The sequence below is a fragment of the Rhineura floridana genome, chromosome 11 (assembly GCF_030035675.1).
Source record: "Rhineura floridana isolate rRhiFlo1 chromosome 11, rRhiFlo1.hap2, whole genome shotgun sequence".
Lineage (NCBI taxonomy): Eukaryota > Metazoa > Chordata > Lepidosauria > Squamata > Rhineuridae > Rhineura > Rhineura floridana.
This window is the reverse complement of record NC_084490.1, coordinates 5,421,837-5,563,538: the sequence shown is the minus strand read 5'-3', so window position 1 is coordinate 5,563,538 and position 141,702 is coordinate 5,421,837. Positions and strand designations below refer to the sequence as shown.

Here is a 141,702-nt window from a genome sequence, read left to right as displayed (position 1 = left end):
GGAGGGAGGAGAGAGAGACAGCAGACCGATTACCACAGAAGGGGGCCTGCTCCCTTCCTCTGCCTATGAATGAGGGAGAGGAGGCATGGCAGAGAAAAAGGGCAGTGATGACATCATCAGACAAATCCAGGAAGCCATTGCCATGCTCTACCTCAGGGGTGGGAAACCTTTTTTATTTTCAGTCTGGGGGCCACATTCCCTCATGGGCAACCTTCTAGGGGCCACATGCCAGTGATAAGGCAAAAGTGGCAATGGATTTGACTTTTACCCTTTGTACTGTAGGCACACACACACGCACGCACGCACACACAGAGTCCATCCAAGGAAACAAAAGGCACAGTTCAAGGACAGCCTGGCCAAAGCACTCATGGAAGGCTGCTAAGGACTGTAGCCTGGGAAGGGGGCATGGCCTAGAAAGAGTCCTGGGGGCCAAATAGAGGGGTTTGGGAGGTCACATTCAGCCTGCGGGGCCTGAAGGTCCCCACCCCGCTATACCCGGAACAGCTGGCTTGTATATGAGTCACCCTATGGGGCTAGCATGTGGCTGCATAGGCAGCGGGATAACCTGAAGCAGCCTGCGAGGTGCGCGTTGCGTTGCCTCCCCACTCCTGCCCTTCTGGCCTAATTGAACAAAGAGAAGGTCTCCCCCACCCCACGCCCAGCCACAAAGGCCAGGCAACCCACATCTTTTCCTACCCCAAACCTACCTTGTTGTCTTTTTGTTTATTGAGTGGGGGATTTCTCCTCCAACCAACAAGCTTTTTGCTCGTCTTATACGCTGCCATTTTAAAATATAACCCGAGCCAAAAGCTTCGCCGTTAGAGGAACCACCTGTGAAGAGCAGGGATGTGCCAGAATTCCACCCAATCCATTAATTCGCTTATTCATTATTGTTTTGGATTGGATTTTTATGTAATGATTATGCACAGTTATTTTTGGAAACTTTTTTTTTAATCCACATCTAAAACACTGATATTAATATAGATATTTTTATCGATATTTCATTGAATTTATCGATATTTTCTTTAAAAATATCGATATTTCCTTTTATTAATAGCAATATTTTTTCTGAGGGGAAAAAATATTGGATTGGTAAAAGCAGCGACTTGCGGACAAAGAATGAACTCAAATCGATACCAGGCAGTTAGATTGACAGAATGCCTTTGAACTGGCACTGGCCAACAGATCCCACCCAGAGTGATGTCTAGGGGGGGTTGGGGGGAGGAGGCCCATTGGGAGACATTCAAAAGGAAAGGTGGGAGAGGAAGAGCCGGGCAGGCAGGCAGGTGGTATGTGTGAGAGGGGGAAGAACATGGAGGTATCAAGGCTCAAGCCCATGACAGGCCTTGAGGACTGTCAGGGGGTTCCACGCGCCACTCCTGAGCACTGGATGAAGGAAGGAATAGGAAAGAAAATCAGCCACCCCCTTTAGGACGCGCTCAAATGCCCGATAGGCCAGAGGAGGTCATGTGACAAGTTTCGCCCTCTGTAAGAACGGTCAAGTGTGGCCTGGTTCTTTGGTCTGAAATGACTCGGCTTGTCCAGCTTTGCCTCAATCCTCAAGCCCAGATGCCTTTCCAGAGGCCCAGTCTGACAGCTGGAGAAGGCTGTCAGTTGGAGAGTGCCCACAAAAGGTCGGGGATCTGGTAGACCTGAGTTCTGGGGCACTTTACTTACTTGGCCTCCTCCAGTTCCTCGGTCCTCTGGATGGCGTCGGTCTCGTACTTGGTCCTCCACTGCGCCACCTCAGAGTTGGCCTTGGAGAGCGTGCGCTGAAGCTCCGCTTTGGCCTCCATCTCTTCCTCATACTGTTCCCTCAGCAGGTCGCAGTCATGGCGGGCTGCCTGGAGTGCGTGTGCCAGAGCGTTCTTGGCCTAAGGGATGGTCATTCATAATACATTCAGTTGATTTTCCTCAGCCTTTCCCACCCCAGTCTCCAAATCCTGACCTACAGTTCCTGTGATTCTTTTACCTTGGCCTCCTCTTCTAATTGTCTCTTCAGGTCCTCCATTTGTTGGGTGTATGACTGCTTCCCACGACTGAGCTGAGAGATGAGAGCCTCTTTCTCTTCTAGTTGGCGGGTAAGTTCTCCTGTGGGGCAGGGAAGAGGACACATTCAGGTCCATAAGCTAAGTGCAGTGTGGTCTGTCCAGGGTCCAAGACGTTTTGCTGCCTGAGGCAAAGGACAAGATAGCATCCCCCCTCCCTCCATTCCACATAGAGAAGATAACCAACCCGGGAGTTGAATGGTGACAGGATGCCATCCTCCACTGCACCTGGAGCAGTGGCCAGATTAGGACAAGCTGTGTGGCAACAGAGGGGGATGGCTGTGGGGATCAAGAGGAATGAATGGGGGCTGCTGTTGCCCCCTTCTCAACATCGGCTGCCTGAGGTGATTGTCTCACTCTGCCTAATGGTAGAGCCAGCTCTGGATTTTGTCCCTTCTGGTATTGGCTTCCAGAATGGCTCTAGGAAAGAAGTAGTACATAAACAAGGACTGAGGGGTAAAATGATGTGTGCGTGTGTGTGTGTTACCGTTTTCTGTCTGGAGCTTGGCCCGCTGTGTGTTGGCGTCGTTGAGGGTCCTCTGGGTCTCCTCAAACTTGGCTCGGTAATCTGCAGCTTGGTCTTCTACGGTGCGGCACATCTTCTCCAAATTCACCTGCCGGCAGAGAGCAGAAGAGAAGGAAGGTGAGAGAGAGGACCAAGGGCAGCTCCAGATGCCAGCAAGGCAGCAACCTCAGGAAGCTGGATCAAAACATTTAAGCAAAGACACCATGTGGACTTTGCCGTCCTTTTTGTTTTAATAAGGCCTATTGTGGGCCTCCGTTAAAAGGACCATGCTCAGTTTACACACAGCCCTTTGAACAATATGGCGATTGTCAGGTCACTTAGTTTAGTTTGGCCAGTGGACTCGGGTGCTCTCTGAGTTTGTGCACCCCACAGTTTCTTCCCCTTGCTGAGTAAAGGGGCCAACCGATGGCTTCAAATGCAGGAGCTGCCAAAATCCCGGAGACAGTCCAATAGGCATTTATTTATTTCATTTGGCAAAATTTATATACCATACCACTTGATTGTTAAAAAAAACAAACTTCTAAGCGCTTTACAATAAAAATGAAAATTATCGGTAAAAACAGTTCAAAACAAGTAATTAAAAACATTAAAAAGACAATTAAAACAGCAGTAAACTAAAAAGGGATTAATGCACACCAACATCTATGATGTCTGGGTAGGCTTTAAGCAGGCACCAAATACAATGAAGGTGCTTGCCTGATGTCATTAGGCAGGGAATTCCAAAGTGCTGCCACACTAAAAGAATGATTTCTTACAAGTGCAGAATGAGTATTATGTGGCACCTGTAACAAGGCCCATTCCACAGATCAAAGAGCTCAAATGGGCACATATGGAGGTGAAGCCATCCCGCCACTCATTATACCTTCCAAACTTCCACTTTGAGGTGGGATGTCCTCAACGAGAGAGGAAGGAAGATCTCATGTGTCTCCACCCTTTTAGCTAACTTTATTTCCTCTCTCCATCGATATGGTCACCTTGGCTTTCAGCAGCTGCTCCGCGCTGGAGCCCACATCGTCCACCTCCAGCTTCAGCTCGCTCTTCTCCTTCTCCAGCTTCTGCTTCACGCGCTGCAGGTTGTCGATCTGCTCGCCCAGCTCCGCCACGGAGTCGGCGTGCTTCTTGCGCAGGGTGGCCGCCGTGGCCTCATGCTGCAGCGTGGCCTCCTCCAGGTCGCGCCGCATCTTCTGGAACTCGGCCTCCCGCTTCTTGTTCAGCTCGATCTGCACGGAGGTGGCCCCGCCCGCCTCCTCCAGCCGCTCGCTGATCTCCTCCAGCTCCCGCGAAAGTTCGGAGCGCTGCTTCTCCACCTTGGCCCGGGCGGTGCGCTCGGCCTCCAGCTCCTCTTCCAGCTCCTCTATCCGTGCCTGAACCACAGAAAAAGATGATAGATCCTTCAATGAATCCAATATATTAGCTCAGGGGTAGAGTGCTGCTTTGCATCCAGATCCCAGAATCTCCAGGAAAGACTCCCTGCCTCAAACCCCAGAGAGTTGCTACCAGTCAGCGTAGACAATATTGAGCTAGATGGACCAATAGTCTGATTCAGTATAAAGCCGCTTCTTATGTTTCCATGGCACAGAGTGGTAAGCGGCGGTAACGCAGCCGAAGCTCTGCTCACGTCCGGAGTTCGATTCCAACGAAAGGAGGAAGTCGAATCTCCAGTAAAAGGGGTCGCATCCGTGGTCGGTAAAATGAGTACCCGGCATATGCTGGGGGGTAAAGAAAGGCCAGGGAAGGAACTGGCAATCCCACCCCATATATACAGTCTGCCTAGTAAACATCGCAAGACGTCACCCTAAGAGTCGGAAACAACTCGCACTATAAGTGCGGGGACACCTTTACCTTTACCTATGTTTCTATTAATTTTTCAAGATCTATATGATCTACTCTATAGATTGCATAGGTCAACTGGAGAGGAAGTAAGGAGGGGGGCTGTTGGATGGCCAGCTCTGCTCTCGATACCTTCCACATCTATCACTGAAACTCTTGAGAGCATTTAACAAAACAGGCACATCTTTTTGAGAGCCAGTGTGGTGTAGTAGTTAAGGTGTTGGACTAGGACCTGGGAGACCAGGGTTCGAATCCCCACACAGCCATGATGCTCACTGGGTGACCTTGGGCCAGTCACTGCCTCTCAGCCTCATGAAAACCCTATTCATAGGGTCGCCATAAGTCGGAATCGACTTGAAGGCAGTCCATTTACATTTTTAATTATGTCCAGCTTGCTCTCTGGCGTCAGGACTTTGCTGTTGCTATGTTAAGCAGCACCTTTATGTTGTTGCAGCAGCACTCATTTGGAGGCTTGGAAGGGGAAGCTCTAGAGTAGAAGGAAATTACCAGGGCAGGAAAAATCTCTAGAGCAGTTCTTTAAAGGCACAGGGCAGTGAAATTCTAGTACAGAGATCTGTTTTGGAAATGGAAATACCCAGGGCAGATATATTCTAGAGCGGAAGGTTGCTCTCAAATTGAAATGCACAAGGCAGGGAACTTTTAGAGCAGAGGACCATTCTAGAATGGACATGTCCAGGACAGGATAAGTCTAGAGCACCACTCTAGAACTGAAATTCACAAGGCTGGGGTGGTGGTGTTAATTCTAGAGCAGAGGGTGGTTCTAGAATGTAAAGTCAAGGGTTGGTAAAAGAGCAAAAGTCCACTCTAGAACAAAAGGAGCACCTCCCCCCACAGGGCAGGGCATTTCTAGAGCAGAGGGCCTCTTGAAGGTTGAAGGTCCAGGCAGGGCACCTACCTGCAGTTCCTTCAGTTTCTTCTGCAACTGTGAGGCCAGGACCTGCTCATCTTCAATCTTGCTGTTCTGCTGGTTGATGTCAAACTCCTTCCTGTAAAGAGCATTTTGAGAAGTAAACACCTCCGTCCTCCTCCTTTCTCTGGTCTGCAAGATTTCCACCTAGCCACTTCCTCACCCATTGTGGTGTTCTTCAGTTTTGGGTCTCCATATATTGTTGGATTATCATGCTCATCATCTCCACCTAGCTCGGTTAATGTGGTCAGGTAGATGATGGAAACAGTAGTCCAGCAACATTTGGGGAACCAAGAGGGAAGTACAGTAGTTTCGAGGACAGCAGCTACAGTGCCAAAACCCTTCGATCTACCCCAGTAGTGATCCTCTATTCTGGAACATGATGTGTTATGCCCAGGTTTCTTCCAGCAAGCTTCTGATTGGCCTCTATGTATCCCTATCAAACTGTAGCCCCTCCCTCCCTAGATTCACTCAGCAGCAACTGGCAGAAGGAAAGGATGTCAAGTCCCTCCCATCTTGCAGCTAAAGAAGGGGAGGGACAGGTAGCAAGGACTGTACCATTGGCTAAGACCAACAGCTGCCACCTCCCTCCCTTCCAGTATATATTTTGAATCATCGAGTTGGAAGGTATCCCAAGGGTCATCTAGTCCAACCCCTGCCAATGCAGGAAAACTACTACTACAGCTTCTCTGATGGGTAGCCAACTGACCTCTGCTTAAAAACCTCTAATGAATAAGAGTCCTTCACCTTCCAAGGCAGTCTATTCCACCTTGTACCATCAGGAAGTTCTTCCTAATGTTTAGCCTAAATAATTTTTCTTGTAATTTTTGTAACGGACCTAAGGGTTTGGGTCCTGCCCTCTGAAGCAACACAAAACAAAATTGCTCCATCATCTATATGACAGATTTCCAGATATTTCAAGATAGCTGTAATATCACCTCTTGATCATCCCTTCTCCAGGCTAAACCCACCCAGCAACTTCAACGCTTCCTCATAGGACTTGGGCCACTTCCAGACTGTTGCTATTTTCAGGTGGTATTCAGTCACATACTGGCAAATTCAGGGTGCATAATTAAAGTTGATTGGGAGGCCTTGCACAACAAACTAGGCTTCCCCAAAAGATTAGACTTTTTGCTATGAGGAAAGTGATGGGAAAGTGTGAGATAGCACTTACATTGACACAACGTCATCTAACTCCCTGCAAAGATATCAGAATGAATGCTCACTAAATAGCCAACTCCTTCTAATCTTCCTGCAATCAAATCAGGATAAACAAAACGTCTGAAAGCACTCTTGCTCTCCAAGCTTTTTACTATCTGTGTCTAGGGATAGGGAAAAGCTGATTGTATCAAATCCACACTTTCTGAAACAATATGAGAACTAAATCAAAGCCATCTTTCAAAATTTGCACTTATCCAAATTTTGTGAAGGAGTTCTCCAACCAATGTTTACAAAAATGCCTATATTTTGGGGAACTGTGCATAAAAATCAATATATTAGTAAAAATAACAAAATGCATTATATTAGAAGAAATTGCTTGCAAAAATATATACATTAGTCAAAACGGAAGACAAAAATGTGTTTATCAGGAGAAATTTGCATTAAAATGTTGAAAAAATTTTATGACCTTTTTTGAAAAAAATTGCAAATTGCTGCAGAATTGTGTAGAACTGAATTTAAGATTGGAACACTGAGAAAATGACTGATCCTTCTATCCTTATCAGTGCCACCCTCCTTTTGGACATGTTCCAGTGTGTCAACACCCTTCTTAAACTGTGGGTACCCGGAACTGGAGACCCTCCGTGGCGCAGAGTGGTAAGCAGCGGTAACGCAGCCGAAGCTCTGCTCACGGCCGGAGTTCGATTCCAATGGAAGGAGGAAGTCGAATCTCCGGTAAAAGGGGTCGAGGTCCACTCAGCCTTCCATCCATCCGTGGTCGGTAAAATGAGTACCCGGCATATGCTGGGAGGTAAAGAAAGGCAGGGGACAGAACTGGTGATTCCACCCCATATATACGGTCTGCCTAGTAAACGTCGCAAGACGTCATCCTAAGAGTCGGAAACGACTTGCACTATAAGTGTGGGGACACCTTTACCTTTATTTACCTGGAACTGGACACAGTTCATATTTATTTATGTTTTGACATTAACATGCTGCCCAATAACAAAAGTTCTCTAGGTGACTAATGGTTAAAAGATTGTGGCAGTGGCAGACAAACGGAGATGGCCTCTCTCTCCCGTGTCCATTCTGAATCTTCCTGTCCAGTCTTCCCAACCCCAGACTCAAATAATGGAAAAAACAAAGTGGGAGGCTGGGAGGAGGAGCGTTCCCTACTTTTTTAGTTTGTCTTCCAGCTGTTGCTTGTCATTCTCTAGGTCCATGATGTTCTCCTGGGCCAGCTTCAGGTCTCCTTCCAACTTTCTCTTGGCCCGTTCCAGATCCATACGGATCTTCCTCTCCTGTTCCAGGGAGCTTTCCAACTGGTTTGGAAGAGGCAGATAAACAAAATACGTGTGTGTTGTTATCGAATTATTTCTTATGCTCTATGGCAGCCTTTCCCAACCAGTGTGCCTCCAGATGTTGTTGGACCACAACTCCCATCAGCCTCAGACAGCATTGCCAATGGTCAGGAAAGATGGGAATTGTGGTCCAACATCTGGAGGCAAACTGGTTGGGAAAGGCTGCTCTATGGATTATAGAATTCACTTAATGGTATCCTCCAGATGGACAGATACCACTAAGTATGGCATCGGGTACACCTGCTGGCTGTCCATTGCTCAGTGGTGGATAAAGGTATAGTCAGGCCTCACTCAGAGCTTGGAAAAGTTACTTTTTTTGAACTACAACTCCCATCAGCCCAATCCAGTGGCCATGCTGGCTGGGGCTGATGGGAGTTGTAGTTCAAAAAAGTAACTTTTCCAAGCTCTGATCTCACTTATGTTAGGTAAGGCATGGGGAACCCCCAGCCACTGGTCTCTCTGTCTGGCCCTTGGGACTGCCCCAGGGCACACCCCTCACAAATCCTTATCCTCACCCTCCTTGAGTGCTTCTGCTTGGCTAGAGTGTCTATTTGAACTGTCTGTGCTTTTTACTTGCCTGGATGGAGGATGGAAAGTTGGGTGGATGGTGCCTAGAAACTACTAGCCTTTGCATGGAGACACATTTATTACTCCACCCACCTTTGCATCTATTACTCCGCCCACTTCTGCCTCTGGCCCCGCCCACTGCTACCATGCAGCCCCAGGAAGGTTGCCAACGAGGTAACGTGGCCCTCAGGCTGAAAATTATTCCCCACCCCTGTGCTAGAGGGGTGAGATAGCAAAGCTAGGAAAGGCCGCTCTCCCTCTGCCAGAGTAGGCAATAACGGGCTAGATCAAGGATGGGGAACCTGCAGCCTTCTGGGCATTGCTGGACTCCAGCTCCCATCAACCCCAGCCAGTGTGGCCGATAGTACGGGATGATGGGAGTTGCAGTCCGGCAACATCTGAAGAGCCATCCCTCGCCTAGATGGATCAAGGGTCTGATCCAGCGCAAATCAGTTTCATATTCATGAGAATCTTTCCCCAGCGCCTGTTTCTTTGCTCACATCGTCCGCCTGCTGTTCCAGCTTCAGCTTGGCTTTTGTGAGAGTGTTGACTTTGTCTTCTTCCACTTGCAGGTCATCCAATGCCTGCTGATGGGCCTCCTGCAGAGACTTCTTCTCTTTGGTAAGCTTGGCGATGATCTCATCCAGGCCAGCCATTTCCTCAGTGAGGTTTTTCACCTGGTGGAAGAGCAAACCTCCAAGATGTGAGTTGTCGTGGGGAAGGAGCAACCCTGAATATACATCTGGGGATCCTAGGGGGAAGCTTTTAGCTTGAGGCCAATCCGTCACACTTTGTCGGCACCCACCCCAGTCGGGGTGGCTGGTGCCCACTGGACTGGTGGGGCGGAAGGCAGAGAGGCCAACAGAAGGCGGAGCCACAGCCAATGACAGGCACAGCCAACTAATTCTAGTTTTGCCTCCATCCTCCCCCCTAATGAGTTCTAGAAAGGCAACACAAAGATTAAGGAAGAGGAAGCTGGCAGGCAGAGCTACCCCTGGATTGGATGCAAGTGAGAAGGCAGGCAGGTGGAGGCTGGCGGAAGGCAGACCAAGGCATGAATCTTCCAATAATAATCCTGTCACAATAATAATAATCTCGACTAAATTAAACCAAGTCTCAAATGTGACTAGCAGTGGAATCCTATACTGTACAAGAAATTGGAAATGGACTGCCTTCAAGTCGATCCGACTTATGGCGACCCTACGAATAAGGTTTTCATGGTAAGCAGTATTCAGAGGTGGTTTACCATTGCCTCCATCTGAGGCAAAGAGGCAGTGACTGGCCCAAGGTCACCCAGTGAGCTTCATGGCTGTGTGGGGATTCAAACCCTGGTCTCCCAGGTCATAGTCCAGCACGTCCATTCAAAAACTCAGTTTTGTTCAGTGGGGCTTACTCCCAGGTAGGTGTGTACAGCAGTCTCCCCCAATCTGGTGCCCTCCATGTGCTTTGGATGACAACTCCCATCACCATTGGCCATACTGGCTAGGGCTGATGGGAATTGTAGTCCAAAACATCTGCAGGGCACGAGGTTGGGGAAAACTGGATTACAGGATTGCAGCCTACAGAGCTGCAGGAGATTCAATCCAATTCAACCTGATTTGACCACACTCATCCCTAGCTGATCCTTAACGTGCCCAACCTGCTTTCATCTCATCTTCCAGATTCCTGGCCTGATTCAACACATTACTTTAATGCGTCTCCACTTGTCTCGCAATCTTGCCCACTCTGTGCCCACCTTGTTCTCTGTTGCGTGCTTCTCTTTTTCCACTTTAGCCAGAGTCAGCTCCAAGTCATCAATGTCCTTCTTGAGCTCCGTACATTCGTCCTCCAGCTTCCGCTTCTTAGCCGTGAGTTCGGCGTTCATCTCTTCCTCATCCTCCATCCGTTCAGTCATCTCTTTTACCTTGGCCTCCAGATGGATCTTGTTCTTGATCAGCTGGTCGCACCGTTCCTCTGCATCATTCAGATTGTCTTGCTCCTGCAGGCAAAGGGGAGGAGAAAAGAAAAGGGATTTTCAGAAAAGGGAGCATCTGCATGGGCATTTGCAGAGGAAGGAGCAAACGAGAGCCAGCGGGTGTCACAAACAGCTGGGACATGAAAGGTTAACAGTTAAGGACTGTCTGATTATTTAAAAGTCTTTTTTTTTATCCCAGTGCGCCTTCTTGTCTTCTTTCCATAGAGGGCAAGAGTACATGTTGACCTTTATCCAATATCCTCGAGTAGGATCATGGTATCAATTTCATAGTATGCCTCTCCGGACACAAACCCACCCGTACACTACGCTCAATATCAAAGGCCCTCCTCCAGGTGCCTACTCCAAGGGAAGCTTGGAGGATGGCAACAAGGGAGAGGGTCTTCTCAGTGGTGGCCCCCAAATTATGGAATGATTCTTCTGATGAGGTGCACCTGGCGCTAACACTGTTATCTTTTCAGCTCCAAGTCAAGGCTTTCCTCTTGTCCCAGGCATTTTAGCATTTGTTTTTAAATTGTTTTTTTAAATTTGTATATCTGTATATTTGTTTTTAATGTTTTTAATTGTTGTAAACTGCCCAGAGAGCTTCGGCTATGGGGCGGTATACAAATGTAATAAATAATAATAATAATAGTAACACAGGAAGATGCCTTATAACGAATCAGACCATTGGTCCAGCTAGCTCAGTACTGTCTACACTGACTGGCAGTGGCTCTCCAGGGTTACAGGCAGGGGACATTCCCAGCCCTACTTGGAGATGCCAAGGATTGAACAGGGGACCTTCTACATGCAAAGCAAACGCTCTGCCAATGAGCTACGGCCATTCCCAAGGGGCAAATATCTATAAAAGTCAAGGATATAGACTTCTGGAAGTCTTCAGATGGAGTTAGGTGGGAATCATACAATCATAGAATAGTAGAGTTGGAAGGGGCCTGTAAGGCCATCAAGTCCAACCCCCTGCACAATGCAGGAATCCAAATCAAAGCATTCCTGACAGATGGCTGTCCAGCTGCCTCTTGAATGCCTCCAGTGTCGGGGAGCCCACTACCTCCCTAGGTAATTGATTCCATTGTCGTATGGCTCTAACAGTTAGGAAGTTTTTCCTGATGTTCAGTCGATATCTGGCTTCCTGCAACTTGAGCCCATTATTCCATGTCCTGCACTCTGGGACGACCAAGAAGAGATCCCGCCCCTCCTCTATGTGACAAACTTTCATGTACTTTAAGAGTGCTGTTATATCTCCCTTCAGTCTTCTCTTCTACAGGCTAAACATGCCCAGTTCTTTCAGTCTCTCCACATAGGGCTTTGTTTCCAGTCCCCTGATCATCCTTGTTGCCCTCCTCTGAACCTGTTCCAGTTTGTCTGCATCCTTCTTGAAGTGCAGAGACCAGAACTGGACACAGAATTCAAGATGAGGCCTAACCAGTGCTGAATAGAGGGGAACTAATACTTCACTAGAAGGATCCATGAAATCCAAATTGTTTTTAATTTTTTTTAAATTGTGTTTTTGAATTGTTTTTTTGTGTTTTAAAATTTGTATATTTGTTTTTATCGTTTTAATTGTTGTATACCGCCCAGAGAGCTTCGGCTATGGGGAGGTATATAAATGTAATAAATAAATAAATGCTTTTCATCTTCCAGGAGGGTAAAACAGTTGATTCCAGACTCAATTATTGCTGCCAAAGGGGGATCCTTTAGGGAAGAGACTAACTCAGTGGCAGAGCACGTTTCGCATGCTAAAAAATCCCAAATTCAATCCTGGGCTCCTTTTCTCAAACTGATGCAGGAATACGGGGAAATGAACTTAAGACTGGAAAGGTGAAAAATGGAGAAAAACAGAAAGGGACAGATTTGTCCATCCCTGCCCCCACGGCTAGCTAGTAAACATGGGATGAGTCTTTATGGATTAAATTCCAGTGTGATACAGGTGGGGCCTGCTACAGATGGCATGAGGCTTACAAGGAATTAAAATGGGCATCTAACTGAATCTCTTTGTAAGCCTCAGGGGTGCCAGGGTGCAGAGAAGGGTATGGGGCACTTCCAGGCTGTTGCCAGGATTGGGTGGGATACTGGCAAAGTCAGGTTGCAGTATTAAAGTCAGTATTCTTGCGCAACAAACCCATTTTCTCCCAAAAGTAGACTTTTTGCAGTAATGAAAGTGTGGGATAATGCTTGCTTGATGCAACGCCATCTAACCTCCCTGCAAACAAATGAGGATAAATGCTCAGCAGACGGGTCATCTGGAAGCCACCAAGGACTCCCTGACGGATCCCAGGTATGCCACAATGGGGACATCAAGGCGCTCACAGCCTGAACTTGCAGTTGGAGGTCATTCTTCTCCTGCAGCAGGGATACCATCTTCTCCTCCAGCTCCTTCCTCCGGGTCTCTGATTTCTCCAGAGCTTCCTTCAGCCTCCCAAATTCCTCCTTCATTGTCTGCAGAGGAGAAAACAGAATTATGGACTCAACCAGGCAGCTATAGCCACTTTAAAGGAAAAGGGAATGGCAAGTTTATACCAATGGATCAGATCCAGTGTTAGTCATACTGAGTAGACCCACTGAAATTAATGTACATGACTAACTTGGGCCCAGTAATTTCAGTGTGGATGGGGAAGAAATTAAGTTCACATTTATTTATTTATTAGATTTATATCCTGCCCTTCCTCCCAGTAGGAGCCCAGGGTGGCATTTAAAGGTGAATCTACCTAACTGACACTTTCTGAAACTATGAGATCTGAAACACAGCCGTCCTTCAAAATTTGCATTTCTCTGAATTTTGCAATGTAGTTCTCTGACCAAGTAATGTGTACAAAAATGTACACACAAAGGTAAAATGTGCATAAAATGCATATATCTGTGAAAATAAATTACAAAAAAGCATTGTATTAGGGGAAATAGAAACATTTGGGAAATGTGCTTTGCAAAAAGGTGTATACTAGGCAAAACTGGACACAAAAATGTGTACGCTAGGGGAAATTAGAACTAAAATGCTGAAGAATTGTCATGAGGACTTACAAATATTCACAAACTAATGTGGAGAACTGAACTTAAAGATTGGAAAAATGAGGAGAGAAACTAAAACTGACTGATTCACCCATCTCTAGTCTATTCTTAGTACAACTTAGCTCATTGGCAGATTCAAGTGGCAAAGCTGGTCCTGGACATTTCCGCTTCAGACTGCAGGTGTGTGGATGCATGTTTAAATGTTTTCCCCAACAGGAAAAATATCCTTGTTCACAGAAGACTAGCATGTCAGGGCAAAGGTTTTAACCTAGATTTCACCCCATTACACTAGTTTTCTATGTGCAGGGATTTTATGCACGTCGACTGTATAAACTGCCTGGTATAAGTCCCTGTAAGAAAATCAGGGATAGCCTAGAGATGGGGAACCTGTGGCCCTTCAGATGTCTTTGGACTAAAGCTCCCATCAACCTCGATGGATTACTCCATGTGGCAGCCCTTATAAAAACCTCTGGGATTCATGGGCTGCATACACCCCATACATTTAAAGCACCTTTAAAGCACATTATTTCTGCCAAAGAATCCTGGGAACTGAAGTTGGCCCCACAGAGCTACAATTCCCAGCATCCTTAACAAACTACAGTTCCCAGGATTCATTGGGGGGAAGTCGCGTGCTTTAAAGGTGCTTTAAATGTATGGGGTGCATGCATACTGCCCTGGAGCAATTCTAGAGCTCTCCCTTTCAGCCATACTGAAGAGTATTACCTGCATCTCTTTTTCAGTCTCTGCACTCTTGAGCAGGGGCTTGATCTTAAAGAAGAGCTTCATCCAAGGCCAGTTCTTCACCCCCATGAAAGCACGGATGTTCCACTGAATCACCAGCAGGGCATCCCTGGATGACAGGAAATTTAACCTTTAACTTAAAAAAATGCATCGCCCCCACTCTCAGTTCCATGCATTTCATTTTGCTTTGCACTCTGTATGAAGGTTCTCTGCCCTGAATTATTGCTAACACAACAATAATTATGGTAAGATATCTGTAAAACAGCACAGCCCCAACAAATGCTCTTATAAACACTAATGCAGGTGTGTGGGGTTTTTTGCAATGTATTTATTCGTAACTGGGGGGAAAAACCACCAATATACCACCATTTGGCTCCTAAAATGGAGCCACTGAGGAGGCAGTTTAAAACAATCTGGTTGACCATTGTGACAACAGGATGCTGGACTAGATGGGCCATCGGCTGATCCAGCTGCAGGGCTCTCTTCATGTTCTTAATGAAAATATAAAATAACTGAATAGTAGAGTTGGAAGGGGTCTGTAAGGCTATCCAGTCCAACCCCTGCTCAGTGCAGGACTCCAACTTATAGCATCCCCGACAGTTGGCTGTCCAGCTGCCTCTTGAAGGCCTCCAGTGTGGACAGCCCACCACCTCCCTAGGGCATTGGTTCCATTGTTAGGAGGTTTTTCCTGATGTTCAGCCAAAATCTGGCTTCCTGTCACTTGAGCCCATTATTCTGTGTCCTGCACTCTGGGACGCTAGAGAAGAGCAGCTCTCCTCTGCGTAACAACCTTTCAAGTGCTTGAAGAGTGCTGTCATATCTCCCCTCAGTCTTCTCTTCTCAAGGCTAATCATATAGAATTCGCATTGAAACCAAAAAGCATGCAAAGAAAGAAAAATGCACCAATGAATCCACAGATAGATGAGAATTAAAGTGATTTGGTGTTCTTGTGTAACCAACCGGCTCCCCGCAAATACCGGACTTTTTGTGATAAGGGAAGTAGCAGGAAAATGCCCTGGGAAGTGTGGGACAACACTTGCTTTGACGTAACGTCATCTAACCTCCCAGCAAACAAATGGGAATGAATGCTCATTAAATAGTGGAAGTCGTCTAATCTCCCTGCAAACAAATCAAGATGAATGCTCAATAAACAAGCCATCTAGAAGCGCCTGTGGCACCACTGCTGCGAATGACTGAAAGCAACTCCTATGGAAAATCTCATTATATGAATCTCCCCTTTCCAGCTACCAGTGAATTCCTCTCCCGATTTGAAACAGCCCCCCCCCCAGACAAGAGAGTTTCTGAGAACTCACCGACGCTCCTGGATCTTCTTAAACTCGATGCGCATGAGCTGGCCCCGAGCTCGTGCTTGGATGCGCGTGATGATGCGGGAAAGGCGCTCATCACGCATCTCCTCCAATTGGCCCAGCAATCCTGCCTTGAAAAATACCTGGAGGGAGAGGAAAAAGGGGAGGCTTGTGGGGATAATGGGGGCCTCTGGCTAGGCCACATTTAAGAAAGAATGATAATATAATGCAATATTGTGCACAAGGACACTAGATGATTCTCACTCTTTATAAATGATTCATCAAGAAGTTCAGTTCTATTCACTTGGGTCTGAATGGAGACAATGATTTGCTGTCCCACTGCAGATGTCAATTAACTCAGCATTGCTCAGTTTCATCACCGATCACTGCTCTTATAAAGGGTCCCTGTGCTTCTTTTGCATACATTGTAGCTCTAATTGTCTTGCCGTTATCTGTACTTTTTGCATTTCATTTTCCTCTGACCTCACCGCTTACAATTCCACACATCCTCATGTATAGGTATACCTGTCAACTGAGATTACACTTCACACACCTGGTGAAGTGCAAAGCTTATACCGTATGAACGTGTTAGAGTCTTCAGGGTGCTACAAGACTCTATGTTATTTTTATAAACAGTGTTCAAGCCCTGTGCTGTGTGGGCAGCTCCATACTGGGGGAAGCTGCCCCTGTTGCATATCTGCCTCTGATGCTACAAATCCTCTGGCACAAAAAATGTGAGTAGCCATCTTCTTTGCCCACCTCCTGCATTCAAGAGAGGTTGTTTTAAGCCCTGAAATGGGATAAATATCATCTGTGGAACATCAGCCTGTCCTAAATCTCTAGGGCCCTATCTGCAGTAGGAAAAATCTGTAGCTTTACATGTTTATATTCTTTCCCCCACTACCCCCCCCAAGTTGTAGTTTGGTGAAGATGTTGAGAATTCTGTCGGCGATCCCAAGCCCCTCCTCAAAGAACTACATTTCCCAGCGTTCACTGGGGCGAGGGAATGATAAGTTTAAGTGTGTAATATGAATGTGTTCTTGAAGAAAGAGATGCTGCCTCAGACTTTGGACTAAAAAGCCACAGACCTTTCCTACGCACTCCCTAGTCATTCATTCTGGGTGCTTCCAGACCATCACTTTTTTATGGAAGGGGTTAACGCACACATCAGAAATTTAGGTTTGCCCAGCTAAAGCGGATTAAAGCGCTCTATTGCCCTAGCTCGACACATCCAAATAAACTTTTTGCGGTTAGGAAAATGACAAGGAAATGCACGAAAAGTTTGAGATGAACAAACAATTAATGGGAAGACATATAATTACACTCTGCAAACAAATCAGGATGAACGTTCACTGTTATATAACCACATCGTAAACAAATCAGAATAAAGTCCTCAACAGCGGAACAGGCGGACGATAAAAATGTGTATGTTACTGTGAAGGCAGATGAAGGCTGCAGCAGATAAAAGACTTCCAAGCGTCATGGTATCCATGCCATTGGATCAAAGCCTTTTTCTGTCAAGATTGTGTGTTGATCGTCGTGCGCCGATCTCCCCACATAAAACAAATTCACACACAGCCGTCTTCCAAGCAAAGACCTTATCTTGGAAGACAATCTTACTCGGCCACGAGTGATCGCCAATGAATGAATGAATGAAATGCTCAATGAAGACTGGACACAGTCTAACTAGCATGTAAGCTTTGTGCAAGGAAGTCAGGATAGGTGTTGAATAAACAGGTTGTTTGGAAGAGCTCAGCCAGGCTCTGCCTCCTCACCTTAGTGTGGCCAAATTTGTACTGGTTGTGGTCGATGTCTAAAGAGCTCAAGAGCTTCTCTGCTCCCTTCCGGCTGTCGATAAACTGACCCTCAGGGATTGCAGCTGGATTCAGGATACGGTATCTGGTAAGGAGAAAAGAATTCCGTTAGACTTCCCCGGCCAACGCTGCAAGGTTCTTCCCGTGGGAGCCCATATGAAGCACACACACAACACGCACATGATGGCGGCTGGTGGCTCCATGTCAGTGGGGCAATGGAATCTGCACCGGGTTTTAGTCTGAACATTCAATGAGCTGCCTAAAGCAGGTGCCTTTAAGCGTCGGGGAGCAGATTCACCTTTGCCTGAAGTCCCCATAGAGGATCCTGTTGGGAAATCCTTTGCGGCAGATCCGGATCCCCTCCAGCACTCCATTACAGCGGAGCTGGTGCATGACCAAAGCATTGTCCATCACTCCTGGCAAAAGGAAAATAGGGAGAGAGAAAGAATCACCCACTTTAGAAAGGTGCCTCAGCTGCTCATTCCATCCGACCTTCATTTACCCTTTTTGTTTAGCCGCGCACCCCTTGACTTCTCTCTAAACTAAGGGCGGGGAACCTCAGGCCCAGGGATCAAATGTGGCCCTCCAGGCATCTCTCTCTGGCCCTTCGGGCTCAGCCCAGGTCACAGCCCTCACCGCCCCTGCTTCATACCCTCCTTGAATGTTTTTTGCCTGGCTGCAATGTGCCCTTAATGCCGCTTGCTTGGCTCGATGGAGGATAGAGGGTGTGTCTGTGTCCTCACTTGCTCCACCTGTCACCAGCATAACGCCAAATATGCTAATATATGCAGACTCCCTGACTTTTGCTAGATTGTCCATTTTGTTGGTGTACATTTCAGGCAGTCGCAGTGGGTGAAAGTGTAAAATCACAGTCACATCCCTGTCTGTCAGTTAAACGCCACATGTAGTTGCCAGGGCAGCGTCACGGGTCGGCCTCACACGAGACCCCTGGACCTTCATCTCTTCCTCATCCTTGCCCCCTGCAACCTTACCCACATCTCCCTCTGGATCAGAGGGAATGAGCATGCAAACGACAGCATCAGTGGGAAGGAGGAGAAGCACCTAAGACTTCTTGCTTGCTCATTGGCTCTCCTGTCTGGCAAATGAGCAGGTAGCGAGGAGGAGGAGCAACAGCAGGTAGCATCTCAAATGCGGAACAGGAAGTCAGGGCAAGGGGGCCACCACAGAGAGTGTCTTGTCCAAGGACCTGCATAACCATCCCCTCCCTTCTAGTCTGTCAGCCCCTTCCCTACTGGGTTACCAGGGGCCTTCCTTTCGTTGGGGATGATGCACCGCACAAAGTGAGGGTGGGTGGTTTTCAGATTGGCCATCAGCTTATTCAGGTTCTCCTGCCAGAGATATGGAGAGAGAGAGAGGGAGGGAGGGAGAGGGAGAGAGGCAGGAAGAGAAAAGGGACAGAGAGGCGGAAAGAGGGAGAGGATGGAGGGACGGGGAGGGAAAGGAGGAAGAGGGATGTGGAAAGAGAGAGGAAGAGGCAGAGAGGGAGAGAGATGGAAGGAGAGTGAGATTGGGGGTGAGAAGGGGAGGGAATGTGTGTCAGCAATTCTTTAGCTTCCTTCTTTGCTCAATCCTTGACATTTCAGCTATCCCTGGGATGCAAAAAATCCCAAACCCAGGTGCCAGATTGCCACTGGCATTGCAGAAATGGGCCTTGGCATCTGGAGAAAGGATTTCCAAGAGAAAGCCTACGATGCCCTCCTCCAGTACATGCTGGTAAAGCAGGGAGCAGGAAGAGACAAGGGCCCACCAGCAAGGACCAAATCTCTGCCCTCCCTCCCTCCCTTCCTCCTGCCTTCCAAGCTGGCTCCAAGGTATTCCCTCCCCCTGCCCCAAATGGCACCCCTTGGGTATCTCGCACACCCAGCCTTGTCCTCCCTGCTCTCCCTTGCTTGACCTTGGAGACCCTCCCTGCCCCCTCCCACTCCTTGGGGAAAGGCAGCCCTGGGTGCCGAGATCTCTCCGCCTTCGTTGGAGCTGGCCTCCTCCCTCTCAGGGCTCCTTCGGCCTCATACCCGATGAAGCGCAGAGACGGTCTGGAAAGACGATCCTTTCTTCTTGGACCCTTTCCCCTTCCCGCTGTCTCCACCTGAGGACAGAGGCAAAGGGACCCGGTGTGTGAAGACCCACAATGGCCAAGGAGAAACTGCCCTCGTGTAGGGATGGGCGAACCAGACAATGCTGATTTCTTTCCATTTCTCTCTCTCTCTATCAGTTTTTAAAAAATATCTTAAATCAGTTCTCCACATCTCTGCATCAGTTGGCAATTAAAAAACAATCCTCATGAAAATTCTTTAGCGTTTTAGTGTGAATTTCTCCTAACAAACTCCCCCCCCCAGTATGTGCCAACATACACATTGTTGAAAGCAATTGCTCCTAATATAATTTTTGTATGTTATTTTCACTGATTGTTCATTTTTATGCACACTTTCTCCTAAAACATGCATTTTTAAAAACACTGACGGGAGAACTGCATCACAAAACTTGGATTAAGGGCCAGTTTCGGAGGACGGCTGTGGTCTGGTTCTCATGTTGTTCTGAAAAGTGTGCAGATTTGATAGATTTGGCTTTCGACAGAAATTGAATCGAAGTTCTCCTCCGTCCCTATCACCCTGAAGTCCAACGGCAGGTTGCCGCAACTTCAAAAACAACATTAAAAACAGTTTAAAACAAATTACAATCATAAGGATAGGGTGGGTCCTAAAAAATATCCATTTCTTGAGTGTCAAAAGCCAAGGGGAAGAGATGTATCTTCAGCATCCACCACAAAACATACAGTGAAGGTGCCAGCCGCACTTCTGTGGGGAGGGAGTTCCACAACTTAGGGGCTGCCACAGAGAAGGCCCCGCTCTTGTCCCCCCCCCCAACAAGCTTCTGAGGGTGGTGGAACTACCAAGAGGGCCCCCTTCCGTGATGATCTTTCTATATCAGTCACCTTCTCAATGACCCGATAGCCTTCCCTAAACAGCCAACACAGTTACTCTCATGAACATCATTTAATATTTCTCTTTGAGAGCCATCAGTTAAATTCCTTGCAATCCCCCTCAGAACACTCACTGCAGCATCGCTTCAGAGCATTGTGGGAAATTAAAATGGCAACCCTTCCCTGAGGCCAGGGGTACCCTGGCAGCTGCCCAAGAATTCCAAGTGCTGCCACCAGCCCTGGCATTCTCCTCCCCACCCAGTGGCGTCACTAGGGCTGGTGTCACCCGGTGCAGTAACTCCTTGGTGAGCCCCCAAATCTCTTGCTGAGTGCGCGTGCGCACGCGCTCGTGAGTCCAGCCAGCCATGCCCCTGAGAGGGCGTGCGCCGGAGGGTCACCCGGCCGGAGAAGCAGGCCTGGGAACGCCGGTGCGCCTCCCTCGCCCCGCCGACACTGCTCCCGGTCTCGCCCGCCCACCTGCCTGCCTCCGAGGAGGAGTTGGCTGCACCGACACCGACCCGGAGCGCTTCTTGGCTCCTGTGTCGGGCAATGGCGCGGGCGCCCTGCCCCGCAACGGGGCGGCTCCGGGTGTCACCCCCCTGATCGTGTCACCTGGATGCCCCTCACCCCACTAGTGACACCACTGCCCACCCCGTAATCTCACCAGAATCTGTGCCAGAGTAGCTTGAGAAGAGTGTAGCCAGGAGCTTGAGGGCTGATTTCTGGTAGAGCCCCACCACCGTCTCGTTGAGGGGGTCCTTGTTCTTCTGCAGCCAGCCGAGGATGTTGTAGTCGACCGTGCCAGCATAATGCATGAGGGAGAAGTGGGCCTCTGGCTTCCCCTTGGTGTTGCGTGGTTTCCCGAAGTTGGCCGACTTGCCCAAGTGGTTGTCATACAGCTTGGCCTTGAAGGTCATGTCGGAGGCTTTCGGGAACATGCACTCCTCTTCCAGGATGGACATAATACCCAGAGGCTGCTCGAGAAGAGGCAAACACAAAGGCACAACAGCAAGACAAGATGAAATCTCAGGGAAGAGCACACACCCACATATGGAAAGGCAGGTTTATTCTGGCAAGTCACAACAGAGATGCTAACTGCCATTCTGGCTATATCCAGGACTGTGTTACTCCATAGTAATCCAGAGCAAATTGATAGGGTGTGCAAGAAGAATGACTTCCTTTTAAAAGAAACAAAGAAAAGTTCGAACCCTTACTGTTGCAGAGATTTTGGCTGTGTTTGCACAATGACATCTCGGCTCAATAAACTGAGATGCACATGAGCTTCATGTACCCACACAGAGTCTCTTTGCTCCCACTTGACTACCCCCTTCTCCCGAAAAGCCAGGAATCCACATTTAACTATGCCTTCCCATTTCATCTGAACCAGTAACTATGACTTCCAAACTACTTTAAACCATGGCTCCATAACCTGGCTTGCTTGGAAGCTATTTACTATAGTTCCCCAGTTCAGATGTAACAGGAAACCATGGTTAACTGTGTCTTCTTGACTTTTTGAAAGGAATGGTAAGCAAACAGCAACTACATAAAGTTAAATCCGCACCATTGTAAACACCCAGATTATTCTGAAGATGCTCTGGCCCACTTCAGAAGTCATACTAGCAATTGCCAAGCCATTGTTTGGTGACCAGCAGTGTCCCACTAAGCTCACTTCCCTCTACAAATGTGAATCCCACCCCCCACTTAGCAATAATTATAGTTTATCATGACGTCCAACTGGCATAAACGTGGTTACTGTGTAATAAAGTTTGCTCACAAACCAGTGATTGAAATGAGGAACAGATTCTGGTCTGAAATTCAAGTTTGACAGTAAACCATGGCTTACACCAACTATTATTACACCAATTTGGATGTCATGATACTATAGTTGTACCTAACGTATCCTTCCTCAACTTGGTGCCCTCCAGATGTTTTCAACTATTCCCATCAGCCAGGGCTGAGGGCACTTGGGGGCCCAAGGTGGGAGAAGGTTGCCCTTACTAGTAAGGGAGGGCAAAGGAGTAGACGAACTGAAGGGAGAAGAAGGAAGAGAGAGGGGCTATGACTGTGTGAGCCTGGTGAGATAATCAAAACCAAGTTTGGCGATCAGCCATGCAATGCCTGGTCCTCTAAGGGCCAGATTAGACATGACTCTGGATCCCCATGCCATTTTTTTATTTAATTCAATGAGTTTTGGGGGAGGGACAAAATGAACCACGCAAGCAGTGATTAACCCTTCCCCTCCATGCTGTTTTTCTGATTTCAAAACTGTGATATACAGGCATGATATATTATCCTGGCCCTCAGAGGGGACCTCATCACCACACCTTCTCGATGAGGTCGATGCAGGCCTGCAGGTCCATGCCGAAGTCGATGAAGACCCACTCGATCCCCTCCTTCTTGTACTCTTCCTGCTCCAGCACGAACATGTGGTGGTTGAAGAACTGTTGCAGTTTCTCGTTGGTGAAGTTGATGCAGAGCTGCTCAAAGCTGTTGAACTGGGCAGAGATCGGAAGCAGGGAAGGGAAAGAAAACCAAGGACTGGTAAGCTGCAGCCTTCCTGGCGAGGAGGCCCTCTGGAACCTGCTAAGGAAAGTGCTGGAAGGGGTAGCTTGGCAATGAGGGAGCCTGTGTAATATCCAAACGGTGAGTGTATGTGAGGCTTGAAGGAGTGGAAATCTTTACTTCTCCGGGTAAGGAGGCAGGAGACGCAAGTCAGAAGGTGTGGGAAGGGACGTAGCTCAGGGGCAGGGCATCTGCGTTGCACGCAGAAGGTCCCAGGTTCAATCCCTGACATCTCCAGGTAGGGCTGGGACTGTCCCCTGACCGAAAACCTGGAGAGTTGCTGCCAGTCAGTGTGAACAATACTGAGCTAGATGGATCATTAGTCTGACTCAGTACAAAGCTGGTTCCTATGTTTCCTACGTGAGAGGTGTGGCTACCAAACAACACAACGTGTGTTGGCTACTTGTGTTCGTATGCTGATTTTTGCAGAAACAAGATGTGTCTCGTTTGTTTGTCGTTTGAGACAACTTGTAGTTTGCCAAACAAACCATGATTAGAACAAACCATGGTTTAGTGTTACGTGTGAATGCAAACATAAAGTACCTACTTCCAATAGGAAGCTCCCTTCCAGAGTCCAGCCCTCCCAGAAGGGAGTATTTTCCTAAGAACAACAATCCCACCCTGACCCCCTGCAGCGCCTGCTGCAATTTACTTACGTCAAAGATCTCAAATCCTGCGATGTCCAGCACCCCGATGAAATACTGCCGTGGCTGCTTGGTCTCCAAAGAGTTGTTGATCCTGACCACCATCCAGCTGAACATCTTCTCATACACAGACTTCGCCAAAGCGCCAATGGAGTAGTATACCTGTGCAGAGCAACCCCCCCGCCATGGGACATTGCAGCAGAGGAACAGGAGGAAATGAAGAAAAAGTGAGCACGCTCTAGGGAAAGCAATCTGGGTCACTGAAATATAATGGCAACCCTCCCCCCCAGCTCCATTTGGTGCCCTCCAGATGCTTTGGACTACAACTCCCATCAGCCCCAGACAGCACACTTGTACTCCAAAAGTGGTGTAATGGTTAGAATATCAGAGAAGAACAGAGAAGACCTTGGTTCGAATCCTTGCTCAGTTCACTGGTTTACATTGGGCCAGTCACCATCCCTTAGAATCATTAACCTCCCAAGGTTGTCCTGAGGCGGAGAGAGGGAGGGAGGGAGGGAGGGAGGGTGTGCGTGTGTCAGGAACTTTGCATCCTGCCCTCTGCCCCATGAAAGAGTGGGATCGTATTAAAACAATTTTTTAAAAAAATTCTCAGGCTTTTTAATCTGACCTGTTTTTCAATCTCTGAGGGTTGCTTTTCTAAGGCTTTGTGAGCAGCCTGGGAACCTGTAAGGATAGCATTTCTGCCCTTTACACAAGGGTGGGGAAGATGTGTCCCTTCAGATGATGATGGACTACATCTATCATGGCCAGTGGTCAGGGCTGTTGGGAGTAGGAGGCTTGGGGGCGTAGGTCAGTGGAAGGGTGTCTGCAGAAGCCTCAATCCCCAGATAGCAGCTCCAGGTAGGACTGGGAATGTCTCCAGCCTGAAATCCTGGAGAGCAGCTGCCTATCAGTGTAGACAGCGCTGAGGTAAGTGGACCAATGGTCTGACTCAGTGCAAGGCCTCTACCCATACTCCTACGGATTGTAGCCCAGAAACTTCTGAAGGGCCAGAGGTTCCCCAGCTTGCCCTAAACAAACCTAATACATAATTAAAACAGGAACGTAGGAAACTGCCTTATACCAAATCAGCCCCACCTAGCTCAGTATTGCCTACACTGACAATTGTCTACACTGTCTCTTGATGGGTAGTAACAATTGCTCCTTTGTCTAGTCTCCTGGGGCGAGCGGCAAGAAGTGGCTCTGGGTAACCATCTGGGCAAGGCAAAGTTGGAAGGGTTCTTTCCACCCACCCACCCATTGTTTAGGCTACAAACCAGCTTAATAATAATAAAGAAAAGCAGGTTATTTACTGTAGCTGATTTCTTTACAAAGCTGCAATAACACCCCTCATTCGCTGCTGTGGCAGCCGGTGTTATCAGTGGGTGTTATCCACAGAGCTTGGAAAAGTTACTTTTTTGAACTACAACTCCCATCAGCCCCAGCCAGCATGGCCACTGGATTGGGCTGATGGGAGTTGTAGTTCAAAAAAGTAACTTTTCCAAGCTCTGGAACTTATCCAGTGCTAGACCAACTCAGAATAGACCGAAATTAATGAATCTAAGTCAGTCATGTCCATTAACCTCCACGAATCTACTCCTGAGTAGACCTTCTGCACGCAAAGCAAACCCTCTATCACAGCGCTGGGGAATCTCCATCTTGCAGGCTTCAAAAGGCCTGGCAGTCCTCCCCGTTTGTCTCGTGAGGCCCACCTTCCCCACCCCTGGCATCATCTATGACATCAGGTGTGGAGGCAGGTAAAGGTGTGGTCAAGCCCCCACAACCAGCTGGTTGTCAGTGATGGCAAAGCCCTTGCCTGACAGCACACCTTCTGCCACTGTCAGCGTGCCTGCTATGGTGCTTGCCCCCCTCCACAGTGGGGGAAGTTCTGTCCCAGAGAAGAATAGGAGGAAGCCCTCCACACACACGCAAGCCAGGATATCACCCTGTGGCTCAGAGCTGGCTCCAAGCGTGAAGGGGCCTTGGGGGAAGTGTCCTCTGGAGGCTCCATCCGCCAGTGGACCGTGGCGGTGCTGGTAGAGTTAATCTGACTGTGGTGGCCTCACCGCAAATACCGCTGGGTGGCTGAGTCTGCCCATCATTTAATCTCCCACAATGCCTTAAGGCAATGCTAGGCCAGGGGTATTATGGGAAATTAAAAAGGCGATTGGATCCAGCTGTATGGCACGCTTGGCATACCAAGCCAGAAGAACAATTCGGGAGGGTGGGGGGCAGAGGCATCAGCACTGGATCCTGCCCAAGGTTTGTAAATCAGGATTGTACCATCTTTTGACTGTGAATTGTTTTAACTGTATTTTTACACTGTAATAACCTGCTCAGGAACCTTATGGTGAAGGGATATGAACAGGATGCTGGACTAGATGGGCCACTGGCCTGATCCAGCAGGCTCTTCTTATGTTCTTATGTTCTTAGGTACTACTACTAGTAGTAATAGTAGTAGTAATAATAATAATAGTTATTGCCTCTGACCAAGGAGGACTACTGCCCTTGTTTTGTGACCATCTTTCACTTTGTCTTTCAAAAGCTGACAAATTCCCAGTTCCATAAACCCCAGGCGTGCAGCAGTTGAAAAAGAAGAGAGACTCTCCACAGTTCGTAGCCCCCATTCCAAGGGCTGGACCCGAACCCAATGCCTGCTCCCCCCCCCCCGATGAGGAGTGTCTTTGGTGACCTCAGTTTCATTTTTTTCAACTTTTGGATACCACATTTCATGCTTGCATTTGTAGCCCATTCCACGACTTTGATGCACAGTCTGACTGCGAGCAAGATTTGTCCCCGGCGTGGTAGATGATGACGACTCTGCACACACACACGGATCTATCAGCTGGTATTTGTTTGAGCCCTGTGATCAGTTTGTTCCATTTGTTTCAGCTGTTGAATGCAGAGCTGAGCAGATAGTCTGGGTGACAGGTGCGCCTTGAGCAGAGACTGGCGCCCCCCAAACCTAAAGCCCTAGGCGGTCAGCTAGGTCGCCTGCTCCTAAATCCAACTTGGCTCATTCCTGCTGAGCATTTGTGAAGGTTGTTTTTTTTAGAAGCAAGTTCCTGGCCTTTATTATGGCAACAACGATTCAATAACCTTGGGGCTAACACTGCATTTCTCTGCATGTTTACTCAGAAGTGAGTCCCATAACTTTTAGTGTGGCTTACTCTCTGGTAAGTGTGCACAGGGCTGCAACACAAAAGGAGTTTTGAACCACCAGCATCTGACCTACTCAATTGGAAAGTTAGGCTTGAGGAAGTATTCTTATGAGTTTAGAATCTGCTGGAGATCTCTCAGCTAGGGATGAGCAAATCTGTCTGTTTCCGTTTTTTCATTTTCCCACTTAAGTTCAGCAATCTGCATTTCCACATCAGCTTTTTCTCCTACTAGAACACATTTTTGTATGCTTTTATCACAAATATTTGCATTTTTATGCAATCTTTATCCTAGTATATGCATTTTTGTACACATTACTTGGCTGGAGCGAACTGCATTGCAAAATCCAGAAAAGTGTGAATTTCAAAGGATGAATGTGTTTCAGTTATTGTATAGTTTTGTAAAGTGCAAATTTGGTAGGTTCAGCTTTAAATGGAAACTGAATAAAATTTCTCCCCATCCTTAGTCTCGACTGATGCAACATCAGCATGAGCCACTACATCCTTTTCAAACCTGTACACTCTCCTTCCCCATAAGGGAATTAACCCTTTATTAATTGCATCACAGCCAGAAACTCAATGGGTGCAGCTTTCTCTACTAATGCAACTCCAGCTTAGGGAAAGCTCTGCCAGTTCAAAGTGTCTCCCTGTTGCACAATCTCTGCCAGAGAACTCCAGGGATTGCAGCCTGGACATGGTGCTACCTGCAAACAAACATCCTCACCTGTTGGACATTTTGTCCCTTGGTGACATATTCATTGCCAACCTTCACCCGAGGGTGGCAGAGTCCCTTGAGGAGGTCAGCCGAGTTCAGGCCCATCAGGTAGGCAGATTTATCCGCGTCTGTAAAGAAAGGGGAAAACAGGTCCCGTGGATGCCAGTGGTTGGATCCTACACTCTCTGCTCCTGTGATTTGTTTTTGATGATGATGACGGACTGCCTTCAAGTCAGTTCCGACTTAGGGTGACCCTATGAATAGGGTCTTCATGGTAAGCAGTATTCAGAAGTGCTTTACCATTGCCTTTCTCTGAGGTTGAGAGGCAGTGACTAGCCTAAGGTCACTCAGTGAGCTTCATGGCTGTGTGGGGATTCGAACCCTGGTCTCCCAGGTCGTAGTCCAACACTCTAACCACTACACCACACTGGCTCTCGTGACTTGTTTTTAGGGATGCGCAAATCTGCCAATTCTGGTTTGTCTTATTTTCCCAGTTTTAAGTTCAATTCTCCTCAATTCCACATCAATTTTCCATTTTTTTTAAAAAAAATCCTCATAGAAATTACTCCGCAAATTTCTCCTAAAATACACATATTTGTATGCAATTTTGCCTAATATAGAAATATTTCCAAAGCAATTTTGCCTAATATAATGCATTTTGTATCTTATTTTCACGAAAACATGCATCTTTTATCCACCTTTTCCCCTACCGTCTGCATTTTTATATGCTTCCCTTGGCTGGAGAACTACGTTGCTAAATTCAGAGACATGCAAGTTATGAAGGATAGCTGTTTTGGTTTGTGTATTGTTTTGCCAAGTCTGAATTACGTAGGCTCGCCTTTAAATGCAAGCGGAATCAACCTTCACCTCCACCCCTGCTGCTTTCCCCTTCTGTAGACCTCTTCCCCCTTCTATCCCGTGTTCTGCTTCATCCATCAGGTCTCTCCTGCTCTCCCCCCCTCCCCTCCTTTTCTCACCTTCAGTCCCGTCTGGCTCAGCTTGTTCTTCCCTCTGCTTCTGTTTGAATTTCATGTTGCCGTAGTGCATGATGGCGCCCGTCAGCTTGTACACCCCGACCTTCTCCTCCGGGGTGAAACCCAGAACATCAAAGGCGCTCTGTGTGTATATCATAAAGGAGGGAGAGCAAATGTCATGGAGGGCAGGCCTCAGATTGCCATCCTGAGCTTTTGACCTCACTGTGTTACCTGGATTGCCACTCCAGGAGCTGCCTGTAGGTGGCACTGTTACGACCCTATAATTACATGATAGCTCCACACACACACACACACACACACACCACACACACACACACACCAAGAGCTGATTGGACCATGATGGCCTTGGCTAGCTATAAATATTTCCAGGGCAGGCCTCTGGCCTTGTTTGAGCCACAGAAGTGCTGCTCTGCTTCCTATTCTGGATCAGAATAAAGGACTTTTAGTTCACCATACTCTTTTCAAAAGCGGCTGTTAAAATGATTTTGGGAAGCCCATATGTGGGGCATGAAGGACCTAGCCCACCCATAAATATGCCCCCCACTATAGCAACTGGTTCAGTGGTATACTGTCTTGGCACATAGAGGCTCCATTTTCCTATGTCTCTTAGCTGGGTTCACTGTCTCTGATGGATGCAGGCTGGATTCTCAAAGAGTCACTCGCTAGGGAGTAAGACCCATTGGACGCAGTGGGACTTCCTTCTGAGTAAATGTGCCCAAGATGGTGCCACCATTCACCGCATGGGGCATGGCTGACCTCTCCCCTCCTCTCCCCACACTTATCCAAAGTCACTTACATCCGTAGCCATCAGTTCCTCGGAATCATCGATGGAGGCTACAGTTACCTCTCCTTGGGAGACATAGCTATAGTCGTAGGGGTTGTTGGTAACCAGGAGCAAGTCTGTTTGGAGAAGAAATAGATGAATGAGGAGATGGTTAGTAAGCGGTGGGTGGTCAGGGGGTGACTCTCCTGAAACTCACCCAAAAGAAGGATCTGGAGACTGAGGACAGAAAGAAGCTGGCTTTCAGGCCTACCCCCCCCTTTTGCCTCTATGTTTCTAACATAGGGGCAGAGAACAGCTAGATCAGGGACCAGTAGAGAAGTACCTTGACCAGCTCCTTGAACGTTCAGACTAAAACCTGGAATGGATTCACTGCCCCACTGACATTGGAGCCACCGGCCTCCACTGTCAGGGACAGGTAACCCGTGCGGCCTTCCAGATGTTGTAGGGCTCCAACTCCCATCATCCCTTACTATTGGCCGTGTTGGCTGGAGCTGATGGGAGTTGGAGTTGTTTCCCATCCTGTGACTACATTCTTATACGGGGCACCTTCAGACCATCCGTATTTTGTGGGATGGATGCAAGGGCAGTGTCTACTCTCTCCCCTCGAGGAGGAAGAAAATACTCACCCAGAAGCTCTGGCTTCTTATTAGACAGGATCTGGTAGAAGATGTGGTAGTTTCTCTCAGATTTGAGCTGGAAAATAACCCGGGACTTTTCCAGGAGATCTATGACACAGAGAGGGAGAATTGGCAGATGGACTCTGCGAACTGCATACAATCTGCACATGTTTATCTATATGCATAGCTGCAGAGCTTGGAAAAGTTACTTTTTTTGAACTACAACTCCCATCAGGCCCAGCCAGCATGGCCACTGGATTGGGCTGATGGGAGTTGTAGTTCCAAAAAAGTAACTTTTCTAAGCAGCATAGCTGCACATTTAGATATAACTACTATAGTTTGTTGGCAATGTTTTTACCCCACCCTTTAGCCAAACATGCTCGCAGAGTGGCTTACAAAAATCAATTCTAAGAGAGCTCCTGCTCTCAGTCTCCAAATCTAAAGATACATAACACACAAGGAAAAAAGGAACGAGAGGGAAGAGGGAACAAGTTCAACCGTAAACAGAGATACATCTCATCATAGTAGGGAAGCCTGCAACCAGGTGATCGGTGTGCGTCCTCTGTTTGCTGTCTAGGTAGCAATTGCTGATGGGCACCTTTAAGCCCCCCCCCACATTTCTTAGGTTCTTTATCTTTCAACTGGATTTGCATTCGACAGCTCTTCAAACAGATGACAGTCCAGCGTGTAAAGTAGGATGTAGGACCGCTCTAGTAGAAGCCAAGCAACAGAAAGAAAGCAGCTTAGAACACAAAAGATATGTGGACTGCTGTGGGAGTAGGAGTTGATAAAACTCCCTTTCTTAACAGGAATTATGTATGGTTAGATAGGGAATTTGGAGGTACAGGCTAAGGGAGTGGGTCAGGAACCTTTTTGAGCCAGTGGGAACATTTGGCATTTTGAGAAAGCACCATAGGCACCAGTCACAAAAAGGCTGCCATCAGGGGTGTAGTCGTCCAGGGTCTTGGGAGGGGTCTTAGACCCCTTACTTTTTTGCGAGCAGGGTCCCAGCAGGGTCCCTATGTCTCCAGGAGCCTACAAGCCAGTCAGCATGAAAAGGTAGTGTGTTAGCCACTGAAAAGTGTCTTCTAACTTGCTTTCTTGTCCTTTCCTGCTGATTGGAGCCAATCAGAGTGAAAGGTGAGTCAGCCACTGAGAAGACTCTTTTCAATAGCTAATTCTTCCCGTTCATGCTTATTGGCTGCTAGGGACATCTGTTATTGTGGGAGAAGGCATCAACAAGGATATTCTCAACCCAGCAAGAAAAAAGGAGGGAGGGGTGTGGCTGTGATGATAATGAAGGGACCCTGCACTTCTGAATTTGCCACTACACTACTGGCTGCCATGGGCTGTGTGGCATAACACAAAATGGCTGCCATGTAGAAGAGGCAGAGCCAGGGCAAATGGGAACTGAGCAGGAAGAACAAACTCTCTCTTGTGCGCTGTGGATTTTTGAGGGGATATTTCCTGAGACCTTTTGAGGGCTCCACAGGAGGTGCTGACAGGACACTGGCACCTGAGGGCCGTGCATTGGCAATTCCTGGCTAATGAATGGTTAGAAAGACATGTAGGTAAGCAGAGACAGACAGAAGGACAGGTGGATATACAGACAGACACAGAGAGCAGACAGACAAACGTCTGTTCACAGCCTCACTTACAGGTTTCTATGTCGGCTGATGCCAACTTTCCCGTTGCACCAAAATGGATTCGGATGAATTTACCCTAGATAGAAACATAAGGGCATGAGAGAGTGCCGGACCCGGATTACCAAGACTTGGTTTCAAATCCTCCTCTCAGCTGTGAAGCTCACTGGATGACTCCCAGTAAGATGGAAGCTACCTCCAAGTTTTTGAGTTGGGTGTGAGTCTATAATGCCACCTTGAGCTCCTTCCAGGGAGAAAGCACGGCAGAAAAATATAGCAAGGACAATATTTAATTGCAATCTGAGAGAGATTGGGAAGGGTCGTGGTTCAGTGGTAGAGCCCACGCTTTGTGCGTGGAAGGTTCCGGGTTCAGTCCCAGGCATCTCCAAGTAAGGGGGCCTGAAACTCTGGAAAGCGGCTGCCAGTCAGTGTAGCCAGTACTGAGTTAAGATGGACTCAGAATTAGGCAGCTTCCTATGTACCCAAGGGCATAAGCTAAAATACTAGTCTGTGGCAAGTCGACCTTTTCTCCAGAGGCAGCCGCAAATTGAGGGGGCTTCTGTACGTCTCCCTAACCCTAGCCAGATTCCTGTCCTGAGGGACACTCACAAATCGGGATGAGTTGTCGTTCCGCACAGTCTTGGCGTTGCCGAAGGCCTCCAAGGCAGGGTTGGCCTGGATGATTTGATCTTCCAGCGTCCCCTGCGAGCGGAGTGAAAGGGTTAGAACAAATAAGGATTCTTTGGGGGGAACCCTATTAACGTGGTATAAGAGTACTTTCAACGTATAGTGTGGATGTGTGTGGAGGTTTTACTCTCTTTTGTCCGTTTATTTGGAGGCAGCATTCAGTCATGTGATCCCTCCTTCTGAAGCCTGAAGTAGTATGGTACAGACATACAGATTTACTGCCTCCGTGAGAACTGACCTTAGACTCTCTGAGAAAACTTGGCCCAATTTTACAGGGGGGTTTGGGTACACTGCATTTAAACAGCACAAGCATAGAAAGCAGGTTTTCAGTGAGCTGAGACCTGGCCAACAGCTTTCGTGTTGTTGTTTTTAAACCAGGTTTCTAGTCCTTAAGGCTGAAAAGATAGGCTAGAAAGTGTGAGGGAACTGAAATCAGTCCACTGAGCTGAGCCTAATGAAATCTCTGACACCAGTGAGCCATCTGTGCAGTTGTCACAAGCTGGATCTGCAATTTCCTTGAAAGGCCCTTTGCCCTTCCCATGTCTAGCAAAATTAACAGACTGAGCTGTCAATCACAGAATCTGCAGATTGAATCTTCTAGGTGGCCTTTGACAAGGCTCTTAGCTTCAGCAGACCTGCCCTCTCTGCAATATGGGAATATTTTTTCCGGATGCATTAATGATGCGCAATATGGAAAAATGCACTGTATGGAAACTATTTAATCTGCAGTACTTGTCGAAGCTAGCAAGCAGGGAGGACTCACAATGGGGCTGATAACTGTGGCCAACCTTGCAGACTTGCAAGGACTTTTGCAGTGATGCATGCAAATTGCCCTGTGCTACACATTTTGGAAAGTGCTTTGTTTGTCTGCTATGCATTTGGACACCTCTTTAAGCTGTCATAACCAAATTGTGCATTAGGGCTCCTGAGATCAAGGAGCAGATTTTTGTCCATGTTTGAAGGCGATTCATTGGATTTTGAATCAAGATGGCAGTCTGAACTTTTCAAAACTGCACTGATCCTTTGGTTTCTTAGAATTCCCAGGCAACGCCAGGCAGGAGGCCGCAAGTGCAAGGGATGGTTATTAGCAAAGGCAGAATAACATATGCCCAGTAGATTCAATTTTATCTCATTTATACAAGGTTATAAGACAAAACAAAAATTTGTAGGCAGCATTTGGGTGGCACCGGCCCAGAATCATAAGGCAGAACACAAACAACCTTGCCTTGATGCACTCAAATAATCTCTGACAGCCACCAAAGGGATGCCATTTTGTAGCATCTATGGAACAGCTGCTTCTAGGAAGAGGAGGAGGAAGAGAGGGTTGCTAAACTCTAAGCATGGGGGAGAAAAAGGTCTGTGCTTCACACAAAAAATATATATCATGGGTCAGAACCTTGTTGGAGTTTGTGGTATCTTTCTTGCGGTCTCCGATGGCAGCAATGCTGGCAAAGTACTGGATCACCCGTTTGGTGTTCACCGTCTTTCCTGCACCAGATTCTCCGCTGGAATTAGGAGAGAATACGATGGTCAGGCAGTAGGATGGACGGGAGCAGTGCAACTGCTTAACTACTTGGAAAATACTTTTGATTTAATTTTGACAGCATTGTAAATAGAAGAGTGTGTCGCAGTACTCACGTGATGAGGACAGACTGGTTTTCTCGGTCTGGAAAGAAACAGAGAATGTAAGAATGGCCATACTGGCTGAAACAAAGGTCAGCCTAACCCAGCGTTCTGTCTCTGGTGGGGAGTGGCCAGCCAGATGCCACCCACAGGTTCACATGCAAGTTAAGATGCTGAAAGGTATTCTCTGAGTTTTTCTCCAATGCTAGTCCTACACCAAGTAGACCCATTTATTATAATAATAATAATAATAGTTGTTGTTGTTAATTATTTAATAATAACAATAATAATAATAATAAATTTTATGTCCTGCCCTTCCTCCCAGTAGGAGCCCAGGGTGGCCACTTGCCCTAATGGACGAGCCACCGCTGCAGCCAATATAGACAGTGCCAGTAGGTCAGACTCGGTATAGAACAGCTACTTATATTCAGTGTGTCTACTTTGAGTAGGACCTAACATTGGATATAACCCTCCATTTTTTAATCCCAATATCTGGTGGCCAGATATAGAGTCCCTGAGAACGTGTAAGGTCCATTCCTCGATGCCATTGGTAAATAGCCTTAGGCCTATCCTAATTTTTTAAAAAATGTACAGTGCAATGCATTTGAGTTTATTTTGCTTTGCATTATGAAGAGAGGAGACCAGTCTTTCCTAACCTGGTGCCCTTCAGATGTTTTGGACTACAATTCCCATATTCCTTTACCACTGGCCATGATGGCTGGGCTGATGGGTGTTGGAGTGCACAGGGCCGGCTCCAGGCATGCCGGGGCTCTTGGGCATCAGCTTGCCCTGGGCCCCGGTGTGTGTGCGCATTTGCGCACGTGTGCCCCCCCACCTACCTGTCTCCTGTCTTTTACTATTGCCATTAACTAAGATGGCGGCCGCAGTTTCCCAAAGGGGATGAAGCCTCCACCGCCATGTTTGTTGATGGCATGCGTGCATGCTACGCACGCGCATCTCTGCCATCAGCTAAGATGGCAGCAGGGGCTTCAGTACTTTAGGGAAACTGTGGCCACCATCTTCATTAAGGGCAATACTAAAAGGCAGGAGACAGGTAAGTAGGGGGCGTGTGGGGCCTGCAGATCACCACAGATCATGGAAGGGGAGCGGAGGGGCCACTGAGGGCCCCCCTGTTACCCTGTAGCTCCAGGGGCCCTCGGGCCAGTGCCCCACCTGGCTGCCCTTTAGAACCGGCCCTGGGAGTGCAACAACATCTGGACAGCCACAGACTCTTCCAGCGATGGCTGGTGGCTCCATGTCAGTGGAATCTGCTCCAGGTTTTAGTCTGACCTTTCAAGGAGCTGCCCAAATTGCACATGCCATTGCCCTACTGACATGGAGTCACTAGCTGCCACTGGGTTGTGCATCCCTGCCATAGACATATACCACACCGTAGAAATAAAGGCACAATGTCAGCAGAGAGCAAAGGTACTATTGCTTATGTAGAATGAAATTGCCTGGATCAAAGGCATCCAGTGTGGTACTTGGCAGGTGCTGCTGGACTTGAACTCCCATCATCCCTGTCCACTGGCCATGCTGGCAGGGGCTGATGGGAGTTGGAGTCCAATAGCATATGGAAGGGAGAGGGAAGGGCAAATCTGTCTGTTTCGGTTTCTCTCCCTGTTTCATTTGTCCAGTCTTAAATTCAGTTCTCCACATTTCCACATCAGTTTGCAATTATAAAAAAAAAAAAAAGGAAATGGGCTGCCTTCAAGTCGATCCCAACTTATGGAGACCCTATGAACAGGGTTTTCATGGTAAGCAGTATTCAGAGGGGGTTTACCATTGCCTCCCTCTGAGTTTTAAAAAAGTCCTCACAAAAATTCATCAGCATTTTAGTGCAAACGTCTAATGTACCCATGTTTGTAAATTTCCCCTAATTTGCATTTTTTTAAAAAATAGAAAGTTGTCATGAAAGTTCACCAGCATTTTAGTGTGCATTTCTCGTCACATACACATGTTTATATGCAATTGTGCCTAATGCACACATATTTACAAAGCATTTTCCCCAAAGATAATGGATTTGTTATTGTTGTTTTCATGAATATTATGCACTTTTATGCACACCTTCACCCAGTATATGCATTTTTGTACAAATTACATGGCTGGAAAGCTGGATTGCAAAATTCAAAGGAGTGGGGATTTTGAAAGATGGCTGCGCTTCGGATCTCGTATGGTCTTGGAAAGTGTGAATTAGGTAGGTGTGCATTTAAATGTGAACTGAATTGAATTACTCCCTCATTCCTAGGAGGACATCATGTTGACCACTCCTGGCCTGGTCAATGTCATCAGGAAGGATCAGGTTACTCACTAGGGTTGTAGGAGAGACATGTTTACCCCCCGAAAAAAATAGCAAAGAAGGCCTTCGTACCCGTCAACATGTATTGGTAGGCATTGTCAGAGATAGAGAAGATGTGGGGAGGGGCTTCACTTCGCTTTTTGCCCCGGTAGGCAGCGACGACCTCAGCATTGTAGACTGGCAGCCATTTGTAGGGGTTAACGGTCACGCAGAAGAGGCCAGAATATGTCTGGAGTGGGGAGAGAAGAGGGGTCAAAAAGCTAAAAGAATTTATCCCAAAACTAGGTTAGAAGGAAGTATTAATTAGGCTGACACAACATTCTTTGGGACATCATGAACAGCAAGGAGTGTTGGATCTCCTCTTCCAGGAGCACCAGCTTGAATTCCCTGGGGGACAGGCTGGCTATAAATCTCATAAACGAAGGAAATAAAATTCTATGCAGAAAACATTTATTTCTGGCCTAGCAGATCAACAAAAAAAGCTGATTTGGCCTCTTAGTTGCCCTATATCTAGATGTGAAACTGGGGCTGGATCAGGACAATCTGGTTTTAGCTGCGAGGAAAGAAGCCCATTGCATTCCTGTTGTGAGAAAACCTTAGTTTTAGCCCCTTGTTTCAATGGGGTGGGATTGAAAGGGCTGGGGGTGGTGGCAGGTGAAGTCCAAAAGATCCGGAAGACACCAGGCTGGGGGAGGCACCTTTGGGCCGTGGGCTTACATAGATCATCCAGGCCGCGTAACGCTCCTTCAGGTTGTAGAGGACAGCCGGTTCATGCAGGAAGGTCAGCATAGCCATGTCCTCGATCTTGTCGAACTTGGGCGGGTTCTGTTGGTGGATGTCTGCCTCCTTCACTGTCACCGTCTGAGGGAGGGAGGGAGCGTTATGAATTTGTAGAAACCCCTATCTGGTTCCCACCAGTGACAAACTTTTCAAAACTCCCATCCACCAATTCCTGCTTGACCTTTAACCTCCTTCCCCTTTTGGATCCCGACACTGGCCCTTGACCTTTGACCTTTATGAGACACAATAGCCGTAGCTCCATGACCGCTTTCCTATCTGAACCTTGCCAGTCATGAGTCCCATGAGACCATCCTTCAACCACCAATGCTTCCTGTCCTCAAAAACACCAACCCTCTTCTCACCCCATTTGACCCCTGACCTTTCACAGTGACGCCCTTCCTCCCCTCGGATGCTCATTACATTAGCAGATGGGCCATAGCTCCTCGGTAGGGTAGAGCATCTGCTTTGCGCTCAGAAGGTCCCAGGTTCAACCCCTGGTGTCTCCAGGTAGAGCTGGGAAAATCTACCTATCCAAAGCCCTGGAGAGCAGCTGCCAGTCAGTGCAGACAATATTGAGCTAGATGGACCAAAGGTCTGACCAAGTATAAGGCAGCTTCCTATGGCTGCATACACACCATAAATTTATTTATTTATTATTTGATTTATATCCTGCCCTTCCTCCCAGCAGGAGCCCAGGGTGGCAAACAAAAGCACTAGGAACACTTTAAAACATCATAAAAACAGACTTTAAAATACATTAAAACAAAACATATTTAAAAACATTTTTTTAAAAAAGCTTTCAAGACTTTTTTTTAAAGGGTAAAGACATTGTTGTTGTTTTAAAAGTTTTAAAAACATATTAAAAATCAGTTCCAAAACAGAAGCAAACTGGGATAAGGTCTCAACTTAAAAAGCTTGTTGAAAGAGGAAGGTCTTCAATAGACGCCGAAAAGATAACAGAGATGGCGCCTGTCTAATAATTAAGGGGAGGGAATTCCACAGGGTAGGTGCACGTGACTTCCCCCAAAGAATCGTGGGAATTATAGATTTTCAGGGTGAGCGGAACTGTGGCTCTGTGAGGGGTGAACTACAGTTCCCAGGATTCTTTGGGGAAGTCAAGTGACACATGGTGTGCATGTAGCCATGTTCTCCATAGGATTGATAGAATCATAGAGGTGGAAGGGGCTTATAAGGCCATCGAGTCCAACCCTTGCTCAATGTAGGAATCCAAGTTAAAGCATTAGAATCATAGCAATCGGTTAATAATTCTTCCCATCACTCCACGCCCCGTGTCTCTCTTCTGCCAGGGTCTTCACCAGCTGGGGTATTTTAGGTAAAAGGAAGGGCAATATGCAGCCATTAAGCAACAAGGATGGGAAAGGGCCATAGCTCAAGGGCAGAGCATCTGCTTTGCGCGCAGAAGGTTCCAAGTTCAATTCCCAGCATCCCCAGGTACGGCTGAAATCCCCCCTGTCTGAACCCTGGGGAATTGCTGCCAGTCAGTGCAGACCACGCTGAACTAGATGGCTCAAGGGTCTGACATGTTTTAAGACCGCTTCCAATGCTTCTGTGAAGGCATTTCCAGATTTGCTTTCTGAGGGTCAGGATGTTTTTTTAAAGGAAGGACTGTAGCTCCGTGACAGAGCATCTGCCTTGCATGCAGAAGGTCCCAGCTTCAACCCCTGGCATCTCCAGGTAGGGCTGGAATGTCCTTGGCCTAAAACCTCGGAGAGCCACTGTCAATCAGCGCAGACAATACTGAGCTAGATGGACCAATGGTCTGACTCAATGTGTGAGCCCCGTTCTTTGCCCCACTCTGTCTTTGACCTTTAAACCCCCACTCTGCCGTCACCACCACTGCCACAGACCTTGCCACTCTCGGTTTGCACGGTGGCCGTGCCCCCCTCGCGGCTGACGATCTTGCCCTTGATGTACTCTTCTTTCTCATCGGACACGAAGCATTCCGTGCGGATGTCAAAGGTCCGGGTCTGCGCCTCGAGGCGCTCCTTGTCCGATTTGCGGAGATAAGGAGCCGCCGCCCCGAACTCCGCCATATGGGCATCGCTCATCCTGTACAACAGGAAGAAGGGAGGGGATCAGAGAAATGTTCCTGCGGCGGGAGACATACCACCATCCCTCCATGCTTTTATGCAATGTTGCCTGATATACCTATTTTTATAGAGCAGTTTCCCCGAATATAATGCTTTTTTGGTAAGTTATTTTCATGAATATATTCATTCTTACACATTACTCCAGTTCATGCCTTTTTGTACACATTACTATATTGCAAAAGTTGGAAAAGTGTGAATTCAAAGGATGGCTGCGTTGCAGTTCTTGTTTTGTTTCGGGAAGTGCGAATTAGAGAGGTTCATCTATACAGTAGGGCCCCACTCATACGGTGGGTTACATTCCAGACTCCCGCCTAAAAGCAAAACCCGCTGAAAAGTGGAACATTCAATAGAATGGTGCCCGGCGCCCTGAAAAACACCGTAAAAGTGGAACAAGCGCCGTATGGGTGGGGCATTACTCTAATTGAAAGCCGCCATATTAGCAGAACGCCGCAAAACGCGGGGCCCTGCTGTAACTGTGAAATGAATGGAATTTCATTCCTATCCCTACTCATGCCAAACAATGCCATTCTCACCAATTAGTCCACACTTGCAATCAAACCCCAAACCCTGAGGTGAGAAGGCTGTAGCGCAGTGGTAGACAGTGAAGACTGATGGCTCTGATATCTGTGGGACAGTGAATCTGCTCTGGGGTTTAGTCCAAACTTTCACGGAACTGTCCAAGGTGCATCTTGGACAGTTCCTTGAAAGTTTGGAGTAAAACCTGGAGCGGATTCACTACCCCACTGACATTGGAGCCACCAGTCTCCACTGGTGCCAGAGCATCTGCTTTGCATGCAGAAGGTCCCAGGTTCAATCCCCAATAGCATCGCCAGGTAGGGTCCCTGGCCTGAAACCCTGAAGACCTCCTGCCAGTCAGTGTAGCCAATATAGAGCCAGATGGAGGAAAGTTGTATGTCAGTATATGGCAGTTTCCTTTGTTCTTATCAGGGATGGAATAATCTGTCCATTTCGTTTATCTCTGTTTGTCATTTTTCCAGTCTTAAATTCAGTTCTCCAAATTCCTGCAGCAATTTGCTTTTAAAAAAAAAAAAAAGACCTCATGCAAATTCTTCAGTATTTTAGTGCAAATTTCTCCTAATAAACACATTTGTATGTAGTTTTGACTAATGGCACATATTTGCAAGCAGGTTGGCCTTTTATTATGTACGTGTTTGGTTTTATTTTTGTAAGCCGCCCTGAGTGCCCTATTATAGGGTAGAAGGGCGGGACAGAAATATTTTAAATAAATAAATAAATAATATAATGAATTTTTATTTTATTTTCACTAATATATTCATTCTTTCCCCTAATATAATGCATTTTTATAAAGATTTTTTGGTTTGAGAACTGCACCCCAAAATTCAGATAAGTGTGCATTTTGAAACATGGTTGTGTTTTGGTTCTCCCAATGTTTTGGAAAGTCCACATTTGATAGATTTGGCTTTAAATGTGGACTGAATCTAATTTCTTACCCATCCCTAGTTCCCATATATGGATATTTGATCTTACCCCCACCCACTCCAATTGCACCCAGATATATAGGGGCAGTCCTGGGGGTGAGTGGTGGAGAGGTTGAGAGAAGATCTTCTTACCTGTCAGAGCCTTGGAGGAGGAGAACTGGGGTCTGCGAAAAGAGAGAAAAGGAGTCGGGGAAGAGAGAGCATCAGCCTGGAGTAGCCTGGATTGGGCAGAATGCAGAACCCGGTTGCTGACATCTCCCTGAGTGGGTTGGAATAACCAGCTGGAGCAGCCTATCAGGGGGTGTGCAGTTGAGGACAGGCAGCTGCCTCTTCGGAAAATCCGGGCAGATGGATGGATGGATGGACGGACGGACGGACGGACGGACGGAAGGACGGATGGATGGATGGCATAGCCAGCTTAGGGGAAAATTAAAAGGCTTCTCCACCTCTCATTCATTCTTTCATCCAAGCAGCCTCTACATTTTTCTTTTCAAATATCTGCCAACTCCCCATCCATCCTTCAGCTTCCAACACCTTGTCTCTTCCCTGCTTCTTTACAGTCACCTTTTCACCCTCCATCTTCCAGCCCTGACGTCTCTAGTCCCCTCCCCATAAACCCCCAAGTGCATATAAGAAGCCTTAGTCCCTTACTCACTGATCTCTGCCCCCTCTTGTCCACCCCTCAGTTGCCTTCCACAAAAGGCTTCTGTTAAACCCTCTCATCATTGCTAAGACCAAATTACTCCTCTGCATGGACTCCCCATCACCAAGCATTAAGTTCAAGTTTGTAGTCCTTAATGGTTTTAGAGCTCTCTCTTCTCCATTATTCTCCTTCTCTGTGTACTACCAGTTTTTTGTCTTGTCCTTCAGTCAATGATTATCCTGTTGCAAAAATACACCCTCCCTCTCTGTTAACCCCTTTCCTTCTTGTAGGTTGTTGCTTCCTTCCTCAAAATCCCTTTCACCAGCAAAGCCTTCCTCATTCGGCTCACCCTCACAGACTAATCGATTTGTTTAAAGCGGTAAGTCTTCTTTGGGACTTCTGCCGCAGAGATCTGTTAAGCCCAGAAGCTTAACAGTTCTTATGACTCTGTCCCCACAACACATTTCTCCATCTCTGAGCTCTCCCTCGTCACACCTGCTGCACCCACCCACCAAAACAAGAAAGTGGCACACAGTGATGTCTGTACCTCACAGGTCTCTGTATGCTAGAGAGATCTCTCTCTCTTCCATGAAGACATAAATTGCTTAGATATCGTTATTAATTCAATTAAGCGGTATATAAATCTTGTTAAATCTCTATCCCCACTGGGACCAACTCATCTAGGGTCACATTCACACCATACAATTAAAGCACATGGCTTTCCCCAAAGAATCCTGGGAATTGTAGTTTACCCCTCAAAGAGTTACAATCCCCAGCACCCTTAATAAACTACCATTCCCAGGGTTCTTTGGGGGAAGCCACATGCTTTAAATGTATGGTGTGAATGTGATCTAGGGAGAAATAAAAAAAATGCCATCTCAGCCCTCTTACTCTGGATCCAGCTAAAAAGGAAACATTTGCAGTGGCCTAAGGCTGAAAAACATTTGTCTTTCTCCAGATCATTACATCCCAAAGCCCATCTCTTTCCCTCCCACACACTGAGACCCCAGATGAATTCTTCCTTCTAGTCCCCTCTCACCCCAACAGCCACCCCAAGACCAGAAATCTCTTACGCCAGGACAGGAAGGTAGCTCAGTCTGGAGTCTGAACAAGATCTGACCCTTTGACAACCCCCCTCCCTTTATATCCTTCTGTCCAAAATAGCATCATCTCTTCCCCACCCCAGTCTTTCGCCCCCCCTTCCCGCAGGCCCATCGCAGCTGTGAGTGACATGATGACAAGGAATGGAAGAGTTGGCTCCGTGGAGGACCAGCCTGACCATGAATGGCGCTCATCTTCACCCCTTCAACTGTCTTTCCCCCCCCTTTCCCCAACCCCTTGATTCCCAGAGGAGGGAGGCACATTCCAAAGGGGGGGCACACTTAGAGGATGCTGGTGGTGGCAGATAAGCAAGAGGGAACTGAGCTGCAACGACAGCCATGCGATGTGTGTCTGTTTGGGGAGGAGAGTCGCTAGGCTGAGGAAGAAGGATAAATGGAGTGATAAGAAGACGACTTTTGGAATGGAGAGGAGAGGAGAGGAAGGACAATCCCTGTTTCCTAAGTGGGCCTGGAGGCATAAAGCGCATGACACAAAACCACATTTTTGGACATACAACGTGCTTAGTTTAAGATATATCTTTGTGAAGATTAGGACTGATGCATTATTCTGATCACTTCTGATACTTACCTGGCAGGGGAGACACCTTGATCATGAAGGAGGTTTTCCCAGTGTGAGGTTCATCCATTGCACTGCGGGTGTGCTGACCCCTGCGATTTCCCCAAATGCGGGAAACTCTGATCACTAATGTGAGCTGACGTTCCTTTATTTTTTATTCTTTTTGCAATAAAATAATAAAAAACAAAAAAATTCTTTTTATCAGAAAGGCATAACTCGAAGGGGACAATCACCTGGTCATGGAGGTGTATGGTATGGGGTACCCTAAAAGGTAATTTTGGGGTGCAGGGAAGGCATATAATGTTCAGTTCCATATTCTAACCGCTCATCCAGCTTTGAATCAAACAGGGAACTGAGAAACCAAATGCACAGTCATAAGGTAGGAGATGCTTGGCTCAGCAATACTACATATGAGAAGGATCTTGGGATTGTTGTTGATCACAAGCTGAATATGAGCAAACAGTGTGATGTGGCTGCAAATGCCATTTTAGGCTGCATTAACAGAAGTATTGTTTCCAAATTGCGTGAAGTATTGGTTCCCCTCTATTCGGCATTGGTTTGGCTTCATCTTGAGAACTGTGTCCAGTTCTGGACACCACACTTTCAGAAAGATGCAGACAAACTGTAACAGGTTCAGAGGAGAGCAATGAGGATGATCAGGGGACTGGAAACAAAGCCCTATGAGGAGAGACTGAAAGAACTGGGCATGTTTAGCCTGGAGAAGACTGAGGGGAGACATGATAGCACTGTTCAAGTACTTGAAAGGTTGCCATACAGAGGAGGGCAAGGATCTCTTCTCTAACCTTCCAGAGTGCAGGAGACGGAATAATGGGCTCAAGTTGCAGAAGGCCAGATTTCAACTGAACAAAAACTTCCTAACTGTTAGAGCCATACAACAATGGAACCAATTACCTAGGAAGGTGGTGGGCTCTCCAACACTGGAGGCCTTCAAGAGGCAGCTGGACAGCCACCTGTCAGGGATGCTTTAACTTGGATTCCTGCATGGAGCAGGGGGTTGGACTTGATGACCTTATGAGACCCTTCCAACTCTACTATTCTACAAATCAAATTTATCCCTAATCTTTAAGTGTAGCACTTACAAGAGCTTTGAACCAAAGGGCTTCTCTACTTCTACTCTTACCTGCTCCTCCATGCCACTTCTCAAATGAGCACTCTCAAATAAAAGCTTGAATGTAGACACAACCTCTACTTTGGGTTTGCTTGGTGCTCCTGAACAAGGACCACGTGCTAACTGGTAGCTACTGAAGTAAGAGAAGGAGAGGAGCTCAAGGGAGCAGATGTTTACTTAGAACAGGAGCGGGAAAGCTTTTTCAACCCGAGGGCCACATTCCCTTGTAAGCAACTTTCTGGGGGCCAAATGCCAGTGAAAGGAGTGACCAAAGGCAAAACTGGGTGGAGCAAGGGATGTGAAACATAGCTTTGTACAATAGCAGTGATGGCTGTTGGCTCCGTGTCATTGGGGCAGTGGAATCTGCTCCGGGTTTTAGTCTAAATTTTCATGGAGCTGTCCAAAGTGCTTCACCATGGACAGCTCCTTGAAGGCTTGGGCTAAAACCCGGAACAGATTCCACTGCCCCAATGACAAGGAGCTACCAGTCGCCACTGTATAGCAGGCTACATTCCAGCCATGCAAAAAGTCAGAGGTTTCCACCCAGACCTGTCCATCCTCCATCGACTCATTTCAGCCAGGCAGAAGCACTCAAAGAGGGCATGGAAGAGGGGGAGTGAGAGACTGTGCAGCCTGGAGAGACTGGTCTTGCCTGGGGAGATTGCTGAGGGTCCAACAGAGAGGCTGCAAGAGCCACATTCAGTCCCCACCCCTGAGGTCCCCTCCACTAGCTTAGAGCAAACATCGTATTCTCTCTGGAAAGGCCGGCCCCCAACACATTCTGTCACACCCAGTTGTGACCAAGAGCCACAATGCAGCAGCAGAGAAGGGACTAAACCCACCCGAAAGGTGTCACGAAATGGACCCCTACGGCTGCTATTGACCTCTTGCAAATAGGCAAGTATTGTCCTGTGGGTCCATTAATGTACAAAGCTGCCGTACATGAGTCAGACCATCTAGCCCAGTCTTGTCAACTCTGACTGGCAAAGGCACCGTGGCCCCTCCAGATGTTGTTGAAGTACAGTTCCCATCATCCCCTGGCAGTTGGCATCATCATCATCATCATCATCCTGCCATTCCTCCAATCTGGGCTTCTGGAGGGCCACTGATTCCTCACCCCTGCTCTAAGGCTCCAGGCAGAGAGTCTTTCCCAACCATGCCACTAGCCAAGATCCTTTTAACTGGAGATGTTGGGGATAAAACCTGGGACTTCCTGCCTGCCAAGCAAGTGCTCCGCTATGGAGCCATGGCCTCTCCAGTCAGGCTGCCGCTGTATTGATTTCAGTACCGTCTGCTCTGACAGGCAGCAGCTCTCCGCAATCTCAGTCTGGAGTATTCCTCAGTCTGTTAATGGGAGATTTAACAGTAATATGTATCTTGTGCCATCAGTGCACAGGCTGTATTGTACTTTACAGTGTATCATAGAACAGGCCCCTGCCCCAAGGAATTTTACGATCCAGGACATGTGCTCTACATTCAAAGCATGTGCTCAGTCCCTGAACTATGGCCCCTCCCTAATGTCACAGTGAGGGCAAATCCAGTTCTCCACCCCTGACTCGAGGTAGCTTGGTCTCCATGGACTTGGACCTGTGCATGAGTGTGTGAGGGCATCTACAGTACATTTTGCAGTATACAATCCTTCCTTTCGCATACACTTTGGAATCAGGAAAGGAATCTTCCCTGTCTGCAAAAGAGAACCAGCTGAGGTCTATCTATGTTGGGTCCAATTTATTAACTGGTTACCGTTGTCCCCATTTCTCTTTGTCAAAAGATCTTAGAGTGGTTTACGTAGGTAACATTATGGTGGTTGCCACGGGATATCATAAGCATCTTGTAAGAGTTTAGAATCAATTCCCAGTTCAGGATGACCTTTCCCTATCCAGAAATATAGTGTGCAGAATCCATCTTTTGCCAGATGCCTTCCGAGAAAGTGGTCCCATCCTTGCCGTTGGCCCCCTCCAGACTGGTCTACCCTGCAACACATCATTATCGCAATGACAGTGCATTACTGGTGGATTTATCCTGCATCATCCACACATCATTCCCACATTATTGATTGTTCCACGATTCTTCCTCATTGTTAATGCATAATTGTTGCCTGGAGGGGAACTTGCGCACTACAGCACAACTAAAACGGGACAAAAAATGAACGGGAACATTTGTGGTATAACAAGTTACAGGATTTCGGCAGGAAGTTGTGGGACACGCACTGATCGGACATGAAGCAGTATGTCCGCCCTAAAACCTTTGCAGGTGCAAACAATATTGGAAGCGAGATTGCGTATAAATGTCCTGATGCCAACATGAGGGCAAATCTTCATGAATGCACAATAAAAAGGATGCCTGAAGAGGCCCATTGTGAGAGAGTAATGAAACTCAAAGAATGCTGGTTGACCTCTGCCCTCCCATCAAGAGCACCTTGATCAGCTTCCCTGACCTTGGCCAGGCTATGGGGGTTGTTTAAGGGGACAGGCAGTCAGAGATGGGGAACTGGATTTAGCGCTGCCCCTAGAACTTCACGCCTCCCAGGGCCTTTCTGGCCGGTGCTGATTCTCAGCTGCTATTGTTGACCGGTGGAGGGAGCGTTGGAGAATGGGGACAGGTGCTCTGAGCCAGGATAAGCCCAGCGGTAGGATTAAGGCAGGGAGAGGGGGATTGCAGTCTTGGCGGTGTTTGGAATTAACACCTGCTTTGCTGTGCCACAGGATGCTTTTGAATCATTCCCTAGGCCCCTCTCTCTTTTGTTATACCCCTTGGGCGGGGAGAGCAGCAAGGGAGAGGAGCTAGCAGGGCCCAGACAAGCAAGAGCTAGATGTTTTTTAGGTGGGCGTGGATTGCAGGGCTTGATTTCATTCTGAAAAGAGCAGCCCTTTGTATGCCCTGTGGGTCTGTGATTGTCCTTTGATGACTGTAGAATCCGGAGAATCTCTGTTTTTGTCATTTCAAAGTGTAAGGTTCTAGTCCTCATTGTGATGTGATTGAGAGTGGGCAGCAGGGTCTTAAGGAAGGTCTTCCTGTGGTCAGGAAATGGGCCTTTGCCATTCTGCATACCTGTGGGAGCAAAATAAATTGCAATTCATAAGAACATAAAAAGAGGCTGCTAGATCAGGGCAATGGCCCACCTAGTCCGGCATCCTGTTCTCACAGTGGCCAGCCAAATGTCCCGATGGGAAGCCCACAAGCAGGACCTGAGCACAAGGGCACTCTCCCCTCCTGTGGTTTCCAGCTGCTGGTATTCAGAAGTATGCAGCCAGGCAGAGTGTAGCCATCATGGCTAGTAGACAATGATTCAATTGCAATTCAGTTGCTTCTGTGTCATTTCTTATGATCACAGAATTCAACTTTTCCTGTGCAAAATTTAGTTTAAAAAAGTAGTATAGAATATATCCTGAACTTAAGTCTGTAGATGTTATGACTCCTGAATGCAGAAATCCAGTCCAGGAGTCCAGGGTCTCGGGGGGGGGGTCTTAGACCCCTTACTTATTTGAGAGCAGAGTTCCAGCAGAGTGTCTATGTCTCCAGCATCCTATGAGCCAATAAGAAGAAAAGGGGAGTGGGTTGGTCACTGAGAAGAGTCTTCTAACATGCTTCCTTGTCCTTTTCTGCTGATTGGAGCCAATCAGAGTGAAATCAGGTGAGTCAGCCCCTGAGAAGACTCTTCTCAGTAGCTAATACACTCCTCTTTCATGCTCATAGAAGGTTGTGTACTCTTAGAGGGGGTGTGGCTATGAGGGGGCATGGCTATAACTATCATAAAGGGACCCTGCACTTCTGAATTTGCCACTACACTACTGATCCTGTCCTACAATTGCCAGACACATAGGCAAATGGCTGTTGAGAGACTCAGAGGTGAGGGTAGGGAGGAAATGGTCTGGTAATTTTGGTTCTCTCACTTCTCCAATCTTACATGCAGTTCTTCACATTTCTGCAGCAATTTGCAATTTAAAAAAAATCATGAAAAGTCTCCAGCATTTTAGTGCAACTTTCTCCTAATAAATAATAATAATAATAAATAAAATTTTATTTGTTAGTCGCCCATTTGTCCGACTTAACGGACACTCATTTTAACACATTTTTGCAGGCAGTTTTGATTAATGTACATATTTTTGTGAGCAACCGCTCTTAAATTTTTAACATTTTTTTGGTTATTTTCACTGATATATTCATTTGTAAACACACTTAATCTATGCATTTTTCTATACGTTGGTTGCTGAACTGCATCACAAGATTTGGCTAAGTGCAAATTTCGAAGGCTGGCTGTGTTTCGGTTCTCATATTGCTTCGGAAAGTGCGAATCTGATAAATTCGGCAAAATAGATCAAATTTCTCCCTCATTCCTAGGTGAGGGGAAGGTGCATTACACATGCTCAGAGGATCTATTAAAAAAGACCCACAGTCTGGTTGCACGTTGCCTTGGCAATATACAGATCCTGCAAATATGCGGTTAGTTCTCATACCAGCATCTCTTTGTCCGTTGTGGCTGCTGATGCAGGTGCAGGAAAGAATCATGTAACCTGGAATACACACCTACACACACCTATATCCCATGTTATCAATGCCACATGGAACCAGAGCCCTCCTTATCCCAGGCCACATGGATGACACATGGAGCCATTAGGCATTTGGGTGCATCAATAACAAATTGCCTGAACCAAAGTCTCTTGTTGTCACTGCTGCTATTATGATTGGGAACTGCAACAAAATGTTGCCCTTGATTCCCCTATGCATGCTCACTTTCTATCTCGCCCAGGCATGCTGGAGCATTCACACACGGGTACAGGATGCAGGTTTCCTTTCCCCCTCCCTCACTTTGGTGGCTTTAGCTTTGAATGTTACATAGGAAGCTGCCTTATACTGAGTCAGATCGTTGGTCCATTGAGCTCAGTATTGCCTGCACTGACTGGCAGCGGCTCCTCAGGACTTCAGACAGGAGTCTCTCCCAGCCCCTACCTGGAGCTGCCGCTGGGGATTAAGCCTGGGGCCTTCTGCATGCCGAGCAGATGTCCTGCCACTGGGCTATGGCTCTGCCCCTAAGAAGCATCCTGAACCTCTGAAGGCAAATCTGGAAGTGCCTTACACCAAATCGGATAATTGCTCCATCTATTGCCTACACTGGCTGGCAGCGGCTCTCCGGGGTTGAGAGAGACCTACCTGGAGGTGCCATTAGGAATCGAATGTGGGACCTTCTGCATGCAAAGCAGATGTTCTGCCACTGAGCTATGGTTCTGCCACATATGCAGAGTTCTCCCTCGTGTGACTGTGTCTGTGTGTGTGCTTGTGTCACAATAAATAAAACAACCAACAAAAGCAATCTCTGCTGCTGCCACTTGGTATTCAGTTTCTTACCTACAGCTCCCAGGGCGGGTTATAGCAACTTAATACGATATTAAATTCACGTTTTTTTAAAATTACAGGCAAGATAAAAGCGTAGGTCCTAAAGTATATACATCTCAGGTGTCAAAGGCACTGCATGCACAGTCCATTGCCAGTGCTGTCTGCATCCTGCAGTTGGGTCTACAGCCTTGAGCATGACATTTGGTAACCATTTCCTAACCACTGTGCTCTGCCTTGCAGCTTACGAGAAGATAGTGGGAGGTGCCTGGAAGCTTGTCACTGTGACCCCAAATGCAGGTCTGCACAGCCTGTGACCCGCTCCGTCAGCGCAGTACAGTGGTTAGAATGTTGGACTTGTACTTGGGAGACCCAGGTTCGAATCCCCCCTCATCCATGCAGCTCATCAGGTGAACTCGGGCTAGTCATTATCTCTCAGCCAAACCTACCTCACAGGGTTGTTGTGAGAATAAAATGTGTGTGTGTGGGGGGTAAGAACTATGTATGCTGTCCTGAGCTCCTTGGAGGAAAGGGAACGGCAATATCAAATGTAATAAATAGATTAGTTTGACATGCTTTATGTCTTGGCAGATGCAAAAGCAAGATGCGGAACCAACTCCCAGTGGGATGCTTTATTATTTAAAAAGAGCTCTTCTGGATCAGCACCTGAAAAAATCCTGTTTCCAATAATCCCAGTCAGGGGATAGAGAGGGGTGTGTGAGCATGTGCAGAAACTAGCCTGCTGTACAAAGGTCCAGCATGCATTTGTTATGCCACTCGCTGTTGCCTGCCTGTCACTGGCACCTGGGCCTCGGAATGTTCCCCAGAAGGGAATGCAGCCCTCAGGCTAAAAAAGATTCCCTGCTTCTGGTCTATAGGAACATATATAAAGCTGCCTTCTCTCAACATCAATGGGCCCACTAGCTCAGCATTACCTACACTGACTGGCAGCAGTTCTCCACGGTTTCTCCAGAAGTGTCTCTTGGCCCTACCCAGAGATTCTGGGGACTGAACCTTTTTGCCTTTTTACATGCAAACTGGATGGTTGCACAGTTTGTGCTTGTATAATTGCAAATTATAATTGTGAGTCGCTTCACAACATTTTATGTAGCAAGCGATGAATAAATCCAAATAATCACAATGACAAAATAATAACAAAACAATAACAATGCTCTGCTACTGCGCCACAGTTGTTCCTTGTGCAAACCTGGTTCAGAAGACACCACAAAAGGCCTCTTGCAGATGTATCCAGATGATCAGAAAACATGGAAGAAACTGGGAACAACGTTGTGAGGACAAAAAGAGACAAATGGGCAGCGTCAAGTATTAGATTCAGTTTAGGGCTGCTTTCAACAATCAGAGACATATTTCAGATGCAGGATGTCTAGAAGCAGCGATGAATGAGGGCTTATTTTTAACTGCTTAGCTTAACCTCGTTGTTTTAGCACCACAGTCCAACAGCACTGGAAGAAACAAGCAATGGTGAAGACAAGGGCACCTCTGAGCATGAACAGTGTGTGTTCTCCTCACCAGTGACTAACCACCTGCTTATCCATCCTGCCCTTCCAGAAATTAGTGTACATGGTTTGGTCATAACTATTAGCAAAATTGGGAACTGTCTGGGGTTTGGGAGGAGCAAACCTGTCAATTCTGGTTCCTCTAAATTTCTTGTTTTTCCAAGCTCAGTTTATCAGTTTCTGTATCAGTTTTTTTTTAAAGTCCTCATAAAAATTCACCAGAATTTGAGAGTGCTTTTTTTCTAATATGCACATTTTTGTATGCAATTTTACCTAATATACACCTTTTTTAAAAAAGCGATTTCCCCAAATATGATGCATGCATGTATGCACATTTCAGCATTTTTATGTACCTTTGCCCTTAATATACACATTTCTGTACAGATTTTTTGGGCTGGAGAACTGCATCACAACATCCAGAGAAGTGCACATTCCAAAACATAGCTGTGGTTTGTTTTGTGAATTCTTTTGGGCAGTGTGGATCAGGTCGCTCGAATTTCTCCCCCGACCCTATCTGAGGCCCACAGACCACTTCTGTGGTCTGCATTGACACGTGCTCAAAAGGAATGTGGAAAAGCAATGAGATCAGGCCAGTGGCCCATCTGGCCCTGTGTTCTGTTCTCTCAGTGGCCAACCACATGCCCCGAGAAGCCGGCAAGCAGGACCTGATCGCAAAAGCACTCTCTCCACTTCTGAATCCCAGAAACTGATATTCAGAGACTTCCTGCCTTCAGCGGTGGAAGGAGAACACAGCCATCATGGCTGGTAGCCTGTGGTAGCCTTGTTCTCCACGAGTCTCTAATCCTCTATTTTAAAGCCATCCAAGTTGGTGGCCATTATTTGGCGGGAGCAAATCCGATAGTTTTAACTACGCTCTGCGTGACGAAGTCCTTTCTTTTGCCTGTCCTGAATCTTCCAACGTTCGGCTTCACTGAATGTCCCCGAGTTCTCGCACTATGGGTTTTAATTGGCTTTAAATATGTGTTTTTAAATTTGTATATTTGTTTTAATTGTTGTAAACCGCCCAGAGAGCTTCTGCTATGGGGCGGTAGACAAATGAAATAAAATAAATAAATAAATTGTGAGGGAGAAAAAACTTCCTCTGTCTACTTTCTCCACACACCATGCATAAGTTTACACACCTCTGTCATGTTTCCTCTCCCCCCACCTCCCCTTTTCTCTAAACTAAAAAGCCCCAAATGTTGTAATCTTCCCTCGCAGGGGAGTTACTCTAGCAATGTCCTTGCTGGTGTTTGTCTCCAGGATGGGACATTCAGGGATTGTTGGGTTGAAATGGAGGGAGACTAGTCAGTCACCTGGGATTCTGGGGTTAGATGTGGGGAGCAGCAGCAGAGGTGGGGTGGGTGGGATCCTTGTTTTGGTATCTGGGAGTGTTGCATTCCCTTGTCCCTGGCAAGCATCTCTCTTCACACCCAGCTGCTGTTGACAGCCTCCCAGGCTTGGCTAGCTTTCTGGAATCCTCCTGGGCTTTTTATATCGAGACAAAAAAGAAAGAGGGAATAGTTGGGGGGGTGGCGAGGGGGGAGAGTTAATTATCTCTAGGCTGTTGTCTCCTCTGCTAAGGTCGAAAAGAGAGAGCCACTCGGAGGAATTAAAGTTGGCTTTGTTCCCCAAACATAATGTCCACTTAGTTGGTATGAAGTGGATACTGAAGAAGGAGGGTGACTGTTATCCCGAAAGAGGTGTTACATTCCGGAGATTTGGGGGGGAAGGGTGTGTGTGTGTGAATGTATCTGAGTAATCAGAGTCTAATATTATTTGTAACGGAATGTGGGTTCTGTTGCTCTCCTGCTGCTGTAACTGTGCCTCATCTCCTACTCTGAGGATTGCCCTCTTTCTTCTTCATATCCATCTGCCCCATTTCCCTTCTATTCTGAGCCCCGAAACCAATGATTGCTCTGGCCCCCAGCATCCCCCCTTGTTTCTGACCCACAGTGCGGCAATTACCACAGATTTGCCCTCCTGTTCTCGCAGTGCCCCACAATCATCCGCCCGCCCTGGTTAAGTATCCCAGAAAAGTGTGCTGAGAGATACATCAGGCCTCCCCCCAATATCCCACCACTGCCTCCACTTCTGCTTATCACTTTAGACTTCAGCTCCCACCCCCTTCTGCCTCCAAATCCAGAACATTCCTCCATCAGCTAGCCTGACGCCTCATAAGCCTGGCCCAAAACCCACAGGAGAGGTGGGAGAGCAGGGGATTGGGTGGGGTAGAGAGACAACTGTCTTTTGAGGGTGGGGTGAAACAGGAGGGCCTTTTTTTTTAATTCTCAGATTTAGTGCACCTGCTGGACACAAAGGCTCCGGTAACGTCATTAGCACAATTTTGGGTGGGTGACAGGTGGGGTAATGATGGGCAGAGCCACTGAGAGAATTTGGGCCTCCCTCCTCCAAGGCAAACACGAATCACTCACACCCCTTTTTGAAACTGTGCAACAATACTTATTCAAGGCAGCACCCCTGTTGCCTAGATAGCTCAGACAGCGTGCCCGCTTCAGGGGTTCAGGATATGGCAAGGTTTAGGGAAGGGCATGTAAGAATATGTGCCATACTGATGAAGCCACATATATAAGGGAGCATGACTGAGAGGGCCACCTGAGTGGGCGTGAGCTCAGGATCTGGGTCTTGTAAAGGGGGGGTGTCACACTTTTTATCTTATCCCTCCCTTTCTGCATGTGCTTCTCCATCAACAGGTAAGCAACTTTATTTTCTTTGCTGTATAACATTTCTAAATCTCCCCTTCATCCAAAGGATTCCAGGGCACAGTGTTCCAATGCACATTAAAAAAGCATTCTTTAAAAGGCCTCTTCTACCGCTGCTGTTTTTGGGTGGGATTCAATAACATATCAGCAAATTCAGGTTTCGCAATAAGAGTTGATTGAGAGGTCTTGCTCAACAAATGTTCTGGATAGCGTTTAATAACACTTGCTTCGGCGCAATGTCATATAACCTCCCTGCAAATGAATCGGGATGAATGCACATTAAATAGCCAACATGAACTAAACTCCCTGCAATAAATCAGGATCAATAATAAATAGGCTGCCTGGAAGCACCCAAAATGCACCTTTCATAGTCTTGTACAGCTTGATCAGCAATAAGAAATCACAGAAAACCATGACAACATAGCCCTTTAAACATAGGAGAATGCAGGAAGCTACCTAGCTCAGTAGAGTCTACACTGACTGGCAGAGGCTCTCCAGGGTTTCAGGCAAGAGTTTTTCTCCAGCCCTTCCTGCAGATGCTATCAGGGATTAAACCTGGGACCGTCTGCATGCAAGATGCTCTGCCACGGAGCGACTGCCCTTTCCCCCACAGAATAAAATGCTTTAACCTGGCACTGAAAAGACTGTAGTGTCGGCATCAACTGTACCTCTTTCAGTGGGTGGGAGCATTCTGGGGTGGGGAAGGAAAGCAGGACCTCAAGAAGTGATCTCAAGGCACAAACAGGATAGGAATATAGGAAGCTGTTCTATACTGAGTCAGTGGCTGACAACGGCTCTCCAGCATTTCAGACCCAAGCCGTTTAGGGCTTTAAAGGTAAGAACGAGCACCTTGAACTGGGCTTGGAAAGGCCTTTCAAAATTGGAGTAATATGTAAAGCTGTAGAGCTCCATGGGCAAACTTTATGCACATATTTTGAGAGGGTCCAGTAATTCAAACTTTGTGCGTGACAGTTCAAACTGCAGTTGCTGAAATTACAGGCTATATGCTACCTCTAGACCCTTACCAGTTGTTTACCGAGCCCAATTCGAGGTGTTGGTGTTGACCTTTAAAGCCCTATACGGTTCTGGCCCAGTTTATCTGACGAAGCGCCTCCAGCATCACCAATTATGCCGCCTGACAAGATCAGCCACACAGGACCTTCTCTCGGTCTCTCCAATCAAAACAGCTCGGTTGGTACGGACCAGAGAGAGGGCATTTTCGATTGTGTCCCCCACCCTCTGGAATTCCCTTCCCTTCGACCTTCGACATGCCCCCTCCCTGATGGTCTTCCGCCGGGCCCTGAAGACCTGGCTATTCAGGCAGGCCTACAAGATTTCTGGGGTGGACTAGTTTTATGATGTTATTGACTGGAAAATTGGTTTTAGATTAATTATTAATTATTGTTTGATTCATATGTTGTATTTATTATGTTATTGTACGTCGCCTAGAGTGGCCGTTAACTCGGCCAGATAGGCGACTCACAAATAAAATTTATTATTATTATTATTATTATAAAAGTACTCCTTTTGGGTTATCTGAAGCATCTAGTATTTGATATAGGTTTGGAGTTCATGGCAAACCTTCTGACAGCTACACAAAGTTGCATCACAAAAAGCCGAGGGGAGGGGGAGAACCTCTCCCAGCTTTGACAAATTGGCTTGAGAAAATATGGAGGATTGTAACAGTGACCAAACTGGCATATTGTAAAAGAGCTAATGGTAGACAACCAAATAAGGTCATGGAAAGATGGACTCTCTTTGCAATGTCCTGGAACGGTAAATACCAAGACAATGCACAACTGCATAATGCTTTTGCTTTTCCCCCCCCAATGTGCAGAGCATGGATTATTTACATGCAAATTGTTGTATTTTTATAAATAGATTGGTAAATAAAATGGGAGAAATATGACTCCCACTGGCTGTGTAGATGGGTATGCAGATCTCCCCTCCCCCTCTTTTCTTTCCATCCCCCACAGCTATCTCCTGTCCCTCCCTCAACAAGACCTGGGACCCTTCCTCTCCTTCATCAGCCAAGAAGACACCCCCTCCTCATGTCAGTTTAATTCCAAGCAAGTCGAAACAACAAGATGTGAGGTTCTGGACCTTCGGACTACATCAGGTACTCTCCATATGAGGAAAGGATCAAGGTGTACATTTGTGGGATGGGGTGGGAGAGATTTTCTACTGGGGGGAAAAGAGGCATTTTGAAGCAAAGGATTAGGGTTAGGGTTTGCCCTTGTTTTTCATTCCCTGTAATATGCTAACCTGGCCGCGGGGGGGGGGGGAGCTGATGTGTGGGACTTGTAAGAAGAGGCAAGCTTTTGCATTACACAGAGCAGTTTATCACACGGGCTGGAAGATAGCTCTATTCTTGGCTATGTAGACTCTGCACCACCAAAGCTGGTTAAGGAGTTGGTGCTGGGAGATTCAGACTCATTATCCCATTGGCGCTGATCAATGTTTTAATGCACTTTTAAGTGGACAATAAATGTGTTTGTGATTAGGCTATTATCTTTCTGCCGCGGTTAATGATGTCTGCATTTATAAACCAGCCTTCCAGGGGAGCTGGTTCAATGTATTTTTGAATAGGAAGCTTCCCCATCAGCATCCTCCCACCGATATCTGGCCCCACAACTGCCCTTAATTTATTACAATTTTGGAAGATGGAAGAAACAGGAGAATGCCCATTCTTTGCGGTAAGGCCTGTCCTCTTTCGAGACTTAATCAACAGTGGCTGATGGCTCCATGTCAGTGGGGCTGTGAAATCCACTCCGGGTTTTAGCCTGAACTTTCAGGGAGTTGCAGCACCTTGGCCAGCTCCTTGAAAATTCGGACTAAGACCCAGAGCAGATTCTGCTGCCCCACTGACATGGAGTCACCCACTGCCACGGGACATAATTGTTCACTCTTGGTAGATGACAGTGAAAGGGTCGGTGTCAGTGAAGGAAGACAAGATCAGCCAACAGAACCCGCCTGAGTGTGGCAAGACTGAGGATCCGGCTGTGTCCCATGCCCTCTTCAGCAACCTGAAGGAGCACAAAGTCCAAGGGGTTATTCCCAACTAGGGTTCCCAGGCTCAGGGCCTGACAATGATCCTGTATCTTTAAGAGAAGAGAAAATTCAGCCAAGTGCAGGAGTTCTTGCAACACTGTAATCGGAAAAACCACAAGGTGGAATTCTCCCTTCCCCTCCACAACTTTTAAAGATACAGAAGACCTCTTGGTTGCCAGGCCCAGCCTCTAAGAGGTCTTCTGTATCTTTAAAAGTTGTGCAGGGGGAAGGGAGAATTCCACCTTGTGGTTTTTCCCATTACAGAGTTGCAAGAACACCTGCACTTGGCTGAATTTTCTCTTCTCCTAAAGATACAGAATCATTCTCAGGCCCTGATTCTGGCAACCCTATCATCCTCCAGGAACCGGAATGATATCCACAGGATCCCACAGTATAGATCAGTCTGTGGTCACATTTCATAGGAATGAAACTGGCTGATGGTAAGAAATAATATATAAGAAGAGACCTGCTGCATCAGGCCAAAAGTCCATCCAGCCTAGCATCCTGTTCCCAACAGTGGTCAGCCAATTTGTTTCTAGCGAGTTCATAACCAGGAACATAGGAGGCTGCCTTATACAGAGTCAGACTGTTGGCCCATCTTGCTCAGTGCTGCCTACACTGGCTGACAAACAGTGGCTCCCCAGCGTTTCAGGCAGGGGACTTTTCCAGGTCCTAGCGGGAGATGTCAGGAATTGAACCTGGGGCCTTCTGCATGATGCTCTACCAACCGAGCTTAGAGCCCTAAGCAGGGCGCAGACATGGTGATGGCCCTTTCTAGATTATTCCCAGTATCTTGTAGTCAGAATTATCCTGCCCTTGACCAGGAGTTGAGAAATGAAATACTTTTCTATTCTTCTTGATGCAGAGCTCAGGGCAGCCTGAAATGTTGCAGACTCTGAGGCACCATCTGCACTGTACATTTAAAGCAGCATCATGCCACTTTAAACAGTCATAGCGTCCCCCAAAGAATCCCGGGAACTGTAGTTTGTGAAGAGCAGAGCTTGGAAAAGTGGTGTTTTTTTTAACTACAACTCCCATCAGCCCAATCCAGTGGCCATGCTGGCTGGGGCTGATGGGAGCTGTAGTTTAAAAAAAGTAACTTTTCCAAGCTCTGGTGAAGAGTGCTGGGAGTTGTTAGGAGACACCCCCATTCCCCTCCCTGAGTGTTTAACAGTCAGTCCCTTTCTGCTAAGTGCAGCCCTGTGAGGGGAATATGGGGGGGATCTCCTACTTACACCAGTAGAAGAGATTCTTGATTCTAGTCAGATGAGAGAGTAGCACAGTGATCTCTGCAGGCATGGTGGTGGCTTTTATAGACAAATGAATGGAGGACAAGTCCAGCAACAGCTATTAGTCCGGATGACTCTATGGAACTTCTAAATGTGTAGAAGCTCTGGATACCAGGTGCTAGGAACAAACATTGGGATTGGAGTGTGTTGCTTTCCTGCCTTCTTCTGGGTTTCCCAGAGGTATCTGATCAGGCTAGGAGGAGCAAGATCTAAGAGAGGACTAACTCTGTGTATGTGCATGTGTTGTAGGGATGGGTGAGAATTTCAGTTCAGTTCGCATTTCAAGCAAAATTTATCAAATTTGCACTTTCTGAAACAATATGAGAACCGAAACATAGCTATCCTTCAAAATTCACATTTATTACAATTTTGGGATGCAGTTTGCCAACTCAACAACATTTACAAAAATGCATATATTAGGGGAAAGTGTGCATAAAAATGAATAAATGAGTGAAAATAACATGCGAAAAGGCATGAAATGATGAGAAATGGCTGGCAAAAATGTGTGCCTTTGTCAAAACTGCCTAAAATGTGTTTATTTGGAGAAATTTGCACTAAAATGATGGAGAATTTTCACGAGGATTAAAAACATTCACAGATTTCTGTAGAAATGTAGAGAACTGAATTTAACACTGGGAAAATGAGAAACTGGAACAGACAGCTCTTTCCATCCCTAGTGTATTGTTAGGGAGAAAAGAGTTGGGAAGTGTTTGTAGGGCACACGTTGGAGAGAAAGGGAAAGAGCACAATGAAGTGGCCTGACTGTTGCAACTTTGATCCCAGGAGTCCCAGGTTCAGAACATCAGTAGAGCCTGCTGGATCAGACCAGATGCCTATGGGAAGCCCACAATCAGGGTCTGAGCATCACAGCACTCTCTCCTCCTGCCTCCACTGATAGCCTTATCCTCCACAAATTTGAATAATCTTCTTTTAAAGCTGTCCCGCTTGGTGGCCATCACTGCCTCTTACAGGGGCGAACTCTGTAGTTTAACTATGCACTGTGTGAAGCAGTCCTTCCTCTTGTCTGACTGGAATCTCCCAACATTCAACTTTGTTGGGTGTCCGGTAGTACTAGTTTTAGGAGAGAGGGAGAACAACTTTTCTCTATCCACTTTTGCCAAGTTAAAATCCTTTCTCTGTTATGAAGCTCACTGCGTAGCACCAGGGAAATCAATCACCATCTCTCAGCCTAAACTACCTCACAGTGTCGTTGTGGAGGATCGATGCGAGAGGAATCAAGAATGCAAAATGCCTTAGAGGTCTAGCAAAATATAACTTGCCATTGCATGGGACAGAGACAGGTGATAGGCAGAGGTAATGGTGTGTCCTGTGGCTTTTGGCTGTGCTGAAGGCCCTTCCTGCTTTCCCATGCGGTGTGTAGCTTGGCTGGCTGGCTTGAGCTACATGCAGCAGTTTGCTCACCATTCTCTTTTTCCATGCAGAAGAGCCCAAAGGCAGCTCCTTGTTGTAACGGAGCTGCTCTAGAATGCAAGGAACAGTCCTGCCATCTTTGTAGACAGGAACGTTCCAGGACAATTTTCGTAGCCTTTTCAGGAAGTGCGAAAACTGAAAACAGAACTGAAAAAGGCCCCCCTCCTGTTTTTTTAAAAATATATCAATAGCCCCCTTCTAACCCTTCCAAGTCTATTTTAATAGTGCTGACCTCTTATAATCGGTTTAATCAAGAGATCTGGTGTAAACCAGCCTAATCTATACATCTGTGCGCTTTCATCTCCTGTAATCTCCCTGAATATTGGACATAATCCCCCTGATTCCTCTTAGGCACCTACCAGCCTAGCCTAATCTCATGTGCACATATGCATATTTTAATCTGCCTTTTGTTCATCAGCTGATACCCAGCCTCCCCTCTTTCCTTATGCATTGGCAGCAAATTTTGATGGGAATGTTCTGCTGGGCGTGGAATAGGATGGCGAGTCTCATTCACATGATCCTGTTTGCCCTGCAATGCCTTTGAAACAGATGTTTTTTTGAGCAGTTTGCAAAATAAAATTTTTAAAGCCCTTGAAGAAGGCACCTGAGTCAGAACGCATCGAGCTAATAATAAACATTCATCCTTTCCACCATCTTTGATAGCATTTCTCCTTTCTGCTTACATCCTTGGATGTTTCCTGTTTCTTGTATGTTTTCTGTTTGAGGCCTGTGGAAGTTACGAACGGCCACTCAGAATTCACAGAGTCAAAGGATGCTGGTGTGGCTGCCCTGCTCCACCCAGTGCTGACTGGATAAGCTGCAATGACGTTGGTGTCAGAAAAGTGACTCTGTTTCTCTATCTTACCCCTAGGGTTGCCAGGTTCATGGCCTGAGACTGATCCTGTATCTTTAGAAGAGAAAATCAGCCAAGTGCAGGTGTTCTTGCAACTCTGTAATGGGAAAAACCACAAGGTGGAATTCTCCCGTCCCCCTGTACAACTTTTAAAGATACAGAAGACCTATTGGAGGCCACGCCTGGCAACCAAGAGGTCTTCTGTATCTTTAAAAGTTGTGCAGAGGGAAGGGAGAATTCCACCTTGTGGTTTTTCCCATTATAGGGTTGCAACAACACCTGCACTTGGCTGACTTTCTCTTCTCCTAAAGATACAGGATCAGTCTCAGGCCATGAACCTGGCAACCCTACTTACCACACTGGTTGCTATTGCTTGGGTTCCCTGGGTTATCCCTTCCAGACATATAAGACCTATTGTTTGTTTCTAAACTTATGCATTATACTTTTTTAGCATTCAATTTGTTTCACATACATTGACCCTCGTATTCCCCACAAGTGTCAGCTGCACACTGCATCAGCAGTGTCAGGGGGGGCTGGAAATTCCTGGGTCTTTGGCAGGGAAGGAAAGTCCTTAGCCAGCAGTCAGGTTGTAAATCTGCCAGGCCTATCCGAAGCGTACTTGCCGAGTCAGAAGTCCAGAAGCGAGGTCAGTGGAGGTCCGGGATCAATTGCCAAGGAGGTCAGTCAAAGAGATGCTGCAGGGAAACTAGGTCTACACAAAGCCACGCCTGACGTTGCAGTCAGCAACAAGCTGCAGCCAAGGTGTGCCTTATAAAGAGCAGGATGGACAGCAGGTGTGAGCCCTCAGCGTTTGGGCCTTAAGGAGACAGGCCTGCCTCTCTTCTGCCTGACCTTCTGCTGTCTACGTTCTGCAGGTGAGGGGGGAGTATCCTGTTCACTGTCTGTGTCTGGTTGCAGGGCCTCTGCTGTCCCTGGGGTGCTCTGCAGCTGAGGGGCAGAAGGAGCTGGATTCTGAGGAGGCTCCTCCGTGTCTCCTGCTGCTCCTGGGTCTGCTGCTGTTACTCCCGAGTCATCCTCATCTGAGGAGTCCTCTGACGGGGCCATGACACTATCCCCTGCCCCACGACCAACCCTCCGCCTCCCGCCGGGGCCCGGCTTATCCGGGTAGCGCTGGTGGAAGCGCCGGACCAGACAAGGGGCATGCACCTGCGCCGCATCTTCCCATGAGCGTTCCTCAGGGCCATACCCCTGCCAGTCTATGAGGTACTGGAGGCGGCCCCGATGCCTCCGGGAGTCCAGGATCTGCGCCACTTCGAATTCCTCTTCCCCGTTGACTTGTATCGGTGGTGGGGGCCGTGGTTGACTACCGAAGGGGTGAGGCGGGAGAGCGGGAGTCAGCAGTGATCTATGGAAGACAGGGTGAATGCGGAAGGAGGCAGGGAGTTGGAGACGGAACGCCACCGGGTTAATTTGCTGGGTGATCCGGAAGGGACCTGCATTCCGAGCCTCCAGCTTGTGAGACGGCCGTTGCAAACGCAGGAATTTGGTTGAGAGCCATACCCGGTCGCCTACCTTCAGCGGCGGGCCTGGTTGGCGGTGGCGGTCAGCAAAGCGCTTATACGTGTCCTTGGCCTGCTCCAGCTGCTCCTTCAGGACTGCCTGCAGGGCTTGCAACTCCTACAGCATGACATCCGCAGCAGGGACCAGCGACGGGGGTCGCACTGAGGGGAAGAATCGGGGGTGGTAGCCGTAAGAGGCAAAGAACGGGGTCTGGCGTGTGGAGGCATGCACGGAGTTATTATATGCGAACTCCGCCAGCGGTAACAGATCCACCCAATTGTCCTGTTGGAAGCAGGTGTAACACCGCAGGTATTGTTCGACGGTGGCGTTGGTACATTCTGTTTGTCCATCTGATTGAGGGTGGTGGGCGGAGGACAAGTGGATCTGGACGTTCAGGGCCCGAAACAGGGCCTGCCAGAACCGGGCGGTGAACTGGGCTCCTCGGTCAGAGATCAGGTGGTCGGGGAGGCCGTGTAACCGGAAAACCTGGGTCAAGAACAGTTGCGCAGTTTCTGGGGCAGAGGGTAGGCCGGCACAGGGGAGGAAATGGGCCATCTTGGTGAACATGTCTACGACTACGAGGATGGTGGTCATTCCCCGGGAGGCCGGTAAGTCCGTGATAAAATCCAGGGAGACTGAGTGCCAGGGCCCGGGGGGGGTAGGCAGTGGGAGCAGGAGCCCCGGGGGCTTGCCGGGGTGGCTCTTGGCTCGCTGGCAGGTATCACAGGCCGCTACATAGTCCTTGACATCCGCTTGGACTCGGGGCCACCAGAAATCCCGTAGGACCAGGTGAAGGGTTTTATACGTTCCAAAATGCCCTGCTGGCTGGCTGTCATGGCAGAGGTGGAGCACCTCTCCCCGCAGAGCTCCCGGGGGAACGTACAACCAGTTCCGGTGATACAAGAGGCCCTGCTGCAAGGAAAAGGGGCTGTCCCAGGCGGGCATCCCTGACTGGAGCTCTTGCTGCTGGGCCAGGGCGTAGGGGTCCTTTTGCTGCTGTTCCTGCACCCGGTCCAGGAGGGGTTGTGGCTGGTGGGTAGCGGCGAAGTTCTCTGGGCGAAGAATTGGGCGAAGGGGGCGATCGACCTGCTCGGCTCGGTATTCTGGCTTGCGAGAGAGCGCGTCTGCTAGGGTGTTTCGGCGGCCAGGGAGGTAGGTGACCGTGAACTGGAACCGGGAGAAAAACAGGGACCACCGGATCTGGCGTTGGTTCAGCCGTCGGGCGCTCTGTAGACTGGCCGGGGTCAGTTGGCAGCACGCCTGCTTTCCAGCCTCCCGTCAATCTGGAGACACAGGCGTATGAGGGCTTGCAGGGTTCCAGGGCGCTCCACCCTAGCTAGCTCATCCAGGAGCTCATCCGACAGCCCCTCCTGAAACTGGTCCATGAGAGCGGCTTCGTTCCAGCCCAGGGTTTGTTGCAATAGACGAAAGTCTGTTACATATTCCCCCAAGGGGCATCGGCCTTGCCACAGCCTGCGTATCCGGCGGTTGGCTGTGGCAGATTGGACTGGGTCCTCGAACATAGCCTTCAGTTCTCTGGTGAAGGCGGCTAGGTCGTTGAGCACGGGGCTCCGCTCGAGGAGCAGGGACGTGGCCCATCTAGCTGCCGCCCCGGTGCAGAGGTTAATCAAGAATCCCACCCGGGTCTTATCATCTGGGAAGGCCTCTGGGCGTAACTCCATGAAGAGCTGGGCCTGGGCCAAGAAGGCTGGGAGCTGGTCGGAAGCCCCAGTAAATTTCTCTGGGAGAGTCACAGGGCACTTGGCTCTCCCTGTAGGGAGAGGGGGTGGGGCTGCTGCTAGCTGGGTTTGCAAGCCTTGGATAGCCAACAACAGCTGGTCTACTTGTGAGCGCAGGAGCAAGTTTTCCTGCTGGAGTTGCTCCATGGTTAGCACTTCCCCCACTCCTTTGTTGCCTGTTTTGTTTGGGCTGACTGCAAACTGTCAGCTCCACACTGCATCAGCAGTGTCAGGGGGGGGGGGCTGGAAATTCCTGGGTCTCTGGCAGGGAAGGAAAGTCCTTAGCCAGCAGTCGGGTTGTAAATCTGCCAGGCCTATCCGAAGTGTACTTGCCGAGTCAGAAGTCCAGAAGCGAGGTCAGTGGAGGTCCGGGATCAATTGCCAAGGAGGTCAGTCAAAGAGATGCTGCAGGGAAACTAGGTCTACACAAAGCCACGCCTGACGTTGCAGTCAGCAACAAGCTGCAGCCAAGGTGTGCCTTATAAAGAGCAGGATGGACAGCAGGTGTGAGCCCTCAGCGTTTGGGCCTTAAGGAGACAGGCCTGCCTCTCTTCTGCCTGACCTTCTGCTGTCTACGTTCTGCAGGTGAGGGGGGAGTATCTTGTTCACTGTCTGTGTCTGGCTGCAGGGCCTCTGCTGTCCCTGGGGTGCTCTGCAGCTGAGGGGCAGAAGGAGCTGGATTCTCAGGAGGCTCCTCCGTGTCTCCTGCTGCTCCTGGGTCTGCTGCTGTTACTCCCGAGTCGTCCTCATCTGAGGAGTCCTCTGACGGGGCCATGACAACAAGCTTTAGGAAGTCTCTTCCTTACCCAAGGGGAGAAAATAGGCCACATGGACCAATAGCAAGCAAAAGCCACAAGGTGGCAGCAGTTGTTTAGGAAGGGGCTTAAGATGCCTTCAGAAAACAGGGACACTTGGCAAAATGGAGTTTTGCCCCTTTACTCTGAACTTGGTGTTTCGGTATCGGAGGAAATTCTGGTTCACATGGAGAGGCTAATAACAAGAGCTTGGAAAAGTGGCATCATGCCACTTTAAACAATCATAGCGTCCCCCAAAGAATCCCGGGAACTGTAGTTTGTGAAGAGCAGAGCTTGGAAAAGTGGTGTTTTTTTTAACTACAACTCCCATCAGTCCAATCCAGTGGCCATGCTGGCTGGGGCTGATGGGAGCTGTAGTTTAAAAAAGTAACTTTTCCAAGCTCTACTAATGACAGATCAACAGACAGTGCTGTCAGCATAATGGGGAGGAGGGATGTAACACAGAGGGTGCCTCCAGACTGTCAGTATTTTGCGGATGGGAGTCAAGCACGCACCAGGAAATTTCGGTTTGTGTAGTTAAGGTGGACTGAAGCGCTCTGCTGCCACAAATCCTTCTGGGAGGAAGGCTGGGATATAATTTAAAAAATAAAAACCACTTAAAAATATCTGACTTTTTGCGGTTTGGAAAGCGACAGTGGAATACATTGAAAAGTGTGGAATGAATAGATCATGAACGGGAATATGTATAAGCACCCCTGAAGCAGATCAGGATGAATGCTCATTGGCATGTAATCTGCCCGCAAACAAATCGGAGCGAATGCTTCGGAAAGACTGGACATAGTCTAGCCGCTCTGTAAGCTTTTGTGCAAGCAAATCAGGATGAATGCTGAACAAACCGGTCATCTGGAGGAGCCCAGTGATTGTCTCTGTTCCTCAGGGCACAGACCTGCTCCCTTGACCTTTGTCAAGCACCATGGATCTTTAGTGACGCTATATTAGGCGTGGGGAACCTTGGGCCCTCCGGAGGTTGCCAGTGGATGGAAGCATCAGAAGCATACTGAGCCAGACCATTGGTCTACCTAGCTCGGTACTGCCTGCACTGACTGGCAGAGGCTCTCCAGGGCTTCAGCAGAGTTCTCTCCCAGCCCTACCTGGAGATGTGAGAGGCTGAACCTGGGACCTTCTGCATGCAAGGCAGATGCTCTGCCACTGAGCTATGCCCCTTCCCCTAAAAGGAGTTGTAGTTCAGCAACATCTCAAGGGCCAAAGGTTCTCCACACCTGCACTATACGCACAATAAATCATCACAATTCTCTCTAATTACAATGTTCAGGCTATGAGTGTCGTTGCATAAGAAGCCAAAATGACAACACCCACGTACAGGTGGGAGGAATCAGCAGGCTTGGGAAGAAATCCAAATTAACAGAAGTCCAAAATATCTTTAGAAAAATAACCCAAAGGGCCCCTCCCCCCCCCCAAAAAAGCTAAGTGAGCACTGAGCATGCTTAATGGCCACTAAATGATGAACAAGGAATGGGAAAAGAAAACTGGGGGGGAGTAGTAGAAAGAGGGAATGGAATGGAGTATCCTGAAAAAGGCACGGTGGCTGGAGCACTGAACAGGAGCTGCAACATTTTGTTGCAGATCCCACTTAATCTTAATAACAGTATAAGGAGGATCTTGCTGTATCAGACTAAAAGGTCCGTTTAAGTCAGCATCTTGATTCCAACAGTGACAAGTGAAATGAGTTCTCTCTTTGCTTGACTCTAGCAACTGGCATTCGCGTGCCTTTCAACACAGAGATTTCATTTTGCTATTCCGGCTAACAGCGATTGATATCCAAACATATATACCTCTACATTTATACACACAGAGAGAGAAACACACATACACACAGACTAGAGTGAACAGAAAGCTGTTTGATCGCCTTTATTCTACATTTTGGGAGTGGTGCTGATATACAGAGCACAGGAGGTGGGGAAAGGTCCCTCCACTGCCTTTCAGGAGTGGAGTGGGCTGCATGTGTGTAATGTGAAGACGGGGCATTTGATCTCCAGAAGGAGTTACTCCTCGTTCAGACCTTTCTGCAAGGGAAGAGGGAGAAAGAAAATAATCAGTGGAGAAATGCCTTGACCGGGGGAGAGGAACTAAAATAATAGGCAGCATAAATGAACTCAGGAGAGCCAGTGTGGTGTAGTGGTTGTACGACCTGGGAGACCAAGGTTCGAATCCCCACACAGCCATGAAGCTCACTGGGTGACCTTGGGCCAGTCACTGCCTCTCAGCCTCATGAAAGCCCTATTAATAGGGTCGCCATAAGTCGGAATCGACTTGAAGGCAGTCCATTTACATTTAAACTGAACTCAAGAGGAGAGAGCACTTCAGTGGGTTCTCACCTTCACCCCAATATCACGGCTCTTGGCCCTTAACTTGTTGACTTGAGACTCGGCAATGTCTGCCCGCTCCTCGGCTTCATCCAGCTCGTGCTGAACCTTCCGGAACTTAGCCAGGTTACTGTTGGCCTGTTCCTCCTATGGGAGGGAAGAGAAAAAGAGATGGTAGAAGCCAAAGTGGACGGTGCATTAAAGGTAGTTCAAGATACTAGAACCTGGGGAGATCCAGTGAAGCTGAATGTCGGGAGATTCAAGTCACACAGCACATAGATAAACTCTGGAATTGGCTCCCACAAGAGGCAGCGATGGCTGCCAACATGGATGGCTTTAAAAGAGGATTAGACACATTCATGGGGGATGATAAGGCTATCGATGGCTACTGGCCGTGATGGCAATTGCTCTGCCTCCTCTGTCAGAGGCAGGTGGGGAGAGTGCTGTTGCACTCAGGACTTGCTTGTGGGCTTCCCATTGGGGCATCTAGTTGGCCACTGGGAGAACAGAGTGCTGGACTAGGTGGGCCCCCTTTGGCCAGATCCAGCAGCGGTACTCTTATGTCGGAGATTCTACCTTTGCATTTGTGGTTTGGAGAGGTACAGCTGCTCTATGTTAGGATCACATCCGTGTTGTTGATAGGAAGAAGACTAAATGAGTGTCTGCCCCAATATCAACCATCTTGGGCCCTACAGTTGGCAGGGGAGGCCTAGTTGGTGTTGATTCCCTGGTAAGGTGTGTCCGTCTCCCTCACTATTAATATGTGCTCAGACATAGGTCCATTCCATCCTGTGTTTTTGTGGATTTTTTCAAAAGAAAAAAATCACATTTGTACACATTTTATGCACGTTCTTCCCCTAAAATGTGGGGTTTTGTATGCATTTTGATGCATTTCCCCTTAAAATGACTTCCCCCTTAGGAACGACTTCAAAACATTCTTCACCCAGGCGTCTGAAGACTGAAATATACTATTCTTGAAAACCTTGAAATTACTAGCTGTGTGGGTTAGGTGATTTTGTTTTTAAAAAATGTTTTTATATGTTTTAAATATGTTCTTATTTTATTTTTAATTGTATTGTTTTAACATTTGGGTGTTTGCTCCTTGGGGAGGAAGGGTGGGATAAAAATATAATGAATAAATAAATAATAATCTGTTTATTACACTTAAGAACGTCTGCCTACATCTCAGACTGCCCATGCATGGAGGGCACCTTGCTTCCAGTGCAAGGCAATGGCAGGTCTTTTAGGCATTTTTTTCTTCAGCCCTTCTTTTAGCTGCTGCCAAGTTTATTCTTAGGTTCCTGGTTTTGTATTTTTAATCCTGTTTCTTTTTGGATGTGAGCTGCCTTGAAAGTATGGCTCAAGGGCAGAATATAAAGTCCTAAAACAAAGGAGTAAATGCACAGCCCGCTTTCCTTCCATGGAACGTAGGAAGGTGCCTTAAACTGACTCAGACCATTTGCCCATCTAGCTCAGTATTTCCCACACTGACTGGCAGTGACCTCCCAGGTCTTTAGGCAGCAGACATTCCCAGATCTACCTGGAAAGGCCAAGGATTGAGCCTGCGGATTTCTGCGTTCAAGCCAGTGCCACTGAGCTAGTCCTTCCCCTATGGAACTGAAGACAGCATGCACCGGAGAAGGGGAGGTTTCCCAGGCAATCTCCTATCCAGGCACTGACCAGACAGCTTAACTTCAGCAAGGCTGCTGCATTATGAGCCTTCAAGACCACAGCCCTAGGAGGGGGTCTCTTGCTTCACTTGGAGAGTCCCAGGCAAACCAGGCTGTTAATAATCAGTGGAAAAGCCTCCCGCTGCATTTCCAAAAGCCAAACAAAAAATAAAATTGGAGAGGGTGAAAGAAAGGCCTTCAGAGGTTCTTAAGACAGGCCCTGTCCAGGTTCCCTTAAAACAAACATTCTCTCTTACAGGTCTCACCGGCCCCATACTTCAGGGGTGGGTGACCTGAGGCCTTAAATGCTGCGTGTGACCCCCAGCCTAAATTTCAAAAAGCCCTCTGGGAGGGATCAAACATCTGGCAAGACCTATCAGTCTCTCCCCCGGCAGCCGCTGGGTAAGGAGAGAAAGAGAGAGAGAAAAGAGGGTGGCAGAAAGAGGGAGGAAAGGAGATGGCTCCACCCATCTTTGTCTCTGGCCTCACCCACTGCCAGCATGCATTCCCTGATGGATTGTCTGTGGAATGCAGCCCTCAGTTGAGAGAAAAAAAGGTTGCCTACCCTTGCCAAACAAAAGGTTGCCCACCCTTGCTCCTTCTTTATAGCAGAACTTTGAGAGTGATGGCAAATGAGAAGCAGGGCCTTTTCAGCACTGGTGCCGCACAAAGGACTTTCCTCTTTAAAAAAAAACACTGTTCATCCAGCTCTGTCCTGACCATTAAATAATTGACCAAAAAAAAAACTCACACAGAAAACCCTTTCTTTTTTTCAGCAGGCACCTTGGTGGGTGATGGCTGATTTTAACCATCTGGCTGTTTTTAATCTTGTCTTTTTACTTCCTGCTGACATGTGGTTTTATTTGATTGTATGCTCCGTACAAGTTCTGATTCTAATGGAATTGGATATTGGATTTTCATTTGCTTCTGCTATCATTTTTTCATTCCGCTGCCCCGTGAGGTGCAGAGGTGTAAATAACCAGAATGATAATACTTCTAGGTACAAGTAGGAGGAGGGGAAAATCCAGGTGGATGGGATGTTGATCAGGAAGTACTCACTGTGGTCGCCTAGTGAGCAGGAAATGCTCACCCACATGCCTATTTCTGAGGTATGCAAGAGGGAATAATGACAGGAAATTGAGAGGCAAGGAGTGGGTGAAGAGTGAATGCCTGTAGCTCAGTGACAGAGGATCTGCTTGCAGGCAGAAGGTCCCTGGTTATAGATATCAAGCTCCACCTTGATATCTTAGAGCCAAATAATAGCACGTTCTCCCAAACATCTAGGAGGGAAGGGCAGACTAGAACAGTATTCTTAAGCCTTGGGTTCCCCAGATGTTCCCTTGACTGCAACTCCCATCATCCCTGACTCGGGATGGGGGAGACATTTGATTCAGTTTGTACTTAAAGCTGAATGTATCAAATCTGCACTTTCTGAAATAGCCATCTTTCGAAATTCAATCTTATCTAGATTTTTGCAATGTGGTTCTCCAACCAAGCAATGTTCAGAAGAATGCATATTTTAGGGGAAAGTGTGCATCCAAATGAATATATTAGTGGCTATAACACACAAATGCACTATATTAGGAGAAATTGCTTGCAAAAATGTGTATATTTGTAAACTACATAACATATTTCATACTAACCTTACAGAACATATATATTTAATAATAATACAAATAAATACAAAAATGGAGTTTAATAGGAAACATTCCTATAAAATGCTGAAGGATTTTCACGAGCATTTAAAGACAGAAATCACAAATTGTTGCAGTGATGCGGAGGACCGAATCTAAGAGAGGACCAATGAGTAACGGAAGACCGACAACGACAGATTCTTCCGTCTCTGTCCCTGATCGCTGGGCTGAAGCTGGCTGGGGCTGATGGGAGTTCGAGTCCAACAGCATCTGGTGGCCTAAAGTTAATGAACACTAGCCTAGAACATTGGCTACTCACCGCTTCCTCAGCCTGCCTCTTGTAAGCCTTCACCTTCAGCTGGAGTTTATCCACCAGGTCTTGGAGGCGGATAAGGTTCTTTCGATCCTCCTCAGTCTATGGCACAAAAGAGAAAGGGAGACAATCAGGAGGATGGTTATTCAGTGTCTACCTGGCTGAGCTAGAACACTGAGTACTGCACGGTGTTGACAGCTTTGCTACCTCCCAGAGCCAGCCCAGCCATTAGGCAGAGTCAGGCATTTGCCTCAGATATGCTTGGGGGGGGGGAGAGGCCAGCAGCCATGCCCTCTGAGACCCCCTAAGCTAGCTTACTCCATGCCCTCTAAGTTAGTTTGCTGTTCCCAGATGTGGATTCTACCACTAGCCCAGCCCAGTTCAATTCAGCTCGTGGAATGGAGGTTGCTATCTTGTCCTTTGCCTCAGACAACAAAATGTCTCCGCCCAGCCCTGTCTCGTCCTGTCACAACTGTGAGTCTAATTCCTTTGGGGCTGTTCTAGTCTTAAAAGATGGTGCCCATGTTGCTCTAGAACTCTGCATTCAGGCTCTAGGACCCTGATGGAGAGCCCAATGTTCTAATCTCCAAAATGGTGGGAGGACCCCCATTGAATTAACTGTCCCGGAGCACTTTCTCTCTGTCTTTAGAATTTGCTGTGAACACTGTGCTTGTTCCAGAAATCTTTCCTAAACAGATCTGTTTCCTGTAGCAGCTGACTGATAACAAAAAGTTTTGTTTATGAATGAATATTAGGCATGTATTTTGGGTGGAACATATTTTCAGGAACAAAAATGGTATGAGGGCTCCCTATTAGTTCCAAATTACAGAGTGATGCATCTCTTTATCAGATTTTGGAGCGAGCGATAACAGTGGCAGCTGGTGACTCTGTGTTAGTGGGGCAGTGGAATCCGCTCCAGGTTTTAGTCTGAACTTTCAAAGAGCTGTCCAAGGTGCTGATACCCTAGGTTCAGTACCTTGGACAGTACCCTGAAAGTTCAGACTAAAGCCCGGAGCGGATTCCAGTGCCTCACTGACATGGAGGCACAAGCTTCTATTGAAGTGATATTACACTATCAGTTTTGTTAAGTAATTTTAAGTTCGACAAGATCGTCATCCTAATTCTAGATCATTCTGGTTTCCCAAACCAAGCCACTAGCGACACTGTGGGATGACTGAGCTGGGTTCAAGATGGCAGTCACTGTATTGTGGATGCAACTTGGCTAGAATGGAAATACCTTCTGGTTAAGTTGGATCATGCTCAATTTCTACTCAACCAGGTATCATTCCGGATGGAATGAGGGTATCTGAGCCCACCCACCTGGTAGGTGAGCTCCTTGATGCGCCGCTCGCACTTGCGCATGCCCTTGACATTCTCGGCGTTGCGCTTCTGCTCCGCCTCCAGCTCGTTCTCCAGCTCTCGCACTCGGGCCTCCAGCTTCTGGAGCTGCTTCTTGCCGCCCTTCAAGGCCAGCTGCTCCGCCTCGTCCAGCCGCAGCTGCAGGTCCTTGATGGTCTGCTCCATGTTCTTCTTCATCCTCTCCAGGTGCGCGCTGGTGTCCTGCTCCTTCTTCAGCTCTTCCGCCATCATGGCCGCCTGGAGGCAATAGAGAAGAGCAGGCACAGTGTTGGGAGAGAGAATTACCTCAGTTCGGGGAAAGAGAGAGGGAATGGATTACCTCAGTTTGAAAAGGGAAAATTACCTCAGTTTGGGGAAAGAGAGAGGGAATGGATTACCTCAGTTTGAAAAGGGAAAATTACCTCAGTTTGGGGAAAGAGAGAGGGAATGGATTACCTCAGTTTGGGGAAAGAGAGAGGGAATGGATTACCTCAGTTTGGCAAACCCAGTGCGCCTTAACTCCTGAGAGGAGTAGGTGAAATGGGCAGGAGTCTGTACTCTTCTTTAAACAGATGCTTATATACCACATCTGTGAACTGCTTATTCCCATGAGTGTGACAAACAGGCCCTCTCCTCACACCCATCATGCCTCTGCCCACCACAGAGAGGACGGCTCCTTCCTTCTCTCAATAAAGCGAGGGAAAGGAGAATTCTAGGATACACTCATATTATCTTCACTAAACATGATTCTACTGGTGGGAAATGTTTTTTTATGTAGTGCGGGGGGGATCCTTTTTTTCCTGTTGAGGGCCATATTCCTTCGGGAGTAACCTGTCTGGGGCCACATGTTGGCGGAGATAATCATGGACAGTATCAGTAACAGAAGTGTCCTGGTTTAATTCATCCCGAGGGAAAAAAAAGATGTCTCTGCTTCAATTTTCACCACGGCTACCTCAGATTCAAATACCGAATCCTATGCAAATCGACTTGAAAGTAAGCCCCACTGGGTTTGATAGGTTATTCTCAAATGCGTAAGTATACAGGGGATTTCTGTAGTAAAATAGAGTGTTACTGTTCTGGCAAGTAAGTGAGGAAAAAAGCTTTTCTCGCTTGAGCATCATATACAGATACACACATAGATGACCGAAGCCTACAAAGTTGTTTTCAGACATCTTTGCCCTAAGCCATATAAAACAGGAGGGAAAAAATTAAAAACCCCATCAAGTTATTTTTATCGACACATTTTTAAAAACCAGGAAAAATAATGAGGAAATGAATAAGAAGGAACTCTGAAGGGATGGATGAATGGATCAGCTTCAGTAGGCGCTGGGGGCTATGTAAGATGAGGTTGGGGGCTGCAGATCACCCACCTGTGTTATCATACATAATTAGGGCAGCTAGTCCTAAATATTCATTAGAAAAGATAATAATGCTGGGGAAAACAGAAGGGAGTAGAAAAAGAGGCAGGCCAAACAAGAGATGGATTGATTCCATAAAAGAAGCCACAGACGTGAACTTACAAGATCTGAACAGGGTGGTTCATGACAGATGCTCTTGGAGGTCACTGATTCATAGGGTCGCCATAAGTCGTAGTCGACTTGGAGGCACATAACAACAACTCCTAAATAACCGTGTTATCAAATGCTTCTCATCTTTGATTTTGAGAACTGCAGCCACAGGAGAAGTGCTGTAGCCCACTAGTAGAGCACTTGCTGTGCCTATACAAGGTCCCAGGTTGAATCGTCAGCATCTCCAGGTAGGGCTGGGAGAGACTCCCTTTCTGAAACCCTGGAGAGCTGCTGCCTGTCCGTGTGGACAATACTGAGCTAGATGGACCGATGGGATAAGACAGCTTCCTAAGCATAGGCAGAGACCCTTTCATGCAGGTTAGGGGTGTTGCTTCCACAGAGAGCGTGTCCTCATATTTCACTCACATCAGTGATGGCTTTCTTCGCTTTCTCCTCAGCGTTTCGGCACTCCTGAATGGCCTCCTCCACCTCTGTCTGCAGCTGGGCCAGGTCAGATTCCATCTTCTTCTTCTGGTTAATGAGGCTGGTGTTCTGAGAAACAAATACACCACAGATTTTTTATTTTAGATTTAAAAAAATAGGACTTGTTGCCAACCTCCAGGGAAGTATGGCCTCATAAGAGGGCAGGGCAGGATCACTCTAGCTTGAGGCAGACACAGTCATACTACTCATTAATCACTTTTTCTGCTGGTCACCTAGAAGCCCATCCCAAATTGTTCACTGATCCTAACCATCTGATCCCACATTTCCTAGAATCTTCTATTGACTGAAAGTCCATCCTCCACATCAGAGGCAGAAATAAGCCAACCAGTGTTGGCGGGAGGACTTTGTTAGATACCACATCCTTTTTCAGGGACTGTATCTTTCCTTCCCTAATCCAGATGTTTCTCTGACACTGTTGCCGTCTACCAGGTAAGAAATAATTTTCTCAACGCTTGTCTGTGGTTGACGTCCCTCGCCTCCACTCTTGATCAGTCATAAATCATAAATCCATACCATGGACTACCATGAGGCAGTAGTAAACATTTGGATTCTGAGGTAAGCACTTGTCTCTGTTTAGAATGTTCTAGAAAATCCAAGAGCAGCCCACCTGGTGGGGCACAGCAGCAGCAATAAACTCCCGGTAGTGGCATTGATGCTGCTAACGGGTAGGTGCAGGGTCTCAGCAATGTCAGGACTGTGTGGGTGTATCGGCAAGAGCCCTGGATTAGCTGTACTGGTGCATTTGTGCAGTTCCAATGTCACCAGCTTGACCCTCCCAGTAAGCCACAGTGATGCTGCTGCCAGGGAGGCTATTGCTATGTCTTTGGCTCACAGGCTAAATCATTCCTGAGAGCTATAGGAGTACAACAAAGCTGTAGATAATGTTACAAAAGGATGCATGTGTTGGGTGTAACTCAGCTTGCTGTGAGTTTGCATGGGGAAGGGTAGATAAAGAAGGGAACCTCCATGCTTCCTAGACTGTCTTTCTGACATAACCTGTGCTGAACTTCCTTCAAGCGGTAGACTGATACTCTCTGGGGTTGCTGACCTCATTTCCTGCTCCTCCCTTGTTCTTTGTCCCATCTTTCCTTTGTCTCTCTCACTCTCTCCTGCAGAGAGCAAACTTTAGTTAGCAAGAACCAGAATCTATCTATCCTGTTCAGTATGTATTTCCTGCAATAAATGTAAGGTTTCTTGTTTTCTTAGAGCCAGAGTCTCAATGTGATTATATCCAGGGTAAAGTGTGCTCCTTCACCAGGGATCCTGTTACAGTTCAGCTTCTGCCACACATTTAACTTCCAATGCTAACAGTTTTGAGGGCAACATTTCCTGTTTCCAGGCTGATCACAATCCATGAGGTTTAATAACATAGGTTTGCTTCGCTTCTGAGGTGACTCTTACTTGTGTGTGGAGAAGCTGGACTCTTTCGCTGGCTTCTATCAGTTCCTGTTCCGCCAACTTACGGGCCCGTTCGGTCTGCTCCACCACAGCGCGCAACTCCTCCAGCTCCGCCTGCAACAAGTTGTTCCTCCGCTCTACAATGGCAATGTTCTCCTTCAGGTCCTCATTGGCTCGGACAACATCATCCAGTTGTATCTGGGTGTCCTGAAAGGAAAAGGAGAAAGCCAAGATGAAGGGGGGGGGAATAGGAGAGAGGTAATAAAATTGAAGGTGATCTTGTTTTGCCAGGGATAAAAGATTTCAATTGAACTTTCTGATTGTACCTTGAGGTATCCCTGTAAAGTTTTGACTTGCTTCTGAGCCTCAGCTGCTATGCGGTTGGCATGGCTAAGCTGGATCTCCATCTCGTTGAGGTCACCCTCCATCTTCTTCTTGACCCTCAGCGCCTCGTTGCGGCTGCGGGTCTCAGCATCCAGGGACGCCTGAAGCGAGTCCACCATCCTCAGGTGGTTCCGCTTGGCTTGCTCCATCTCCTCGTCCTTCTCGGCCAGCTTGCGCTCAATCTCGGCCTTGATCTGGTTGAACTCCAGCTGAGCCCGGAGGATCTTGCCTTCCTCGTGCTCCAGAGAGGCCTGGAGCGTAGGGGAAATATTGAGTAGAGGAAAGAGAAGAAGTTAATGCTTAAACAAAGAAAAATGTAAGGATGTAAGAGCTTGGCTGCTGGATCAGGCCAAAGGCCCATCTTGCCCAGCATCCTGTTCTCAACAGTGATCAACCAGATGGACCAAAGGGAAGCCTGTAAGTAGGACCTGAGTGCTCCCCCCATGCGTGATTCCCAGCAACTGGCATTCAGAGGCCTACTGCTTCCAACAGCGGAGAGAGAACACAGCCATTGTGGCTAGCAGCCATGATAGCCCCATCCTCCATGAATTTGTCTCATTCCTTTTTAAAGCCATCCAAGTTGGTGGCCATTGCTGCATCTTGTGGGAGCGAATTCCATACTTTAACTATGAGCTGTGTGAGGAAGTTCTCTCTTTCATTATCCTGAATGAAACCCTCGCTATGCTTATGGGAGTACAATGAATTGTATGAGTATTATTTTCCTCATACTAGAGATGCCCACATTAATACACAGATCAAAATGCAGTTACATTTTGCTTTTCACACTTCTCTGAACTTTGCTATGCAGCTCTTGGCTCAAAACAGAAATACCAAAATGTGTATATAAAAATGGCTATTTTAGGTAATAATTCATGTATTTTTTTAAAAAATACATGGCACAAATGGACTTCTAAACACATGCAAAACTGACTGGAAATGATCTGTCCATCTCTGCTTCAGATTCATGCCCATGTTCTGGGGAGATCTTAGTGTCAAAAAATTCACTCAGTATTCTTGGGGAAAATAAATTATGCTGTCTGCCAACAGCTTTCTCTAAAAAAAAAACAAAGAAAAAAAAAACGGCTGCCAGACATGGAAATAATAGCCATGGTGCTTCCCTATGTCTGTTTCCATCAATTTATAAAAAACAAATCTGTAGGAAAATTAATGTCTCTACGTTGCGTGTCTGACGGTTCGACAGCTTTAATGCTTAAGGGGGCACATGATGGCAAGGAATTCTGCTGTTTGGGAATGGGATGGAGGTTGCCACTGTGCTTCCGCACTTCCTCAAGCTCATGGAAGTTGCCACTGGCCAAGGAGATGGAGCCTGTTATCTCCATCCTGTCCTTTAACATTTACAGCTTTCATGAGTGGATCATGAGGGGAGGAAAAGAGAAAACAGAGGAAAGAGAGGAGGAAGGAACAATAAAAAGAACCATGGACATTTGTATATATGGAGGAGAAAGATCACGAGGGGGAGAAGAAAGAAATATGAGAGAATGTGAGGAGAAAGAAATGACAGGAAGAACCAGGGTCATTTGTACATATGGAGAAAAAAGATCATGAGGAAAGGATTCGTTGGGAAAGTGAGGAGGAAGGAATGATAGAAAGGACCAGGGATGCTTGTATATATGGAAGTGAAAGATTGTGAGGGGAGGAAAAACATTCATTTTATTTTTTATAAACTTGTTTTTAAATAGCTTTTATTGATAAATATCATTTGTATTTTATATTCTGTGTCAACAGCTTAGAGGTTTTACTTAAAGTTAAGCGGTTTGCCAATCTCGTGAAGAAATGAATAAATAAATAGATGAAATAAAACATGAGAGGAGGAAGAAAGAAATCTGAGGCAACGAGAGGGAAAGGGAATGACAGAAAGGACATTTGTGCATATGGAGGTGAAAGATCGTGAGGAGCGGAAGAAAGAAATCTGAGGGAACGAGAGGAGAAAGGAAGGACAGAAGGAACGAGGGAGACTTGTGCATATGGAGAGGCAATGTGGTGGAGGAATTTGATTTTGTGTGTGTGTGCATGTGCTGTGGGTCCTCAACTGAGGGCCCTCCTCACCTCAGCCTCCTCCAGAGCGGCCTGCAACTCCAACTTCTCCGCATCAAGCTGCTTCCGCAATTTCTCAAGCTCATGGATGCTCTTGCCACTGGCTCCAAGCTGCTCGGTGAGGTCGGAAATCTCCTCTGCCAGGAGGAACAAAAAGGGAGAAAGGGAGAGAGAGAATCAGGTCGCATCCAGTGGGGAACAGGTTTCATTCAGGGCCCGGTGGCCCACCAAGGAAGGAGGGCTGAGGAGGGTTTGGCCGCTGAGGAAGAAAGGCTCACCTTGCAAGTTCTTGTTCTCCCTCTTGAAGGTCTCCAGATGCTCCAGTGACTCCTCGTAGGCGTTCTTCAGCTTGAAGAGCTCAGTGCTGAGTGAACGTGCCTCCTTTTGGGACGCCTCCAGCTCTGTCTGGGATTCCTCAAACTTCTGTTTCCACTCAGACAGGAGCTGAAGTAGTCAATAAGCAAACAGAGAGAGAATAAGGATTGAGCAAGGCTGGATTTTATGGAGTTCTAGGACTGCTGTATTCAAAGACAGCAAACAGACATCCTTCAAGCCCTGCTGGGAGGAAGGGTGGGATATAAATCAAATAATAAATAAATAAAAATAAAGTGAAGCCAGTGTGACGTAACATTTAATGTGCCTTGGACCGGGGAGACTAAGGTTCAAATCCCCACCTCAGCCATGAGGTTCACTGGGGTGACTATGGGCCACTTGCCATCTCCCCACCCCTGGAAACCTACCTCACAAGATTGTTGTGAGGACAAAAGGTGGGGAAAGGACCACATATGTTGTCTCAAGCTTACTGGAGGAAAAGTGGGATAGAAATGTAAAAATAAAATAAGAACACAATATGGGAATTGAAACAGAGCCATCCTTTGAAATTTGCACTTATATCCACATTTTCCAATGCAGCTATCCAACCAAACAATGTTTACAAAGGTGCATATATTAAGGGCAAATGTGCATAAAAATGAATATATTAGTGAAAATAACACACACCGGTGCATTATATTAGAGAAACTTCTTACAAAAAATGTATATATTAGTCAAAACTGCATACAAAAATATGCTTATTAGGAGAAATTTGCACTAAAATGCTGAAGAATGTTCATGAAGATGCTTTAAAAAAACCAGAAATTGCTGCAGAAGTGTGGAGAACTGAATTTGAGATCGGAAAAATGAGAAAGGGAGAGAGAGCCGAAATGGACAGATCCTCCCATCCCTACTCTCAGGTAAGTGAGGTTAGGATTGCAGCCTTATACTGAACGAGGCACATGATGAGACCAAACTTCTTCAGGAACTCAAGCACAAGTTCTTCCTGGGGAAGGTGGGGATTGAACCTGTGCAGGATGGACCCATATATTACAAAACAAAAAAACAAAAAGAGGAGAAACTGGTTTGCATACAATTTTCATATGCTAGTTTATATGTATAGATGCAAATTTGGGTGTGTGTGTGTGTGTGTGAGACTACAACAGAAACAGAGACACAATACATCTCACCCTAGTGGGGGAGACTTGACCGGGTGGGGCTGCTCAGTTAGATGTCTGCATACTAACTTTTGATGGGCAACGTCAAGCCCCCTCCCTTGCTCTCTGTTCTTACGGCTCTTTCTCTTTTAACTGGACAACCCATCAAACGGAAGACTGTCCACTGTAAAACAGGACACATGGCCAGCCTAAACCAGAGATGTTTGGCACAGATGTGGTTTAATGTAGTTGCGTACGACACAGCTGCTTTCTCTCCCGCACTAAACTAGTCTGACTTTGTTCCACCCGGGCAGCCCAAAATGTTTTCCTTTGACTCAAGTGGGTCCCAAGGTCACATCCACAATGTACATTTTAAAGCACTCTTATACCACTTTAACACTTGTGGCTTGCCCCCAAAGAATCCTGGGAACTGCCGTTGGTTAAAGGTGCCCTAGGCTCCTGCTGGGAGGAAGGGCAGGATATAAATCAAATAATAAACAAATAAATAAACAAGCAAACAAATAAATAAAATTAAGATGCAGAGAGTTGTTAGGAGACCCCGAACAGAACTACAGTTCCCAGCACCCTTAACCAGCTACAGTTCCCAGGATTCTTTGGGGGAAGAGTTCTTTACCCAGGCATTCTGTATGGCCCACTATCCCCACCAGGTGGAGCCAGGATGCCCACAGCTCTCCCCTCCTCATCATTCCTGGTTCTTTTCACACTATACTTTGTCAAAGTTAAAAAAATTGTGCCCATTTCCCTTTCTCCCCAACTGAGTCCCTCACCTTGTCAAAGTTCCTCTGCTTCTTGTCCAGGGCAGCTGCGGCCGCGTTGGAGCGCTCCACATCCACCATGAGGTCCTCGATCTCATTCTGCAGGCGGTGCTTGGTCTTCTCCAGCGAGGAGCACTTGGCGTTCACGGCCTCCACCGCCTCCTCAGCATCCTGCAGCCGCTGCGCCAACTTCTTCCTGACACACAAATGGGGGGGGGGCGGCATAATGAGACAATTAACGTGGAAGGTGCCCAAGTCCATTACAAGGGACGGCACCTTCTAGACCTAATCAATAGAGAGACAGGGCATCTCTAATTCTGTTTTGCTTAAGACATAGCAGGAACAAAAAGGGAACGAGCACCAAACGAAGATCAAAAAGAAGAGAGACAGGATCTGGTGCTAAGTGCAGATTTACTGTAATGTTCTACATGTTTTGGAAATACTTTCTTTCCTCAGGTGCTAAAAACATTCAAACAAACTCAAATTAGTGTCGTGGAGACAACACCGTGGTCATAAACATAAGCAAAACATTTTTAAAGACCACATACGAATCATTTAAAAAATATCTAAATTTTTTTTTCAACATTCACAGTGATACATCCCTGATCACTAACGTTACACTGACATATTATAAAACCATAATATATGGCTTAAATTAAACAGAACGTTATAATCGCCTTATAAAGCAGCTTAAAAAACTCCTCACCCCAGAAAAACAAACAAACATTGCCCTGTACTAACCTGTGGAGCTAAATTTCCTTGGCTCTGTCAAAGCAATATAAAATCTTTTTGCTTAAAACATAACCCGTCTGGCTTGTTGGGGAAATCAAAATGAAATTCAAGGTGTTCACATTGGTGTTTAAAGCCCTAAATGACATAGGCCCCAAATATCTGAAAGAGTGCCTCCATCCCTACACACCAGCAGAGGGGGGCCCTCTTGGTAGCTCTACAATCCTCAGAAGTGTGGGGAAAGGGAGCCCAGGACAGGGCTTTCTCCGTAGCAGCCCCTCCACTGTGGAATTCCTTCCCCACAGAGATGTGCCTGGCATCTTCATTGTACAGCTTCTACCAGACGCTGAAGACGTGCCTCTTTACCCTGGCCTATTTTGTTTTGCGGGACCCACCTCTTTTGCAGAGTTTGTAAATGTTCTGTTTGGGGGTTTGGACGGTTCTTACTGTTCCAATTTGTTTGTGTAAGTGCAATTCTTTAACTTGTTTTTCTAATAACTAGTGGCTACATTGCTGCAAGCCGCTGTGGGCCCTTGTGGTGAAAGGTGGGCAAGATACCTGATCGACACATATATGGATGCAAGAGATGTGGAGGAGGCAAAAAAGATAGGTAGTCAAAGAGGGGAAATAGAAAGGAAGGACCCCCAAAAGTGGTTGAGAGAAAAGGTGAGGGGCAAAAGGAACCTAGAAGAGGTGGTGGTGGAGTGGTTGCAACAGGGCTGTGGTTGGTCTGGCTGTGAGGTGAGGTGGGGACAGCAGAAGGTTCTAGGCCCCCTCACTTACTTGGCCTCCTCCAGTTCCTCAGTCCTCTGGATGGCGTCAGTCTCGTACTTGGTCCTCCACTGCGCCACCTCAGAGTTGGCTTTGGAGAGGTTGCGCTGAAGCTCCGCTTTGGCCTCCGTCTCTTCCTCATACTGTTCCCTCAGCAGGTCACAGTCGTGGCGGGCCGACTGGAGTGCATGTGCCAGAGCGTTCTTGGCCTGAGGGAGAAAGGAAAAGACACAGTTCTTAGTGGCCCTCAGTCCTGATATGACCACTATGTACCCTTCACACCGAGCTCTGCTGATTCTCCCCTGCCTCCAGCCCACAACCTCTTTGCATCCCTTGCCTTAGCTTCCTCCTCCAGTTGCCTCTTCAGATCTTCCAGTTGTTGGGTGTACGTCAACTTCCCTCGTGTGAGCTGGTTAATAAAAGCTTCCTTCTCATCCAGCTGGCGGGATAATTCCCCTAAGGAGAAGAATCATCCTTCACTATGGGGTGGAGGAATCCATTATCTCTGGGAGGACCCCTTGGCCTCTGCGGCAGAGTTCCCAACGAGTTTTCTTGTCATCTGAATTGGCAGCCATATTGAACAAGCCAAGCAGGGATTCTGTGGACAGTCTGTTGAACAAGGGCTCTGTGGGCCAACTTTGATAGGTGGACAGAACAACCCACCTGTCAATCACACTATGATGTCACTATGGCATCACATGATTGACAGGTGGAAGCTTCAAGGATAGGGGTGGCAAAACCTTCTGGGAGGGGAAAAAGAAGCCTGCATTTTGCAAACGTCAGCTGCAAGTGGGAGAAGTCCCTCTCGAAGCCAATGCCTGCAAAAAAAAAACACATGCTTCAGCTGCGCATGTGAGCTCCCAGAAGGGAACAGGCACATATAGCCAATGCAGAACTGAACCCTGCCTTCCCTCCCATCAGATGTCACAAGTGGCATCAGCTGATTGACAGGTAAGCATGGTTTAGGGGGAAAATGGCCTTGTAGGCCAACTGGACCCCCTAAAGGGCCAAGATTGGTCCTTAGGGCAGAAGATCTCCACATCTGCTGTCAAATACCTGCCCTATTGACCCGTAGAGGCTTCTCTTCAGTAAAAGTTCTGCAGAAGGTGCCATGTTTTTTAAATTATGTGTTTTAAAATTGTTGTAACCCACCCTGGGACCTTTGGGTGAAGGATAGGTGGTGGAAATAATAATAATAATATATAGATCCATATAATATTTTCTGGGCTAGATTTGTATAGAACTTAGTTGCTAGCTGATTTTTTCCCCCCTTGGGGTGGGGTAGAGTGCAGGAGATGGGGCAAGAAGGATGGCTCGTGTTCAGTTTTGGGGGAAGTATCAAAACATTATTTTCAGTCTGGAAGCAACTGAAAACTGTATGAAGAATCATTTTGAAAGAAAAAATAAGTAGATGAAAGTAGGGCATGGCAAGAAGGAAGGAAGGAAAGCTTTGAACAGATGTATAGATGGATGGAAACTGGGGTGCAAGTGAGTAAGGATGATGGAGACATTCTTACAGCAGAAAACTATGAAGAGGGCTAGCCATGGGGTGATGGGAGAAGGGCCGTAGTGCAGCAGCAGAGCATCTGCTTTGCATGCAGAAGGGCCCAGATTCTATTCCTGACGGCACCTCCAGGTAGGGCAGGGAAAAATGTCTGTCTGTCTGAAACCCTGAGGAATCATTGCCAGATACTGTGGACCACGACAGCCAATCTGGTAACATCCAGATGTTTTGGACTACAATTCTCATCAGCCCCAGCCAGCATGGGGAGATGGAGCCCAACGACAACTTTGGGGCCGCAGGCTGGCCTCACCTCTGCTTTAGGGGGAAATTGAGGCAAGATCTCCCAGCCCAACGAGGGCGTCTACCTCCTGCCTGACAACCCCTGACCTCCCTGGCACGCCTCGTGGGCCATTTCATGAGAACAGGGGTGGCTAACCTGGGGCCCTCCCTGGTGTTGTCAGACTCTAACTCCCATCAGCCCTGGCCAGCATGGCCAATAGTCCGGGATGATGGGAGCTGTAGCCTGAGCAAGGCAGACCAACAGTCTGACTCAGCCTAAGGCAGCTACTCCTTCGCTTCCCGAGGATGAGCGACAGGTGGGAATTGAGGGATGCGGCCGTTTTTCCTCCCCGTCATTCACCATTCTCTGTCTGGAGCTTGGCTCGCTGCGTGGTGAGGTCGTGGACCATTCGCTGAGTCTCTTCGGACTTGGCCCGATACTCATTCATTTGATCTTCAAAGGTGCGGCACATTTTCTCCAGGTTGGCCTGAAATCCAGCAACACGAGGAGTTGGTGAAGAGTGAATTCAGAGGAGTGAAACCCAGTCAGGGGCAGGGACAAAGGGTTCTGCCCCCAAACTTTAATCCCACCTCCAACTTTGTATCCTTTCCCCTTTTCCAAATTAACTCATTTAATATCTCCTGAATAGCAGCTGGTATAGCCCAGTGGGGAGGAGAGCCTGGCTGGGAGTCCAGAGTCTGTGAGTTCAAATCCCCACTCGTGTCTCCTGGGGGTCAAGGGCCAGCTAAAGATCACCCCACAAGGAGTGGCTCAGGGGTTATCTGCCCTGCCACCAGTGCAGCCGTGGGCAAGCTGCAGAGTCCCAAGGAGCCCAGTTGCCCCCCAGCTGGCAGTTGCGGACAAGGAAGGGGCTGGCTTGTGCAGCTGTGGCAAGCTGAGCAGGCCCTAGCCAGCTGGGGAGGACTAGCCTCAGAGGGAGGCAATGGTAAAGCCCCTCTGAATACCACTTGCCATGAAAACCCTATTCATTGGGTAGCCATAAGTCGGGATTGACTTGAAGGCAGTCCATTTCCATTTCAATATCTCCTGACCGTTTCCCCCAAGTTTCAACCCAGCCGCTAACTGTAGCTTCACCCTCAAACCTTGACATCATCTTCCTTGCTCCACCCCAAATGTAGCCCCGCCCCCCAATTCACTGATGCAGAACCTTGGCTTTCATCAGCTGCTCCATGTTGGAGGCCATGTCGTCCACCTCCAGCTTCAGCTCGCTCTTCTCCTTCTCCAGCTTCTGCTTCACGCGCTGCAGGTTGTCGATCTGCTCGCCCAGCTCCGCCGTGGAGTCGGCGTGCTTCTTGCGCAGGGTGGCCGCCGTGGCCTCGTGCTGCAGCGTGGCCTCCTCCAGGTCGCGCCGCATCTTCTGGAACTCGGCCTCCCGCTTCTTGTTCAGCTCGATCTGCACGGAGGTGGCCCCGCCCGCCTCCTCCAGCCGCTCGCTGATCTCCTCCAGCTCCCGCGAAAGTTCGGAGCGCTGCTTCTCCACCTTGGCCCGGGCGGTGCGCTCGGCCTCCAGCTCCTCTTCCAGCTCCTCTATCCGTGCCTAAGCCAGAGAGAAGGACACAAGATTTAGGCAGACACACTCGGGGAATTCAATCTGCAGCCTCCATTTCAAAAGACCAGGCCTAGATGCAGATCTGAAAAGCTTCCATGGATATACCAAGTACATTAATGTCGACAGCTGCTAAAGAATTTTGTTCAATCAGCATTTTTAAGTGAACTGATCTAATTTTGCACTTTTCAGACTAATACAAGGATTGGAACTCATTTATCCTTTGGATTGTACCATTTTCCAGATTTTGTGACGCAATTCTCGGCTCAAAAAATGCATAACAAGAAAGGGTATTTTATGCAAGCATGCATGTTTTAGAGGAAAATGAATACAATGTATTATTATTATTATTACTACTACTACTACTACATCCTGCTCTTCCTCCTAAAAGGAGCCCAGGGTGGCAAACAGAATAAAAACATCTTAAAAGAACAATAGAAAACCCAAAACATCTTAGAAACATCTTTAAAATGTTTGTGGGGCCTTGCAGAACAGAACGAACTTAAGATTGAACAAATGTGAAACCAGCATGAACTGGTCTGTCCATCGCTAACAGCGTACAAGTTCCAAGCGGCTGTTGCTGGATCAGGCAGCAGAATTTTTAGGAAGACTCTACTCAGAAATACTGTGTTCAAGACCACATTTTGCCTCCTCCCCTTCTTAAAGACCTCATCAGTGAAGTTGACATCAGCGCACGTCACCCTGCTGTCAACCTTTTACCTGTAACTCTTTGAGCTTCTTCTGCAGCTGGATGGACAAGTTTTGCTCATCTTCAATCCTAGCGTTCAGTGCATTGAGCTCAAAGTCCTTCCTGGGGAAGAGTAAAGGAAGCAGCTTAGGTCCTGCAATGGAGTGGCAGGCAGCAACACACACATCCATGACAAGAGGGAGTTGGTAATGCAGTAAGCACCCTACTTCTTCAGCTTCTCTTCCAGCTGTTGCTTGTCATTCTCCAAATCCATGATGCTCTCCTGGGCCAGCTTCAAGTCCCCTTCCAACTTCCTCTTAGCTCGTTCCAGGTCCATCCGGATCTTCTTCTCCTGCTCCAGAGAGCCTTCCAGCTGTTGAGCAAAGACAGCGAGCCTCTTAATCCAGAAGCTAAGCAAGAAATTGCTACTCCTAAGGGCAACAAGGTTCCTTCACTACTTAAGGCCTCCTGCCTCTCCCAAGAAAGCATAAAAATAACAGGCCGTCTGGCATTTGAGTGCCAAAGTTGGCATACTTACATCGTCCACCTGTTGCTCCAGCTTGACCTTGGCTTTAGTAAGGGTGTTGACCTTATCTTCCTCAGCTTGTAGGTCATCCAAGGCTTGCTGGTGTGCTTCCTGAAGAGCCTTCTTCTCTTTGGTTAGCTTGGCAATGATCTCATCCAGGCCAGCCATCTCCTCTGTCAGATTCTTAACCTATGGCAACATTGTAGTTTAGAGTTATTAGTTGTCAGACGTAGGCAAAATTCAAGACGGCACGTTGAGAACTGGCTACTTAGTCCCAGGCTATGGTCTGAAGGCACATGAGGCCAGCTCCCTGCTGAAGCTAAGCAGGGTCAGATCTGGTCGGTGCCTGGATGGGAGACCACCTGGAAACCATATGTAAGCCGCCTTGGGTTAAAGGAAGGTTGAGTATAAATGTAATAAATAAATAAATAATAGTCCAATGGGAGCAAACATTTAGGTGTTTCAGCACCACGGAGAGTTCCTCTGACCATCCACCTTCCCTTCCCCTCTATCCTTAAAGAAGGACAATAACTCAGTGGGGAAGGGCCATAGTTCAGTGGTACAGCATCTGCCTTGCATGCCGAAGATCCCAGGTTCAGTCTGCAGCACCTCCAGATTGGGCCACGAAAGACGCCTACCTGAAACCCAGGACAGCTGCTGCCAGTCAGTGCAGACAATACTGAGCTAGATGGACCAAAGATGGGTGGTGTGTTCAAGTCTGTCCCATGAGCAACTCAATCATGCAGCTGATCTCTTCAGAAAGCAGCTTTGCCAGCTCTGTGCTCAGTGCTCGGGAAATGCTGAGCAGGGGACTTTGACAAGAGGGTGGGACAACCCATCTGTCAATCATCTTTCATAATAATGACACCAGGTGATTGGCAGGTGGGTTGTCCCACCCCTCTGTCAAATATGGTCTGCAGGGCTGGGGACAGATAAGGATCTGGCTCACCAGCCAAAAAAGATTCCCCTGCTCTAGAAAAATCAGTTCAGCTCAATGTTGAGACCATCCATGTCAAATTGGGGTGGCCCTAAAAATTACACTATGACGGCACCAAAATTCAACTCAGAAATGCTTGACCACATTGGACGTGCTAGGCACTCCGCTCAATTTAGCCCAATCAGTCAAAGTTCCAGTCAGACTCACTTTAGCTCATACATGATTGGTCTTAGGACATTTAACCTAATAGGTCCCCCCTCCCCCGCCCTGTGCAAGTTCATCCTGAAAGATTTTTGGTTCAAAAGCTGCTTGCCGGTCCTCAAGAATAGCCCCCGTAACTGGAACCAAAACCATTTAAACTAAACACAACAAACATTAGTGGCTTCCAAAACAGAACTTTGGGTCCACTCAGTTCAACAGTCCCGAGGAGAATCCACCCAGAAGTCAACCCTCATCCAAATCCAACAGATACCAACAAAAGCTCTCTGGACTATGGAGCGAAGACAAATGTGGGGTTTGACTTAAACGCCACCTTCCCATCTCCACCCTCCCTTGCCTTATTCTCCGTTGCGTGCTTCTCCTTCTCCACTTTAGCCAGGGTCAGCTCCAGGTCGTCAATGTCCTTCTTGAGCTCCGAACATTCGTCCTCCAGCTTCCGCTTCTTGGCCGTGAGTTCGGCGTTCATCTCCTCCTCGTCTTCCAGACGCTCCGTCAGCTCCTTCGCTTTGGCCTCCTGCTGGATTTTGTTCTTGATCAGCTGGTCGCAGCGCTCTTCCGCATCGGCAAGATTATCTTGCTCCTGGAGAGGAAATACGTCCAAGGCGTTAGCACCACCCAAGATCAGCTTCTGCCCCTTTCTTTTTCAAAGAGACACTCAAACAATGTTTTCCTTGCCAACAGGACCAAAAGTACAATATCCATGGAGCTCCAGAGACACATCCCATCAGTTACTGGAGGAGTGGCTCCCAGGAGCCTCTACCTGGCCCTCAGGACTCTCCCCCCAGGCCATGTCCCTCACCACCCCGGCTTCACACCCTTCTTTCTGTCTGTCTGGAATATGCCCTTGAATTCTGATAATGCCTCTTGCTTGCGTGGCCAAAGGACAGAGAGGCAGGGGCAACTGGTGGACCCGTGTCAATGGGACAGCAGAATCCTCTCCAGGTTTTAAGTCCACACTTCCAAAGAGCTGCTCAGCCTAGGACAGCTCCTTGAAAGTTTGGACAAAAACCTGGAGCAGATTCTGCTGCCCCACTCACACGGAGTCACCAGCCGCCACTGCAGAGAGGGGTGTGCAAGTAACCGCAGAAGTCAGCCTACTGTACAAAAGTAAAACTTACATTCATTGTTCCACTTATTTTTGCCTCTGGACCTGCCCATCACTGGCATGCGGCCCCCAAGAAGGTTGCCAAGAAGAAAATGTGGCCCTTGATCTGAAAACGGTTCCCCATCCCAGACTTACTGCCTGCACTTGTAGCTGGAGGTCATTCTTCTCCTGGAGCAGAGAGACCATCTTCTCCTCTAGCTCCTTCCGGCGTGCCTCTGACTTCTCCAAAGCCTCCTTCAGCTTCCCAAACTCCTCCTTCATGGCCAACATCTCCTTCTCTGACTCCGCGCTCTTCAGCAGTGGCTTGATCTTGAAGTAGAGCCTCATCCAAGGCCAGTTCTTCACCACCATGAAAGCACGGATGTTATACTGGATTACCAGCAGCGATTCCCTGCAAAGAAAAGAAGGGGGAGAGCGAAATAAAACACCGGTGCACAGAATACAGAAAATGCCCCCCCCCAAACCCCACATCAAGTGGGAGACGTCACTTCCCTGAGCAGAAGCTCTGCCTGAAAACAGGAGGGCCGTCACTCACTCGCCTTAGTCCTCTATTCCCCCCTTCCACAGTTGTGTTTGATATTCTGCACCTTGAGAATCTAATCTTCCTTAAATTTTCTAGTCCTCAACATTATGCAGATCGGAATAATAATATTTGGACAGTTGCCAAGTCCCTCTAAGCCGGTAGGGATGGGAGAATCGGTCAGTTTGGGTGTCTCTCAGCTTGTCATTTTTCCAATGTTCAGTTCTCCATATTTCTACATCAGTTTGCAATTGATGGGCTGGGTTTTTTTGGGTTTTTTTTAAAAAAGCAGACCTCATGGAAATTCATCAGCAAATTTCTTCTGACAAACACATGTTTGCATAGCAATTTCCCCATATGCAATGCTTTTCTAATGTTATTTTCACTAATACATGCGTTGTTTGTACACGTTGCTTTGCCGGAGAATTGCACTGCAAAATTCAGAGAAGTGTGAATTTCAAAGGCTGGCTGTGTTTTGGTTCATGTGTTGCTTTGGAAAGTGTGAATTAGGTTGGTTTGCCTTCAAATGAGAACTGAATCGAATTTCTCCCCAGAAATGGCAGAAGGATTGCAGGGCTCCAAGCACAGGCCCTTCCTCCCTCTATGCTGCTGAACAGCCTTTCAAACTGGAGATGCCAGGGACTGAACTTGAGATCTCCTGCATGCCTATCACGATCGTGCCTGAGCCACAAGACACAAAGCTATAGGCCACCAAGAAGAATGTCCTATAGCCAGGGGTGAGAGGCCCTAGCACTCTTATACCTCTTCCTTCTTTCCCATGCACAGCAGGAGGGGGGAGTTATGTTAATTGGGCAAATGATATGCAAATTCCCTTAATTTACATAATGCATCCAGGTTGCAGAATTCAGATTTACTTGGCGCAGTATTTTGGGGCTGGGGAATTAATGCAAAAACAGTCCATTCTATGAGCACTGAAACGATTTGAATGGTAAGTACACAGCAGAGACTTGTTCTGTAAACAATGTTATATGGTTTTCTCGTATTTTTTGTATAGTTGAGATTTTGATCTTAATTTATTATGGGTTAAGAATTGTTTTAAAAGGCCATGAAATGAGGCCAGGATGGCCCCCACTGCTACACACAGACACACCTCCTGCGAGCCATCTGAAAGGAGAGGAAGAATTATTAGGATGCAATCCTAACCCTATTTACCTGCATAAGCCCCACTGAATTCAAATTCAGACTTACTTCTGAGTAGATTTGGTTAACATTGCAGTGTTTCTAATTATTGTGGCTCCCAAAATGATAGGGGAGTGGAGCTAAACACACTGGTGGGTCGAGCATTCCCAGAGTTTGCTCTCCATGTTTTATTCATTCGTTGCATTTCCTACCACTTTTCAACAATTTCTCAAAGTGCTGTCAGTTTAAAAACTAGCTAGAATCAGTTCGAGAGCAAATCACACTGACGCAACAAACACCTGAAAGACAGAAAAACCTGCAGAATCCCCAGGAACTCCCTTGCAAAGGCACAGCAGGAGAGCAGCATTTTGAAGCAGTTTTTGGAAGATGTCAGCTAGGGGGACCAATGAACAGCGCACAGACAGGCTTCCCAGAGCGGCCACCAAAAAGGACCTGCTCCTTGTAGATAGGGAAGGGCTGTAGCTCAGGGCCAGAACACCTGCTTTGCACACTGAAGGTCCCCAGTTCTATTCCCAGTGGCATCTCCAAGTACGGCTGGGAGAGACTCCCTGTCCGAAACTCCAGAGAGCTGCTGCTGGTGGGTGCAAATGCTGAGCTAGATAGAGTGCTAGTCCGACCCAGTGCAACGCAGTGTCCTGTATCAAGTCCGCACTCAAAAAAAAAAAAAAAAAAAAAGGTGGTGTTTTGGGGCCAGAATCCCAGTAATTACACCCACAAATGTTGGAGCACCCGCTAAGGGACCTTACTTCCGTTCCATGATTTTCCTGAATTCTATCCTGGCAAGGACACCACGGGACTGGGCCTGGATGCGGGTGATGATGCGAGAGAGGCGCTCATCCCTCATCTCTTCCAGCAGACCCAGCAGACCAGCCTTGAAAAACACCTGGTCAAAAAGAGAGGGTTTAAAAAAAGATATCAGCGCCCCCTAGTGCACAGAGTGAAAAAGAGCGAGATAAATTATTATTATGAGCAGGGGGGGGGGGACACGTCCAACCAAATCGTTTTCAAAGTAGGTACGTTTAGGCTGCAGTAACTGAAACGGATCCCACAAACTAGTGGTTCCCCAACTTTTTCCCCTCCCACGGACCACTTGAAAATTGCTAAGGGTCTTAGCAGACCACTTAATGAGTTTCCTGCCTGTTGTAGCAATTGTAACGCCCTGCGCTAGATGCTGTACTTTCAATCCTCCTTCTTATATAGAAATAAATGGTATACAATTAATATTGTAATACAATAAAATATAAGAAATAAAAGAATAAAATTATAACTAAAAGATCAACTTCATTATTTAATACAGACATGCTGCAGACCACTTGAATGAAGCTTGAGGATCACTGGTGGTCCACGGACCACGGTTTGGGAACCTTTGCTGTAAACTATGGTCGGATGGTGTTCTAAACGCTGCCACAGGACCTGCCTCAACTGTGGCACAGAGGCAGGGATGGCCGCTAACTTGGAGGGCTTTAAAAGAGGATGAGACAAATTCGTGGAGGAGAAGGCAAAAAATGGCTACCAGCCATGATGGCTACCTTCTACCTCCACTGTCAGAGCCGGTATGCTTTTGAATACCAATTGCTGGAAACCAAAAGAGGGGAGAGTGCTGTTGCACTCAGGTCCTGATTGTGGGCTTCCAATTGGCGTATCCAGTTGGCCACAGTGAGAACAGGATGCTGGACTACGTGGGCCAGTAGCCTGATCCGGCAGCCAGGCTCTTCTTACGTACCAGACTGCTCAGCTGTGAAGAGCAGACCAAGAGGATGACCTGAAACGATATATTGTCGCTCATTCCTCCTCTCACCTTAGTATGTCCAAATTTGTACTGGCTGTGGTCGATATCGAGGGAGCCCAACAGCTTCTCGGCCCCCTTCCTGCTGTCAATGAACTGGCCTTCGGGGATGGCGGATGGGTTCAGGATGCGGTATCTAGGAACAAGGAAAAGAAGGGATTAGATATCTCTGACAGCTTCCCTCCAGTCTGGCAGATACCCACACCAAAGCCCAGGGCCGTGCACTTTTCATGACTGAATAGGGGCATAAAACTCAAACCCTGAGAATCTCATCTTGTCCACTAAGTTTCTAGTCCTCATGACTAGAAGATCATGAAGATACGTTTGGAAAGATCTTTATTCCTGGTGGAATCCCAAAAACCAGAGAAGGGAGTCTGGATAGGGATGTTCATGGGGGGGAGGGGGCAGGATACAGCCTGGAGCTTCGAGGGTTTCCCTTAGTGCGTTATTCCTTGACATGGCCGTCAGAAACAGTAAATGACAGCAACGTGGAACAGAATTTAATTTATCTTTGAACTGAGTAAATATAACCCTAGCAATGAACTACAGTGCAGGTGACTTCATCACGTGCCTTCCCTGATGACATCCTGAACTTCGCCAAAGCATCACCAAATTCCACCTGCCCCCCCCAAAAAAGAATCCCCAGCACTCGAGGGTGAAGCCTACCTTTGCCGGAAGTCCCCGTAGAGGATCCGGTTAGGGAATCCCTTCCTGCAGATACGGATCCCCTCCAGCACCCCATTACAGCGTAGCTGATGCATGACTAAGGGGTTGTCCATCATACCTGAGGCAGCAGGAGCAGAAGGCAGTGAGCATGAAAGGAAGATACCCGCCATTTTCGTGCAAGTACTTTTATTTTTATGTTTATTTAAAAGACTTTCTAAACCACTTAGTATTTCAAAAAAATCAGTGGTGTACTCTGTGCAAACAATGTAAAAACCATATCCATCGAAACAAAAAAAAATTCAACCTAAATCCAATAAAAGCATGCAAAAGCAAATGCAAGCAAAGATTCAAGGGATTCATACACATAAAAGAGGGTCCAAACTCATGGATCAGAGAAAGCCTAGGCAGAAAAAGAAGGTCTTTCCAAGGCATTTGAAGCGCGCGATGGGTCACTGCTTCACATACGACAGAGGGAAAGGGGTGGCAGCAGAAGATACTGATGCGTGAAGAGTGTCAGGGTATAAGGGCTGGCCCAAGGAATATCTAGGGCAGGAATAGGGAACCTGTGGGCTTCCAGATGCTGTTGGACAACAGCTCCCACAACCTCTGACCATTGGCCATGCTGGCTGGGGCTGATGGGAGTTAGCGTCCAACAGCATCAAGAGGGCCACACAGTTTTCTCACCCCTGTTCTAAGGTCTCAGGCACAGAGGTCTTCTCTCAGACCCGGTTCCTACAATCCTTTTGACCAGAGATGCTACGGAGCTGCCTTATAATGATTCAGACCGTGGATCCATCTAGCTTAGTATTGTCTGCACTGGCAGGCAACAGCTCTCCAAAGTTTCAGACAGGAGGTACTCCCAAGCCCTACCTGGAGGCACTATCGAACCTGGGACCTCCTGCATGCAAGGCAGATGCTCTACCCATGAGCTAGGTCCCTTCCCCAAAGAATGTTAGGGAAGGATGGGTAGCATCTGAACCTTTCCTCCTGTCCCTCTCATGGAGAAAGAGAGGGAGAGAGTGCAAGAGATCTCCCAAAGCACATCTCAAAGGCGGGAGCAGGGACCTCACCTGGAGTCTTGGTCTCATTGGGGATGATGCAGCGCACAAAATGAGGGTGGGTGGAGCGCAGGTTGGTCATCAGCTTGTTGAGGTTCTCCTGGGAGGGGGGAGAGGAAGGAAGAGCAGGTGTATCAGGGCAGGACGGGCAGATGAGGTTCCCCTCTATTCGGCACCAGTTAGGCCTCATATCGAGGACTGCGTCCACCGCACTTTAAGAAGGATGCAGACGAAGTGGAACGGGTTCAGAGGAGGGCGAGGCCTCGGACTCTCCTTACCCTGTGCAAAGCAGATACAGTCTGGAACGACGATCCCTTCTTCTTATGAGTCCCTTTTCCTTTGCCGGTCTCAATAGCTATTGGGGAGGAGAGAGACCAAGATAGATGCTGGGTCTCAAGTTGGGGTATTACATTATTATTTTATTACCCGCCCTGCACCCCAATGTCCCTAACAGCTCCACCCCATTAAGTCTCCAACACTGGAGGCCTTCAAGAGGCAGCTGGACAACCATCTGTCGGGAATGCTTTGGTTTGGATTTCTGCATTGAGCAGGGGGTTGGACTTGATGGCCTTATAGGCCCCTTCCAACTCTACAATTCTATGAAGTCTCTGATGAGCTCACAGCAGTGATCACAATTCCTCCATTTATGCTCACAACAGCCCTGCAAGGTCAGCGAAGCTTGACCGAGGGAGTGCGCGCCAGGTGCAATGTGCACCACGTTTGCTTTGTGGCGAAGCAGGGATTTGAACCCAGGTCTCCCCAGCCCGTATCTAACACTCTACATCCATTAAGCCACACTGGCAGGACCACACTGTAGTATTACGGCTGATGACTCCAAGCTGGGGTCTTTGGGTTCTGTCCCCAACTCACAGACCAGAATGGAGTTGGGAACGAGGCAGGAAAGGCTCCCGCTTGGCTCCCCTTTTGTTCTCTCCCTTACGCGCATCTGCTCCAGCGTAGTTGGCAAAAAGGCTGGCCAAGAGCTTGAGGGCCGATTTCTGGTAGAGCCCCACCACCGTCTCATTGAGGGGGTCCTTGTTCTTCTGCAGCCAGCCGATGATGTTGTAGTCGACGGTGCCGGCATAATGCATGAGGGAGAAGTGGGCCTCCGGCTTCCCCTTGATGTTCCGGGGCTTCCCGAAGTTGGCCGACTTGCCCAAGTGGTTGTCATACAGCTTGGCCTTGAAGGTCATGTCGGAGGCTTTCGGGAACATGCACTCCTCTTCCAGGATGGACATGATGCCCATTGGCTGTGGAAGAGAACAAGAGGTCAGCAGCTAGAGGGGGAAGTCCACTGGGTTACTCCGCCCTGTGATCATTCGCTAAGAAGGTAGGAAGTTGCCTTATACTGAGCCGCACCATTGGCTCATTTAGCTCAATACTGCATGCACCAACTGGCAGCGGATCTCCAGCATTTCAGACACATGCTGGGGATTGAACCTGGGACTTTCTGCATGTAGGGCAGATGCTCTGCCGCTGAGCTATGCCGCTTGCTTCTAAGCAATCTGTGGCATTCACCAGAATAATCACTGGCAGCCCAGGGAAGGGATGGTGTGGTTGTGGACATTCCAATTCTGATTCTGTACACAGTCTCCATGTCGAGGCACTGGTCCACGTAGCAGGGCCTCCGCATGACCTCAGATGGGTCAACACTACTGGAGGAAGGAGGAGAAATGCATGCAAGTCTGCTTTTTGAAACGGACCGACCTGATTTGTGGCTCCTGGGTTTACATGCGGATCAGAACACAGCCATCAGTTGGATGACGCTGTTTCGGTCCCAGAAATTTGTATGAAAAGATGCATTCTATGTTCACAAATGCACATTTTAGGGGAAGAACATGCAAAAATTGTGTACAAATGTCATTTTTTTGGTGTGCCTTCTTTTGAAAAAATCCACAAAGAAACAAGACAGAATGGACCCGAGAAAGTGACAGAATACGGAAGGGGACAGATCTGTCCACCCCCAGCCAGCCAGCCGACTGCCACCCTTGCACACTCCAGGAAGCAATCTCCCCAACTGACGTTGACAAAGAAGGGGAAGCTGCCATTTTGTGACTGGGGAGGGTGTGCAAGAGGGAAGGAGTTACCTTCTCGATGAGGTCGATGCAGGCCTGCAGGTCCATGCCGAAGTCGATGAAGACCCACTCGATCCCCTCCTTCTTGTACTCTTCCTGCTCCAGCACGAACATGTGGTGGTTGAAGAACTGCTGGAGCTTCTCGTTGGTGAAGTTGATGCAGAGCTGCTCAAAGCTGTTGAACTGGGCAGAGATCGGAAGCAGGGAAGGGAAAGAAAACCAAGGACTGGTAAGCCTCTTCCCCAAAGCTAGGCAATGTCAGAGACTGCTAGTCTTTGCAGGGAGCTCTCCTGGATGGATGGTCCACCGTGCCTTGCAAGAGGAAACGGGACAAGATGGCCTTTGGGTTTCCACCTATAGTCACGATGGATCATCTGTTTGTCTCAGAGCTTGGAAAAGTTACTTTTTTAAACTACAACTCCCATCAGCCCCAGCCAGCATGGCCACTGGATTGGGCTGATGGGAGTTGTAGTTCAAAAAAGTAACTTTTCCAAGCTCTGGTTTGTCTTGTCTCATTTCCATCTGCAAGTCACAAGGAACCATCCATCTTGTCTCGTTTCCACCTGCAAAGGCATGATGGACCACCCACCCAATAATTAATTTTATTATTATTATTATTATTATTATTATTATTGTTCCATTTATCTCCTGCCCTTCCTCCCAGCAGAAGCCCAGGGTGGCAAACAGAAATGCTAAAAACACTCTAAAACATCATAAAAAGACCTTAAAATACATTAAAACAAAACAACATTAAAAACATTTTTTAAAAAAGCTTTAAAAACTTCTTTTTAAAAAAGGGTTAAAAACATATTATTAAAGAAAACATATTAAAAGCAATTCTAACACAGACACAGACTGGGATAGGTCTCAACTTAGTTTATATTCTCTCCGGAAGAACCACTCACATCGAAGATCTCAAAACCAGCAATGTCCAGCACCCCAATGAAATATTGCCGTGGCAGCTTGGTTTCCAGTGTGACGTTGATCCTGGTGACCATCCAGCTGAACATTTTCTCATACACAGACTTGGCCAGAGCTCCAGTAGCGTAGCACACCTATTTGGAAAAGGGAGAAACAGGCTAGCAGTGGGAAGAGAGACATCTAACTAACTAGGTTTTTAAGTAGAGTTGAAACAAATCTAGGAAAGGACAGGAGACAATCAGTGACCTTCACAACCTGGAAACAACCCTTCCACACCCTCGGCAACCTTTCACATCAAAATTTCAAAAAAAAAAAATGCAAAATTTCAAAATGTGGTTCCTTCCGGCTCTTGCTTCAAGAGCTTGGAAGAGGAATCCTGCTTCCCCCACCTGGGATAGGCTCTCACCTGCTGAACATTTTGCCCTTTGGTGACCCACTCGTTCCCCACTTTGACCCTTGGGTGGCAGAGCCCCTTGAGCAGGTCTGCCGAGTTCAGGCCCATCAGGTAAGCGGACTTGTCGGCTTCTGGAAGGGCAGAGAAAAATCACTGGATTTAAACAATGGCATGCCTTGATTCGGGAATAACGGTGGACAAACTGGAAAGGATTCCGAGGACCACTGCAAAGATGACACAGGCAAAAGCAAATCCCTTGGAGAAAAGGTGCAGGACCCCTCCCCCCCATAACACTGCAACACCTAGTTAGCTCGTACAACCTCTTGGAGATGCTCTGAGTATTCACAGGATTCTGTCATTGACCGCTACAAGCCAAGAAACTGGTACTGGGTGCAGCGCTTTAGCATTCTGAGCACCTTGGTTTCCATTTAAGCAACAACAAGTTATAATAATAATAACAATAATAATTATTATTAGTAGCAGCAGCAGCAGCAGCAGCAGATTTATTACCAGCCCTTCACCAGAAAGTCCCAGGGTGGGTCACAACAATATAAAATACAGTATTAAAAACAATTTAAAACAAGTTACATTCACAACTAGAGAGGGTCCAAAGTTTATCAAGTTTCTAGCCCTTAAGACTATAAAGATAAACAGGACGAAGGTGGTAGTTAATGGTTGTTGAAATGAGGAAGGGTCATAGCTCAGCATTAGAGCGTCTGCCTGACATGCAGAAGGTCCCAGGTTCAAACCCTGGTATCTCCAGGTAGGGCTGGGAGAGACCGTGCCTGAAACCCTGGAGAGCTGCTGCCAGTCAGTGTAGACAGTACTGAGCTAGATGGGCCAATGGTCTGGCTCAGTATAAGGCACCTTCCTGAGTTCCTAAATCTTAAAAGCCTGATTGGAAGAGGGGCAACTGAAATTCCTCCAGGATGTGGAAGGGTTTCATTGCTCTGTGCGACTCCTGCCCATGATTAGCCAAAATAGAATGCATTTCTGTGAAACATATGTATATATTTGCATATATTTATACAGATTGGAGGATTCTGCTTTCTTTGTGTAAACGTTTTGTCCAAAGTTCCCACAGTCCTCAGTACAGACATCCCGCCATAAGGTACTTTCAGCGTGGTCTAATTTAGGGGTGGGGAACGGGTGGCCCTCCCAGATGTTGTTGGACTACAACTCCCATCGCCCTTGACCGTTAGCTATGCTGCGGGGCGGGCTGATGGGAGTTGGAGACCAGCAACGTCTGGGAGGGCCACACATTACTCACCCATGAGGAAGGCCAAACAAGAGATGGATCGATTCCATAAAGGAAGTCACAGACCTGAACTTACAAGATCTGAACAGGGTGGTTCACCACAGATGCTACTGGAGGTTGCTGATTCATAGGGTCGCCATAAGTCATAATTGACTTGAAGGCACATAACAACATGCTTAATCTGCTTTTTTCTTGAATCCTCCATGATGGCCTGGTCATCCACTGGTGTTCGTCAAACTCCCATCACCCCTGACCACTGGCCATGCTGGCTGGGGCTGATGGGAGTTGCAGTCCAACAACCCCTGGGAGACGCCAGGTTGGGCAAGGCTGGGACACAGTATCCATTGAGGATCCGTCTGCCCTGTAATCGTTTCTTTGAAGGGGTGGCTGGGGGCTCCATGTCAGTGTGGCAGTGGAATCCGCTCTGGGTTTTAGTCTGAACTTACAAGGAGCTGTCCAAGGTGCTGATTCCACTGTCCCATTGACATGGAGCCATCAGCCCACCATTTATTTGCCTCATCGGTGTGCATCATCATCAGAAGCACCACATCCCACCTTCAGTGCCATCAGGCTCTGCTTGTTCCTCGCGCTGTTTCTGCTTGAATTTCATGTTTCCAAAATGCATGATGGCTCCTGTCAACTTGTAGATGGAGTTTTTCTCTTCCTGGGTGAAGCCTAAGACGTCAAAGGCATTCTGGTTTGGAGGAAGCAAAAGGGAGGTTTGCACTGCCCATGCGGTGACAAGAGGCCAGTGACTCACAAGCTGTTCAGCTTGCAGTACCGTTTTTGTCCATAGTTACTTTAAAAAGAGGATTAGACAAATTCATGGAGGATAAGGCTATCAATGGCTGTTAGTCACGATGGCTGTGCTCTGCCATCATACAGGCACTTTACTTCTGAAAACCAGTTGCCAGTAGCCGCAGGAGGGGAGAGCTCTTGCACTCAGGTCCCGCTTGCGGGCTTCCCATGGGCAGCTGGTTGGCCACTGTGAAAACAGGACGCTGGCCTAGATGGGCCACTGGCCTTATCCAGCAGGCTCTTCTCATGTTCTTACTCACATCAGTGGCTTGCAACTCCTCTGCATCATCAATAGATGGCACCGTCGTCTCTCCTTGAGAGATGAAGGCATAGTCATACGGGTTGTTGGTTACCAGCATCATGTCTAGAAAGGGAAGAATTCAAATAATAGGTTAGCAGGGCAGGAACTAAAGCAAATGGAAGACAATCCTCTCCAAATTGTTCTTCCATTGCAAGACAATGGGCGTGGCCCCAGATTGGTACAACACATCAAAAGGAAGGTGCAGTTCCAATTACAATTGGCAGGGGAGGCCTTGTTGTTGGCGGTGCCACTACTGGGGGCTGCTCAGATGACGTTGACCTATGGCAGGGCCTTCTTGGTGGAGGCTCCCCATTGTGGGATCCCCCCCCACTCAGTGATGTGTGTCTGCCTCCCTCATTATTAACCTTCAGCAGGAATTTTCCTGTTTACTGTTCCTGGCAACCTTGAAATCATTGGCGAAGAGAACTGTTTTTAGAACGTTTTTAATGTTATTGTTATTTATGTGTTTGCCACCCTGGGCTCCTTTTGGAGGAAAGGTGGGATGCAAGTTGAATAAAGACAACAACAATGCAAGATGGAAATCAAGACACAAGGTAGCTTAGTGGTAGCTCAGTGGTAGAACATTTGCTTTGTTTGCAGAAAGTTCAAGCCCCAGGTAGGGCTGGGAATGTCCCTTGTCTGAAAATCCTAGAGCGAGTGGCCACCAGTCAATGCGGACCATTCTGAGGTTGATGAACCAATGGCCTGACTAAGGCAGCTTTGTCAGAGAGGGACTGACTGAAGGACACCCAGTGAGGTGGCCCAGCAAGTCTTAGTGGCCTAACAAGGATGGAAAGGGAACCCAGCGCAACCTGTAAGGCCACATTCACACTGTATATTTATTCCACTATTATTCCATTTTAAACAGTCATGGTTTCCCCCAAATAATTCTGCGAAGTGCGGCCAGGTGGGGCACTGGCCCGATGGCCCCTGGAGCAACAGGGGCCCCCTCAGCCGCCCCTCCGCTCCCCTTCCGTGATCCATGTCCCCCCACCTACCTGTCTGCTGTCTTTTACCATTGCCCTTAATGAAGATGGCTACCGTAGTTTCCCTAAGGTACTGAAGCTCCTGCTGCCATCTTAGTTGATGGCAGACATGCGCATGCATAGCATGTACACGTGCCATCAACAAAGATGGTGGCGGAGGCATCATCCCCTTAGGGAAACTGCGGCAGCCATCTTCGTTAAGGGCAATGGTAAAAGACAGCAGACAGGTAGGTGGGGGGGCATGGGGGGTTGCGTGCATCTGCGCATGCGTACGAGCCCAGGGCAAGCTGATGCCCAAGGGCCCCGGCATGCCTGGAGCTGGCCCTGGTTAGGAGAGCCATAGTCCCCTTACAGGTCGGCAATTCCCAGAGTTCTCTGGGAAAAAAGACTGACTGTTAAACTACTCGGGGAATTGTAGCTGTGTGAGGAGAATAGGGGTCTCCTAGCAACTCTCAGCACCCTTCACAAACTACACTTCCCAGGATTCTTCGGGGAAAAGCATGACTGTTTAAAGTGGAATAAAAGTGGAATAAATGTACAGTGTGAATGTGGCCTTAGACTCCGTTCAACCTAAGCCCAGTGCAGATCCAACTTGGCGGGAAACACCAACTCAAACAACCCAAGAAAGGGAGAGAGGCCTCAAGATACGTTAACATGTCAGACCCGCTACATTTGGGCCATCGGAAATGCAAGGAGCCAGAATGACAGAGGAATTTACTACTGTCATCATGAACATCGAATACAGACAGAGGCCTCATCGAGGCGAGCAACAGTCCCGTCACATGTCCTCACGCTCAGCATGAACCTGCATGGGCCATTTAAATACGACAGAGAGGTCCTTCTACTTCATGCAAGCTTATCAGAAAGAAAGCCTGCTGTCCGGCTGAATGCAGGAACCTGCCTTATTCCGAGTCAGATGTTTGATATATCTAGCCCAGTATTGTCTACACTGACTCGTAGCAGCTCTCTAGGTTTCAGCAGAGCTTGGAAAAGTAACTTTTTAAAACTACAACTCCCATCAGCCCCAGCCAGCAACTCCCAGATTGGGCTGATGGGAGTTGTAGTTCAAAAAAGTAACTTTTCCAAGCTCTGGGTTTCAGGCAGGAATCTCTCCCAGCCCGACCTGGAGATCCTGGGGGTTGAACCTGGGACCGTCCGCATGCAAGGCAGATGCTCCACAAACTAGGGATGTGGTTCGGTAGCTGGTTCCTGGCCATTTGAATTCTGACCGTCTAGCTTTCAGTATCGATTCGCCGTTTTTTTCTTCCTGATTGTTTTTGCAATTGCTGATTTGTGTTTTTTTCCCCCCTAGTGGAAAAAATAACGTAAATGCTAACTAAAATGCTAATGAAATGCTTATACTGTAGACACTTGTTCCACCAAGGTTTTTTTTCTATTTAAATATCAATTAGGCAGCTAATCGCCCATTAATTCTGTCTCTTGTCTCAGGCTAACTGCAGTGCTGCTTAACGAGGACTGTCCCGCCCCCCCCATTTTGCTATTCCTGTTGTTTTGCAGTACTTTTGATTGTTAATGGCAATTCTTATCACCTAGAAAGAAGTTAAGAGTGCATCAGTTTAGAGGAGAGCTGATTACGACAACAATAACGTAAAATTCTAAGCAGATTTTTTTTAAAAAAAAAACCTATGCCGATAACAGCTGTGACCCTCCGCAGAAAATCAAACCCAGTCCAAAAACAACGTGGATTATGTCAAAATCCGGTCATCAGTAGTGCAGTGGCAAATTCAAAAGTGCAGGGTCATGTGTGCCATGCCCCCTCACAGCCACACACCCCTCAGTCGCTTGTTTGCTCTCCATCGCCATCTCCACACTCCCCAATCCTTCTCACACGTGCTTTCTCCCACAGCAACAGATATCCCTGTGAGCCAATCGGCAGGGAAGGGGAGTATGTTAGCTACTGAGAAGAGTCTTCTCAGTGGCTGACACACCTCCTTTCACTCTGATTGGCTCCGATGAGCAGGAAAGGACAAGGAAGCATGTTAGAAGACTCTTCTCAGTGGCTAACACACTCCCCTTTCATGCTGATTGGCTCATAGGATGCTGGAGGCATGGGGACCCTGCTCCCAAAAAAGTAAGGCATCTAAGACACACACCCCCAAGATCCCAGACAACTAAATCCGATTTAGCAAATATTCTCCCCCGTTCCTACAACCAACTGAGCTATAGGCCTTCCTCTAGGAAGTAGGGAGGGCTTGCATTTCCTCAATGTATGAAGCCTCCCAAGCAGAGGCCAGAATGAAGCTCCTTTGCAGTAACTCTTCAAGGAAAGGCTCACCCAAGAGTTCTGGCTTCTTGTTGGATAAGATCTGGTAGTAGATGTGGTAGTTCCTCTCAGCTTTTAGCTGGAAGATGACTCGAGACTTTTCAAGGAGATCTAAGGAATGCAAAGAAAAGGTGAAGCACTTGAGAAGGGCAGGTGTTGGGCTGAAAAGAAACAAATCCGCCTATTAACGGCTACCAGCCATCCATGCTGGCCACGTTATCCCTCCATTGTTGCGAGGCAGTATGTCTTTGAATACTAGTTGCTAGGAACCACAAGTGGAGAGAGCGCTGTTGCGCTCAAGTCCTGCTTACAGGTTTCCCCTCCTGAGCATCTGGGTGGTCGCTGTGAGGACAGGATACTGGACTAGAGGGGCCCCCTTTGGCCTGACCCCGTTGGCAGGGCTCTTCTGATATCAATTCAATAAGCAGGGTCAGAGAACAGGAGAGGATAAAGGTCAAATAAGTATAGGCAGTTGGCACTTACAGGTCTCTATGTCAGCTGATGCCAGCTTCCCTGTGGCCCCGAAATGGATCCGGATGAATTTACCCTGATGGAGAAAGAAGAAATTCAGCAGGAGATGCGGGGGGGGGGGAGTGTGGAGGACAAAGAATTATCTTGGCCCCGCCTGAGGGTCACTCACAAATCGGGACGAGTTGTCGTTCCTCAGGGTCTTGGCATTACCGAAGGCCTCTAGGGCAGGGTTGGCCTGGATGATTTGATCTTCCAGTGTCCCCTGCGGGCAGAGTGAAAGGGTTAGAAGCATTTCCTCCAGCAGCTTATGACGATTTACACATTTATATACAGATTCATTGCCAAGGGGGCTTCTAAGCAGTTTACAAGTATAAAGCCAATCACACAAAAATATAAAGCTGACGTAAAGAAAATCCTCAATAAAACAAGCCTGTGAAACACCACACAATTAAAGAGCAATTAAAACCATTAAAACAGAAGACCAGGGGAGATCTTTAGTCTAAACAGCCTAAGAAGAGCTGGGAGGGGGTGCGGAAGACGGGAAGACGATTTGCAACAGGAAAGGTTACAAGCAATAAACAACCGAGGAAGCTGCCTTATACTGAGTCAGGCCATTGGTCCATCTAGCCTGGTATTGTCTACACTGACTGGCAGAAGCTCGTCCAGGGTTTTAGGCAGGGACTCTCTCCCAGCCCTACTGGCAGGTGCCGTTGGGGACTTGAACCTGGGTCCTCCTGCATGCAAAGCAGACGCTCTGTCACTGAGCTATGGCCCTTCCCAAGAAGAGGTGGATGCCCCTTCCCAGGAGGAGGTGGATGCCCCTTCCCAGGAGGAGGTGGGCGGTGGCAGCTTCTCCTTTCTTGCCAGTACGACTCCAAGCCCCTCTGGATTTAGCTGCCTGCTTGGAAGCCCCGAGCAGCCAGAGAGCCAGGCTGCTTCGCTTGAGCTCCAGATGTAGCCAGTGGCCCGCCCAGCTCTCGCGACTTGATGCCGGGCTGGATGACATGAGATGCTCACCTTGCCAGTAGCTGCTGCTTGTTCCTTCTTGCTGCGATCGCCAATGGCAGCAATCACAGCAAAGTACTGGATGACGCGCTTGGTGTTCACCGTCTTTCCTGCTCCGGATTCTCCACTGCGGATAGAAAAGCAAGGTTACAGGGCAGGTCTGTTTGTTGATTGCATGCAGTGGCAGCTAGGAGGTCCATGTCAGCGGGGCAGGGGAATCCGCTCCAGGTTTTAGTCCAAGGACAGCTCCTTGAAAGTTCGGCCTAAAACCCGGAGTGGATTCCACTGCCCCACTGACATGGACCCACCAGCCACCGATTGATGGATTACATCTTTGTCCCTCCTTTGCCGCAGCATGGAGGCACTCAAGGCAGTTCAGGAGTGATCCAAAACAAATCAAACATATTACATACACAGACACACACACAATTTATTATATTTTAGCTGTTCTTAAAAATACAGGGTTATAGCCAATGCTAGCTGTGCTCAAGAGTAGATTTGTTGAGGTTAATGACCATGACTAACTTAGATTCATTAATTTCAATGGGTCTACTCTAAGTCGGTCTAGCACTGGATAACACCCGCTGATAACTCTGGCTGCCACAATAGCGAATGAGGGGTGTTATTGCAGCTTTGTAAAGAAATCAGCTACAGTAAATAACCTGCTTTTCTTTTTTATTGTTAAGCTGGTTTGTGGCCTAAGCAACGGGTGGGTGGGTGGAAAGAACCCCCCCCCCAACTTTGCCTTGCCCAGATGGTTACCCAGAGCCACTTCTTGCCGCTCGCCCCAGGGGACTAGACAAAGGAGCAATTACTACTACCCATCAAGAGACAGAACAGGGCAAATAAGTGAAAGGAAACAAGAGCGAGGTTAGGGTTTGCAATGGGTTAGACGGGTTTCAACGGAGGCAGCTAAAAAAGGGACTCCGGGGGTTGGTGGACCAAGGGCAGCCATAGGTACAATGGCAGAGGGCCACAGCTCAGTAGTAGAGTGCTTGCTCTGCAAGCAGGTTCAATCCCCAGTGGCTTCTCCAGGTAGGGTTGAGAGAGATCCCTGCTTGAAACCCTGCAGAGCTGCTGCACGTCCGTGTAGATACTTAACTAATAGTTCACCAGACAGAACTCAGAATCCAGGAGACACTTAAAAACATTGCATTGTGTACTCACAGCAGCCCCTGTTGAAATTAATGGGCATGACTAACAGGGAGGCTTGGCCTGGCAACCAAGAGGCCTTCTGCATCTTTAGAAGTTGTGCAGGGGGAAGGGAGAATTCCACCTTGTGGTTTTTCCCATTACAGGGTTGCACCTGCACTTGGCTGACTTTCTCTTCTCTTAAAGATACAGGATCAGGATCAGGCCCTGAGCCTGGCAACCCTACTCTGAACCCCTGGAGAGCTGCTGCTAATCAGTGTCGACAATGCTGAGCTAGATAGGCCAATGGGTCTGACTCAGCCTAAAGTCGCTTCTTATGCGCCAAAGGCTTTGTAGGGTCAGGCGGAAGGAGAAAGCGGAACTTACGTGATCAGAATAGACTGGTTCTCACGGTCTAAAGAGAGAGGGCAAAAGGAGGGTTAAAAGAGAAAAGCGGAAAAGGGACAGCAAGAAAGGGGGCAGAAAACAGGAAAGGAATCGAGGGCAAAACAGGCAGACATAAAAGACGGCTTTTGCTCCCCAAATCCCTGCCACCCCTTTCCTCCACCCTACCCTCCACACCACACCCCCAGTTTCTGCCCCCCCTACCTGTCAGCATGTACTGGTAGGCATTGTCGGAGATGGAGAAGATGTGGGGCGGGGCTTCACTCCGCTTCTTCCCCCGGTAGGCACCCACCACTTCCGCGTTGTAGACCGGCAACCACTTGTAGGGGTTTACAGTCACGCAGAAGAGCCCAGAATAGGTCTATAGGAGAGAGGGAGGAGGGGAGAGAATGATATTCTAGATGTAAATCATGTCTGGAGATGGAAATTGCCACCAACCTCGCAGCCTTAAGGGCAAGAAACTCAAGGGGGAGGTTGTAAAAGGAAGCCAAGATTCTCAGGAGATTTGAATTACTCATTATACTTTTGGGTTTCTGGGAGACATAATGGCCATCCCCTGTTGGAAACAGAATGCTGGGGCTTGATGAGTGTTTCGGTCCAATCCTGCAGGGCTCTTCTCCTCTATGAGTGGAGCTGGTGCCCATCTACCACTCCCACTCCTGCGAGGTGGAATGGCAGAATGACTGCCATCCATACTGTGGACCCCGAATAATGTCCAGGTTCCTGGAGAGTGGGAATAGCCCTGACGCAAGGACAGAGAACCTGTGGCCCTCCAGATGGCGTGGGACTAAAGCTCCACTCAGTCCTTTGGCCACGCTTGCAGGGGCTGATGGGAGGTGAAGTCCATCAGCATCAGGAGGGCTCTGCATGCAGGAGGCCCCAGGTTCAGTCGCCAATGACAGCTCCAGATAGGGCTGGGTGAGACTGTCTGTCTGAAACCCTGGAGAGCTGCTGTTAGTCAGAGTAGACAGTAATAAGCTACATGGTCCAGTGGTCTGAATCAGTATGAGGCAGCTTCCAATGTTCCTATTTAAACGAACCTTTTCTTTTTCAGAACCATGAGGACTAGAATCTCACTTTATTCTTAGGGAGTAGACCACAGCTCAGCGGACGAGCAACTGTTGTGCATGCAGAAAGTCCCGGATTCCATCCCCGCCATTGCCAGGTTTGTTGTTGTTATATGCCTTCATTATGACTTATGGCGACCCTACGAATCTTTTGGATATATTCATAGGGTTTTCATGGTAAGAGGTATTCAGAGGTGGTTTACCACTGCCTTCCACTAAGCCTACGGCACCAGGTATTCCTAGGCAGTCTCCCATCCAAGCACTAACCAGGCCTGACCCTGCTTGGCTTCCGAGATCAGACGAGATCGGGCATGTTCAGGGTAGTATGGCCATAGGCCCAGGTAGGGCTGGGAAAAAACTCCCTGCCCGAAATCTTGGAGCACTGCTGTCAGCCAGTGTAGAAAGTGCTGAAGTAGATGGACCAATGGTCTGAGGCAGCTTCCTATGTTACGTGAAGCCCCCCCACACACACACACACTGTGGCTTACGTAGATCATCCAGGCCGCATAACGCTCCTTCAGGTTGTAGAGGACAGCCGGTTCGTGCAGGAAGGTCAACATGGCCATGTCCTCGATCTTGTCGAACTTGGGCGGGTTCTGCTGCATGATCTGCTCCTCCTTCACAGTTACCGTCTGCAAAGAGCAGAAAATTAAGCCTCTAAGCAGGACCCTCCAGCACCAGAAAGAGAAGGCTCCCCCTCTCCCCGTCCCTTGCTCCTAACATTTAATGCATTGGGTGGGGCAGGGGGAATGGGGAGGGGAGGCAACGGAAGGAAGGTGATAAGGGGGGGAAATCCCTATTTGGAGATTCCGAATGAGGGCATCACAGTTGGAGGTGGATAGCAGAAGCAGCGTTTGGAAACACGCGGGGGCATCTATGGTGCAAAAAGGAAGGAATCTGGGGCTGGGGCTGGCTGGTACACATTTTTTTAAAAACTCTAGGGACGTCTGAATCAGTGTCCCTAGAGCAGAGATGGGGAACCTGCGGCCCTCCAGATGATTGATTGATTGATTTATTATTTGATTTATATCCCGCCCTTCCTCCCAGCAGGAGCCCAGGGCGGCAAACAAAGCACTAAAAACACTTTAAAACATCATACAAACAGACCTTAAAATACATTAAAACAAAACAACTTTAAAAACGTTTTTTAAAAAGCTTTGAAGACATCTTTAAAAAAAAAGGTTAAAAAACACTGTTGCTTTTTGGTTAAAAAAATATTGTTTAAAAAAGGCCTTCTGATCTGTCTCAGAGCAGCAGAGTACGGTATAAATGCCATCCTTGCTGGCTACATCCTGCCAACATAGGGCCTGCCTGACTTGTCACCCTTTGTTGCTGCTGTGAATTCACCCACCAGCAAGGCTAATGGGAGTTGGATATTTGGAGAGTAGTCACAGGAACCCCCCCCCATCCCTGTCCTAGAGGATGCTGGGGAATGGAAGAATGCAAGTGTTTAGGACAGGGGTTGCCAACCCATCGCCTGCAGGCACCATGGCACCCACAAAGGCCTTCAGTGGCACCCCCCAGCCAGTAGCCCAGAATCTGAGCTTTCACTATTTTTAAAAAAGTAGGTCTCTAGCCCTCTAAGAAATAGTTATGGAGCAAAATGTGCAGGTACCCTTCTAAGCAATTTCTGTGAAATGAGCCAGCCTGGCTGCTCCCACCTTTTAGTGTTATAAGCCAATGAGTGAAGTGAGAGCTGTGATTGATTAGTGAGTTGTTTGGACACCAGACAATACGAATCCCTGGAGTCCTAAATAGCTGCTGTTTTCCCCTCCCTTTTAATGCACTTTTCCTGCTTCTGTCTTTTTTTCTAGTCCTTGGAATCTTCATAGTTTGCCCTTCCTTTTCCCCTAGACAACAGGATGCATCTTTCCTGGGCTGGGCTTGCCTGAGATCAGGTAGTGCCTAGAAGTTATTTTCTGCAAATACTACTACACAATATGTGTGGGCGAATATTAAAGGATCCCCTCCCCATAAAAGGCAAATGTTAAAACTTTGCAAAGAGGCTTAGGCATATCTCCTGCTTTGCAGGAGCTTAAGATGAGAGACTCATTAAGAATTCACTGTATAGTTAACTTTCAGTACAAGGACTCTGTGTTTAATGGGGCTTACTATCAGTGAAGGGTACACAATCAGGACAGGCACCAGGCATGACTGGGCCCTTGGGCACCAGCTTGCCCTGGATCCGCTGTGCCATAGCCCAACACACACACCCATACAGGCGGTGCGAGGCTAATCAGCCTGCCCATGTGTCCCACCTACCTCTTGTGTCATGCACATGACATGCGCACATAGCACACATGCGTGCCATCAACCAAGATGGTGGCGGGGTGTTAGCCCCTCAGGGGAGCCCCCACCGCCATCTTGGGTGATGGCAGGCACGCGTGTACAGAGCATTCACACTGATGAGAGCGGTAGGTGGGGTGTGCGTGGGGGCTTATTAAAGCCCGCACTGTCTGTACTGGGGGAGTGCCTGAGAGCTCCCACTCCGTGATCCACAGCAGGGTCAGATTGTAGGACCTGATACTGCCGGAGATCATGGAACGGGAGTGCCACCCTCCCACCCTATGGAGGGGCCCTTCAGGGGCTGCTCTGGGCTGCAGAGGTCCTCGGCCAAGGCTCAATCTGGCCACCCTCTGGCGTTGGCTCTGTACACAATGACAGCCTGGGCTTTGGTTTAGGGTTGGCATTGGGAGAAAACAGGATTCCTGTGCCTTTGACAGCTGTATGGCAGGCAGAAGTTCAACAGGTCAAGCCTTTTCCTGGCATTGAAATACAATTATGGGAAAAGCTTCACCATGCCTAAGAGATACCATGGGATAATATTCCCTAAATACTTTGGTGGGGAGGGGTGGACACACGGGGCAAAGGGCAGCTGAGTAAAGTACCTTGCCAAGCTCTGTGTCTGCGGTGACTTTGCCACCCTCTCTGGACGTAACCTTTGCCTTGACAAATTCCAGCTTGTCGTCTGGCACAAACACGTCCTTCTTCATGTCGAAAGGCCGGGTCTGCGCTTCAATCCTTTGCTTTTCCGACATCCGCAGGAAAGGGGCAGCAGCACCAAAATCTGCCATCTCAGGGGTTGAAGCCATGGCTGGAGCAAAACAATTCCAAGAGTAACACCATGGAGCAGATAGTGACAATCTCACAGCTGCAATATGTGGGATTTGAACCGAGGACTTTAGGGTGCGATGGCTGGGAAAGGAGTCATTCACCAACCAGCCACTAGGGGAAACCTCAGCCATGCTTTCCACTGAGGATCAGGTGTGCAATATGCAATTCACTGGAGCAGGTGTGAAATATGCAGTTCACTTCCGACTGGGGGTACGGGTGGGAAGAGCTCCAAGTTGCCCTACATGTCTCTCCAAAAGGGGAAGCAATGCTGCTGCTGCCCCTAAGTGGGCATTAGGAGGAATGCAATGCTGCTGCTGCCCCTAAGTGGGCATTAGGAGGACTGCACCGTGCTTAACAGTGCTGCCCCTTGTGCAAATATTCTGCCCTCTTGTGGGCTTTAGAGAAATCACACCCCTTAGAAACAGTTCTTAGGCTACACCCTACAGGAGGCTGAAAACTGGGCACCAGATAAAAGATACTCTGAAAAAACAGCTGTCCTGCACCCCAGAAGCAGCTGCACATCTTTACCTGTTTATTTTCCTAGGATTTTATAGGAGATCTACAACCGGATGACACCTGAGGCTGGACTACTGTTGGAAAAAGGCACAGATTGAGTACAAAATGCATAGATATCCCACATGTGCACCGGCCGCCTCTAGCCAGCACATATATACAATGAAAGAAGATGTAGAATGAGCGGTGGTGATGGGGAACAGACATATCACTAAGGTTGATGATTATTTTATTATGTGTAGTGTAGGAAGAGGGGAGAAAGGGCAGGATTAAATAATAAATAAATAAAATATTTTGTTTGCATTTTAATGAGAAATTACCACTTTTGCAATTTTTTGAACCAATATGCAAACCAAAACACAGCTAACCTTGGAAAACTGGACTTTGCCAAATCATAGAATCATAGAATAGTAGAGTTGGAAGGGGCCTACAAGGCCATTGAGTCCAACCCCCTGCTCAATTTTGCAATGCTGTTCTGCTTTCTTACTTACGAGCAGTCCATGGGGTGGCACTGGCTGTCAACTTCTTCCTCCTCGGTCCCAGTGTTGCCCTTTGTATTATTTATTTATTATTTGATTTATATCCCGCCCTTCCTCCCGGCAGGAGCCCAAGGCAGCAAACAAAAGCACGAAAAACACTTTAAATCATCATAAAAACGGACTTTAAAATACATCAGAACAAAACAACTTTAAAAACTTTGAAGACATCTTTTAAAAAAAGGTTAAAAACATATTAAAAAGCAATCCCAAGACAGAAGCAGACTAGGATACGGTCTTTTAGAACTCAGCAAGAAGGAGGAAGAGGATGAGGGCAAAACCAGAATGAGTTGGCTCTGCCTAACGTTGGCTGTGATTACACTTGTCATTTGCTCTGGTTCCACCTACAGGTGGCCTCCTGCCTTACGCCCCACTAGCCGCAATGTACACCAGCTGCCACTGAGACAGCAAGAGAGGCGGCATCATGCAGGGATTTTCTGGAAGGTGGTTCCAGGTATAAGCGGTGGCGAGGAAGAAAGCCACAGTGTTATTTATTTATTTATTTATTATTTGATTTATATCCCTTCCTTCCTTCCAGCAGGAGCCCAGGGCGGCAAACAAAAGCACCAAAAACTCTAAAACATCATAAAAACAAACTTTAAAACACATTAAAACGTCTTTAAAAATGTTTCAAAAAAAGCTTTCAAAACATCTAAGATTAAAAACATTTTTAAAGGTTTATGAACATATTAAAAAGCAATTCCAACACAGACGCAGACTGGGATAAGATCTCAACTTAAAAGGGTTGTTGAAAGGTCTTCAGTAGGTGCTCACACATAACAGAGATGGCACCTGTAATATTTAAGGGGAGGGAATTCCACAGGGTTGGTGCCGCCACGCTAAAGGTCCATTTCCTATGTTGTGGAGAACAGACCTCCTGATAAGATGGTATCTGCAGGAGGCCCTCACCTGCAGCGCGCAGTGATCCTTCCTCCAAGAATCTCAGGGCAGCATATGTGGTTCTCTCCTGCAGATGCATTTTATCCTCACAACAACCCTGTGAAGTAGGTTAGTCTAAGATAGAGTGTGTATGTGTGACTGACCCAAGGTCACCTCACACGTTTTGTGGCTAAGAGGGGATTTGAACCTGGGTCTCCCTGATCCTCATCTATATCCACAGCATGCCCACTTCTTCAATAATACACATAGACCACATTCACACCACACATCTATTCCACTATTATTCCACTTTAAACAGTCACGGCTTTCCCCAAAGAATCCTGGGAAGTGAAGTTTGTGAAGGATGCTGAGAGTTGTTAGGTGACCCCCTATTTCCCTCACAGAGTAACAACTGCTAGAGTTCTCTGGGAAGAGGAACTGACTATTAAAGCACTCTGGAAATTGTAGCTTTGTGAGAAGAATAGGAGTTTCCTAACAACTCTCAGCACCCTTCGCAATTCTTGGGCAGAATCCATGACTGTTTAAAGTTCAATAATAGTGGAATAAATGTGTGGTGTGAATGTGGCCAAAATCAGCCCTGTGCAAGCATAGGAACATAAGCAGCTGTTGTTCTTGGACTACAACTCCCATCATCCCTGACCACTGGAGAAGCTGGCTGGGGATGATGGGGATTGTAGTCCAATAATACCTGCGGACTCAAGGTTGCAAAAGGCCACCATACCGAGTTGCAGCCTAACCTAAGGTGAGTCACAACCGCAGCAGTACTACCATGCCAGTGGGTCCCTGAATGCATGTTTGGGCTAAAGGCAGATACTGGATCTGAAAAGACCTCTCCAGGACCTCAAGTTGAGGTCTTCACAAGCTGCCATCAGAGTTAAGCATCTCTTTTAACTGGAGATGCCAGGGAACCCAGAACCTTTTTAGTATGTTTTTAAACCTTTTTGTAAAAAACCAATGTTTTTAACCTTTTTTGAAAAAAAGTCTTGAAAGCTTTTAAAAAAATGTTTTTAAAGATGTTTTTGTTTTAAAGTGTTTTTATGATGTTTAAAGTGTTTTTAGTGCTTTTGTTTGCCACCCTGAGCTGCTGCTGGGAGGACGGGCAGGCTATAAATCAAATAATTAATAAACAAACAAACCTTTGGCAGGTAAATCATGCCCTCCACTGCTAAGTTGTAAGGCACTATCCATGTACATGCTACCTCCACCACCACCTGCGTGCATCCACCACCAAACTGCATGGCTACCAAGATTAGCACGTAAGATGAGCCCTGCTGGGTCAAACCAAAGACCTATCTAGTCCAGCATCCAATCAGATGCCTATGGGAAGCTTGCAAGCAAGGCTTGAGCAATTCCCAGCAACTGGTATTCAGAGGAATTCTGCCTCCAACCCCATAAGGAGAACGTAGCCATCATGGCTAGTGGCTATTGGTACCCTTATCCTCCATGAATTTGTCTAAGTCCCTCCTAGAGCCATCCAAGTTGGTGGCCCTCACTATATCTTGCAGCAGTGTGTTCCATGGTTAACTATGCACAATCTGGAAACTGCTTATCTGAGCAATTTGTCTCGTGCCAAGGCTTTTGATTTTGCACACCCAGTTCTAACAGGGTGCCAAATGGCTGTCTGTTCTTGAGGTAGGGGTGCCTGTACAATCAGCTGCTTCTTCTAGGTGGAAATCCAGCTGGACTTATGACTAGAACAAGCATTGCATTAATTATCCATTATGATAAAAAAAAAACTTTCCAGAATCCTCATGCTCACCCCACATTATTTATTACACCTGAAGCAAAAGTGGGAGGAAAATGCTTCAGCTTTCAAAATATGCCTGTGGGAATTCTCACCAGATTCTGAAATTTGCATGTGAGCAACAGAAAAACCAAACAATTTCAGCAACCGAATTTGAAACTCGAGGTTGAACATTCAAGGACGTGTCTCGGCTGATAGAGGAGATGACAGCTTTGGGAGACTTGGTGTTTTTTTACATTTGAAATCTCATGGAAATTCTTGGGTAAAAGAAAAAAAAACAGGCAGTGTTGCCTTTAAAATTCAAACAGCCTTTGCACCACCTATTCCCAGGACGTATGTGTATAATATTTTAGTCCTTTCTCAGAAAGAAAAAAGGAGATGCATAAATGGTTTGGGCTAGATATTTAACAGCCTAACCACGAGTATCAAAATTAGTTTTGGAAGGGAAATCCTTAGATTTCAACAAGCACATACTTGTTGAATTCACTGAAAATACACACACCTCCAAATGCAAGACTCGCAAACAGGCACACACAAAACCCCATTTTGCACATAGATAGTAGCAGAAGTAAACATAGACTTTTTTGTTGTTGAAAACCACTGCAGAATCTTCACAATTTCACCCACCAGCTTCTAAGAAGCTCATGCCATTTGCTGCCTGTGCAAATGCAAAGTGGAATGCCCACGGATGCACCACACATGCACCCAGGTTCTCTTCCCCCTGATTCTCACATACATAATTGCATAGTTAAATACACCCGGGTTTCTTGTGCTTAGAATGTCATTCACTCACAGCGCTGGACACACATCTCCCTTTGTGCACCACACGTCCCACAGACACAAGCTCTGTACATTGATATGCATGGGTGTGCAGATCTGCCCAGATCGTCACATATACAGATTGTCAGATCTTAACAGTCAGCAGGCAGGAGACCTTCTCTGTCTACACGTCATCCACGTAGGGATTCCCATTCCACATCCTTTCCTCAAGAGACAAATGTGGAGCTGCGTCTTACCTGAGACCAACACAGATGGGGGGGTTCTAAGCAGGGTGCTGGGCCAAAACCCTTGTTATAAACCCCTGATTTCCCTGCCCCCTCCCACTGGCCAGCCTCATATGGACACACAGACCCATGCCTCTTCCCCCTTGCCCCCTACCAATCCTTTCGTGCTTACCCCTGGAACAATTGGAACAAGTCGTCATTGTTGTGGTATGAAGAATAAGAACAGGTTCAGGGAGGAGGGGAAGGGGGACATCAAAATATCTTGGAACAACAGGATTGAAATTCCAGTGGGGGGAGGAAAGGGGTCTCAAGGGAGCTAAGAGAGACACTGCACATTTTATGAAACCTAGGAGTGTTCCACTTCCCATCCCCCACAGCACTCCATTCCCTCATCTAGCTCCTCTGACACTCCCTCCCACACCCTTACACACAGTTTATTGCCCCCCAATATCCTTACCCATAGTTTACTGCCCCCTCCAACCCAGCAGAAACAAAGTAGGAACAATCCGGGAAAAGGAAAGCGCATGAATTCAGTTATTGCCATTAACATTACTAAGAGCCACTGAATGTCACTGGAGCATCAGTATTGAGAGGTAACTTTACAGGTTTAGGAGGGGCTTTTAAGGTGCAACTGAGCTACGTCAAGAGCCTCTGGTTACTCAGGGGCTCTGTTTCCTGACTTGCAATTCTTCCCTGAATCCATCAAACAACAGGAAACAAGAGGCAAATTATGGGAGTGGATATGCTTTGTCTTCTCTTGGGGTTTCTTCTCACTGCTGGTCAATTGAGACTCATGAGCATTGCCATTTCAGAAACAACCTTGAACAGATATCCCCATGTTGTGCATTTGCTGCCTGAATTATCATGTAAGATGTCAATTTCATTGTGGGGTTTGTCAATTTCGCCAGAGGCCATTTCTCCTGTACAGATTTCTTCCCTTGAAAGAAAGGATTATAAAGAGGCTTCCATTTAGAGAGAGAGAGATATAACAAAACATTTTACAAGCTTTGGGGGACTTTGGGCCAAAATAGATATGATCTGGGTGATCCCTGATTGGATCTCCCAATTTTAAAAACTATTATTTAAAAGCAGTTGCAGAGGGATCTGATTTTGACTGAAGCAGCAAAGCTGGTGGAAGATCAAGCAGTGCTTAACCCTTTCTTCTGACAAAGCTGCTATATGTCCACTCAGGAGTGGGAGGAAAACAGGCACGATGGGGGTGCCTGTATTTCTCTCCCAGTAAGGCTAAAAGCAGCTTTGGGGAGGGGGGGAGATCTAGAGTGGGAAATGGCAGAGAAGGTGAAACACTGCCACAGCTCAGTGGGAGTGCAACTGCTTTGCATGCAGAAGGTCCCAGGTTCGATCCTAGATGGCATCTCCACAAAGGGCTGGGAACGTTCCCTGTCTGAAAATCCCAAAGAGCTGCTGCCAGACAGTGTAAAGAGATACTGAACTAGCTGGAGCAATAGTCTGACTCAGTATATGGCAGCGACCTATGTTCCTCCTCCTCCGACAATACAGCTCCAATTAATGCTGAAGCCTCCTCCAGCTGTTTTAAAGTAAAAGAAAAAAATGTTATGTTATGTTAATGTTTATTTGTACCCCGCCTTTCGGCCAAAAGGCCCTCAAGGCGGCTTACAGAAAAAGTAAACACAAATATAAAAATACATCCACAAGGCAATACATCAATAAAGCAATACATCAATAAGCAATACATTGTACAAACAATTAAATTAAATAGCAAATAACATTATATTAAGAAACAAAAATATCCAGGAAAGGCATTCTGTCTCGCCTGAACTTACACCTATTTCAAGGGGTGGTACACCAAATGAGCAAATTTGATCACATGTCTTAACGTCTAAAAGCTGTTTGGCCCTCACTTTCACAGATATGCCACCACAAGACTGAAAGACAATAATTTGTACAACACCACACAGTGAGTCTGCAGACACGGTGGTTGATCTGAATGGACAAACCCACCTTTTTTTTCCAAATTGGTGGAGAAACTGTGTAAATGAGACTCAAAATCCCAGAGATCACAGACAGGACAGCCAAACCTTGCTTTGCTTATCTTTTGATTCATAGTTCCATTGTCCCAAGACATGACCTGTTTACATGAAAGGCAAAAGGGTGATGACTCAGGTGGGACAAAATCCTCAGAAAGGTACATAGATAACCCTCTAGCTAAGTAATACATGGAGAGCTGCATATGGTAAGCATTATTTTATACAAGGAAGGGGGCTTTTATTTTGGAAGATTTGGGGCTACTAGACAGCAAAATATAGACGATCCATGTCCTTTCTCCCAGTAAGGTAATTTTAAGCAGTTTTGAGTCCCTTGCCCCTCAGACAACGACTTCATCACCACTCTAGAAGGGGCTTGCAGATTATTACAAAAAGTATCTCGACCTGCACATTGAAGATGCATAAACATTCTCCCGACACCTACCCAGTTGGGGGGAAAAAAGGATTTAAAAGTTTGGATTTAGAGTCATTGGGGTTTTAAAGGGGTAACAAAACACTTGTTATGTTTTGAGCTGGGCCTCCCCTGGGCTAAACTGCAGAACCCTTTTTAAATACCAGGGCTCGATTCAAGGCATGTAGTGATTGTAAAGGAGAGTATACCTCTGAGCATGTACTGAGCACCCTTCTTTTGCCATTTTGTCACCACATGTGGCCGTAACACCTCTGGGCTGCTGAGTAAAAGCTTCCAGGTAGATCTGAGCCTTAGCACCTTTCCTCCCCCTTTAAAAAAAATTAAACAACATGAGACATTTCAAAACATGAATGCTGCTTTTCATCACCCCAAAGGCCTCATTTTGTCCGTGGCCGTTAACCCATCTTTCAATCTGAAACTGTGTTCACACCTCTTGAGAACTGGCCTATTGGATGGGGCACGGCCAGGATCCTGGCCTCCTAGGGACCATTCCCCAGCTTTCAGAAGAGCAAGGCATGCTGGGAGGCAGGACTCCTGGGTTCTATTCCAGTCTCCCAAAGAGGGCTTGGCAGCCCGCGGCTATAATAAGGAGACTTTGTGGAGCGCGGCAGTTGCTTGCTATATAAGGCCCGGAGTCGGCTGGAAAGGTCACACTGCCTCAATGCCATTCTTGCCTTTTGTTCTGGGCCAAGGGCTATTGTGGACGTCACCGCTAGATCGAGTGACACTATCGAGTAGTGTGTGTGTGTGGGGGAAGAAACAGGAGGGGGAGGCGAAGAGCTGACATTTGGGGTGGGAATACCACAGGGGAACATGGGTGGAAAAGAGAGGAAGAAAATATTACAGGAAGGGGGGGGGAGAGAGAGAAAGAGCAGAAACGGCAGTAAGAGAGTGTGGGCAAGGGGGGGACTGTCCACAGAGACAGGACATCACTAGGGTGGCGAAGGCCGGGCCTGGATGGGGTTAACATCCTGGAAGGTGGCAGCCCATGGCATGGTGCCCATTTGCTGGCTCTGTGCCCTGCCCTGGATTATGAGTTGGCTCCGGCCTTCTCCTCACACCTGCTCCTTGATCCCTCTTTGTCTCTTGCCTGGGACTGAGAGCCCCCCCACCGCTCCTCACCCTCTGCTGACATATGCGCATTGTCTGTCCAAATGCGCGGAACAAATATAGCCCTTTGTACGTGAACCAAGGTGCCCCTCATTCGTCCCCTGCCCCCACATTCAGGCCTGCTCAGTTTCCGTTCCAGAAACAGGAGAGATAACTCTGGATATCTCCAAAGAACAGACATCTATTCTTAACCTCTGAAGTGGTTTCTGAAAAGGGGGGGCTCTCCTCCTCTAGCCACTACCCATTGCTACCTGGTTGCCCTGTCTCCCACCCTCTCAAATTAGCCTTGTGAACTCAATATTACCATCCTAAACTGAGCTTGGAATAGCAGGAACTGCCACAAGCCATCACATTGTCTTTATTGTAACCAGAAGGCCTACTGCCCAGTCACGTCATCTCCTGAACTCCTAGCTCTTTGGCCCTGTCGGCTCCACCAGGGAGTGGATGATAGGACCCAGGAGTCCTGGCACCTGAGCCCTGTCGTCTACTATTAGACATCCCCCCATTTCTCTGATAGAACCCAGAAATCCCAGTACTCCTCACTCACCCTACTCAAACCACTAGCCATCATTGCCCCTCCTTTCTAAATCTGATTGTTGAATTCAACAGCCCATAACCCCTCCACCCCCTCTGCTTCCTACAAGCCAATTTTCTGGCTTCCCCCAAACGACCCATTTCTTCCCCTGCCTGATGGGCACTGATGACTTTTCGGTGCCAGAATTCCAGCTGTGAGGATAATAGGAAGGTTGTTTCAGAAGCCCAGCTGGGAATGTAATTGGCACAGAATCCATAAAAAACAAGAGCCAGCTTAAGGGAGTCCCCTAGCTTAAGGGAGGCGGGGTGTGTGTGGGGGGAGCAGCCCTGGCTAGATGCCCCCATGTCTTCAAAAACAATTGCAGGTGAAACAAAGGCCCTTGGAAGGCAGATGAGACAATGGGATTCCATGCAGTCCCTGGCTCGCCTAGCAGAATGTGCCTGGCTATTGTTCCAGAGTCAGGACAGCACATGGCTAAAGAAAACAGGAGATCAAGAGGTCAGGCAGAATGTTGTACAATCACACAAGGCTGCCCCACACATGGAGGCAACCCCACAATGCGACACAGCCACCGCTAAGGACGACTCCCCAATCCACATTTTGGTTGCATTCATGGGCAAGAACATATTTTGAGTGCCTGCTCGTGAACCCCAGTCGGAGAAGCTGCCTGCAAGAGTTGATTCAATTTATACATCTTTTTCCACTAAAAAAAAAAAAAAAGTCCCACAGCTATTTACAACCAAAGTAAAAAGCACAATGAAAATCGCACAAATGTTATTAAAGACAGATTTAACAGTACAGGATCATATTATTGGGGTTGCCCAAAATGCCCAGGAAAACAAAACATTTTGTGGCCCCTAAACAATGGCAAAGCTGGCACCAGCCGGGCCTCCCTGGAGAGCAAATTGCATAAAGAGGGGGTGACTACAGAGAAGGCTTGTTCTCTTGTTGCCACCATCCTTGGGGTGGCATGCAGAGGAGGGCCTTAGATGACAATCTCAGGGTTCCAGGCAGGTTCATCAGCTGACCCATCCCACCTTCCTGGCATATAGGGGGACATCGTCCACATACACTTCCCCCCTGCTGGCACCTCCCCAGTAACAGAGCAACACGCAAAAGCTATGGTGTGCCTTCAACAAAGAGCAAAGGATTTACCTAGGGTGCCAGCAACCAATTCCCAAAGAAACATTGCACCCCTCTGCACGTTGTGTTTGAGGACGTAAGAAGAGCCTGCTGGCTCAGGCCGGTGGCCCACCTAGTCCAGCATCCTGTTCTAACAGTGGCCAACCAGATGCCCTTTGTGGGAAGCCCAAAAGCAGGATCTGGGCACAAAAGCACTGCGGATTCCACCAACTGGTATTCAGAAGCATACTGCCTCCAACAAATGGAGGCAGAAACTAGCCACTGTGGCTAGTAGCCATCGATTTAAATCATTATCATCCCACTTTAAACAGCCATGGCTTCCCCCAGACAACATTGGCTTTATGTTTTGTTTTATGATGATTTTATCGCTTTGTTCTTTATTTCATGTTTGGGTTGTTTTTTTGTACACCGCTTAGAACAATTAAAGCGGTATATAAATGCTTCAAATCAATCAACCAGTCCTGGGAACTGTACGTTGTTCAGGGTGCTGAAAGTTGTTAGGAGACCCCGTGTTCCCCTCACAGAGCTACAATCCCCAGAGTGGTTTAACAACCAATCCCTCTTCCCTCTGGGCAACATGCCCATGGTGGACGGAGCAGATGAAAAGTGGGTGGAGTAACATCTCTAAATAGCGTAAGGTATATGGCATATGTATATAACATAAATAACAAATGTAAATATGTTCCACAGTAACAGTAAGCTAGTTTCTACACACATCCCTCTCTCTGTTCTCCATTGAGACAAGCAAGTGGCATTGTCAAACTTCAAAGACACAGTCGAACAACTGGGATGTGGCCTTGGAAGTGTTCTAAGGGCCAACAAGAGGGGCCCAGAGGGCCGCAACACATAGATATACAGTACCACCATTAGGCGGAAATAGTTGGTTGGGGAAATGACAAAGTTGCTAGGCAACAATCATTACAATAATAATAATTAAAATTCCCACCCTTCACCCAGAGGTCCCAGAGGGGGTTACAACAATTTTAAAAGATGGCATTAAAAACAATTAAAAATAACCTAAAATCACAAAACAGGGTGGCTCTCAGGTGTCAAAGATCAGGGTAGAGGTGTGTCGTCAGCATTCACCTAAAACTGTACAGCAAAGTTGCCAGATATACCCAGCACCCTTAAAAAACTACACTTCCCAGGATTCTTGGGAGGTGAAGCCATGACTCAAAAGTGGTATAAGAGTGCTTTTAATGTATAGTGCAGATGTGACAGTTATTCCTATCTTTACCCTGGTGTGACTGTTACAAAAATATAAAACAGCTCATGCCAAGGGGTCAGAGCTGGACCAGGACAACAGCAGGGACAAAAGTTTAATGCCCCCCCCCCCGTCGGCGAGTCCCAATACAGATCAGCACCCATGTGCCAGCTCTTTATTTAAAACAACAGCAACAAGAGTATGGCAGGACTGAGAGAGCAAATAAGGTCACATCGAGTTTGGCCCGAAGATATTAAGAGGCTTTGCTGGGGGGGGGGGTACAAGTTCTAGGGGAGCTCAGGAAAAAGAGAGCGCAGGGAAAGATGTGGAGGAAGGGAGAAGATGAATCGGGGGTGTCAGACAGGGGGAGTCACTGGTCGAGATGATGAGATATCGGCAGCCCCTAAATGAGGCTTGCCGCTCTACCTAGGGATCATGGAAATGGAGGCTAGTTGTCTCTTATTTCCCCGTGCTGAGATACTTAAATGCGTGCTGCTTCAATTCTGCGATTAGTAGTTTATTAAAGTTTTCAATCATAGGCATTGTGTAACTGCATATTATACAAATAAAGTGCAAAACACTGACAAGGGTAATCCTGTGCACACCCCAATCCCCCCTACCCCCCTCACTTCAAACCTCCCTCTTAATCTATAGTAGCACATTTTATTTTATTTTTATGTAGGAGGATAAACCTATAAAAGGGGAAAACAGCCAAACAGAAGGGGGAAAATGTTTAGAAAAATAAGTCTGCTGCTGTTTTATTAGATCTGTCCCCTGCCTTTCATTGAGATGTATTGCTCTTTTTTCTGATTTTAGGTTACGCTTTAATGCTCTTAGATTTTTGTAAGTCGGAGACTTCTTAGGTAGCAAGCAACTAATAAACTGGAATGATGATGGTGATGATGATAACAACAACAATAATAATATCCGTCTAAAAATGAGCAAAGGACCGATCTTAATAGTGTAGATGGGGGTCAGGGAGGGGAGTGAGATTTAGTCAGCCAACACACTGTGCATTTAAAGCACATTTTTTTCCTTCCCAAAGAATCCCAGGAACTGTAGCTTTTAAGGGCACTGGGAATTGTAGTTTTGCTAGGCGTAAGCTACAGTTCCTAAGATTCTTTGGGTATGTGGGTGTGCTTTGAATGTATGGTATGTATGCAGCCTGAGGAAAGGAGTGGGGAGGGGCTGACACAAGGGCAGCATGTGTGTGTGTGTGTGTTGGGGGGAGAGAACAGCTGGGGAGTGTGAGAGGAGTGGGATTCTTGGCAGCAAAGGTAGCTGTTTGGAACAATAACTATCCAGAGTCCTGGAAGCCAGGAGGTGAGAAGCAGGAATGCATGGTATTCCATTGTCTCTCTCGCTCTCTGCTTTTTTACAAGTTGCCATTCTGGGGATGGTGGTGACATCACTTGCTCATTGTTACAAAGGAGACACTGCCAGAGGACCCTGGAGACTTCACACCACCACCACCCCTCCCAGGGACTCCCTGCCAGGGACATTCTTAGCCGGGGTTTTCCATTCTACCTGCTCATTGTCTTCACTGTTGGAGCCCTGGCATTGAGAACCAACAGCACTGCCAACCAGGGCCCAGATTAAACATTATACTAAACACGCAACAGATTAGGCCCCACCTATGCTGTAATTATCTGGGAGTTTCCCAACGCAAAAAGGGTTGTTCGCTTGCTCCCATTAAGTATTTTAAAACAGCAGCCATACATATATCAAAAGATGGGGAGTCAAGGTGGCCATTTTTCCAGACCCCCCCAAAAAAGAGGAACAGAAGAACTGCTTTTTATTCTTGTTGGGCCTGTCTCAGTCTAACCTACCTCAAAGGGTGGTTGTGAAGTCAAATGGGACAGGAGAGGCCCATACCATGAATGCCGTATTGAGTGGTGTGAAGGAAGAATGGCATAAATATGTCATTAATAATAATTGGTCTTTGTCTACCCTTTGCATGTGAATACTAGCTGTTGCACCTTGGTAAATTGGGTGTGTGAGTGTGAGAGCTGGGGACACCCAGAATAGTATTCAACATTGATATATACACCACATATTAGAAAGTGGTCCAGATGCCAAACTGCACTTTGGACAATCTAAAGAAAACAATGATTTTCATATGTTAATAAATTTAATATGTTAATACGCATGAAATCAGATTTTCATATGTTAATGCAGAGCCAGTCTGCATATTTTAATGAAATGCTAATGAAATGGATCAGTGTGTTAGAGATAGATTAAATTCTGCATCAAAATCTTTGCTATAAGGCTGCAGTTTGACAAAATGGGCTCAGACAAAATATATCTGTCTGTATCTTTGCTATAAGGCTGCAGTTTGACAAAATGGGCTCAGACAAAATATATCTGTCCCTAAAAAACCTCCTGTTGCTTTTGATGCACAGGCTTAGCTATTCTTCTGGGATTTCTCTCCATGCTGTACACAATTTTCTTTAAGATGTAAAAACAGCACACTAATCTGCAGTTTGGATCTTTTCTATGACCTCTGCTGGCGACAAATGATCATCCATCTCTTCACCTGACAAATACAACAAATAGCATTGCTTATTGTCTTTCTATGTGTTGGAGAAGAGCTTTGCGGATACCACAGACCTCAAAAAAGACAAATAATTGGGCGTTAGAACAAATTAAACCAGAACTATCACTAGAAGCTAAAATGATGAAACTGAGCTTATCATACTTTAGACACATCATGAGAAGACATAATTCATTAGAAAAGATAATAATGCTTGGAAAAACAGAAGGAAGTAGAAAAAGAGGAAGGACAAACAAGAGATGGATTTATTCCATAAAGGAACCCACAGACCTGAACTTACAAGATCTGAACAGGGTGGTTCATGACAGATGCTCTTGGAGGTCACTGATTCATAGGGTCCCCATAAGTCGTAGTCGACTTGGAGGCACATAATAACAACAAATTGTCATTCTATACAGTACTAATAGCAAATGCAATTCTGTAGAGCTGTCCTTTTACAAATGCCACATAATCTTCGTTTCGCTATTGGAAGGAATCAGCACCTATACTATGGAACTATCTGCCCGTTGATAGCAGGCAGGAACCTTTGCTGTACTAATTCCGGCGCCCACTAAAAACTTGTTTATTTAAGCAAGCCTAGTCAGATATGCAAATTTAACACATATTTTAATATGTAATTTTATTCTATAATGCATATTTTTAAAATTGCTGATTTTGTTTTTAAATGTGTTAGGCTAACTTGTTTTTAATATCTGATTTTATTGGTTATTTTAATGTGTCTTGTATATTTTATACAAACTACTTAGCGGTACTTAGCTGGCACCATCCGCATGCACAAGAAAGATATACTAGCTGGCTTGGGGGAACAATGAAGTTTGCTGTAGTATTCTCCTCTCCAAAAACAAACAAACAAAGGGGGGGTACACAAAGTCAGGGGGGAAATCAAATGGGGCATCCCAGAAAAGTACATGGTTGGCTGGCAGCTGAAACCCTGACCAGGAACAGTTCCCACGGAATAATTTTGTTGCAGGTCCCATTTGTAAATAATCACATTTTATCTTCCATTTTTTATGCATACATCCTACTGATTTGTTTATGTGTTCTTATTGTAGTTATGCTTTACTGGAGGGAAAAAACCACTCATCGACTGATTTTGAAAACCCTCAATAAAAATCAAAACAAGAAAAAATCCATCCAGCGTACTCAGATCGCTTACCTCGATCAGCTTAACCGGGGGGGGGGGAGACACTAATTTCCATCTTAACTTTTGGTCAATTTTCGGACTCCACAGCAGTGAGGCATTCTCCCAATCATGCTGATTCTCAGCTCAAAACTTTTTACGAATAGGAGTTGTACCGTTCTGGAAGCATGTGCTGCTGATTGGGCCAAACGTTTCCCGCGGGGCTACTCTCAAGCTCTGATTGGCTCTTGAGATTAGAATGTAAACGAAATTCTGTCGGCGTATCATTCCTCGTTCTGATTGGTCTGCGTTCAACAAGAGGCCCAACCGTGTTTCCTCATTGGCCAAACGTTCTCCGCAGGAGGCGGCTTTTAAGCGCTGTTGGTTATTTCTATAGTAACTGGCACGCCTCCTCTAAAGAGGCGGAAGTCGACGAGGAAGTCTTCCTATCCTGCCTCCCGTTTAAGCCAATCCTGTGCATGATTGGTTGAAGTGGCTTCAACCGAGGCTGAAGCTTTCCTATCATTGGTTTGAACTCTAGCTAACTTGGCTTTTATTTGATTGGCCAATTCTCTCTAAGAAGGCGGGGCTTTCACCCCCGTCGATAGAGGCTGTTTCCTTTCCACGTGGGAGTAGGGGGGGGATGGCTGTGGCGGAGAGTAAATCTCAGGCGTCTGGCTCTTTGGATCTGGTGGTAAGGAGAAAGAGGACTAAAATGGACCGGGAGGGGGGAGATATGGGGCAAGGCTGCTTCTGAGCACGTGCAGAGTGCATTCTTTTGATCTCTGAGTTGCTTCATGTATCTTATAAAGATACACCTTTTTTGCTTAGCTTATTACTGAATTCCGAGTTTTATCATTTTTTCACGGGTTTTTATGTCGTACCTTTTTTATTCTGTTTTATTCTTTTATGTTGTAGTGGCGTATACTGCTTAGATATTTTAGAAATGCTTTTAAATTAATTGCATTAAAAAAAACAGCCCACAAATGTGGTTCCGGTTGGCTTTTCGAAGAGAGGATATGATGCGGGGACGATTGAGGCCCGTTTTCTATGTAAATATGTGTTTACGAGGGTCACCATAAGTCGTCATCGACTTGAAGGCACATAACAACAAATGTATATACTTCCTCCTTTCTTCATCTTTTTCTTCTCGTTTATCTCTTTCATTTGGCTTTTCCTTTGATTTATCTCTCTCGTCTCTGTGGAAGTATGAATGGTGCTGGGATGTGTAAAAATTGTATTGAAATTCCATATTTTTTCCTCTGGCAGTTTTTTTTAATGAAAATTTTAGAATTAAGAAATGTTAAATAAAAGGTGGATTTCCCATAGGGGTAATTGTTAGCTTTAAGTAAGCTCTTACACCTCGGAGAACTTGTTTAAGACTAATTCCATGGTAACTAACTAAATAATGTTATGTAATTTTAAAAAAGGTCTGCACCTCGCTTGAGAACTGAACAGTGCAGTTCTGTGCATATCTTACCCCACTGACTTGGGGTTTACTCCAAAGTAAGCATGTGTAGGATTGCAGGCTCAGTCTTGTGTTGAAGAAGGAGGGAGGTGGGGGCTGCCAGAGTATATGGGGAGACAGCTAGGTGTCTATGATGGGAGAGAAAGCAAGAACGGGGTGGGAGTGGAAAAACCCAAAGAAGCGTAGGAAAAAGAAAAAGTTGCAGAGGCATGGAGAAGATTGCAGGAGAGGAAGGATGGGTTGGGAAGGAGAAGGAAGATCTGGATGGGATAGGAGACCCAGCGGGAGGGCGGGGCTCACAGGAAGAGCTGGCAACATAACAAAGAGGCGACTGTGGGGATGATGGAGGTAGAGGGGAGCTGAATGTTGGACAATTCAGGACAAAGAAAAGGAAGGACTTCTTCACACAGTACGTGGTTAAACTATGGAATTCCCCTGACAAGAGGCAGTGATGGCCATCAATTTTGGGGGACTTCAAAAAGGATTAGGCAAATTCATGGAAGAGAAGGCTATTGATGGCTGCTAGTCATGATGGCTGTGCTCTGCCTCCATAGTCGGAGGCAACATGTTTCCGGATACTAGTTGCTGGAAACTGCAAAAGAGGGGAGTGCTCTTTGCACTCAGGTCCTGTTTGTGGGCTTCCCAAGGGCATCCTGGTGACCACTGTGAGAACAGGATGCTGGACTAGATAGGCCACTGGCCTGATCCAGGAGGCTGCTCTTGCGGACATCAGAGAAGGAGTGGAAGGGAGGAAGAGCCTTGGGGATGGATACGTCAAGGAAAAGAGATTTTTATTTCTTTGTTAAAAAAAAAAAATGCATGTGGCATTTTTCCATCCTAGAAAGGACTCTTGGAACAGCTGGTGGTAAAATAATTGAAAGCCTTATTTCAACAGTTGGATAATTTCAGGAGCTGGATAAAATAAACCAGAGCATAGTCAACAAGGGGACCCTTTGAAAAGCTAAACAAAAGAAAAACCTCAAGCTAAAAAGTGTGTGTATTGGGGGGAGTGACCAAACCCCTCTAGGAAGGGAGTTCCACATACTGCACTCCCCTCCATTGGGGGGGGGAGAAAGCAGTGTCAGGCCTCAGATGTTGAGTACAATGGGTGGGCTCGATCATATGGAAGGAGATGGCCCTTTGAGTGCTTATTTATATGCTGCCTTTCCTCCAAGGAGCTCACAGTGGTGCACATGGTTCCTCGTTTCATCTTTGCAGCAACCCTGGGAGGTAGGATAGGCTGAGAAGACTGACTGGCCCAAGGCCACTCAGTGACCTTTGTGACAAAGTGGAGATTTGGACCAGGGTCTCCCAGGCCCTTGTCTCACACTCTAACCACTCCACCACACTCTGATGGCTAATAGAGTTTTATAGGTAAAAACAGCACATTAAATTGTTCCTGGAAATGAATTGGGAGTCAAACAGGTGAAAACTGAACTGGAATAATATGCTCTGAAAAGAGAGCATCCGAAGCCACTCCGGGTGCATTAAGCTGAAGTTTCTGAACACTTTTTTAAAGGCAGCCCCAGGTAGAAGACGTTGCAGTAGCTTAATCTCGATGTGATCAAACCGTATGTGACGGGTGGATCTGCTTATTGAGGAATTTGGGGGCATGGTTCCAACAAAAAGGTCTTTGATAGGAGGAAATAGTGTATTTTTCAGTTTGAGTATAAGATGTGACAGGGTGTGTGTGTCAGTGGGAGGGCAGCCTTTCCCAACCTCGTGCCCTCCAAGTATTTTGGACCACAACTCTTCGTCCTTCCTGACCATTGGCCTTGTCAGCTGTGGCCGATGAGTGTTACAGCAGAAAATATCTGCAGGGTACCTACCAGCTTAGGAAAGGCCAATGTAGGGTGTTCTGGCGCTGCTGGTCTATTGTGTGGCCGCTTAGATTTGAGCAGTCGAAAGTAAAGGTGAGGATGGAGGTTAAGCAGGGTGGGAAGTCTGGTTCTGAAACGCCACTTTTTCCCTTGCTTTGGGAGGTGGTGCAGGGCAGATCTGAAATATAGAAACCTATATCTCTCCTGCTTTCTTTCCCTCGATGCTCCAGGAGAGAGTAGAAGCAGATCTGCCAGCAGCCCTCGACCTCCTGAAATCCCTTCAGGAGCAGGTAAGTGACACACTCGCTGCTTCCACCCCATCCTCGGTTTTGTAGATGTCCCTTCTCCCTTCCTGTTTAAGCTTCACTGCCTCCATTTTTCTCCCTCTTGCTGGAATTTAGGTGGTTGCAGTGACCCGTCATGTACAGAGTCTGGCACAGAAGGTCCGAGCAGGGGCCTATCCCACAGAGAAAGTGAGTTGCTCGTGAAGGGACTGGGGGGTGGGGTGGGGAGTGTGGCCTAATTTGAATCTGAGCCTGGTTTCCGTGTGGCTGCTCAGTTTCTTGGTATCGTAATGTGAAAACAAAAAGCAGGTGCCTCAGAGCATGTGCAGTGTGCCCTTACTATTGCTTGGCTACTGGGAGGCCTCAAGTGTTCAGTAAAGACAGACTTCCCCCAAATGTTACTGTTTTATTGTACACTGCCTTGATATTTTTTTTTAGGAGCTGGCAGTTTATAAATAAAGTGCAATCGCATGGTGCCCTCTGGATGGTTTTTTGGACTCCAGCTCCCATCAGTCCCAGCCAGCATGGCCAATAGTCAGGGATGAGGAGGAGAGGTCCTCTTGTGGATAAGAAATTGGTTAAGAAGCAGAAAGCAGAGAGTAGGAATAAACGGACAGTTCTCCCAATGGAGGGCTGTAGAAAGTGGAGTCCCTCAAGGATCGGTATTGGGACCTGTACTTTTCAACTTGTTCATTAATGACCTAGAATTAGGAGTGAGCAGTGAAGTGGCCACGTTTGCTGATGACACTAAATTGTTCAGGGTTGTTAAAACAAAAAGGGATTGCGAAGAGCTCCAAAAAGACCTCTCCAAACTGAGTGAATGGGCAGAAAAATGGCAAATGCAATTCAATATAAACAAGTGTAAAATTATGCATATTGGAGCAAAAAATCTTAATTTCACATATACGCTCATGGGGTCTGAACTGGCGGTGACCGACCAGGAGAGAGACCTCGGGGTTGTAGTGGACAGCACGATGAAAATGTCGACCCAGTGTGCGGCAGCTGTGAAAAAGGCAAATTCCATGCTAGCGATAATTAGGAAAGGTATTGAAAATAAAACAGCCGATATCATAATGCCATTGTATAAATCTATGGTGCGGCCGCATTTGGAATACTGTGTACAGTTCTGGTCGCCTCATCTCAAAAAGGATATTATAGAGTTGGAAAAGGTTCAGAAGAGGGCAACCAGAATGATCAAGGGGATGGAGCGACTCCCTTACGAGGAAAGGTTGCAGCATTTGGGGCTTTTTAGTTTAGAGAAAAGGCGGGTCAGAGGAGACATGATAGAAGTGTATAAAATTATGCATGGCATTGAGAAAGTGGATAGAGGAAAGTTCTTCTCCCTCTCTCATAATACTAGAACTCGTGGACATTCAAAGAAGCTGAATGTGGGAAGATTCAGGACAGACAAAAGGAAGTACTTCTTTACTCAGCGCATAGTTAAACTATGGAATTTGCTCCCACAAGATGCAGTAATGGCCACCAGCTTGGATGGCTTTAAAAGAAGATTAGACAAATTCATGGAGGACAGGGCTATCAATGGCTACTAGCCATGATGGCTGTGCTCTGCCACCCTAGTCAGAGGCAGCATGCTTCTGAAAACCAGTTGCCGGAAGCCTCAGGAGGGGAGAGTGTTCTTGCACTCGGGTCCTGCTTGCGGGCTTCCCCCAGGCACCTGGTTGGCCACTGTGAGAACAGGGTGCTGGACTAGATGGGCCACTGGCCTGATCCAGCAGGCTCTTCTTATGTTCTTATGATGATGGGATCTGGAGTCCACACCATCTAGGAGGGCTGTCTTAAGAAATGGAATGGGAACCTGCGCACCCCACCTCCCAATTCTTTGAACTCTTCCTGGGCTCCTTTTGGGAGGAAGGGTGGGATATAAATTTAATAAATAATCGATCATAGAATCATAGAATAGTAGAGTTGGAAGGGGCCTACAAGGCCGAGTCCAACCCCCTGCGCAATGCAGGAATCCAAATCAAAGCATTCCCTACAGATGGCTGTCCAGCTGCCTCTTGAATGCCTCCAGCGTCGGAGACGCCACTACCTCTCTTGGTAATTGGTTCCATTGTCATATGGCTCTAACAGTTAGGAAGATATTTCCCATCAGCCCCAGCTAGCATGGCCACCACCACTCGCATGCTTGGCTGTAGGTGTTTATACTCTTCTCTTTCTGCTGGCTTTATTAATCAGTTCTGCTCCCTGCCTCGGCCCTTGGCAGCATTAGGATTCTCTATATTTGCAGAGCTGGGGATATTCTGTCACCGTGTTGCTCTCCATCCCAACCTATTGCCTGCAGCCTCTGGATGGATGGATGGGTGGGTTGACAGTTGACGTGTTCCCACAATCCTCTCCCTTTGCCCTCAGGCTTCCTCTGAAAGAACTAAGGAGACCTGTGGTTCTCCCTAGCTGTGCCTATTTCCTGTTCCTTGCCCCATTTTCCTACTCATCGGTAGGCCTTTATTGCTGGTCCTGGCTCTGTGTATATACTCTGGGCCCCCATGCCATTATTCTTCTGCTGCCCTCCTAGAAAGATGCGGCTGTCTACTTCCTCTATAGCTGAGTTGCTATTTCCTTTACAGGTCACCCTCGCCCTCTTCCTTTGCCCTCACACCCTGGCGCGTACCCTCAAAATGAGGTTCTCGGTTTGCCCCAGTGGGCAAAAGGGTGGTGACCGAAACGGGACACAAGAGGCTAAAAACTGTTTGGAAAGTTTTATTTTTAAATACATCAGCAGAAGGCTGGGGAAAGACATGGGCGCGATGATATCAAAGACAAGATCAACAGCATGTTACATGGCTGAACCTCGGGGAAGGGAGAAATGTGGAACAGTGTATGCAAATAAGGATTACATGAAAAAACACAACATGCTGTGCATGGGCAGCTTAACTTTTAAACTTGACTCTCTGCAGAGGAGCAATATGCAAGATTCAAATTAACAACAGTGTTACTTTTGCTGGATCCTGTGGAGCCCGTTCCTGCGGAGCCCGTTCCTGCGTTCTTGGTGCAGGGAGGACACCCCCAAGTCCACACACCCTATAAGGGTCAGATCCAGCCTTCCCTTGACTCTCAAACTCTCTTCCCGTTTCTGGCTTTGTTTCCACAGTCACGTGTGTGTGTTGTCCGTCTGTCCATCCACTTTCCTTTCTTTGCATTTCACGGCTCCCTTCCCTGCTCCGGCATCTTTTTTCCTAGACCTTCCTCCTTCCCCACAGGTCACCCCCGTCTCTTATTTTTTTGTTTTGTTCATTTTTACTGAGACAAGGCTTCAAATCATAAATAGCAAACACAGGACAGAAATCCCCCAGAATTGCAATAAAGGCACAGAGATACCAAAACAAAGTTTGGTGTTGAGTCTGATTTATTCTGTCTCTCTTTGCAAGTTTCATGGCTTGCAGCATAGAGTTCCCAAGATACCGTTCACTGATCTCCAGTGTCCAGTGTTTTCAGTGTTAAGAGTTCCATAAGCTCACATACCAGGCTAGGGCATTTGGGGCTGCTGCCCACCCTTTTTTATATTTAATAAAGTCAAACCAGACTGGATAAAAGGTATCTTTTCTTGGCATTCTATGTAAATGGACTTTCTGCATTAACTTTTCTGACAGGGCCAGAAACCAGACTTTGTCACAACAGATTTCCACTCTGACTATTCATATACTTCCAGGCCTCTCTCTTTTTCTCAACCTCAGGGCCTCAGTTTCCTGGAAGTGAAGGACCAGCTCCTCCTCCTCTATCTTCAAGATCTCTCTCACCTGATCCTGGAGAAAACCTCAGGGCGATCCATGGCCAACCACCCTGCCTTGCTGCGTTTGGTGGAAACCAGAACGGTATGGGGTTTAGTGAGCTTTATGCAGTGGCATATCTTTGTGGACACAGGGGTGTGTGTGTGTCACAGTCAAATGATGCCTGTTGGTCTTTTCGCCACTGTGGCCAAGTGGTGTGCGCACGCACACACCCCACCCCCGGCAGTTCGGGGGCATATTCTACCTAGGCAAAAACACTCAAGGAAGGCATGGAGCAGGGCTGGTGTGAGCTGTGGCCTGGAAAGAGTCCCGAGGGCCGCATAGAGAGCCCTGGAGGGCCACATTCAACTCTCAAGCCTGACGTTCCCCATTCCTGGGCTAAATTGTAAATTTTGTAAATTGTATTGTTTTATTGATGTATTTTATATTGAATTTTTATATTTGTGTTTTTGTAAGCCGCCTTGAGGGCCTTTGACCGAAAGGCGGGGAATAAATTAATAATAATAAAAATAATTTAAAAAATGAATCCTGGGTCTGTCTCTGTATAAGGCAGCGACTGACCCCTCTCTCTCCTGTCTGTCTTGGCAGGTCTTGGAGAAGATGCGTCCCATTGACCAGAAGCTGAAGTACCAGGTGGACAAACTGGTGAAAGCTTCTGTTACGGGGGCCCTGGGTGAGATACGTGGACATCCCCATCTTCAGGGTGGGGAGGCAGCCTGGGGGCGCTTATGAAGGTGTAACTTAACCTCCATTCCTCGGGTGGCATTCTTGTTCCAGGTGAAAATGATCCACTGAGGTTCAAGCCGAATCCTGGCAACCTGATGAGCAAGGTACAGCAAATGGGTGCCGGGGATGACTTTGGTTCAGGAGCAAGGGCTTCTGGGTCTACAAGAGATGGGGGAGGCGGGCTGGCATCAGTCTGCTTGAAGTGGCCTATTCCTATCCATTTTAAATATACAGTAGTAGACAATCTGCTTTGCATGCAGAAGGTCCCAGGTTCAATCGCCTGGTAGGGCTGTGAGAAAACCCTGTTTGAAATCCTGGAGAGATTCTGCCAGTCAGTGTAGACAATACTGAGCTAAATGGACCAATGGTCTGACTTGGTATAAGCTAGTTTACTGTGCACCCTCTTTCTGTACAAGCAAAGGTGGTGAAATAAGTACTTAAAGCAAGGGCTGCCAATCTTCTTGGGCCAGAGGGCACACTTTCTGAGAACATGCCATGGGTGCCTGTCACAGAATGGCTGTGGTTGGGGTGTCGGATACGACAAAATGGCTGCTGTTGGGGCGTGTGGGAGAGGCCAAGCCAATGCAAACAGGAATGGAGCAGTAAGAGCAAATAGTCTCCCATGCATTGTGGATCTGTTTTTGAGGGGATATTTATTGGAACCTTTCATGGGTGCTATAGGAGGTATTGGCAGGTACATTGATGTCCATGAGCATCTCGTTGGCAACTCCTGTGTTAAATGGATAGCTTAGATCTGGCTGGTGTGGTCTCGTTGGGACAGGTCTTGCGGTTTACAAGTAAACCCACTCATTTTTACTGGTGCATATCCTTCACGTAGTCACTTTTGGCCTAAAAGGAAACCGGAGAAGGGAGAGGAGGAAACGCCTATTTTGTAAATGTGTACTTCCTTGTTGTGTACCCAAGGTCAGCTTGTTAGAAATGGTTAGTTTAATGATGCTTTTGGTTTTGCATTGGGGTGGAGTGGATGGAAGAGGGTTGTCTTTTTTTAAATTAAACCATGACAGTGGTGGCTAGTAGCTTCATGTCAGTGGGGCAGCGGAATCCACTCCAGGTTTTAGTCCAAACTTTCCTTGACAGTTTGGACTAAAACCTGGAGCAGATTCCACTGCCCTACTGACTTGGAGCCACCAACCACCCGGGTGCTGAGAATTTGAACCAAAATAAGAGCTATGGCTTCACTTTTTCTTGAAGTAGTTGGGATACCGTTAGAAATAATGTTTGATCACTGTGGTTTTTGTTTTTCTTTTGCCCCACCTCCAGCTCAGTGACTCGGAGGAGAGTGAAGATGGAGAAGCTGCTGGTGGCTCAAAGAATTCTGGGAAGGGGGCCTCTAAAGGAGGGAACAGGAAATACGTCCCACCCCGGCTGGTGCCTGTACATTACGGTAGGCAAGATACTTTGGTTGTGGGTTGGCGGTCTGTCATTGCTGATAGGAGTCAGGGCATCCCGCTGTCAAATGATGCGTTTCCCTGCACCAATAATGGGCTGTCCCACCCCAGAAGCAGCTGCAGTTTAGCTGTTGCTAGAGGGGCTTCCTCAGACTGCATAAGCAGCTGCCTCTCTGTTGTTTCTCTCTGCCTCAGATGAAACGGAGACCGAGAGGGAGAAGAAGATGCTGGAGCAGGCCAAGAAGCGAGCTCTCAGCAGCTCCATCATCCGGGAGCTGAAAGAGCAGTATTCAGATGCTCCGGAGGAGGTTCGCGAAGGGCGCTACACTCACGCCACCAGGCAAAGCAGAGAGGATGAACACCGGTTAGTATTTTTTTGGGGGGGAGAGCTGGGGACAAGAAGGAGAAGAGCGGAGGGTCTCTGGGAGAGCGGAGTGATCATAAGATCCTTGCTGCTGCATCAGGCCAAAGGGGGCCCATTTCCTCTGGCATCCTGTTCTCACAGTGGCCTGCCAGATCCCTCTAGAAGGACTGCTGAGCTCAGCAGCACTCTCCCCATGTGGGATTCCCTGCAGCTGGTATTCAGAGGCGCGCTGCCTCCATTGGCAGAGCACAGCCACAATGGTGGCCGTCGCTACGTCTTGCGGGAGTGAATTTCACAGTTTAACTGTGCACCATCTGAAGTCATGCTTGGGAACTTAGAAGGCTGCCTTACACCATGTCAGGCCACTGGTCCATCTAGACAGCCTTTTCCAGCTTTTGGATCTCCGGATGTTCCTGGACTACAATTCCCATCATTCCTGACTGTTGGCTATGCTGGCTGGGGCTGATGGGAGTTGTAGTCCAACAGCTTCTATCATCTGTCAACTAACGTCATGTAATCTATTTATTTATTGCATTTGTATACCGCCCCATAGCTGAAGCTCTCTGGGCAGTTTATAACAATTAAAAACATTAAAAACAAATATACAAATTTAAAAACACATTTTTAAAAAGCAATTTAAAAACACATGCTAAAATGCCTGGGAGCTTCTAGGGACTCAAAGGGTGGGAAAGGCTGGTGTGCACTGACTAGTAGCTGCTCTCCAGGGCTTCAAGTGGAGGGTCTCCCCCAGACCTACTTTGAGACACCAGGGATTAAACTTGGGACCTTCTGCATGCAAGGCAGATGCTCTACCACTGAACTACAGCCCTTTTGTCTCTCCTGAATCCCCCCCCCCAATTTAGCTTTGTTGGATGGCCCCATTGGATTCTAGTATTAGGAGAGAATGAGGGAAAATGTCTCCCTCCTTGCTTTCTCCATGCCAATGCACTATACACCTCTGTCATGTCCTGTCCCCAGGGCAGCTGGGAGTTATGGCTTCTCTGGCAGTGGAGTGTGGGTGCAGGGGATTCTGGGAGCTGGTTTCAGGCAGAGAGTAGAGCTTAATGGAGCATGATGGGAGCTTGAGTTCTAGAACTAGAAAAGTCATGTGTTCTGTTGGTTGGAACAAGAAAGTTGGAGGCCTGGTCTTTCATAGAGTTTGGACGGCTCTTGTCCAGCCCCTGTTCAGAACAGGATTTCTGGAGCAAGAGATTCTCTAGCTGCTGTCTAGCCTCTGTCTGTCTGAAGATCTCCAGGGAGGGAGAGCCCATCACCTTCCATAGGCGATTGGTTTCATCACTGAGCTGCTCTTTTTGTCAAGAATTTCCTCCTAATGCTCAAACGAGCAAGGCATGGCACAGTATTAAAGAGCTCCTCCAAAGAGTGGAGTCCAGGGTAGGTCTTTCTGTTGATCTTGACCATGACAGCTAATTGAGCCTCCATGTTCAGAAGCATTGTGCATCTGAAAATCAGTTGCTGGAGGAGCTAACGGGAAAGCCAATGTCTTCACTCCCTGCCGGTGCACTTCCTGGAGGCATCTGGTTGGAAATGGGGTGTTGGACTAGATCAGGGCTCGGGGACCTATGGCCCCCAGCCAGCATGGCCACTGGTCAGGAATGATGGGAGTTGTAGTTCAGCAACATCTGGAAGGCTAAGGGCCAAGTTCAAAGTTCTAGTTTTGGTGTACAAAGCCCTATACAGCTGGGGACCAGGATACCTGAAAGACCGTCTTACTCCTTATATACCCAGTCGATCACTGTGCTGTGAAGGTGAGGGCCTCCTGCAGTTACCATCTTATCTGGAGGTCAATTCTGCACAACATAGGAAACGGACCTTTAGTATGGCTGTACCCACCCTGTTGAATTCCCTCCCCTTAAATATTAGACAGGCGCCATCTCTGTTATCTTTTCAGCGCCTATTGAAGACTTTCCTCTTTCAACAAGCCTTTTAAGTAGAGATCTATCCCAGTCTGGGTCTGTTGGAATTAATTTTTAATACTTTTTTTAAAACAATATGTTTTTACCCCTTTTTAAAAGTTTTTTTTAAAAAATGTTTTTAAAGTTGTTTTGTTTTGGTGTATTTTAGGGTCTGTTTTTATTATGTTTTGATGTGTTTTTAGCGCTTCTGTTTGCCGCCTTCGGCTCCTGCTGGGAGGAAGGGCAGGAAATCAATCAATCAATAAGGCTACAGGTTCCCCCATCCCTGGGCTTAGATAGGTTTTGCTCTGATCCGCCAGGGATCTTCTTGCATGCTAAATAACTAGAATGGGAGCTGGGAGCTTGGATCTCTGGGTGTAATGCCTTTTTTCAGTTTTCACTGACACCCATTGCTTCTTTAGAACGGTAGTTCCAGTTAAAGTTGCCTCACACTTGCTTAATCCTGGGTGCACCTCATAATTGTGACTGTTCTGTTCCCCTGCGGCTTCTTTCTGTAGGACCAACTATGAGGAGAGCATGATGGTCCGTCTCAACATGACGCGGAAGGAGAAAGCCCGCCGGAGGCGAGTGGGTGCCCTTAGCTCCCAGCTCAGCTCCCTCACCCACTTTGGGGACATCAGCGCATTGACTGGGGCAGCGGCCCCATTGGGCGAGGTGAGCCTTTTGTGTGGGTGTTTGGTCAGCACGGAAGGCTCTTCGGTAGTGGGTAGATGTGTGCTTTGCTTTTATGCGTGTCTAGAGCCGGTATCTCACACAAGTATTTCTCTGCAATAGGAAGCAGAATATTGGAATGCATACACTGTTTTCATGTTGAAGGGAAGGGAGTTTTGGGGACCGCCCCAAAGACCTGTATTGGAACCGCAGCTATTTAACTTTTTCATGAGTGATTTGGAGTTACGGAGAAGCAGCAGGAGGGACCTTTCCCAGATAATGAGCTTCTTAGAATGGTGTTCTTCAATCGTGCATCCTCCAGATGATGTTGGACTACAACTCCCATCAACTCTGACTATTGGCTAAGCTAGCAGGGGATGATGAGAGTTGTAGTCCTTGCATCTGGGGATACGAGGTTGAAGAACGCTATCTAAGAAGGATGTGGCTGACATACGCGCGCACACTGACCTCAGTTGAAGGCAAACTGTTTGGCTGGAAGGGTCCGTGACCCAGTTATCCAGCCCAAGGCCTCTTCCCTTTGTTATGTTGAAGTGATGGCTGGTATGTGCAAAATGGCCCTTGCAGATCAAATGCAGCTAAGAGGCTTTTCGTATGGCATGATATCCCCTCAAGCACAGTGTGTTTGGTAAAGTCCCTTCCCGTGTTCAGTTGTGTCATAAAGATCACATTCACACTATACCTTCAAATCACCCTTCTACCATTTTAAGTCATGGCTTCCACCATAGAATCCTGGGAGCTGTAGTTTGTTAAGGGTGCTTCCTATTCCCCTCACGGAGCTACAATTCTCAGAGCGGTTTAACAGTCAGCCCTTCTTCTCAGAGTACTCAGAATTGTAGTTCTGTGAAGGGAGTAGGGGTCTCCTAACAGCTCTCAGCCGATGACTATTGTGAACGGTTACCAGTCAGTTGAAAAACCTTAGGCCGTGTGCCAACAAATGTTCTAAAGACGCTGTTTCAGAAGGACACGAGGCAGTGTTGCTCTCCCCCCCTTTTTAAAAATTCTCTTTGCGTTTTTTTTCTCATTCTCTTCCCGTCTCTCAGGATTTAGCCCCCCAGAAGAAAAAAAGGAAGAAGGTCGGGACGAAGCGGAGAAAGCAGAAAAAAGGTAAATGCTAGCAAAAGACTCTCGTTTTGTGTTTTTTCTTGGCAAATCCTCAGCCCTTCAGCTCACCAGAGTCTGGTGGTGAAAATTTGTATGTGGACTGCACCAGTTCTCACTACAGGGTGTGTGTGGGAAATCTCATAGTTAAATGCTTCCCTAATTGGGGATCCCAAAACACACACACACACACATCTCCCCCTCCGGCATTGTCTTGTTTTCTATGAGCAGAGAACACTTCACAGTGAAGAGTGCGTCTCTTCTTCCCTCCTCCAGAAATGGTAATATAGGCCAGGAACAGTGTTTTTTCACTTTTGCTCCTTGTGCAAACTACACCCCCCCCCAATGCCCCCCCAACCCTACCCTGACTTGAAAATCCTTGCAGGAGACTATCCTGTAGCATCTGACCATATTTTCCTCCACCCTTGTTAATGTTCCTCAGAGATGTCTAGCTGCATGAAATAACATAGTACTTGCTAATCCTGTCCTATACTAGCTCATTCTTTTCTCTCTTGTTCCCCCCCCCCAAAAAAATCCATCCCTCTGGTTCTTCTAGGTTTCCACAAGAAGTGATAATCCCCCCCTCAGTACTTGGGATCGATCTCTACCAACCCCAATATCTTGGATTTTCACACCTGTTGCCATGCATGAGGGCGAAAGGACAGATTTGGTAACAATAAAGCCGAAGCGCCATCTTTTCCTGTCTAAAACTTGTCGAGTTTTTCTTTCGCTTTTAAGTATGGGGGGGTGCCCTAGTCAGTTTGAGGGGGTTCCCTTGGGCCTTTTCCCTGCTAATGAGGTGGGGGAGGGGGGAGAAGAGAGATCCATGGGCCTCCGCAGGATTTTTTTTTTCCAGGGGTGGGGTGGGGGCAAAGAAACTCAGAAAGGGGGGGAGCAAGCTAGTTTCTCATTTTGTAAAAAAAAAAAAAAGTGCCTGTGCATTTCCCCTTGTATCTCAGATTCTACAAATGCTGGAAACTGTTTTTTCCTTCTAAAATGGAAGCTGAGAATCTGGGGCTTAGGGTTCATCTGGCAGGGCGGAAGATGAGACCATTGGTTTTTTAATAGATCAAGCACAGTTAAAAAAATTTTTTACCAGGGTCAATGAACACTGGATACCCTCTAACATTCAATTGTACCCTTTTGCCTGGCATGTGCAGAATTCTCCCCCAATCATGACTGTTGCCCCCATCTGCTCACTGAGAAAGAGGCATGTAAGTTTGCATTAACCTCTGTTTCTTTTTTCTCCCCTGAGCAAGGAGACCTTTTTAATATGGGAATCCCCACGCTTGTATCTCTCTCACTCTTTCTTCATCTCCCCCCCCCCCCCCTCGCCGCCTTGTCTGGTTTAAAGCTACTGGCAGAATCAATGCCATCGACCTGGTTTTGGGGGGGTTGGAGCAGGAAAGGGAATCCTCAGCTGCGTTAAACCCTGATCGGGCTAAGTGGAATCCAATAAACACAGGGAGGAAATCAATCGCCTGACACGCTCGAGGAATGGCAGCGGGGGGGAGGAAGGGAGGCCTGGCTTTTCGGTGAGCGGGGGGCAGGATCCCACAGGATGGAGGAGCAAGGGCTGTTTGCAGGGGGGGTGTGACTTGGAGTGCTATCATAACAATTCCCTCTCCCTTCTTGCACGAATCCCCCAATTGGGCATAATGTTTTCCCTCTGGCTCAGAAGCCATCCAGACTGGGATTATTTTTTCTCCTCTTTGCTTAAGGACTATTTTCCCCACCACCACCAACAATGTCTCAAACGCCGCCCCCACCAGCATTGCTTCCCTGAGTCAGCAGTAGCTGCCACAACCTTTAGCAGAGTGCAAAGGAGAAATAGATTAATTCATTAGCACGTTTATCGCGAGGGGGTGAAGGCAGTGGGGAGGCACGGGCGTGTGGGAGGGAAGGGGGGTTGCGCTTCAGGAGCGAAAGGGTGCGGGGACCCCAAGTGCAAATCCAGCGGACTGCCTTGGGTGCGCATGAGAGCGGCCTTGTGGTTTAAATATGTGGGAGAGTTGAAGCTCAAGAATAGTGGATAAACAACATTACAGTCAGCAAGGAGGAGAGGTTTTGGGGAGCAAGCTGCAAGTCTCAGAGCCGGTTGCTAGATCTCCAGCTGTAAGGGGGGGGGGGAATCCCACACTGGCCTGGCAGCTTGTACATCTGGCACGCATAACACCCCCTGGCCACCTTTGGACAGACTGCTGCTGATTTTTCTGGGAGATTCCCCCTGCCGCTGCCAGTACCATTTCTGTAATGCCAGTGCACTTCCTGGCTTTTCCTCCAGGTGGCACTGCAGCAGGTCCCCCATCCCAACTCCTTCAGTCCCTCGCCCCCCCCCCATTGGCTTCATTTTCATTCTATCCACGCAGCCTCCCGCTCCCGTCCTCAAATTAATTTGGTGCTGTGTATTGCTGCAGTTTCACTCTGACTACATCCCCTCCCTGTCTGTATCTCTGCCTGCTTGCCTCGTACTGTCGGTCCATTCTGATTTTCCCCCTCCTGTTCTTGTCTCTGTTGGGGGTTTTCTATGCCTCTCCCCCCCTTCTGTTCCATACATTAAATTCCCAAAGGGCAGATACATGGGCAAAGTGGGGTGCAGGGGGGGGAGTGAGAGGATGTAAGTACGATGGGGGGGGGGACGAACACAGCAGAGAGCCAGCATGAGAAAATCATTTTATAATTTATCAACGGGGCCAGTGTGAGGCCAGGCGTGATACCATTAAATATATAAGGATTTTCCATTTAAAATAAAATACATCTGGGTCAGTGTGTACCCCCCTCTCGACGTGCCAGTTTTCACCCCCTCCCATTTCTTCCTATTTTTTTATTTCTGTGGATTTGTTCTTCACTTCTGCATGAATGTTACTTTTATTTATTTAAGGTTGCAATCTTGTGTTATTATTATCATTTCATTTATGAATTGCTTCCTATGAAGCATCTCCAAGTGATTTCGCAATACAATAAAACATATATATAAAACAATTGCATATACACCCCCCTGGGAGTAATTCTCACTGAACTCAACCGGCTTTACTTCTGAGTAAGTGTATACATGATTGTACTGTAAAGACAGTTTTATCTTGCTCTTCCAAAGAACACAGGGAACCATACATAGCTTATTTCTCCCCCTTTATCCTCACAACAACCCTGTGAGGTTAGCTTAGTAGGAGAGATTATTAGGTCAAGGTCACCAAAAAAGCTTCACCATAGAGTGGTGACTTGAACCTGTGATTCTCCAGGTTTTTTACTATTATTTAAAATACTCATATTTTTAAGTGCTGTTCAGGCATGGAGAACCTGTGGCCCTCCCAAATGTTAGAATACAACTCCCATCATCTCTGACCATTGGCCATGCTGGCTGAAGCTGATGGGAGGATAAGGCTCGCTATCAGTGGCTACTAACAACGATGGCTATGTTCTGCCTCTGCTCAGAGGCTTGTGCCTCTGAATGCCAACTGTAGGGAATCGCAAGTGAAGAAAGTTGCTATTGGCACTTAGATCCTGCTTGTTGGCTTCCCAGATGCACCTGGTTGGCAACTGTGAGAATGATCCTGGACTAAATGGTCCCTTGGTCTGATCCAGCAAGGCTCCTCTTAATGCTCTGATGATGGGAGATGGAATTCAACAACCGCTGGAGGGCTGCATGTTCCAAGTCCGTTTCCATTTTTTCAGACCAGCACCCTGACCCTCTGCACTGGTCTGCATCTATCCACCAAAATACCTTCTTCCTGGGGTCTGCATCTGGGTTTAGAGCAGTGGTCACAGTCATCCATTAGGTTTAGCAGGGTTTGATGACTGACTTGCGTGACCAGCTGAGTTGTTGAGCCTTTGCCCTTGGAGACGTTTGGGCCTTTTTGCAAACGTACTGTGGGTTCCTCAGTGAGAAGCTCTGTCACAGGATGCAGTGTCTTGCTTCTCTTCCTCCCCCCCCAACAATAGTGTGACCCTGCAAATGCACCCTAAGACCCTTCCCAGAGTCCTGTGGGGCATGAGAGGGTTCTGTGGCAGGTATACGGAGGTGCATGCCTTCAGGTATGCTCCTTAAAGGTAGATAGTTGAAATTCTAGGGCTGAGTGAAAATCTCTCCCCCCCCCCACTTTAATGGCCCCATTTGCAGATTGGAGGGATTTGGGCTGTTTGCTGGGTAGGAACAAAATTTAAGTCTGTGTGTGAGACGCTGCTGCTGCTCCCCCTTGGCTCATCGCTGCTGCTGGCTGCCATTTTGACTGCCCTAGAACACCCCTAGAAACAACACTGTGTTGTGCTGTAGGATGGGGTATTCC

General features: G+C 47.4%; 3 protein-coding genes, 1 non-coding gene and 1 pseudogene across 4 annotated transcripts in view; 2 read left to right on the top strand and 3 right to left on the bottom strand.

Annotated features, from left to right (window-relative positions):
• Positions 1-42,017, bottom strand: part of LOC133367192 (myosin-6) — a 51,126-nt gene extending 9,109 nt beyond the window's left edge. The window contains exons 1-31 of the mRNA XM_061591113.1: positions 41,991-42,017; positions 40,407-40,438; positions 38,572-38,773; positions 36,641-36,784; positions 35,996-36,152; positions 33,640-33,667; positions 33,398-33,506; positions 31,924-32,016; positions 31,330-31,393; positions 29,681-29,779; positions 29,067-29,170; positions 28,253-28,391; positions 27,285-27,403; positions 23,415-23,564; positions 22,521-22,691; positions 20,861-21,170; positions 19,289-19,362; positions 18,517-18,604; positions 17,554-17,671; positions 17,217-17,340; positions 15,448-15,584; positions 14,117-14,243; positions 12,698-12,826; positions 10,154-10,396; positions 8,919-9,095; positions 7,667-7,812; positions 5,321-5,411; positions 3,549-3,938; positions 2,536-2,662; positions 1,973-2,091; positions 1,678-1,874 (exon numbers count right to left, since the gene is read on the bottom strand). Of these exons, the coding sequence (XP_061447097.1) occupies positions 1,678-1,874; positions 1,973-2,091; positions 2,536-2,662; positions 3,549-3,938; positions 5,321-5,411; positions 7,667-7,812; positions 8,919-9,095; positions 10,154-10,396; positions 12,698-12,826; positions 14,117-14,243; positions 15,448-15,584; positions 17,217-17,340; positions 17,554-17,671; positions 18,517-18,604; positions 19,289-19,362; positions 20,861-21,170; positions 22,521-22,691; positions 23,415-23,564; positions 27,285-27,403; positions 28,253-28,391; positions 29,067-29,170; positions 29,681-29,779; positions 31,330-31,393; positions 31,924-32,016; positions 33,398-33,506; positions 33,640-33,667; positions 35,996-36,152; positions 36,641-36,784; positions 38,572-38,772 (4,175 nt within the window). The 5' untranslated portion in view covers position 38,773; positions 40,407-40,438; positions 41,991-42,017. The remainder of the gene's footprint in view (positions 1-1,677; positions 1,875-1,972; positions 2,092-2,535; positions 2,663-3,548; positions 3,939-5,320; positions 5,412-7,666; positions 7,813-8,918; positions 9,096-10,153; positions 10,397-12,697; positions 12,827-14,116; positions 14,244-15,447; positions 15,585-17,216; positions 17,341-17,553; positions 17,672-18,516; positions 18,605-19,288; positions 19,363-20,860; positions 21,171-22,520; positions 22,692-23,414; positions 23,565-27,284; positions 27,404-28,252; positions 28,392-29,066; positions 29,171-29,680; positions 29,780-31,329; positions 31,394-31,923; positions 32,017-33,397; positions 33,507-33,639; positions 33,668-35,995; positions 36,153-36,640; positions 36,785-38,571; positions 38,774-40,406; positions 40,439-41,990) is intronic.
• Positions 42,018-42,598: 581 nt separating this feature from the next.
• LOC133368117 (U1 spliceosomal RNA) lies at positions 42,599-42,745 on the top strand (annotated as a pseudogene).
• A 23,102-nt stretch (positions 42,746-65,847) lies between these two features.
• LOC133365868 (myosin-7) lies at positions 65,848-113,840 on the bottom strand. The gene is made up of 40 exons (XM_061588238.1): positions 113,803-113,840; positions 109,622-109,683; positions 108,868-109,073; positions 106,468-106,611; positions 105,117-105,273; positions 104,895-104,922; positions 103,389-103,503; positions 102,541-102,633; positions 102,384-102,447; positions 101,913-102,011; positions 98,590-98,693; positions 98,087-98,225; positions 96,286-96,404; positions 95,864-96,013; positions 94,971-95,141; positions 93,824-94,133; positions 93,162-93,238; positions 92,896-92,983; positions 91,826-91,943; positions 91,172-91,295; positions 90,120-90,256; positions 87,828-88,083; positions 86,925-87,167; positions 85,444-85,620; positions 85,133-85,278; positions 84,938-85,028; positions 83,819-84,208; positions 83,011-83,137; positions 81,204-81,322; positions 80,879-81,075; positions 79,379-79,562; positions 77,400-77,565; positions 77,134-77,258; positions 75,009-75,317; positions 74,686-74,889; positions 73,207-73,332; positions 71,255-71,530; positions 69,941-70,036; positions 66,330-66,464; positions 65,848-66,017 (listed from the first exon to the last, which is right to left on the bottom strand). Exons 3-40 carry the CDS (start codon positions 109,069-109,071, stop codon positions 65,997-65,999), a joined length of 5,829 nt encoding a protein of 1,942 aa, XP_061444222.1. The 5' UTR covers positions 109,072-109,073; positions 109,622-109,683; positions 113,803-113,840; the 3' UTR covers positions 65,848-65,996.
• LOC133368154 (5S ribosomal RNA) lies at positions 106,198-106,316 on the bottom strand. Its single transcript, XR_009758602.1, has one exon. It is a non-coding gene; the product is annotated as a 5S ribosomal RNA (ribosomal RNA).
• Positions 113,841-124,451: 10,611 nt separating the features above from the next.
• Positions 124,452-138,129, top strand: NGDN (neuroguidin). The gene is made up of 11 exons (XM_061588684.1): positions 124,452-124,589; positions 127,414-127,473; positions 127,585-127,656; positions 131,160-131,297; positions 131,802-131,886; positions 131,991-132,043; positions 133,221-133,344; positions 133,544-133,712; positions 136,147-136,303; positions 137,362-137,425; positions 137,976-138,129. Exons 1-11 carry the CDS (start codon positions 124,539-124,541, stop codon positions 137,990-137,992), a joined length of 990 nt encoding a protein of 329 aa, XP_061444668.1. The 5' UTR covers positions 124,452-124,538; the 3' UTR covers positions 137,993-138,129.
• The last annotated feature ends 3,573 nt before the right edge of the window (positions 138,130-141,702 follow it).

Bases quoted from the DNA above. Each gene is read 5' to 3' on its own strand.
- NGDN (XM_061588684.1), top strand. From the start codon at position 124,539: ATGGCTGTGGCGGAGAGTAAATCTCAGGCGTCTGGCTCTTTGGATCTG. The intron at 131,887-131,990 runs GTGAGATACGTG...TTCTTGTTCCAG, and splicing joins TTCTGTTACGGGGGCCCTGG to GTGAAAATGATCCACTGAGG. The intron at 136,304-137,361 runs GTGAGCCTTTTG...CCCGTCTCTCAG, and splicing joins CAGCGGCCCCATTGGGCGAG to GATTTAGCCCCCCAGAAGAA.
- LOC133365868 (XM_061588238.1), bottom strand. From the start codon at position 109,071: ATGGCTTCAACCCCTGAGATGGCAGATTTTGGTGCTGCTGCCCCTTTC. The intron at 105,274-106,467 runs GTAAGCCACAGT...TCTCTCCTATAG, and splicing joins ATGCGGCCTGGATGATCTAC to ACCTATTCTGGGCTCTTCTG. The intron at 81,076-81,203 runs GCAAGGGATGCA...TTTCTCCCTCAG, and splicing joins AACTGGAGGAGGAAGCTAAG to GCCAAGAACGCTCTGGCACA.